Source organism: Ranitomeya imitator, chromosome 4 (assembly GCF_032444005.1).
Source record: "Ranitomeya imitator isolate aRanImi1 chromosome 4, aRanImi1.pri, whole genome shotgun sequence".
Lineage (NCBI taxonomy): Eukaryota > Metazoa > Chordata > Amphibia > Anura > Dendrobatidae > Ranitomeya > Ranitomeya imitator.
In genome coordinates, this window is record NC_091285.1 from 454,554,356 (window position 1) to 454,698,534 (window position 144,179).

Genomic DNA, 144,179 nt, shown 5'->3' on the forward strand with positions numbered 1-144,179 from the left:
GGTATGGGGTGGAGAGAGATGGTGTGTTACACTCCAAGGTGTTCCCCAGGTTGCCTTTCCTGAGCTTCTATCTTCAGGCTCTCATTAAATTGTGGTTAAATGGAACAACTGCATTTGGCGTACTAGTTGGTTTGGGGCCTACTATCGGTGTCTGCCACTCCTTGCTGTTCTCCTGGTTTCCTGTCCTGAAATACCATTTTCAGCCTCTCGTTAAGTAGTTGTTAATGTTAGACTGCATTTGGCCTACTAGTTGGGTTGGGGCCTACTATCGGTGTCTGCCACTCCTTGCTGTTCTCCTCCACTGAACAAAGCTGTGCCGCCTGTTTACTACGGTTGCCAATTTTGAACTGCATTTCGACTACTTACTGATTTGGCCCTACTCTCTGTGTCAGCCTCTCATTCCAGTTGTCCTCCACTGCAATGCCCCCTGGTTATTCCTGTGTTACCAATTTTGAACTGCATTTAGCCCACTTTCTTCTTTGGGCCTATATCTGTGTTTCCACTTCATCGTGCCCATTGCCCAGCCAGTGATAGATGAGTCTGCTGGTACATTGACCCATAACGCAACATTCCCCGTGCACGCTACACAACAACATTGTGACCCTGCTGAAAGTCAGGTTGCTCTTCCCACATACCATACCACCTTACACGGGGACAAAGAGGAAGGTGCAGATGAAAGTGCAGGTTCCTTCATCAGGTGGGGGGAGGAATACTAGTTGGCGACGTCACTGGCACAGGGCCTCTCATAGTACGCAAAAGTGTTGCTGCCGGTGGGAGGCGCCCCCGCCGTGCAAACACACCGCTGTACTTTGAGGGGCCCTGTGCCAGTGCCAATGCCAACGAGTGGGCCCCCCCTGCTTGCTCAGGTTCACAGCACTTGCAAAGTTGAAATACTTACCTCTCCCTGCTCCACTGCCGTGACGTGGTCCAGATTTCCTGGGCCCACTAATTACTTGAACCAGCCCTACCCCCCACAACTTTAGCCAAATGACCCCCAATTTCAAATGCCTTCCAATTATTATAAGGTAAATTACGCTTGACAAGCTTCATTAAGAAGAATGGATGGTTTTGACATTAAAATGGCCACTCTAGGTGTTTTCCTGGCCCCCACTCACTGCCGACTATGCTGCCCCATTGACTTGCATTGGGTTTCGTGTTTCGGTCGATCCCGACTTTACGTCATAATCGGCCGATTTCACTCGACCCGACTTTGGACATAGTCGGGTTTCGCAAAACCCGGCTCGACTCTAAAAAGGTCAAGGTCGCTCAACTCTAGTTGTGAGGACTATTCCGAATGCTCAGCAGGATAGGACTACAACACACAGGTGCTATTGGTAGGCAACGATTTCCATCTGCGAGGAAAACTCTGGATGTGCCCATCGGACCGGTCTCTGAGTGCCCTGTTAAACGTACTCTGGATTGAGGATCCTGAAGCCTTCAGTAAAGAGGTAAAGAGACTGCAACCTTGTGTCTTAATTATTGACCGTACCTCACACCATCACCATCCACCTTACTGGGAAGCCCTGGGGACATACTTCACCTCTGGGAAGGTATACCATCCAGCTGCCATTCCATCACCCCAGTGGACCCCATAGCAGCGTCGGTCACCCTGACCGAACACCACAGGTGGCGTCACGAACCCCTGACAGACTGCTTCACTACTTTCATTGGACGCCCCTTAGCAGGGTCGCGGACTGGGTCTAGCCACCGTGACAGCCTCAGAACTGAACCAGAGAGGCCCGGTACCGAAACGCGTGGCCCTGTGTCTGGGAGCGCTCCAGGTCTATGCTTTCCCCAACCTGGTATATGCTCCTCCCAACCTGGTATATGCTCCTCCTAACCTGGTATATGCCCCTCCCATCCTGATATATGCTCTCCCCATCCTGATATATGCTCTCCCCAACCTGGTATATGCTTTCCCCAACCTGGTATATGCTCATCCCAACCTGGTATATGCTCCTCCCATCCTAGTATATGCTCCTCCCATCCTGGTATATGCTCCCCCCATCCTGTAATATGCTCTCCCCAACCTGGTATATGCTTTCCCCAACCTGGTATATGCTTATCCCAACCTGGTATATGCTCCTCCCATCCTAGTATATGCTCATCCCATCCTGGTATATGCTCTCCCCATCCTGTAATATGCTCTCCCCAACCTGGTATATGCTTTCCCCAACCTGGTATATGCTCCTCCCAACTTGGTATATGCTCCTCCCAACCTGGTATATGCTCCTCCCATCCTGGTATATGCTCCCCCCATCCTGGTATATGCTCTACCCCAACCTGGTATATGCTTTCCCCAACCTGGTATAGGCTCCTCCCAACCTGGTATATGCTCCTCCCATCCTGGTATATGCTTTCCCCAACTTTGTACATGCTCCCCCCATCCTGGTATATGCTCTCCCCATCCTGGTATATGCTCTCCCCAACCTGGTATATGCTTTCCCCAACCTGCTATATGCTCCTCCCAACCTGGTATATGCTCCTTCCAACCGGGTATATTCTCCTCCCGTCCTGGTATATGCTCCCTCCATCCTAGTATATGCTCTCCTCATCCTGGTATATACTCTCCCCATCTTGGTATATGCTCTCCCCAACCTGGTATATGCTTTCCCCGACCTGGTATCTGCTCCTCCCAACCTGGTATAGGCTCCTCCCAACCTGGTATATGCTCCCCCATCCTGAAATATGCTCTCCCCATCCTGGTATGTACTCTCCCCAACCTGGTATATGCTTTCCGCAACCTGGTATCTGCTCCTCCCAACCTGGTATATGCTCTTCCCATCCTGGTATATGCTCCCCCCCATCCTGGTACAGTGGGGCAAAAAAGTATTTAGTCAGTCAGCAATAGTGCAAGTTCCACCACTTAAAAAGATGAGAGGCGTCTGTAATTTACATCATAGGTAGACCTCAACTATGGGAGACAAACTGAGAAAAAAAAATCCAGAACATCACATTGTCTGTTTTTCTAACATTTTATTTGCATATTATGGTGGAAAATAAGTATTTGGTCAGAAACAAAATTTCATCTCAATACTTTGTAATATATCCTTTGTTGGCAATGACAGAGGTCAAACGTTTTCTGTAAGTCTTCACAAGGTTGCCACACACTGTTGTTGGTATGTTGGCCCATTCCTCCATGCAGATCTCCTCTAGAGCAGTGATGTTTTTGGCTTTTCGCTTGGCAACACGGACTTTCAACTCCCTCCAAAGGTTTTCTATAGGGTTGAGATCTGGAGACTGGCTAGGCCACTCTAGGACCTTGAAATGCTTCTTACGAAGCCACTCCTTCGTTGCCCTGGCGGTGTGCTTTGGATCATTGTCATGTTGAAAGACCCAGCCACGTTTCATCTTCAATGTCCTTGCTGATGGAAGGAGGTTTGCACTCAAAATCTCACGATACATGGCCCCATTCATTCTTTCATGTACCCGGATCAGTTGTCCTGGCCCCTTTGCAGAGAAACAGCCCCAAAGCATGATGTTTCCACCACCATGCTTTTCAGTAGGTATGGTGTTTGATGGATGCAACTCAGTATTCTTTCCTCCAAACACGACAAGTTGTGTTTCTACCAAACAGTTCCAGTTTGGTTTCATCAGACCATAGGACATTCTCCCAAAACTCCTCTGGATCATCCAAATGCTCTCTAGCAAACTTCAGATGGGCCCGGACATGTACTGGCTTAAGCAGTGGGACACGTCTGGCACTGCAGGATCTGAGTCCATGGTGGCGTAGTGTGTTACTTATGGTAGGCCTTGTTACATTGGTCCCAGCTCTCTGCAGTTCATTCACTAGGTCCCCCCGCGTGGTTCTGGGATTTTTGCTCACCGTTCTTGTGATCATTCTGACCCCACGGGGTGGGATTTTGCGTGGAGCCCCAGATCGAGGGAGATTATCAGTGGTCTTGTATGTCTTCCATTTTCTAATTATTGCTCCCACTGTTGATTTCTTCACTCCAAGCTGGTTGGCTATTGCAGATTCAGTCTTCCCAGCCTGGTGCAGGGCTACAATTTTGTTTCTGGTGTCCTTTGACAGCTCTTTGGTCTTCACCATAGTGGAGTTTGGAGTCAGACTGTTTGAGGGTGTGCACAGGTGTCTTTTTATACTGATAACAAGTTTAAACAGGTGCCATTACTACAGGTAATGAGTGGAGGAAAGAGGAGACTCTTAAAGAAGAAGTTACAGGTCTGTGAGAGCCAGAAATCTTGATTGTTTGTTTCTGACCAAATACTTATTTTCCACCATAATATGCAAATAAAATGTTAAAAAAACAGACAATGTGATTTTCTGGATTTTTTTTTCTCAGTTTGTCTCCCATAGTTGAGGTCTACCTATGATGTAAATTACAGACGCCTCTCATCTTTTTAAGTGGTGGAACTTGCACTATTGCTGACTGACTAAATACTTTTTTGCCCCACTGTATATGCTCCTCCAATCCATGTATATGTCTCACATCTATGTATTTGACTGGTAAATATGCCCCCTTCCTGGTATATGCCCTTCATCCTGGTATATGCTCTCACCATCCTGGTATATGCCCCCCATCCTTGTATATAGTCCCCCAATTCACATATATGACTCCATCCTGGGATATGCCCTTCATCCTGACGCTCCTCCCATCCTTGTATATTCTCCCCCATCCTTGCATATGCCCCCATCCTGGTATGTGTCTCAAATCCTGAAATATACTCCCTCAACCTTGTAAATGTCACATCATCGATACCAGATTTATATAGTTCTTTTTATGTTTTGCTGCTATCACACAATAAAATTGTTTTTTTCTAAAAAGTGAGGGTTTTTATCACCATATTCTGAGAGCTAAAACTTATTTATTTTTTGGTGATCAGAGCTGTACTAGGGCTTATTTTTTAAAGGACGAGTTGCAGATTTTTTTGGTACCAGTTTGGGGCACATAATATTTTTTTATCACATTTTATTCAAAAGTTTAAAGACACAGAATGCACAAAAAACAGCAATTCAGTTATTGTTTTTATTTTATTTATTTTTGCGCCGTTCACTGTGCAGTAAAATTAATAAGACTGATTTGTTCATGGGTCGGTAAGATTACAGCAATAGCAGATTTACATTGTTTTTTCAGTTTTGTTCTTTTTACAGACTAAAAACAATATTTTTCCAAATTAATTTGTTTTTGCATTGTCCTATTCTGAGAGCTGTAACTTTTTTATTTTTTTTGCCAAATGGGCCATATTAGCGCTTATTTTTGCAGAACAGTTTGATGTTTTCCTTTGTATAATTTTTTTATATATGGCTTTTTGATCAGTTTTTATTCACTTTATTGTGAGTGGCTATGATGAAAAAGCGACATTTTTGGCGTGTTTTTTATTATTTTTTATGGATTTCGGTATATGGAATAAATAACGTGTCAGTTTTATAGAGTGGGTCGTTACGAATGCAGCAATACCAATTATGTATATTTTTTGTTTATTATTGTTTTATCATAAACGTTGCGTTTTGAATGGCGAAACAGATTTTAGTGATTTATGTGCACATTTTTGTGTTTTTTTAACATATTTTATTTTACTTTTTTCACTTTTTTACACTTTTTCACTGTGGGACATGTATAATCTTTACTTTGATCACTGTTCTCATACAGCAGTGCATGAGAGCAGTCAGTGTCTCACTGACACTCAGTGTCACAGGCTACCATACCCTGGGGGTCATCACATGACCTCAGGGTACCATAGTAACCATCGGGACCAACGATTCTCTTCACGGGGGTCCGATGGTTACTAAGGGGGTCTTGTGACCCCCTTGTAACAACTTAAATACCGCTGTTGCGATTTACAGTGGAATTTAAGTGGTTAATTGGCCCCAATCGGTCGGAAAATCGGCTAAGGCCAATACTGCAGGGTGTCAGCTGTCATGTACAGCTGACACTGGTGGGAATCGCCAGTACTTGGCGGCACAATTCTCTTATTCCTCAGCGTCTTTAAAAAGCAGCTCTGAGGAATAAGTACCCTTAATGACCACCATTAAAAGGCGTATCGGCGGTCATCAAGGGGTTAAAGTGGTCATCCAAGTTTGAAATGAAAGACTTGTGAATCCTTACAGTGCACTTGTCAGGATTCTCCCTGCCAGCACAGACAGCAGGGGGTCTTGTGATGCCAAGTATGTGCTATGCATACTCCTAGCCACATTCTGACTACGTGTGCATTACACCCACAAAATACAAGTGAGTTGAGCGAGGCCGTGCACTTTTAATCTTGATGGTAGTATTCCTGTTGCATACTTGGGGCAACATGACCGCCTGGTGTCACTGCCAGCAGTGGAGAATCCTGACAGTGAGTGCTGCATGCACTGTGAGGATTCACAAGTCTGTAGTCACAAAGAGAAGCTGCAGACTTTCATGCCGAACTTGGACAACTTCTTTTAGTGCTCTTCAGTGTTGATGCACTTTTCCAGTCTTTGCCTCCCTGGCTTTGTTTCCCACCCAGCCCCTGTTTTATCCATTTGACTGACAGATTACTGACTGTGCAGTTAAGACAGTGAGCTGTCAGACAAGCAGAGGAAGGTGGAGCTGAGTGAGTAATAGACAGAAGGAGGCAGAGGTTTGGAAAGTGTTTTGACATTCCCAGAGCATTTAATACTGTTAGATGGACGCCAGACAGATCCTTGAGGGGAGATATGCATCATCGAGGTTGGTAGCTTCGGTGATGTGAGCTTGGAAAGCATGTTCCAGCATATATAGTGCTGAGAGAGTTATTATTGCATTCCAGGGCTGAGTTTTATGAACAGTCAAAAGAGATGGGTGGGAATGACTGCTCAGATATCCCAACCCCAGAGGAGTGATTTGGCAAATAAATTGGAGACCAAGTGTCTCATTCAGTGTGGGACTGAAGATGTGGAGGCCTCCAGTGTAGTTTCTGAAAGACACTGATCTGAGCAGGGGACCCACAGTGCTACTGTAAGGAGGTTGTGGGGACCCTCACATGCCTGCTCTCCCCTGGATGCTGTTCACATGATCATGTGCAGCACCTCACTTCAGCTGTCTGTCCTCCGGCGCTGTGCTTTCCTCTGCACTGTCAGCGCCGGTCAGCCGGAAAGCAGAGCGGTGACGTCACCACTGTGCTTTCCGGCTGGCTGGCGCTGACACAGGATGCAGGAGGAGTGCAGAGGAGCACAGCGCTGGGGACAGACAGCTGAAGGTAAGTATGTAATGTTTGTTTTTTTAACGTTTACGCTGGTAACCAGGGTAAACATCGGGTTACTAAGCGTGGCCCTGCGCTTAGTAACCCGATGTTTACCCTGGTTACCAGTGAAGACATCGCTCGATCGGTGTCACACACACCGATCCAGCGATGTCAGCGGGAAGTCCAGCGACGAAATAAAGTTCTGGACTTTCCTCAGCGACCAACGATCTCCCAGCAGGGGCCTGATCGTTGGTCGCTGTCACACATAACGATTTCCTTAACGATATCGTTGCTACGTCACAAAAAGCAACGATATCGTTAACGATATCGTTATGTGTGACGGTACCTTAAGGCTTAGGGATAGACTAGGAGATAGTATAGGACCGTAGGGGGATTGGATTAGAATTGTGGAGGCATCATAGAGATAGGGAATAGAATAGATTAGGAGTGTTAGTTAGGTACAGTTAGCATAGAGGTTTTTCAGTAGGGAGGAGTTAGAGCCGAGCAAGGCAGAGTTATAGGCTGATTAGGCATCAGAGCCAGGGCAGCCTTGCCCAGGGTAAGTTGCATGCAGCAGTGAGAGCTGACAGTCGGTCTGCCATGGGGATAGAGCTGCTGCGGCAGGAAGAATGCCCCAGGCTGAGGATTGTTCTGACATGCACCAGCTTAACAAGGACCATCTCAAGGATCTGGGTTCTATGACTGGGTGAGAGGATGGCAGACAGCTGGTGACACTGGAACTATGGATGAGACAGAGATTGTCTAGGAATAAGGCCGGGATTGCCGAAAGAATAGAGGCTGCCCGGAAGGCAGGGAGAGATCAGGAGATGTCTCTTTGAGAAGTTTGTGATGCAAATGTGATGGATCCCCTACTGAATAGTAAAGTACAACTGTTGGAAAAGAATTGTGTCTCTGGGGTGTTTTTTGGAGCTGAGGAAAGCGGAGCCAGGATTACAGAACTTAAAAGGACTCTGACAGTGAATGTAAGTGTGCTGCTGCACACGCTGCACATGCAGCCGAAGGGACACTGTATTTGATCTGTGGGCCACCAGGGTGTGGGAACAGAACAGCCAGTTGCCACTACTACCACCCTGGCTGCCTTACACTACTGTATATGAAATGTTTATTTTCTGTTTGTTTTCACTTTGTGCCGGAGAAGGCCATCTTTTATTTTGCTTATGCTTAAGCAGGTTTATGAAGATTTAATGAACCTTACTGGACATTTTTATGAAACCACTTCCTGTGCCTACCTCAATTGCAGCTGAGTGAGTACAAAACCCTACAATACTCAATTGCATATGAACGAAGACTGCAGTTTGCATTCAGGAAACAACAGATGCATCAGTAAATGTGAATGACGTTATCTTTCAGAGAACAAGATGATATCCACAGGTTGGTTGGGGTTAGTGGGGCTGCATGGTTTGGACAAATTCCCTTGAAACATTATTTTACTAATTCAAACTAGATACAAAAATCGTTTTTTATCATATTCTTGTTTTTATTTTCTGATAGTTTTTTTTTTTCATTTTTATTTCTCATATAGTTATGGGGGCAGACATCTGTTTTCATCAGTCAGAAATGCATTATACAGCATCCACAGAAACAATAGCAACCTGTAGATTAAATACTTATTTGGGGAGGTTTATCAACACTACAGTAAAAAAAAAACCTGTAGTGTTTTTCTATAATAACATGTGTCTGTAACTCTGATGGGTGTGAATGCACTGCACCAAGGGCCGGCTTACCCTGGAGGGGTGTAACTAATTGTCTGCCTGGTATTGACTAAAGCCTCTTATGGTGAGGATAAGCTTGGCCACAGATAGTCAGGTACCACTCTGGGGCAGTCAATTGGCCTGCAGCAGCTGATATGAGGGTTACAGACATGGATATGAAGTAAAGGTGGACCTAGGCAAAGATGTGGTCAGGCAATGCGGGGTCAGAGCAGGCAGCACAGGTTCCATATACAGGTCCTTCTCAAAAAATTAGCATATAGTGTTAAATTTCATTATTTACCATAATGTAATGATTACAATTAAACTTTCATATATTATAGATTCATTATCCACCAACTGAAATTTGTCAGGTCTTTTATTGTTTTAATACTGATGATTTTGGCATACAACTCCTGATAACCCAAAAAACCTGTCTCAATAAATTAGCATATCAAGAAAAGGTTCTCTAAACGACCTATTACCCTAATCTTCTGAATCAACTAATTAACTCTAAACACATGCAAAAGATACCTGAGGCTTTTATAAACTCCCTGCCTGGTTCATTACTCAAAACCCCCATCATGGGTAAGACTAGCGACCTGACAGATGTCAAGAAGGCCATCATTGACACCCTCAAGCAAGAGGGTAAGACCCAGAAAGAAATTTCTCAACAAATAGGCTGTTCCCAGAGTGCTGTATCAAGGCACCTCAATGGTAAGTCTGTTGGAAGGAAACAATGTGGCAGAAAACGCTGTACAACGAGAAGAGGAGACCGGACCCTGAGGAAGATTGTGGAGAAGGACCGATTCCAGACCTTGGGGAACCTGAGGAAGCAGTGGACTGAGTCTGGTGTGAAAACATCCAGAGCCACCGTGCACAGGCGTGTGCAGGAAATGGGCTATAGGTGCCGCATTCCCCAGGTAAAGCCACTTTTGAGCTACAGAGAAGCAGCACTGGACTGTTGCTAAGTGGTCCCAAGAACTTTTTTCTGATGAAAGCAAATTTTGCATGTCATTCGGAAATCAAGGTGCCAGAGTCTGGAGGAAGACTGGGGAGAAGGAAATGCCAAAATGCCTGAAGTCCAGTGTCAAGTACCCACAGTCAGTGATGGTGTGGGGTGCCATGTCAGCTGCTGGTGTTGGTCCACTGTGTTTCATCAAGGGCAGGGTCAATGCAGCTAGCTATCAGGAGATTTTGGAGCACTTCATGCTTCCATCGGCTGAAATGCTTTATGGAGATGAAGATTTCATTTTTCAGCACGACCTGGCACCTGCTCACAGTGCCAAAACCACTGGTAAATGGTTTACTGACCATGGTATTACTGTGCTCAATTGGCCTGCCAACTCTCCTGACCTGAACCCCATAGAGAATCTGTGGGATATTGTGAAGAGAAAGTTGAGAGACGCAAGACCCAACACTCTGGATGAGCTTAAGGCCGCTATTGAAGCATCCTGGGCCTCCATAACATCTCAGCAGTGTCACAGGCTGATTGCCTCCATGCCACGCCGCATTGAAGCAGTCATTTCTGCCAAAGGATTCCCGACCAAGTATTGAGTGCATAACTGAACATTATTATTTGTTGGTTTTTTTGTTTGTTATTAAAAAACACTTTTATTTGATTGGATGGGTGAAATATGCTAATTTATTGAGACAGGTTTTTTGGGTTATCAGGAGTTGTATGCCAAAATCATCAGTATTAAAACAATAAAAGACCTGACAAATTTCAGTTGGTGGATAATGAATCTATAATATATGAAAGTTTAATTGTAATCATTACATTATGGTAAATAATGAAATTTAACACTATATGCTAATTTTTTGAGAAGGACCTGTATGTAATCCAGGGCAGGAGCAAGGAAATCTGAATAAACAAATAGGCAAGATGGGTCAGAAAATAGGAATTACAATACAAGAGAGCACCTTAAAGGAAACTATAGAGGAATTGAACTAGAACCTTTAAAAAGGCAAGGAATGGTGTGAAGAGCCACCTAAAAAACCCTACTCTTTGGGGATAGGCCAGGGAAGCTAATCTCTGAAGGACATGGTGGGGTTAAGGTCCTACTGAATCTGGCCGCACCTCCCTATAGCCAGGTCAAGATTCACCAGCAGCAGGATGATGCAGCAGTTTTGGAAATGCTGCAAGAGGTAACTCAGCTAGACAGTATTTGACTGGGGAGAGCAGTGTGGTGACCGCAGTGAGTAGAGTGGTGCTTACTACCAGTGCAAGTCACCAGCATAACAAATGTCTTCTCTTTTTTTCCAAGAATCACACTTGAAATATCAAAGCTCAAATCTACACTTCTATGAGAGTGTGTTCTGAGCATGCAAAATGACTGGTGCAGGGGTGACAAAGTGAATGGAACTGAGCATAAATTCCACATACCATTTGTGGATAAGTGCAATTCTGTTTCTAGAAGGCAGCAGACTTATCTAATTATATACTTCCTGTTCAGTAGATTATTATTCCTGGTGGCAATGGGATTAATAGTAATATTTTTTGTGGTTTAGGGTAGTGAGGGGAGTTCTTTATATCTGTGGACAGTGAATAACTCCCCAGACTGTAGCTTTGCTCCTGGTGTTTTAAGAGAAGGTGCTGTTTTTTAATTTTGTATTAATAATTATTAAATATAATATGTTATTTTTAATGCAAAAAATGTACAATTTTTATAGTTTTTTTAATTTCTTACTTTAACCATTGAGGGTTGCAATTGTCATTTGAGGGGTTGTAACATCTGAGTAGGACAGTTACATACCTAACTTATGGCAGCCCCTGAGCATACGGCAGCCCCTGAGCATATAAGAGCTTGTGGTCATATAGCTGTGGGAGGAGATTGTGCCCATTTTGATGTAGCCCACAGCATTTGCTATGGGCATGATTTCCCCCTGTGATTGCACACACTGCTCAGGGTGACAGGAGCTGTCAGGGAGACGAAGTGATGGGGAGCTGAGTTCCCAGGTGTGGTGTCTTCAGCGGCAGTGGGGAGAGATGATCTCAGCCTGTCAGTATTACAGTACTGGCTCTGACTACCGCTCACCACCAACCTGTTCAGGACACATCATGGAGATCATCACACTGATGTGCTCTCAACACACTGAACAGGATGCAGCGCTGAATGGGAGCGCAGGGGAGGTAAGTGTTTTTTTCTATGTATTGAATATATGGTGCCAGGATGATGGGGTCATATATCAGGATGGGGGGGACATATACCAGGATCTAATCCCCATCCTGCGTGACACGCCCCAGAACCATGTATTTTATCCCCATCATGTGTAATATGCCACAGACCAGTGTATCTAATCCCCAACCTGTGTGATATGCCCCAGACACATGTATCTAATCCCAATCCTGCATGATATGCCTCTGTTGTGAATTCTGCTTTTGGGTTCCCTCCAGTGGTTGTAGGTGGGAATGCAGTTGTCTCTGAGTCGCAGTCCTGGCCAGGTGTATCTGCTGATTGCAGTTCTGACTGGGATATTTAGGTGTGCAGGATTCATTTGTCCTTTCCAGTTGTCAATGTTTCTTTGGAAGTGTTGGATCTTTGTCTGGCTTCTCCTGCTTAGCTGCCAATTCAGCAAAGATAAGTGTCTGTTTCTTTTTCTGTGGCACACATGCAGTGTGCTTATATTCTGTGCTATTCATTTGTTTTCTCTTGTCCAGCTTAGACTGTGTCAGTGTTTTTTTCAGTCTTGTTGGATTATCTGGAGTTGCAGATATACGCTCCACATCTTTAGTTAGATGGTGGAGTTTTTTTTTGTATTTTCTGCTGTGGATATTTTTGGAAGGATTTTAATGCTGACCGCTTAGTATCCTGTCCTATCCTTTCCTATTTTAGCTAGTGTGGCCTCTTTTGCTAAATCCTGTTTCCTGCCTGCGTGTGTCTTTTCCCCTACTACTCACAGTCATTATTTGTAGGGGGCTGCCTATTCTTTGGGGTTCTGCTCTGAGGCAAGGTAGAATTCCTATTTCCATCTATAGGGGTATTTAGTCCTCCAGCTGTGTCGAGGTGACTAGGTTTTGTTAGGCACACCCCACGGCTACTTCTAGTTGCGGTGTTAAGATCAGGGTTTGCGGTCAGTATAGTTACCACCTACTCCAGTGAAAGTTTTCATGCTGCTCCAAGGTCACCTGATCATAACATGCCTCAGACCCATGTATCTAATTCCATCATGGGCATGGGTGATACGCCCCAGACCTGTGTATCTAATACCATCATGGACATCCATGATACGCCTCAGATCAGTTTATCTAATTCCATTATTGACATGGGTGATACACTGGGCTGGGGTGTAGCTAATCCCATAATTCGAGATATGTCACAGACCAGGGTATGTAATCTCATCATGGGCATGGGGAATACGCCCAGACGCGTGTAGCTAATCCCATCCTGGGCATGGTTTATATGCCCCAAACCCGTGTATCTTATCCTACCATTGGCATGGGTGATATGCCCCAGACCCATGTAACTAATCCAATCATAGGCATGGGTGATATGCCCCAGACCTGTGTATCTATTCCCACCATTGGTATGGTTGATACGACCCAGACCTGTGTAAATAATCCCATCCTGGGCATGGGTGATACGTCCCAAACCCGTGTATCTTATCCCATCATTGGCATGGGTGATATGCCCCTGACCCATGTAACTAATCCCATCATAGGCATGGGTGATATGCCCTAGACCAGTGTATCTAATCCCACCATTGGCATGGGTGATACTCCCCCGACCCGTGTAAATAATCCCATCATGGGCATGGGTGATATGCCCCAAACCCGTGTATCTAATCCCACCATTGGTATGGATAATACACCCCAAACTGGTGTAACTAATCCCATCATGAGTAAGGGTGATGCGCCCCAGACCTTTGTATCTAATCCTATCATTGGCATGGGTGATATGCTCCAGACCCTTATATCTAATCTTATCATGCAAGACACGCTCCACACCAGTGTATATAATCCCAACATGAACATATGTGATACATTCCCAGCCAGTCACTCTAATCCCATCATGGGCATTGGTGATGTGCCCCAGACCCTTGTATCTAATCCCATCATTCGCATGAGTTATATGCCCCAGACCTGTGTACCTAATCCCATCATGCGAGATACATCCTGGACCAATGTATCTAATCCCGTCATGTACATTGGTGATACATCCCAGATCAGTGTATCTAATCCCATTATGGGCATCAATGATGCGCCCCAGACCCATGTATCTAATCCCATCATTGGCATGGGTGATACGCCCCAGACCAGTGTGTCTAATCCCATCATGGGCATCGATGATGCGCCCAGACCCGTGTATCTAATCTCATTATGTACATTAGTGATACATCCCAGATCAGTGTATCTAATCCCATCATTGACATGGATGATACGACCCAGACCGGTATATCTTATCCCATCATGTGAGATACACCCCAGACCAGTGTATCATTTTTACATTATTTTTCAAATTTTACTCTATTAAAAACCAGTGATACTATTTTTTCAGAAAAAAATTAAAACATTAATACTTTACATTTTTTTAGGTGTTAATTTTTTTTTTATGGCACCTTCCCTTTAACAGCAAAGTAAATCCGGTAGGATCATCATATTCAACATTCTTGTTAACTGCCCCATAAGTAGTGTCAGGCAATTACTAATAAATAAAATAATACAAAATTAAACCATCATCTCCTGGATATTATATTTAATCACTCTGCCATAAAAATCACATCCAGAAAAATAAACACGTAGGAGACAGTTTTACTACAATAATGTTGGCAAAGCGCTGTGGAATTAATGGTGCTATAAAAGTGAGCAAAATAAATAAATAAACTAAATAAATACTACACGTCAAAGATCACACCTTCATTATCCAACATGATCCCTTGTGCTGTTATGATTATGCTAGGTCCGGGTATTCCGTCTTTTGAGGTGAATCTCAAACATCGTTCATACATTATAATTCCCGTCAATATATGACTCATTAGTTACCTGAGCGACCTGATCCATGTGAAACAATACGTTGACATTCATATGACTAAGAACACATTCGTGCTCCGTCAGTTTGCCAAGTAATCATGAAACACCTTTGTCCATTTATGTATAAAGTTTATTAAAGTACAAAAAGTACAGAACAAACGATCTTACACAAGTGCTAATTCAACAATTACTGAAAACAAAGTATAAGAAATAAGACTAAACAGTCTTGTGAACATTTCTTAGGTGCAAATTTGGAGACTGAATCCATGTAGTGTGTCTTTGGTGTATAGGAAATTAAAAGCATAGTAAATAACATTATTAAAAGCAAAAAGAAGCAACTAAACTTACACAATACACAGGATCATGTTTTCAGTGGCTCATAAATATAAAAAAAATGTATGCTTTGAAGCATCATTGTCAAGAGCTCCCTGTACTCTCCAACAGCTGCAGGTACCTTTCCTTGCAACCAGAAAAAATGTAAAACCTGTCCATTTATAATGACCACGGACAAGATAAAGATCCCCAATTCACATCAGGACTACAAGATACCAGGTACTTTCAGCTGCGACACTTCTAATGTGGTGTACCTAATTATTTGTACTAAATGTCCAACTGGGGGTCTGTATGTGGGGGAGACAGAGCAAAAGCTTAGAAGAAGAATGAATTCTCACCGCCACACAATAAGAAAAAAAAAGAATGGATCTACCTGTGGCAATACATTTCTGTCTCCCAAATCATAACATTATGGACATGAAATTACTTGTGTTAAAAGGTAGCTTCAAATCTCAGAGAGACAGAAGAGTCTGGGAATATAAACTGATGATGACCTCTGACACTCTCACTGCAGGAATGAATGTGTCACATGGATTTATGTCTTTCTACATCAACTAAGAAACTTGCCCCTCAGACTATGAGGGGTCATCACAACAGAACCAAACCCCAATAAAACAATCCTTATCTAAGAACTGGCCCAATATTTATGGACATAACTGTTTATCACTCATGGTAATTCTGCTTCATGTCACCTGTCTTATCCATGGTCTGTCTTATCCACGGGTTTTCCCCTTTTTTTTCTGTGCTGTGTTGTGCATAAATATGTGATTCTTCAGAATTTGTTTTAGCCTTTGCCTGATGAAGAGACCTGTGTAGTCTCTAAAGCTTGCAATTTGTTACCATCTTTTCAGTTATCCATTAAAAGGTATCAACCACTGAGGACTCTCAATTCTAAATATTTTGCTTGGAAACAGAGAACTGTTGAAGACAGCTGGCCCATGTTCTGTACTTTTATCATTAGTTAACAGTTTCGGCTCAATTCATCCAAGCTTTTACAAAAAAACTTTGAAAATTTACAGAATTTTGGTGTAACTGCAGTCTGCGCTAAAATTATGTGGCTCCTGGCGTTCTCACACCAATTTCACCCAGCTCTGACAAAGTGGGAGTGCTTTGCTACTAATATACATCTTTAATGAATAAATTAGTGTTGCCCCTTTAATGTTAAGATTTTTGTTATAGGAGTATGTCCTCATAGATGAACTTAAGGTTGTAATTAAATAATTACACATTAAATGGAGTTTAATTGGGGAAAAACATTACTGCCTCTATTAAGACTTTGAAAACTGTTGCACTTACTTGTTTAGTAATATGAGGGTATCTTTAAAAGGATCTAATGTAAGTAATAATGACGCATATGGTACCCTCAGCATTAGTCTTCCATATTATTTAAGTCAGACAAGTAAATACTTAAAGGTTATAGTCACCTTTGACTTGGAAGAAATATTTTTTACAAATCAGTGGTTACCATCAGTTAATAAAATTACATCAAGATTCCGTCTACAATCTAAATTATTTCATTCATTTTCATATCTTTTAGATGCAATCTGCAGCCAGATCCGAGTTTAATTTTTTTCTTGTGGTAGTGTCTCTCCCAGTAATACATGTTTGACTTGAGCTCTGTATGTGTTCTGCTCTCTTCATTGGTTCATAAATCAGGACAGCTTCAATCCTGCACTTACTTCCTCTTCATGTGCTTTTCTTCATTTAGGAAGCAAATGAACAATAAAAGAAATATATATGAAGGTGTACATTCCCTTGAAATAAATATTATATTTCCAAAATATATATTATGTTAGTTTGGTGTTGTTTTGCTTAATTTATAAACTATCGCATCTATGTTTATTTGTGCTGTGCATGAAAACAATAGAATATTGAAGATAAAACCACAGTAAAAATAGTGCAACATATCATATTTATCAACGGTTTCAATTATTTGGACAGTGTAAACTTTTTTCATTTTTTTTTATTTAATTGATCTTATTGATTTTACATATAGAAAGAAGTACAATATTTTTTAAAAAATGAATCTTAACCCCTTAAGCCCCGAGGGTGGTTTGCACGTTAATGACCGGGCCAATTTTTACAATTCTGACCACTGTCCCTTTATGAGGTTATAACTCTGGAACGCTTCAACGGATCTTGGCGATTCTGACATTGTTTTCTCGTGACATATTGTACTTCATTTTAGTAGTAACATTTATTCGATATAACTTGCGTTTATTTGTGAAAAAAACGGAAATTTGGCGAAAATTTAGAAAGTTTTGCAATTTTCCAACTTTAAATTTTTATGCCCTTAAATCACAGAGATATCTCACGCAAAATACTTAATAAGTAACATTTCCCACATGTCTACTTTACATCAGCACAATTTTGGAACCAAAATTTTTTTTTGTTAGGGAGTTATAAGGGTTAAAAGTTGACCAGCAATTTCTCATTTTTACAACACCATTTTTTTTTAGGGACCACATCTCATTTGATGTCATTTTGAGGGGTCTATATGATAGAAAATACCCAAGTGTGAGACCATTCTAAAAACTGCACCCCTCAAGGTGCTCAAAACCACATTCAAGAAGTTTATTAACCCTTCAGGGGTTTCACAGGAATTTTTGGAATGTTTAAATAAGAATGAATATTTAACTTTTTTTCACACAAAATTTATTTCAGCTCCAATTTGTTTTATTTTACCAAGGGTAACAGGATAAAATGGACCCCAAAAGTTGTTGTCCAATTTGTCCTGAGTACGCTGATAGCCCATATGTGGGAGTAAACCACTGTTTGGGCGCATGGCAGAGCTCGGAAGGGAAGGAGCGCCATTTGACTTTTAAATGCAAAATTGACAGGAATTGAGATGGGACACCATGTTGCGTTTGGAGAGCCACTGATGTGCCTAAACATTGAAACCCCCCCACAAGTGACACCATTTTGGAAAGTAGACACCCTAAGGAACTTATCTAGATGTGTGGTGACCACTTTGACCCACCAATTGCTTCACAGAAGTTTATAATGCAGAGCCGTAAAAATAAAAAATCATATTTTTTCACAAAAATGATCTTTTCGCCCCCAATTTTTTATTTTCCCAAGAGTAAGAGAAGAAATTGGACCTCAAAAATTGTTGGCCAATTTGTCCTGAGTACGCTGATACCCCATATATGGGTGTAAACCATTGTTTGGGCGTATGGCAGAGCTCGGAAGGGAAGGAGCGCCATTTGACTTTTCAATGCAAAATTGACTGGAATTGAGATGGGACGCCATGTTGCGTTTGGAGAGCCCCTGATGTGCCTAAACATTGGAACCCCTCACAAGTGACACCATTTTGAAAAGTAGACCCCTTAAGGAACTTATCTAGATGTGTGGTGAGCACTTTGACCCAACAAGTGCTTCACAGAAGTTTATAATGCAGAGCCGTAAAAATAAAAAATCTTATTTTTTCACAAAAATGATCTTTTCGCCCCCAATTTTTTATTTTCCCAAGGGTAAGAGAAGAAATTAGACCACAAAAGTTGTTGTGCAATTTGTCCTGAGTGCGACGATACCCCATATGTGGGGGTAAACCACTTTTTGGGTGCATAGCAGAGCTCGGAAGGGAAGGAGCGCCATTTGACTTTTCAATGCAAAATTGACTGGAATTAAGTTGGGACGCCATGTTGGTTTGGAGAGCCCCTGATGTGCCTAAACATTAAAACCCCCCACAAGTGACACCATTTTGGAAACTAGACCCCATAAGGAACTTATCTAGATGTGTTTTGAGAGCTTTGAACCCCCAAATGTTTCACTACAGTTTATAACGCAGAGCCGTTAAAATAATTTATTTTTTTTTTTCGCAAAAATTATTTTTTAGCCCCCAGTTTTGTATTTTCACAAGGGTAACATAATAAATTGGACCCCAAAAGTTGTTGTCCAATTTGTCCTGAGTACGCTGATACCCCATATGTGGGGGGGAACCACTGTTTGGGCGCATGGCAGAGCTCGGAAGGGAAGGAGCGCCATTTGGAATGCAGACTTAGATGGATTGGTCTGCAGGAGTCACGTTGCATTTGCAGAGCCCCTGATGTACCCAAACAGTACAAACCCCCCACAAGTGACCCCATATTAGAAACTAGACCTCCCAAGGAACTTATCTAGATGTGTTGTGAGAACTTTGAACCCCTAAGTGTTTCACTACAGTTTATAACGCAGAGCCGTGAAAATAAAAATTCTTTTTTTTTTTCACAAAAATGATTTTTTAGTCCCAGCTTTGTATTTTTACAAGGGTAACAGAATAAATTGGACCCCAAAAGTTGTTGTTCAATTTGTCCTGAGTACGCTGATACCCCGTATGTGGGGGGGAACCACTGTTTGGGCGCATGGCAGAGCTCGGAAGGGAAGGAGCGCCATTTGGAATGCAGACTTAGATGGATTGGTCTGCAGGCGTCACGTTGCATTTGCAGAGCCCCTGATGTACCCAAACAGTAGAAACCACCCACAAGTGACCCCATATTGAAACTAGACCTCCCATGGAACTTATCTAGATGTGTTGTGAAAACTTTGAACCCCCAAGTGTTTCACTACAGTTTACAACGCAGAGCCGTGAAAATAAAAAATCCTTTTTTTTCCCACAAAAATGATTTTTAGCCCCCCAAATTTTTATTTTCCCAAGGATAACAAGAGAACTTGGACCCATAAAGTTGTTGTCCAATTTGTCTCGAGTACGATGATACCCCATATGTTGGGGTAAACCCCTGTTTGGGCGCACGGGAGAGCTCGGAAGTGAAGGAGCACTGTTTTACTTTTTCAATGCAGAATTGGCTGGAATTGAGATCGGACGCCATGTCGCGTTTGGAGAGCCCCTGATGTGTCTAAACAGTGGAAACCCCCAATTATAACTGAAACCCTAATCCAAACGCACCCCTAACCCTAATCCCAACTGTAACCCTAACCACACACCTAACCCTGACACACCCCTAATTCTAATCCCAACCCTAATCCCAACCGTAAATGTAATACAAACCCTAACCCTAACCCTAGCCCCAACCCTAGCCCTAACCCTAACCCTAATGGGAAAATGGAAATAAATACATTTTTTTTAATTTTATTATTTTTCCCTAAGGCTAGGTTCACATTGCATTAGGGAAATCCGTTTAGCACTAGCGGATTGCGCTAACACAATGTCTTTTTAGGTGTCGTGTTTAGTGGTCGCGTTAACGTCCCCGCTCTGGAAGATCGGGGATCGGACCTCGGGCGCGCCGCGGACGCTGCAAGCAGCGTCTGAGGCGCGCCACAAAAGAACGGCACCTTGCTAGCGCGAGCCGAAAATGGCACGCTCTAGCGATGCGCTACACCCGAAAATCACATTGCTGTCAATGGTTGTGCTAACGGACCCGTTGCACGGCGTTAATTGTGACATTTTCGCCGTGCAACGCTGTCCGTTAGCGTTAACCCATTAACGCAATGTGAACCTAGCCTAACTAAGGGGGTGATGAAGGGGGGTTTGATTTACTTTTATAGCGAGTTTTTTATATCGGATTTTTATGATTGGCAGCCGTCACACACTAAAAGACGCTTTTTATAGCAAAAAAGTTTTTGCGTCTCCACATTTTGAGACCTATAATTTTTCCATATTTTGGTCCACAGAGTCATGTGAGGTCTTGTTTTTTGCGGGACGAGTTGACGTTTTTATCGGTTACATTTTCGGACATGTGACAGTTTTTGATCGCTTTTTATTCCGATTTTTTGTGAGGCAGAATGACCAAAAACCAGCTATTCATGAATTTCTTTTGGGGGATGCGTTTATACCGTTCTACGTTTGGTAAAATTGATAAAGCAGTTTTATTCTTCGGGTCAGTACGATTACAGCGATACCTCATTTATATCATTTTTTTTATGTTTTGGCGCTTTTATACGATAAAAGCTATTTTATAGAAAAAATAATTATTTTGGCATCGCTTTATTCTCAGGACTATAACTTTTTTATTTTTTTGGTTATGATGCTATATGGCGGCTCGTTTTTTGCGGGACAAGATGACGTTTTCAGAGGTACCATGGTTATTTATATCCGTCTTTTTGATCGCGTGTTATTCCACTTTTTGTTCAGCGTTATGATAATAAAGCGTTGTTTTTTGGCTCGTTTTTTTTTTTTTTTTCTTACGGTGTTCACTGAAGGGGTTAACTAGTGGGCCAGTTTTATAGGTCGGGTCGTTACGGACGCGGCGATACTAAATATGTGTACTTTTATTGTTTTTTTTGTTTTTTTTTTATGTAAAGAAATGTATTTATGGGAATAATATTTTTTTTTTTCTGCTTTATTTAGTAATTTTTTTTTTATTTTTTTTTACAAGTGTGGAAATTTTTTTTTTAACTTTTTCACTTTGTCCCAGGGGGGGACATCACAGATCACCGATCTGACAGTGTGCACAGCACTCTATCAGATCGGTGATCTGACATACAGCCGGGCAGGATTAGAGCTGCAGCTGCAGCCTGATCCTGACCCGGAAGTGCTCCCTGCAGGACCCGGATGCAGCCCGGCGGCCATTTTGGATCCGGGGACTGCAGGGAGAAGACGCTCGGTACACGGTGAGCACATCACCGTGTACCGATCGTCTCAGGGAAGCCCGCAGGGAGCCCCCTCCCTGCGCGATGCTTCCCTGCACCGCCGGCACACCGCGATCATCTTTGATCGCGGTGTGCCGGGGGTTAATGTGCCGGGAGCGGTCCGTGACCGCTCCTGGCACATAGTGCCGGATGTCAGCTGCGATAGGCAGCTGACACCCGGCCGCGATCGGCCGCGCTCCCCCCGTGAGCGCGGCCGATCGCATATGACGTACTATCCCGTCCATGGGAATTAAGTCCCAGGTCACCTGGACGGGATAGTACGTCATATGGGATTAAGGGGTTAACTCTTTGACTACCTGGTGATGATTTTCCAATTTTTTTTTTTTTTAGTTTTTCTCCTTTCCCCCTTTCTACAAAGACCCATAACTTTTTTTTTTCTGGCCATATAAGGGCTTTTTTTTTTGCTGAACGAGTTGTACTTTTGAACACCATCATTCATTTTACCTTTTTAGTGTACTGGAAAACAGGGAAAAAATTCAAAGTGTATTTTTTAAATTGCAAAAAAAGTTACATTCCACAATTGTTTTTTTTTTTTTTTATTTACCATGTTCACTATACTGTAAAATTGACCTGGCGGTATGTTTCCCCAGGTGAGTACGAGTATGCAGTTCCCAAACATGTGCAGGGTTTTTTTTTATTTAGGTAATGGAAACAAATTCAGAAATTTGTAAAATTTTGTCTCCATTTTCCGAGACCCATAACATTTTCTTTTTTCGGGATCAGGGGCTGTGTGAGGGCTCATTGTTTGTGCCCTGAGCTGACGCTTTTATTGATAACATTTTGGGGAAGCAAATTTTGCATAGGCCAAATAACCCCGCAATTTTGGCGTTTTGATTTCTTTTCTCGTTACACCATTTACCGATCAGATTAATATATATTTTGATAGATCATACATTTCTGAATGCAGCGATACCAGATATGTGTAAATGTGTAAAATTGTTTTATATTTAATGGGGCAAAAGGGGAGTGATTTGAAGTTTTGTGTGTTTTTTGTTTTGTCCATATTTTAAACATTTTTTTTTATTTCTTCAATAGTGCGCTTAGGAGACTTAAAGCTGTGATCGTCTGATCACCTGTGCTATACATTGCAGGGCTTCAGTCCTGCTATGTATAGCAGAAATCACTATCTCCTATGAACGCCGGACACATCAGCAGACCCCTATCTGTGATGACAATCCATCGGCGCTCAGCGATCATGAGACAGGAGCACTGATGGGAGGGATGAATGATGCACTTCTGGCAGATGAGGGTTAAATCCTGCAGCCCATGATTGACATGATTTAATTGGTTAATAGCTGCAAGTGGAGCACTGCTCCACCCGCGGCTGTTAGAGGCACATGATGGTTGATTAAATCAGCCATCAAGTGCGGGGAAAGATGTGGGCTCGGCATGCAAGCCCACATCAAAGGCAGGGACACTACCTTTGATGTTCATGTAGGGGTTAATGAAAGATATAAAAATGACTGGTAGCTGTTTCTGTACCTTTGCTAATAAGTGAGCAATAGCATGGATAAAACTGGTAGTACTCCACAAAGTTATGAAATTAATTAGTTGCATAGCAGTAATTTAAATTAACATTAATCTCACACAAGACAAAAAAAAAACATTTTAATCTATTTTTATGAACAAATGCACAAGTAATATATTAAATTATGTATTTAGCTCTTTTCCCACTTATATAGTTATTTCGATTTGTTGGAAAGCCAAGTCTATTTTTAAACAGATACAAATAAATCATCACAGATCCCACATTAACTTTAATAGGATCCATCAAGTTTTCTTAGGGGAAGTTGTATTTGTAATGGCTAGACTAGTGCCATAAACTACTTAACTAGAAATGATAGCGTGAAAAAAGACAAAGATGAATCAATCATTTTCTCTATAATATATACCATACATATAAACGATTTGTGATAAATAAAGTCATGTGATAAAGTGTAAGCTACCGTATAAATCTGCTACAGTCTTAGACAAAATACATATGACTTGCAAGGCATTAAGATAATAATTGGCTTACGCAGCAATGAAAGCCGTCAGCACATTAATGTTTGTAAAAGCGGAAGTGTAGTTTCAGCAAAATGCCCTTTAGAAACATTAGAACAATGACATTAAAAGTAATGGACTCTACATATTTAGCCATAAACCTCAAAATTTACTGCATGCTCTTTGTATTGATTAGGGACAGCATTTTTCAGCTGATTAAAAGTAAATTCCGTTCAAAAGATGTCATGCGTTATAAGTTGTCAATGTAATGCTACATTTTACATGTCTAATATGCTGTGCAGTAGGCTCAGTGTGAGAGAATAGACTCCATATTATCTGTGTGTATCCCTCTAGTCTCAGAACACCTATGTCATGGTAATAAAATAGTTATCGCTGCTGGGCAGAGACATTTCACATTTCTCTTCATGCCTCTAAATTCTTATTGGCTATATCTTTTGTCGAGAAGTTTGCTTTGTCAATGACACTACCTAAACTTGAGCTGTGCATTACTAAACCAGAAATCCTGAGTACACCATGCAAAGCTGTGCTGTATTGATTTCCTGAGCTCTCGTAAAACAAATCTTATTATTTGGAGTTCAAAAGGCATAGAAGAGAGTGAATTTCACTCACATCTGTGTTCTATGACATTGATTACTAGGCTAATAATAATAAACATAAATGAGATATTATCAAAGCCAATTTTATGCTACTGACTGTATTTATAGGACGTAACTCACAGGTTTTCTCTCTTAAAACTTTCATCAAGAAAGACCTAATGTTTGAATAAGGTTTTTGTGTTGACTTTATGGCAATCCTTTTTTTTTCTGCATCACAGTTTTTATTTTTTTTTAAATGTAATCTTGCAATTTTTACGCTGGCCAGATATGCTTTTTTGATTCATACTTCATGGTTTTTTCAGACAGAGTTTTCAGCTGAGTTTTTATCATCAGAGGGAGGATTACCATGACAGATAACATCTCTTTACACAGCCGATAACAGAATCAACCATTCATCATAGGCCTTGTCACAGTCGACCCTGCTCCTTTCCTTTTGACTTTTGTGCAGGTTGTTTAGACACTTCAATACAAAAGATATAGGGTTGGAGCCTGTTCATTGTAGCTATGTACATGTGTTGCTTCCTGAAACAACCAAAAGTTAGAGTCTAAAAAAGCTCTAGTGACCGATGTGAAAAATTGACGATTTCATTTTTTTATTTTTAATACACATTGTGATATGTAAAAAAAAATTAAGTATTTTAAAAATACGTTTAATACAAAAAAATGGTTTAAACAATAAGTCATTTTCTGATGATAGCATTTAGCTTTCCTTTTCAAACACTTGGTATGCGTAATTGAGGAAAAAACTGATCCTACCTTATATCTATTACAGGGCTTTAGGGGTGTGTGGTGGCTGACAATGAAATCCACAAAATGCCAGAGTCTCTGCACGATCCCTTGGACACTGCACTAGGCATAAGGCTGGGGTTACACAAGCGTATATTTGATCATGGGAGAGAATCAGATCAATTATGTAAAGGACACATGGATAAAACTCTAATCAGACTTTAAGACGAGTGTTACCTTAGTGTAATCCAATTCTCTCAGATGAGAGAATCATAGCAAAGGTGAAAAAAGGTGTAAAACAAAATTTCATCCAACTTCTCAATTTTGTGAGTCTGTGGAAGTTCGACTGCACTCGGATGACATACAGCCGATGTTTTTCATGCACCCATAGATTTGAATGGGTGAGTGTGATCCGATTTGTGCAGCAACTCACAGCATGCTGTGACTTTTTTTTTCTCATGCTGATTTGGCACGTGAAAAAAAAATCTGATCAGCACTGCCCCAAAGAACAATATTGGTCTGAGTGCTCTCCGATAAAACATTGGATTCTATTAATAGGAAAACTAACTGTGAACAAGCTCACATTAATTCAGTTAAGTAGTCACATATGTAGGGTTATGGTAACAATTTAGTTACTTAGTTTTCCTTTATATAGTGTTCAAACCAAAAGTTGAGCAAACAGATTCGCAGTACCCTGGTTCAGTAACCATGTTGGCTGTCCGTGGCTGCTGAAACAGAGCACTGCAAACCTTCTGATGCTTGCGACAATCATGGCGCCACTTCTGATACTAGGCTGCCATGGCAACATGCATGTGTCGCTCCAAAATGTAATGACATCACAGCAGCCAAGCAGTCATAAGAGGTGGTGGAGATGTCACAGCATGTAGTAAGGTCACAGGGCTTTGGTTTGGTGGCCATGAACTTCTAGTAAGGTTACTTTCACACTAGTGTCGTACGACGCACGTCGCAATGCGTCGTTTTGGTGAAAAAATGCATCCTGCAAAGTTGGCTGCAGGATGCGTTTTTTCCCCATAGATTAACATTAGCAACGCATTGCGCGGTTGCGTCATGTTGTGGCGCACCATCGGAACAAAAAAAGTTACATGTAACTTTTTTTGTGCGTCGTGTCCGCCATTTCCTACCGCACATGCGCGGCCAAAACTCCGCCCCCTCCTCCCCGCAACTCACAATTTGGCAGAGGATGCGTTGTAATAATGCATCCGCTGCCCCCATTGTGCTGCGTTGTCACAGGATGCTTCGGTACGTCGGCCCGACGCACTGCGACGGGCCGACGCCGACACTAGTGTAAAAGGAGCCTTAGACTGCAGGGTCCTGCTAAAATCCCATACTCTTCTTTTTTTTTAAATAAACATTTTTCATTCTACATCTGTGTCCTTATGCCTCCATTCCATCCATTTCCCAGAAGTATTTTACCTCTTCTAGTCAGATGACCGTATGCTACAAACAATGATCACATCACAGTGCACGGACTGGCCAGCGGCTGCATAGACCGCTGCATAGAAATACATGAAGCAGTAACGCTTAGGTCAGGAGAGCCGCCAGCCAGTCCATGCACTGTGATGTGATCGCCATTGTTATTCGGCCGTCTGACTGCGCCCTTAGTAGCATTTTCAGAATATGTTGGTACATGCAGATAAATGACAACATAAATAAACGACAATGAATACAATTCAATAGTAGCTCACCCAAAGCAAGGGGAGTCCATATTCACAAAGTGCAACAGTACTTGTAATAAATACTGTAGCTCCACTGAAATGGTCTCTCTTTGAGCTTACGGCTTTATGAAACAGTAACGTGAGCACTATTTGGACACATATATTCTAGGATGTTTTACTTCTATGCTGCCACGTCGTCAGAGTATTTAGTTAGTGAATGTAATAGAATATTTCATGATGTACAGATTCAAAAGCATTTCACAAAATCTTATGCCCATGTAATATCGGATTAATTTATGATATGATCAAATGTTTTCTTGAAATGTGATATAAAACCCTTTCTGTCTTGTTCATTCCATTCATTATCCAGGTTTTAGTTGCAGGCATTATCAGTCTCCATGCTGTGCTCTTACACAATTAGATCTGTAAAATTCCAACATTCATAAATCAAAGCTGCCATCATAAAATCAAAGCAAAGCCAATAAAGTGCAGTAATTTTCTGGTGCTTGTGTACCGTTCTAAATCTAAAATTCACTAGAATTCACAAGTACAGTATCAGCAGCTCAACCCATATGACAAGTAACCAGTTTACAGTATGCAAGATAAAATAACCATTTTTACAGGTATCTGTTTTTTTTCTTAGGGTGTTGCAGAAAACCTCAGATTCAGGTAACATGAATAGTCAGAACCTTTATTTCATGCTAATGCTGGTCGTGTTTCCGTCAGATGTCTGCTCAGTTTCATCATCCTTAAACACCCGACTAAGCGCTCCACTGATGGAACCTCCAAATCTCTTCTTCCTCTGTCTGCCAACAAAGAAGTATATGAAAGGGTTGGCACTACTGTTGAAAGCGGTACAATAGGTGGTGGCAAAAAAGAATGCCACAGCAGACATTTTGTTGGTGAATGCCTTGAAAAAGAGCAACGACCATAATAATCTGATAGGCGCCACCGAAATGAGGAAAACCAGGACTGTGATTATTATGGCAATATAGATCTTGGGTGGTCTGGATTTACTGGATGATGTTTTAATGATATAGATTAAAATAAAACTGGACAAAAGCATCAAAGGTATGATAATGACGAAAGTCAGGACTGTTGAGAATATTTGGATTCCGCTGCACTCCTTAGTCGAGGTCATGAAGGACTGTGGAGGGCAGACAAAGTTATCCAGAAGTGACAGGAGCGCACCCAGCAGCCAGATGAACCCACAAGTTATGGATGATAAGTGTTTTGGCCGGTAACATTTATACCATATTGGGAAGAGAACAGAAATGCATCTTTCTATACTTATTGATGTAAGGAAGAGCATACCGGCATTGTATCCAAAGTCATACATTATTTCTAACGCAAGCAATGCTGTATTCGATTGACTTTTACCATTTAACATGGTATCAACCAACAACAGCAAGACGACGGTGACAAAGAGCAGGTAGGTAAAGTCAGCCACCGCAAGGTTAAGGATATACACTGTATATTTGGTCCTCTTTATGTTAAATGCAAGAATCCAGGCCACTATAGCGTTTCCGATCATTCCCAGCAGGCAGAGTATGATGGCAAAACAAGCCACAACAGTGTAAGTGACCGTATTGGGTGTGTAGGAAAGATGAGTACCGTTGGTTGAAAGGTTTCCTGATTCAGCCATGATGAGTTTGTAAGAGAGAAAAGTAGACTTTCCAAAGATGTGACAAGTTTTGTGGGGAATATCAATGTTCTTATTCCTATAAAAAAATGAGAAGCAGAACCTTAATATGACATTGGCACAAGTTCGCATTTATTGTTAGGGAATAGCTCTCTAGTTTTGCCTTGCTGTCTATCTGTTTATTGTAACGGATGCTTCTTCTGTCTCAATCATCATCACTTTGAAAGACAGTCCCGGATTCATCATTTGCATTTGTGTTTGTCACTTTTCTTTTTTTGTCTTATATTTATGTCCGTATTTTGCTACAAATTCTTCGATATGGTGCATGCTGTTCATGAAATATGTACAAAGTAAATAAGGGTCCATCACTGATTGTGGAAACTTCACACTAGACGTCAAGTAGCTTGGATTATGTGCCTCTCCACTCTTCCTCCAGACTCTGTGACCTTGATTTCCAAGGTCTAGTGTGAAGTTTCCACAATCAGTGATGATTTGTGGAGCCATGTCATCTGCTGGAGTAGGTCCACTGTGTTTTATCAAGACCAAAGTCACTTCATGCTTCCCTCTGCCGACAAGCTTTTTTGGAGTTGGAAATTTCATTCTCCAGCAGGACTTGTCATCTGTCCACACTGCCAAAAGTACCAATACCTGCTTTAAAAACAATAGCATCACTGTGCTTGATTGGCCAGCAAACTCGCCTGACCTGATCGTATTCTAATTTACTGAGGTAATGACTTTTGGGTCTTTATTGGCAGTAAACCATAATCATCAACATTAACAGAAATAAACACTTGAAATAGATCACTCTGTTTGTAATGACTCTATATAATATATGTTTCACTTTTAGTATTGAAGAAATAAAGTAACTTTTTTATGATATTCTAATTTTGTGAGACGCAACGGTATTATTTATTAATAGAAGAATTAGGAGTAAATGAAACACAAGCCCAAACTACCTAAAAAAATACAAATGCAATTATGAATCAGACCCATAGATCCAGATGTGGTTTACTTACTCAATAAATGTCTTTCAGAGTGGACTCATAAGATTTGTATGGAAACATACCCTCCTGCTTTTGATTCACATACAATAGCTTTGGCCGCTATCATTGGTAATTACACCCTTGAGTACATTATTACCTTTAGTAATGCAGGTCATTATAATTTTACCAAAAATTTTATGACACAAAAATACTTTATTTTTCTTCTCTTTATGTCTTAAAATACGGGGTGGGCCATGTATGTGGATACACCTAAATATAATGGGAATAGTTGGTGATATCAACTTCCTGTTTGTGGCACATTAGTAGATGGGAGGGGGAAAAAGTTTCAAGATGGGTGATGACCATGGCAGCCATTTTGAAGTTGGCCATTTTGGATCCAACTTTGTTTTTTCCAATGGGAAGAGGGTCATGTGACACATCAAACTTATTGAGAATTGCACAAGAAAAACAATGGTGTGCTTGGTTTTAATGTAACTTTATTCTTTCATGAGTTATTTACAAAATTCTCACCTATTTTGTGGGGACTGGGGATGTCCCGATGCGCTCCAGGATACTAAGACTTTAGAAAGACTCATAACAGACTGAAGTTAAAAATCAAACAAATCCATAAATTAAATAATGCTAGATATTGTATATTTTATTATAATACATTATATATGTTTGTTAGCAGTAGAAACCATGTACCATGTTCCACGATTCTCTTCTGACTTGTCAATAAAACATGACTGCACAAAAAGTGCAGATTGTCCTTGTTTGGCAGGCATTATAACAGCATCTGTTTTACAGTAACGAATATTCTGATTTTTGCACTGAAGTATGTTCTGATGTAGCTTGAAATGAAAATCTCATTTATATTTGTGGATTCAAACCAATGTCTGAATTAATGTTGACAGTTTAATGTGTATGGGTGCCGCAGCCAGCTGATGGGTGAAAATGGCGATCGCACATGTCCAATGTCAATCACATTGTTCTCCTGGAAAGGATCCGCTGGCCAACGTGTCAGCAGGCGTCTTTCTCATAGAGAACACAGGGGGAGTCGGCTGAAATGGCTGTAGACCAAATGATCGACCACAGCATTGATTGACCGATGGCCATCTAATGTGTATGGCCGGTTTCAATATTACTAGGTGAGATAAAAGCTGAGAGTTGAAAAACCCTTTAACGCCTTAGTGAAAGAGCCAACTTGAAGCTTAATGACCAGGCCAATTTTTACAATTCTGACCACTGTCACTTTATGAGGTTATAACTCTGGAACGTTTTAACAGATCCCGATGATTCTGAGATTTATTTTGTGACATATTGTACTTCTTGTTCGTGATAACATTTATTCAATATTACTTGCGTTTATTTATGAAAAACACGGAAATAGGGCGAAAATATTTAAAATTTTGCAATTTTCAAAGCTTGAATTTTTATGCTCTTAAATCAGAGAGATATGTCACACAAAATACTTAATAAATAACATTTCCCACATGTCTACTTTATATAAGCACAGTTTTGGAAAGAAAACTATTTTTTGTTACAAAATTATAAGGGTTAAAATTTGACCAGCAATTTCTCATTTTTACGACAAAATTTACACCACCATTTCTTTTTAGGAACCACCTCACATTTGAAGTCATTTTGAGGGGTCTATATGACAGGAAAAAACCCAAAAGTGACACCCTTTTAAAAACTGCACCTTTCAAGGTGCTCAAAATCACATTCAAGAAGTTTATTAACGCTCCAGGTGCTTCACAGGAACTGAAGCAATATGGAAGGAAGAAAATTTACATTTAACTTTGTTTTACAAACATTTTATTTCAGAACTAATTTTTTTAATTTTCACAAGTGTAAAAAGAGAAAATAAACCACAAAATGTGTTGTGCAATTTCTCCTGAATACGCCGATACCCAATATGTGGGGGTAAACCACTGTTTGGATGGACGGCATGTGCCACCAGGTGCTTCACAGAAGTTTATAACGTAGAGCCGTGAAAATAAAAAATCATATTTTTTCCACAAAAATGATCTATTTGCTCAGAAATTTTTATTTTCACAAGGGTAACAGAAGAAATTAGACCCCAAAGTTGTTTTCCAATTTGTCCTGAGTACGCCGATACCCCACATGTGGCAGTAAACCACTGTTTGGGTGCACGGCAGAGCTCGGAAGGGAAAGAGCGCCGTGACTTTTTCAATGCAGAATTGGCTGGAATTGAGATCGGACGCCATGTCGCATTTGGAAAGCCCCTGATGTGCCTAAACAGTGGAAACCCCCCACAAGTGACACCATTTTGGAAACTAAACCCCTTAAGGAACTTATCTAGATGTGTGGTGAGCACTTTGAACCCCCACGTACTTCACAGAAGCCGTGAAAATAAATATTTTTTTTTTTTACTCAAAAATGATTTTTTAGCAAACAATTTTTTATTTTCATAAGGGTAACAGGAGAAATTGGACCTCAAAAGTTGTTGTCCAGTTAGTCCTGAGTATGCTGGTACCCCATATTTGGGTGGAACTACTGTTTGGGCACACGTCAGGGCTCGGAAGAGAAGTAGTGATGTTTTGGAATGCAAACTTTAATGGAATGGTCTGTGAGCGTCATTTTGCATTTGAAGTACCTGATGTACCTAAGCAGTAGAAATCTCCCACAAATGACCCCATTTTGGAAACTATATAATGCAGAGTCGTGAAAATAAAAAATATTTTTTTTTCCACAAAAATGATTTTTTAGCCCCGATTTTTTATTTTTCCAAGGATAACAAGAGAAATTGGACCAAAAAAGTTGTTGTCCAATTTTCCTGAGTACGCTGATGCCCCATATGTACGGGTAAACCACTGTGTGCATGGCAGAGCTCAGAAGGGAGGGCACCATTTGAGTTTTTGAACGCAAAATTGGCTGGAATCAATGGTGGCGCCATGTCATGTTTGGAGACCCCCTGATGTACCTAAACAATGGAAACCCCCCAATTCTAACTCCAACCCTAAACCCAACACACCCCTAACCCTAATCCCAACCCTAACCCTAATTACTACCCTGACCTCAACACACCCCTAGCCCTAATCCCAACCCTAACCATAACCCTAATCAAAACCCTAACCCCAACACACTCCTAACCCTAATCCCAACCCTAACCATAACCCTAACCACAACCCTAGCCCCAACACACCCCTAACCATAATCCCAACCCTAACCCTACTCCCAACTCTAACCATAACCCTAACCACAAACCTAACCCCAACACACCCCTAACTCTAATCACAACCCTAACCATAATCCCAAACCTAACCACAACCCTTAACCCAACACACCCCTAATCCCAACCTTAACCATAACCCAAACCACAAACCTAACCCTAATCCCAACCCTAACCCTAATCTCAACCCTAACACTTATCCAAACCCTAATCCCAACCCTAATCCCAACTGTAATCCCAACCCTAACACTACTCCCAACCCTAACCCTAACCTTAATCCCAACGCTAATCCCAACTCTAACCCTAACTTTAGCCCCAACCCTTACCCTAACTTTAGCCCAACTCTATCCCTAATGGAAACAAATCTTTTTTCTTTATTTTATTATTTTCCCTAACTATATAAAGGGGGAATAAAGGGTGATAAAGGGTGATAAAGGGTGATAAAGGGGAAGTTATTTACTTTTTTTAAATTTTGATCACTGTGATAAGGTCTATCACAGTGACCAAAATGAACCAATATGAAAAATTTTCCTATTGTTGCCAGGTGCCAGCCAGCAGATCTCAGCGGGCGCACTGCGCATTCGCCCTCCATTTTCTTACTACAAGAAGACGCCAGTGGCCATGGGGAAAGCAGGAGGACCCAGGGACACAGGAAGACACTGGTAAGTATCAGGGGGATCAGGACCCTATTTCTCTGTCCTGTGATGCGCAATCACATCAGAGGAATCACATCACTTTTTTCTTTTTTTTTGCGGTCACCGTTAAATGGCTTATAACGGTGATGGCAACCTCGGGGTCAGTAAAATCCAACCTGAATCATGTTATCTGGGGTCTCAACTAACCCCGGCAACTGAGACCCTGGAGAACTTCCGACTCTAGGGGGTGCTATACACTTTTTAAGTATCCTTAACTACCGCCGTTAAAAGGCAAATCGGAGGTCGTTAAGGGGTTAAACCTGGAAGTAAGGCTAATAAGGCTGCATTGGTCAATAAAACAAGTTTAAAACAATAAAATCTTTGAATATACATAATTTTTTGTGTCCATACCTGCTGTACTAATTTGTGATTTCATTATTAGGAGGTTTATGTGATAACGAATCTGGTCTGTTCCCCTTGTGACTGACAGCGATGAAATCAGCTTTTATCTTAACAAATCTCCTGCTGACAGAAAACTGACAAACGTTTTGGAAATTTTTGTGAGCGAGTTATAAAATTTCATCATGTAAATGCCAAGTATCCTGCACGGTGTTGGGCTGTGAGCACAACTCCCATCTGTGGACGTCGGGCACTCAGACCAACCTCATGGAGACGGTTTCTAACCATTTGTGCAGACAGATGCACATTTGTGGCCTGCTGGAGGTCATTTTGCAGGGCTCTGGCAGTGCTCCTCCTGTTCCTCCTTGCACAAAGGTTGAGGTAGCGGTCCTGCTGCAGGGTTGTTGCCTTCCTGCGGCCCCCTCCACATCTCCTGGTGTACTGGTCTGTCTCCTGATAGCGCCTTCAGCCTCTGGACATTACACTGACAGACACCGCAATCCTTCTTGCCACAGATTGCATTAATGTGCCATCCTGGGTAAGCTGCACTACCTGAGCAACTTGTGTGTAGAGTCGGACTCATGCCACCATGAGTGTGAAAGCACAGCCAACATTCAAAAGTGACCAAAATATCAGCCAGAAAGCATTGGTACTGATATGTGGTCTGTGGTCCCCACCTGCACAACCACTACGTTGAGTGTGTCTTGATAATTGCCAATAATTTCCATCTGTTGTCACATGCTGTTGTGCAAATGGAATAGACATCGATTGTCAAACAGTGTTGCTTCCTAAGTGGAGAGTTTGATTTCACAGAAGTTTGATTTTTTTGGAGTTATATTTAGTTGTTTAAGTGTTCCCTTTATTTTTTTTAAGCAGTGTACATGTACATGTATCAAAAAGCAGTCCAATGCAATATGTTCAATATGAGCTCAGCAAAGAAAAATAAATGCAATTCAAGTAGTACAGCCACTTGCTAGGGTAATGAGCTTTCCTTGTGAAAGGGCACATAGAAAAAACTATCACAGATTATATATAAGCTCAATGTATCAGTTAGAAAAGCAATTCCATGCAATATGTTCAAATGAGCTAAACAAATATCAATATGCAATAGCACAGCCACCTGCAAGGATAAAGTGCTGAAAGTGCAAATAAGGTGCCAAAAACATAGTTCATATACATAAATGAGTCAACTTAGCTGTATACTAAAGACCTAGGGATTGAAGGGATAGCCGTCATGGAGCGTGGCACCACATTGCAAATTTAGGGTGCCAACCTCCACTGTCAGGTAGGCCATCAGATTCTAGGACCTACTAGAGACAGCGTCAGGCATATTGCTATTTTTCTACATTTTTCCAAGGGCTGCTACCCTGATTCCCTGGCTGTGACCCCTCCTTTTAGGGTGTTTTTTATATATATTTTTGATAACATATTTTGTTCTTGACATTGTTGTTGTTGAAAATTAGTAAAGAGTATCTATATAGGGGTAGATTTTCTACTTTTTGTTGTCTTATATCTTGTGGATATGTCATTAATGTGCAAGTTTGGAAACCATTTTTAATCAGGCCCCTTTTTCAGCTTTGTTGCCTTTTGATGCATGAAACTTCATTGTATAGCCAGGCTTGGACAGCTCCAATTAAATTATTTGCAGATATTGAAAAATTCTTAAATCACCAGATCCTGGCTGTTGTTGTGTTCAGACTACTCTGAGAATAGTCATTAGGGTGTGTGTCCTGTGGCTGAATCTGGCACATGACAAAGATATTAGCAAATTGCCTATACTACACACCAGTATTAGTGTGTATAATTCCATACATACAATGTTTGATTGTTGTGATCCTACATTGAAATCCTTCATAACAAATGCTGTGTCCTATGAGTTGGCTGTGTTTCAGGAATGTTTTCTATAAACTGTCACCACTTCCGTCATGTATGTACATCCCGTCATCTCAGCACAATGAGCCCATAAGCCACAATTCTCTTGTATTTACTTTTAATCAAGTAAGAACTTGTCCTTGTAGCTAGATTTGTGTGCAGGGATCAGCCAAGGTCTTTGATTATTTACAATGATCTGACTTTACCTTGCTCTGAAAAGTTTATTGATCACTGAGAACTGCCCATGAATGCTGTCTATTCACTGTTCACATGATATATAGCAAAGGGCATTCTGGTGTTATAGAGAAAAGAGAGATGAAGCTGCAGGTTTAACCGTGACTTTCCCAATATCTTGTGTGTCTGTGGGTTTCCAAATACTCCAACAGATGATGTCAGGAAAGAGACGCATCAGGCTTTTTACATTTTTTTTTTGTTATTCTTGGAGATAAACCACCATTTGAAGTGCCTAACAACAGCTTTCTACCCTCTCCCAATGCTAACGAATAGAATAGAGTTGAGCGAATTTTGCAAAATTGGGTTCGGACTATGATCGCCGGTCAATATTGTAGTATTTGCCGAATGTCACTGGAGTCAATAGGACTAGAGATGAGCAAATATGTTCGGAACTGATCGTCAAACATAAATTTGGCATGAATAGGGTACAAAAATGGCGCGCATATGGCAAATTCGGATTTGGCTAGTGTTTCCAAGCATATTTGCTCAACTCTACTAAAAAACACATCGGTGCTTGGTAAAACGGAGCATAAATGTGCATGGGAAGCTGGTGGGTGGGGGCACTGAACTTATTGAAGGTACATGGCCATTCTAATTCATAGTTAAACAAATATAGGTGCATAAAAGGATTCCGTCAGCAGGCTTTTGCTATTTAATATGAGTGCATCATAATATAGGGCAGAATGCCTGATTCTAGGGATATACAGGTGCATCTCACAAAATTAGAATATCATCAAAAAGTTAATTTATTTCAGTTCTTCAATACAAAAAGGGAAACTCATATTTTATAGAGTCATTACAGAGTGATGTATTTCAAGTGTTTATTTCTGTTAATGTTGATGATTATGGATTACAGCCAATGAAAACCCAGAAGTCATTATCTCAGTAAATTAGAATACTTTATAACACCAGCTTGAAAAAATTATTTTAAAATCCGAAATGTTGGCCTACTGAAATGTATGTTCAGTAAATGCACTCAATAATTGGTGGGGGCAATTACTGCATCAATGCGGCATGGCATGGAGGCGATCAGCCTGTGTCACTGCTGAGGTGTTATGGAAGCCCAGGTTGCTTTGATAGCAGCCTTCAGCTCATCTGCATTGTTGGGTCTGGTGTCCCATCTTCCTCTTGAAAATACCACATAGATTCTCTATGTGGTTCAGGTCAGGTGAGTTTGCTGGCCAATCAAGCACAGTGATACTGTTGTTTTTTTTTAAAAAAAGATTTGGTGCTTTTGGCAGTGTGGACAGGTGACAAATCCTGCTGGAGAATGATATTTCCATCTCCAAAAAGCTTGTTTGCAGAGGGAAGCATGAAGTGCTCTAAAATTTCCTGGTAGATGGCTGCGCTGACTTTGGTCTTGATAAAACACAGTGGACCTACACCAGCAGATGACATGGCTCCCCAAACCATCACTGATTGTGGAAGCTTCATGCTAGACCTTAAAATTCAAGGTCCCAGAGTTTGGAGGAAGAGTGGAGAGACAGACAATCCAAGCTGCTTGAGGTCTAGTATTTTTTTCTTGGTGTTTTTTATAATTATACTTCTAGACCTTAAATTGTAGGACTTTTCTTTAGGTGTATCTATCAGAGAAGGAGGCAGAGTTGGATGAGTGCTCCTGTGCCATTTTTTCACAGCAATGATAACCACAAGTTGATTAAAGCTTCAGTCTAAGTAAACAGCAGCACACAGCCAGACATGTGACACATCGTTGAATTCAGTGTTTTAACCCCTACCTCATGCTGTCATCGAATTACATAGCAAAACTTGCTGACAGATTCCCTTTAAACTGTTCCTTACTAACACACTATAGTCTTTATTACAGTTTTGTTCCAATTTTTGCTGGACCACCTTCACTTGACAATGCTAAAAAATAGTGACATTATTTTGAGGACTAACCATCCATTAATATGTAGTGGAGTATGTGGCGATAGCTGTGGGTGAGGCACTCATCTTCCCCTGCCACACCGCAGCCCGCTACATGAAAGAGTGGGTCCTGGCTGGGTGTTGGTGTTCATATAGTGAGGACTTTGTGCCCATGCAGGCCACCTGCAACCAGCAATCATGGCTGGCCAGGACCATAGGTTTCAGAGTTCAATAAAGGAGACTCCAATTCTAAAACACAGTCTTTACTGAAAGATAATTTGGTAAAAATTATGTAGAAAGGGGTAGTGGGTATAAAGTCTTATGGACATTTCCTTCACAATATAAAGCTTTTTCATACACATCATTTCCTTCCACTGTAGCCTATCAAGAGCAGGTGAAAGACACTATTTTGCCCAGCTTAGTCACAGCCTATATTGTCACCACAGTTCTGATCAGCAAGTCTTTCTACCTGCTCAGTGGTTCATCGTCTTATTTTTTCCACTATTGGCATCTTGGATCTACTGCTCAGGACCACCCACTGGTCCTACAAAGTCAGCCCTGTTTATGTCCGTTACCTTCACCATTTAGCAATCTCAGGGATTCTTGTGACACTTTGTCCTATCTAAGGATCCTTTTGGGTGGAAGGCCACTCTGCATCTTTCATCAGTTCCAGGTCACACTTCTCCTTTGTCTCCTTCTTAGTAGTTCTCCCAACAGCAGTACTGCTCACAAACACTTCTTACTTCTACTTGAACTTATCTCTAACAATCTATAGGAAGCAGGCACTTACAATAACACTAAGCACCTCCCATTGTGGGCTGGTCCCAAATATTAATACTTACCTTACCCAACATCTTGATCTAAGTACAGTGAACTACCTTATCCTACTTATTTATGTCCTAAGCACTAAACTATGAACACTCCCTGACAGAAGTTATGTCGCTTTTCCATGTTATGTAAATAAAAGCTTATAACCTGATGTTAAATTCATCCATTGGTTCTATAAATTATTCTTTTGAAAGCTGAAACCCTCCAAAATGTGGTTTAGGTTAAGAAAATAAATTGGCATCAATGCAGAAGTATTGATCAGTTAATTGGCACAGAATGGTCAGATTTTGGCAAGACAAAAGTTTTGTCGCCTGGTCATATAATGCACCCAATCCTAGTTTACATCCTCACCTGTGCTCAGTAAATGATCGGTTAATTAGTGTGTGTGTGTATAAGGCCGGTTTCACACGTCAGTGGTTCCGGTACGTGAGGTGACAGTTTCCTCACGTACTGGAGCCACTGACACACGTAGACACATTCAAATCAATGCATCTGTGCAGATGTCATTGATTTTTTGCGGACCGTGTCTCTGTATGCCAAACACTGAGACATGTCAGTGTTCGTGGGAGCGCACGGATTACACAGACCCATTAAAGTTAATGGGTCTGTGTAAAACACTTACCGCACACGGACGTTGTCCGTGTGCAGTCCGTGTGCCGTGCAGGAAACAGCGCTACAGTAAGCGCTGTCCCCCCCACTGGTGCTGAAACCGCGATTCATATCTTCTCTGCAGCAGCATTTGCTGTAAAGAAGATATGAATAATCCTTTTTTTTTGTTTCTCGTGTTTAAAATAAAGGTCCATGTCCCCACCCCCCTCCCACCCTCTGTGCGCCCGCCCGCTGTTAATAAAATACTCACCCGGCTCCCTCGCTGGCTGGCGCTGCTTCCTGTCCTGGCCGCACCTTCTACTGTATGAGCGTTCACGTGGGGCCGCTCATTTACAGTGATGAATATGCGGCTCCACCCCTATGGGAGGTGGAGCCGCATATTCATGACTGTAATCGGCGGCCCCACGTGACCACTCATACAGTAGAAGGTGCGGCCAGGACAGGAAGCAGCACCAGCCAGTGAGGGAGCCGGGTGAGTATTTTAATAACAGCGGGCGGGCGCACAGGGGGTGGGAGGGGGTTGGGGACATGGACCTTTATTTTAAACACGAGAAACAAAAAAAGAAAAGGATTATTCATATCTTCTTTACAGCAAACGCTGCTGCAGAGAAGATATGAATCGCGGCTTCAGCACCAGATGCAGGGGACAGCGCTAAACTTTAGCGCTGTCTCCTGCACGGTGCGTGTGGTACCCAGTGGGCACACGGGCGGCACATGTGTGCCGCCCATGTGCCACACTGATGTGCCACAGAAACGCACGGGCACACGGACACGGATAATTCCGGTATCGATTTTTACAGTACCGGAATTATCTGGACTTGTGGAACTGCCCTCAAAAGAAACCCAGCACCCCAGACCTTCACTTGAACTGCAACTTGAGCTCTGACAACATGCCAAAAATCCACCCTGTGACCAAATCCTGGATTATCAAGAGGCAGAAGACCAGATCCACTGCAGAGGTGGTGGACACCTTTAATGTGACTCAGCATCAAGTACAAAGATTTAAAAAAATTTGAAGAGACTGGAGATGTGCTTGACAAGCCCAGGTCCGACAGACCTCACAAGACAACTGCTCAGGAGGAATGTTTGTTGGTTAGAAAATCCAAAGCAAACCCCTCTTCCACTGCAGCAGAGCTCCAACAGGCCTGGTCACCTCAATCCCTGTGTCAACTAGAACAGCTTGTAGGATTCTGTCTCGAAATTGCCTCCATGGTCGAATCAGTGCCCAGAAGCCAGCACTAAACAAAAGGCAAATAAAAAACCTTGTGGCATTTGCAAAGTCCCACATCCTGCTTAACAGATGGACACTGGAAAAGTGGCAGAAGGTGGATTTCTCTGATGAATCTTCAGTAGAATTACACCACAGCTGCCGCAAATACTGCAGCAGACCTACTGGAGCCAATATGGATCCAAAATACACCCAGAAAACAGTTAAATTTGGCGGTGGAAAGATCATGGTCTGGGGTTACATTCAGTATGAGGGTATGTGAAACATTTGCAAGCTAGAAGGCAATATCAATAGCCTAAAATATCAAGAAGTATTAGCTACCTCTTCTATTCTGCTGACATTCCCACCTTCATCATGGGTGACTTCAACATCCCCATTGACACCCACCAGTCAGCAACCTCCAAACTCCTGTCCCTTACTTCATCCTTTGGACTTACTCAGTGGTCCTCCTCAGCCACCCACTCAGACGGACCTGATCTTCACCCGTTTATGCTCCCTATCTAACTTCACAACCTCCCCTCTCCCTCTATCTGACCACCATCTACTCACTTTCTCATCCCTGTCCTCCTCACCTGTCACCCATGTCTAGCAACATGCGCACCCACGCAGGAACCTTGCACACCTAGACACCCACACACTCTCTGACTCTATCCTACCACTAGCATTCATATCCTCACTCCACGACACAGACACTGCCACTGCTTTCTACAATGCCACCCTTGCATCAGCTATTGACGCAGTCGCCCCTGTCATGCATAGCAGAGTGCAACAAACCAATAGACAACCCTGGCACAATAACATCACTGAAAGCTTCGGCAAGTATCCAGAATTGCAGAACGGCTTTGGAAGAAAACGCATTCGCAAGATGATTTCACTGCACTCAAACAAGCAACATTCGCATTCAAATCAGCTCTCACCTCTGCTAAACAGGCTTACTTCACAACCCGTGTATCTTCCTTATCCCACAACCCCAAACAATTGTTCAACACTTTTAATTCCCTCCTCCGCCCACCACTGCCCCCTCTGAGTTCCCTAATCGTTGCCGAGGACTTTCCACGCACTTCAAAAATAAGATAGACCAAACAAGGCCAGTCTTTGTTGCCAAACCACCACAACCCCTTTGTATACCAGACCAATGCCCAAACCCCATAACTTCACTCTCCAAAATCACTGGAGGGGAGCTTGCTCATCTTCTCTCCAAATCACACCTCACTACTTGTGCACTTGACCCCATCCCACCTCCTCCCCAACCTCACCACCACACTATTCCCATCCCTAACCCATCTCTTCAACCTATCCCTAACTTCTGGTACCTTCCCCTCTGCCTTCACACATGCCACAATCACACCTATCCTCAAAAAGCCATCCCTTGACCCAAGCGCTATATCCAGCTATCGCCCCATATCTTTGCTCCCATTTGCTTTCAAACTCCTTGAGCAGCATGTCCATGCTGAACTTTCCTCTCACTTTGCATCTACCTCTCTCTTCGACAACCTACAATCTGGCTTCCGTCCCCACCATTCCACTGAGATTTCCCCGACCAAAATTACTAATGACTTACTTACAGCCAAAGCTAACAGACCATTCTCTATACCCCTCCTCCTAGACCTGTCCTCTGCCTTCGGCACAGTTGACCACTGCCTCCTACTACAGATCCTCACTTCCTTTGGGGTCAAAGACCTTGCCCTATCTTGGATCTCCTTATACCTTACCAACCGAACATTTAGCGTTTCCTACTCCCATACTACCTCTTCATCTCGCCCCCTCTCTGTTGGTGTCCACCAAGGCTCTGTCCTAGGACCCTTACTCTTCTCAATCTATATACTCGGCCTGGGACAACTCATAAGATCCTATGGCTTCTAGTGCCATCTATATGCTGACGACACTCAGATCTACCTCTCTGGCCTAGATGTCACCTCTCTGCTCTCCAGAATCCCAGAGTGTCTATCAGCCATATCCTCCTTCTTTTCTTTTTGCTTCCTCAAGCAAAGACAAATCTGAACTCATTATCTTTCCTCCATCACGCATATCTTCCCTTCCTTTCCCCTGTCCCCAAAATCCGCTGCCTCGGAGTAACCCTTGACTTTGCCCTGTCCTTCAAACCGCACATCCAAGCTCTCACCACCTCCTGTCGCCTCCAGCTCAAAAATATTTCCAGAATCCGTCCTTTCCTCAACCCACACTCTACCAAAATGCTCGTGCATGCCCTAATCATCTCCCGCCTCGACTACTGCAACATCCTCCTCTGTGGCCTACCTTCTAACACTCTCGCACCGCTCCAGTCCATCCTTAACTCTGCTGCCTGAATAATTAATCTCTCTCCTCGCTACTCTCCTGCTTCCCCTCTTTGCAAATCCCTTCACTGGCTCCCAATTTCCCAGCGTATCCAGTTTAAATTACTAACACTGACCTACAAAGCCATCCATAACCTTTCTCCTCCGTATACTTCCATACTAATCTCTAAATATCTTCCCTTACGTAATCTCTGTCCTCCCAAGACCTCCTCCTCTCCTCCACGCTTATTCGCTCCTCACCCAATCGCCTCCAAGACATCTCCCGAATATCACCCATCCTCTGGAATTCTGTGCCCCAACACGTCCAGTTATCCACTACCTTTGTATCTTTCAAAAGAAACCTGAAAACCCACCTCTTCAAAGAAGCTTACAGCCTGTAAAGACCACATGGCCACCTCAACACCATTGGAGCTACTGCAACCCTCGACCTACTGTCTCCTTCCCAATAATCCTGTAGAATGTAAGCCCGCAAGGGCAGGGTCCTCTTCCCTCTGTACCAGTCTGTCATTGTTAGTTTTGTTTACTGTAAGTGATATTTGTATTTTGATGTAACCCCTTCTCATGTACAGCACCATGGAATTAATGGTGCTATATAAATAAATAATATTCCAAATCATAAAGGGGTCAAATTCTGCAGCAGGATGGTGCTCCATCTCATACAACCATCTCTACAACAAAGTTCCTACAGGCAAAAAAGATCAAGGTGCTCAAGGACTGGCCATCCCTGTCACCAGACATGAACATCAATGAGCATGTTTGGGGTTGGATGAAAGAGGAAGCTTGGAAGACAAAACCAAAGAATCTAGATGAACTCTGGGAGGCATGTAAGACTGCATTCTTTGCTATTCCTCATGACTTCATTAATAAATTGTATGAATCATTGTTGAACCTCATCAGGGGTGAACCTAGCCTCTCTGCTGCCTGAGGCGAATGGAAAAATTGTGCCCCCCCACACAGTCCCTGCTGGAGGGGGGGTGGGAAGGAGGGAGGGAGGAGGGGGGGCGGTCACTTGACCCCGGAGTTTTATAAAAAAAAAACAAAAAAAAACAAAAAACCTAGCAGCGCAAATCCAGTTACCGTATATACTCGAGTATAAGCCGACCTGAGTAGTATAAGCTGACCCTCCTATTTTTGCCACAAAAAACTGGGAAAATTTAATGACTCAAGTATAAGCCTAGGGTGGAAAATGCAGCAGCTACTGGTAAAATTCAAAAGTAAAAATAGATACCAATAAAAGTGAAATTAATTGAGACATCAGTAGGTTAAGTGTTTTTGAATATCTATATTGAATCAGGAGCCTCATATAATGCTCCATAAAGTTTGATGGGCCCCATTAGATGCTCCATATTAAAATATGCCCCATATAATCCTGCATAAATGGTAATAAGGGCCTCATAAGATGCTCCATAGAGATATTTGCCCTATATAATGCTGCACAAGCGTTATGGCCCCATTAGATGCTCCGTACAGCCACTTGCCCCATATAGTGCTGCACAAGTGTTATGGCCCCATACAGATGCTCCGCACAGCCACTTTCCCCATATAGTGCTGCACAAGTGTTATGGCCCCATAAGATGCTCCGCACAGCCACTTACCCCATATAGAGCTGCACAAACGTTATGGTCCCATAAAATGCTCCGTACAGTCACTTGCCCCATATAGTGCTGCACAAACGTTATGGCTCCATAAGATGCTCCGTATAGTCACTTGCCCCTTATAGTGCTGCACAAGTGTTATGGCCCCATAAGATGCTCCGTACAGCCACTTGCCCCATATAGTGCTGCATAAGTGTTATGGCCCCATAAGATGCTCCGCACAGCCACTTGCCCCTTATAATGCTGCACAAGTGTTATGGCCCCATAAGATGCTCCGCACAGCTACGTGCCCCTTATAGTGCTGCACAAGTGTTATGGCCCCATAAGATGCTCCGTACAGCCACTTGCCCCTTATAGTGCTGCACAAGTGTTATGGCCCCATAAGATGCTCCGCACAGCCACTTGCCCCTTATAATGCTGCACAAGAGTTATGACCCCATAAGATGCTCTGCACAGCCACTTGCCCCTTATATAGCTGCACAAGTGTTATGGCCCCATAAGATGCTCCGTACAGCCACTTGCCCCTTATAGTGCAGCACAAACGTTATGGCACCATAACGTGCTCCGTATAGTCAATTGCCCCATATAGTGCTGCACAAGAGTTACAGTTAGGTCCATATATATTTGGACAGAGACAACATTTTTCTAATTTTGGTTATAGACATTACCACAATGAATTTTAAACAAAACAATTCAGATGCAGTTGAAGTTCAGACTTTCAGCTTTCATTTTAGGGTATCCACATTCAAATTGGATAAAGGGTTAAGGAGTTTCAGCTCCCTAACTTGTGCCACCCTGTTTTTAAAGGGACCAAAAGTAATTGGACAGATTCAATAATTTTAAATAAAATGTTCATTTTTAGTACTTGGTTGAAAACCCTTTGTTGGCAATGACTGCCTGAAGTCTTGAACTCATGGACATCACTAGACGCTGTGTTTCCTCCTTTTTGATGCTCTGCCAGGCCTTCATTGCGGTGGTTTTCAGTTGGTTTGTTTGAGGGCCTTTCGGTCTGAAGTTTAGTCTTTAACAAGTGAAATGCATGCTCAATTGGGTTGAGATCAGATGACTGACTTGGCCATTCAAGAATATTCCACTTCTTTGCTTTAATAAACTCCTGGGTTGCTTTGGCTTTATGTTTTGGGTCATTGTCCATCTGTAGTATGAAACGACGACCAATCAGTTTGGCTGCATTTGGCTGGATCTGAGCACACAGTATGGCTCTGAATACCTCAGAATTCATTCAGCTACTTCTGTCCTGTGTCACATCATCAATAAACACTAGTGACCCAGTGCCACTGGCAGCCATGCATGCACAAGCCATCACACTGCCTCCGCCATGTTTTACAGATGAAATGGTATGCTTTGGATCATGAGCTGTACCACGCCTTCACCATACTTTTCTCTTTCCATCATTCTGATAGAGGTTGATCTTGGTTTCATCTGTCCAAAGAATGTTCTTCCAGAACTGTGCTGGCTTTTTTAGATGCTTTTTAGCAAAGTCCAGTCTAGCCTTTTTATTCTTGATGCTTATGAGTGGCTTGCACCGTGCAGTGAACCCTCTCCATTTACTTTTATGCAGTCTTCTCTCTATGGTAGATTTGGATATTGATACGCCTACCTCCTGGAGAGTGTTGTTCACTTGGTTGGCTGTTGTGAAGGGGTTTCTCTTCACCATGGAGATTATTCTGCGATCATCCACCACTGTTGTCTTCCGTGGGCGCCCAGGTATTTTTGCATTGATGAGTTCACCAGTGCTTTTTTTTCTTTCTCAGGATGTACCAAACTGTAGATTTTGCCACTCCTAATATTGTAGCAATTTCTCGGATGGGTTTTTTCTGTTTTCGCAGCTTAAGGATGGCTTGTTTCACCTGCATGGAGAGCTCTTTTGACCAGATGTTTACTTCACAGCAAAACCTTCCAAATGCAAGCACCACACCTCAAATCAACTCCAGGCCTTTCATATGCTTAATTGAGAATGACATAACGAAGGGATTGCCCACACCTGTCCATGAAATAGCCTTGGAGTCAATTGTCCAATTACTTTTAGTCCCTTTAAAAACAGGGTGGAACATGTTAAGGAGCTGAAACTCATAAACCCTTCATCCAATTTAAATGTGGATACCCTCAAATGAAAGCTAAAAGTCTGATCTTCAACTGCATCTGAATTGTTTTGTTTAAAATTCATTATGGTAATGTCTATAGCCAAAATTAGAAAAATGTTGTCTCTGTCCAAATATATATGGACCTAACTGTATGGCCCCATAAGATGCTCCGTATAGTCACTTGCCCCATATAATGCTGCACAAACGTTATGGCCCCATAAGATGCTCCGTACAGTCACTTGCCCCTGATAGTGCTGCACAAGTGTTATGGCTCCATAAGATGCTCCGCACAGCCACTTGCCCCTTATAATGCTGCACAAGAGTTATGGCCCCATAAGATGCTCCGCACAGCCACTTGCCCCTTATAGTGCTGCACAAGTGTTATGGCCCCATAAGATGTTCCGTACAGCCACTTGCCCCTTATAGTACTGCACAAGAGTTATGGCCCCATAAGATGCTCCGTACAGCCACTTGCTCCTTATAGTGCTGCACAAGTGTTATGGCCCCATAAGATGCTCCGTACAGCCACTTGCCCCATATGCTTTTGCTGCGATAAAAAAAAATAAATCACATACTCACCTCTCTTAGCTCAAGACCCTGGCACTGGCAATATTTACCTGCTCCTCGTGCGGCTCCATCTTCGGCACTGACGATCAGCAGAGGGCGCGCACTGACTACGTCACCGCGCCCTCTGACCTGAGCGTCACTGCCAGAGGACGCTGAAGACGGAGCCGTACTGGAACGAAGAGAGGTAAATATCGCGCAGCCCTGCGCTCCCCCTCCCCGTTTACTTACCTACTGCTGGCGCTGCGTCCCTGCTTCTTCCACTGCTGCAGCTTCTTCCTGTATTGAGCACTCACAGTTACCGCTCATTACAGAAATGAATATGCGGCTCCACCTCTATGGGTGGTGGAGCCGCATATTCATTTGTGTAATGAGCGGTACCATGTGACCGCTCAGTGCAGGAAGAATCTGCAGCGCTGGAAGAAGCAGGGACGTCCAGGAACCGCGCTGGGAGTAGGTAAGTATAATACTACAGAATCTTTTGCCTCCTCTCTTCTGCCGCCTGAGCCAAAGAGCTCAAATCGCCTCATGGTAGCAGTGCCACTGAACCTCATGGATGCAGTCCTTCAAGCTCATGGAAGTTACACAAAATATTAAATATGACTCTAATAGCACCACAACTTCATTCACCAATGTTATGCAACATATAATTGTATTTTAAGTTAATTATTTGTTTGAATATCACATTACTTTCAGTGGACGACAAAACTTTTGTCTTGCCAAATTCTGACCATTCTGTACCAATTAACTGATCAATATTTCTGCATTGATGCCAATTTATTTACTTAACCTAAACCACATTTTGGAGGGTTTCAGCTTTCAAAAGAATAATTTATACAACCAATGGATGAATTTAACGTCACGTTATAAGCTTTAATTTACATAACATGGATAAGCGACATAACTTCTGTCAGGGAGTGTATTATCCTATACTGTACACTACCCACATTATACACCTTACACTTATGCATTGCCTCTACATTATATATTGTACGCAATATATACAAAAGACGCATAACACTATTCACATGATAATACTCATCACAACGCGATTGGTGTCTCCAGCAGTAGGAATGTGGCAGTCCAGCCCACAGCCCGTACAAATGTTCCTATAAAAAAAGTTTTTTAACTCTGTCTCTTTACATATTCTGAGATAACTGGCTGTTTTGTGCACATTTCAGGTCTTATAGTATTTTTGTAGCCAAGGACCTGTTTGGATTAGTGGCATATACTGTATGTCCTTTATGAAGTTACGAGAGTAACGGCTGGTAGCCCTAGGCATGAACATGGACTGGCTCACAGACATAGCAGGGATCTTGACCAATGATTTTGAGGACCTCTAGGTTCTTTAAAAAATGGAAAAACAAACTTGATCCTGATCATTTTATCCATATAAATATCATTTAAAGAGAAACTTTCAATGGATTTTTTAACATTTAAATGGCGTACCTCCCGCAACTGTCAATGTTCCACTGATTCTGGAAATGTTTTTTCTCCTGTGCCCCTCCGTTCTAAAATTACGCCCACTGGGTATGATATGTACAAATTTTCCATTCAACCAAATGGGCAGTATACAAAAAAAAACTCCTCCTGGGTGTGGCCGTGTTTTAATTGGCCAGTTTTAGAAGAGGAAAAGCAAACGATCACAGATGAGTTCAGTGGTACACGCCCAGTTGGGTGACCTTAAAATTTGCACCATTATTACTGGGGGCATAACTTTGGAACGGAGGGGTGCGGAAGAAAAAGAAAAACTGTTCTAGAATCAGTGGGGCTGCGACATTTGGATGAATTATTTTATTTTTTTTAAATCCGGTTTACTTTAAGTCTGGCCTGATGTTTAATAATGTACAACTATATGGTAGTTTAGTAATCAATACAATTCAGAAAAATGGCATAATCCTACAAATAGACGTCGCACACCGCAGGAGGCCGCGTCACTGCACAAATCAATACGAGTAACATGAGGCTACTCTGCTGCAATCGTCCTATTTATACATCTTATTTTGTAGTCTTAGGGTATGTGTCCACTTTCAGGATGGCCGGCGGTATCGCCGGAGCGGCTTAGCCGCTCTGCGGTAAGCCCCGCCCCCTTTCTGGGACGCGATGATGCCGGATGTGTTCACAGCACACATCCGGCATCATTGCTCCCCACCATAGCGCCCTGTGCTATATCTTGCGGCGACGCAGCGTCGCCGCAAGATATACGGACATGCTGCGATCTGAAAAGACGCGCAGCATGTCCGGAGTCGCAGGGCCGCCGCGTGCGTGTTACCACGCATAGTGGAGACGGGATTTCATTCAATCCCCTCCACTATGCTGTAACATCTGGACGCTGCGTGTCTGATGCTGCGGCTCTATGCAGCGTCAAACACGCAGCGTTTACTGCACGTGGACACATACCCCAAGGCTTCTTCATCCAGTTATCCTTCCCAAACCCCAGATCTGTTTCCTTTATATTGACACATGTAGCTGCACTTCTGATGGATTTTAATTGTGCCGAGAGGATGATTTCCATATTAAGACTTGTCCTGGGGGAAGCTTCTGTAGTTAAGTTAATATTATCCTTCCCTGCTGGGACACTAAATCTGCAACCTGATTCTAAATTATTAGAAGCCTTTCTCTAAACCGTCCCACACCCCTCGCCTGCTGATCCATATCGATGCCTACGGTCTGACTTGGCTTATTGATATCCAGCAACTGCTTCTCAGAATCCCAAAACAGGGCAGGCATCAAAATTGTTTCCTACATAATTCATTTGCCCTGTTCACACAGATTTGGAGCAGATTAAACTCTAACATTCCCATGGATGTGAGTAGGGTTTCGACACCATTCACTTCCCAAAGCAAATTTTATTTTGGCTGCACCGTGAGAAAAAAATCCATCACAGATTCCGCTAAACAATGCTTCACGTGTTTCACTAATATATTCTAACCAGGCTTGGACTGGCTCATGGGACAACAGGAGAATCCTCCGGTGGGCCGCTGTGCAAGAGGGTGGTGGCTCACTCCTGCACAGCGGCCCACCGGAGGATTCCCCTGTTCTCCTGTGGGCCAGTGCAAGCCTGACTAGAAAATGTGTAGTACTTGGCTCTACATACTTGAATCACTCTGTACAGACAGAGGCAGCATCATATTCATTTATCAATCTACCTATTTCATTGTTATATCAATTTGTGATTGAGGATATGTTACATTTACATGTGCGGGACAGTTACTGGTGGGCCCTTGGCTCCCCGGTCAGACACTGACCTAGCCATATTTTTCACAGATAGAACATATACCTTTTGTATTCTATAGAACGCTCACATGTCCATGTTTTATTGGCTTACGCCCGTGTAAGAAAGAATGGTAATAATGTAGATCTTTTTTTTTTGTACCTCGAGAAAGACGTTGACCAAGAGCCGAAATGCGTTGGAACAATATAGAACCATTTTGAAACACAAAAACGTTCTCATTTACAGCAGCGCGGCCCATACAACGTGATATAGTCCTCCTTCACCATAAATCAGATCAGCCATAACCATCACGAACAATCAAAAGTGAACAAAGCCTAAATTTTAGGTTTCTATTTTATAGTAGGGCGAAAAGTCATATTTCATGATGACCGCCATTGGCACCATTTACAATATTTTGAATCCAACAAGACAGCCAGTTACTTCTATAAATATGCCCTCGTTAAGCGGCCATCTCCTTTAATTTTATGGCTTCCAATATTATAGCGGTAAAACAGTTGTGTCGCCTCTCCTTTTTCTCATTAGATCCACATGGCTGGCAGAAAAAAAGCTTAATTAGTGTTGTATATATATTACTAGCTGAAGAGCCCGGCGTTGCCTGGGCATAGTAAATATCTGTGGTTAGTTATAGCACCTCACTTCTCTTATTTTCCCATCACGCCTCTCATTTTCCCAATCACATCTTTCATTTTCTCCCTCACTCCTCTCATTCCCCCCTAACACTTGCCATTTCAACCTCACATCTGTCATTTTCTGATCACTCCACTATTTTTCCTCACTCCTCTCATTTTGCACTCACACCTTTCATTTTCACCTCACACCTCTCAATTTCACCTCATCACTTCAATATATACAGTGGGGCAAAAAAGTATTTAGTCAGTCAGCAATAGTGCAAGTTCCACCACTTAAAAAGATGAGAGGCGTCTGTAATTTACATCATAGGTAGACCTCAACTATGGGAGACAAACTGAGAACAAAAAAATCCAGAAAATCATTGTCTGTTTTTTTAACATTTTATTTGCATATTATGGTGGAAAATAAGTATTTGGTCAGAAACAAAATTTCATCTCAATACTTTGTAATATATCCTTTGTTGGCAATGACAGAGGTCAAACGTTTTCTGTAAGTCTTCACAAGGTTGCCACACACTGTTGTTGGTATGTTGGCCCATTCCTCCATGCAGATCTCCTCTAGAGCAGTGATGTTTTTGGCTTTTCGCTTGGCAACACGGACTTTCAACTCCCTCCAAAGGTTTTCTATAGGGTTGAGATCTGTAGACTGGCTAGGCCTTGAAATGCTTCTTACGAAGCCACTCCTTCGTTGCCCTGGCGGTGTGCTTTGGATTATTGTCATGTTGAAAGACCCAGCCACATTTCATCTTCAATGCCCTTGCTGATGGAAGGAGGTTTGCACTCAAAATCTCACGATACATGGCCCCATTCATTCTTTCATGTACCCGGATCAGTCGTCCTGGCCCCTTTGCAGAGAAACAGCCCCAAAGCATGATGTTTCCACCACCATGCTTTACAGTAGGTATGGTGTTTGATGGATGCAACTCAGTATTCTTTTTCCTCCAAACACGACAAGTTGTGTTTCTACCAAACAGTTCCAGTTTGGTTTCATCAGACCATAGGACATTCTCCCAAAACTCCTCTGGATCATCCAAATGCTCTCTAGCAAGCTTCAGACGGGCCCGGACATGTACTGGCTTAAGCAGTGGGACACGTCTGGCACTGCAGGATCTGAGTCCATGGTGGCATAGTGTGTTACTTATGGTAGGCCTTGTTACATTGGTCCCAGCTCTCTGCAGTTCATTCACTAGGTCCCCCCGCGTGGTTCTGGGATTTTTGCTCACCATTCTTGTGATCATTCTGACCCCACGGGGTGGGATATTGCGTGGAGCCCCAGATCGAGGGAGATTATCAGTGGCCTTGTATGTCTTCTATTTTCTAATTATTGCTCCCACTGTTGATTTCTTCACTCCAAGCTGGTTGGCTATTGCAGATTCAGTCTTCCCAGCCTGGTGCAGGGCTACAATTTTGTTTCTGGTGTCCTTTGACAGCTCTTTGGTCTTCACCATAGTGGAGTTTGGAGTCAGACTGTTTGAGGGTGTGCACAGGTGTCTTTTTATACTGATAACAAGTTTAAACAGGTGCCATTACTACAGGTAATGAGTGGAGGAAAGAGGAGACTCTTAAAGAAGAAGTTACAGGTCTGTGAGAGCCAGAAATCTTGATTGTTTGTTTCTGACCAAATACTTATTTTCCACCATAATATGCAAATAAAATGTTAAAAAAAACAGACAATGTGATTTTCTGGATTTTTTTTTTCTCAGTTTGTCTCCCATAGTTGAGGTCTACCTATGATGTAAATTACAGACGCCTCTCATCTTTTTAAGTGGTGGAACTTGCACTATTGCTGACTGACTAAATACTTTTTTGCCCCACTGTACATGTTTGTCATCTCCCTTATATATAGTATACATCTGTATGTCATCTCCTGTATATAGTATATACCTGCTGTGTGTCATCTCCCCTATATATACTATATACCTGAATGTCATCTCCCCTATATATAGTATATACCTGAATGTCATCTCCTTCTATATATAGTATATACCTGTATGTCATCTCCTCCTGTATATAGTATATACCTGTGTGTCATCTCCCCTGTATATAGCATATATCTGTGTGTCATCTCCTCCTGTATATAGTATATACCTGCATGTCATCTTCTATATATAGCATATACCTGTATGTCATCTCCTCCTGGATATAGTATATACCTGTAGGTCATCTGCTCCTGTATATAGTATATACCTGTGTGTCATCGCCTCCTGTATATAGTATATACCTGTATGTCATCTCCTCCTGTATATAGTATGTACCTGTATGTCATCTCCTCCTCTATATAGTATATACCTGTGTGTCATCTCTCCTGTATATAGTATATATCTGTGTGTCATCTCCCCTGTATATAGTATATACCTGTGTGATCTCCTGTATTAGACCTCGTTAACACGTTATTTGCTCAGTATTTTTACCTCAGTATTTGTAAGATAAATTGGCAGCCTGATAAATCCCCAGCCAACAGGAAGCCCTCCCCCTGGCAGTATATATTAGCTCACACATACACATAATAGACATGTCATGTGACTGACAGCTGCTGTATTTCCTATATGATACATTTGTTGCTCTTGTAGTTTGTCTGCTTATTAATCAGATTTTTATTTTTGAAGGCTAATACCAGACTTGTGTGTGTTTTAGGGCGAGTTTTGTTTGTCAAGTTGTGTGTGTTGAGTTTTGTGTGGCAACATGCGTGTAGCAACTTTTTGTGTGTTGAGTTGCATGTGACAGGTTAGTGTAGCAAGTTGTGTGCAGCAAGTTTTGCGCATGGCGAGTTTTGCGCGTGGTGAGTTTTATGTCTGGTGCCTTTTGAGTATGTGTAAGTTTTGTGTGAGGCAACTTTTGCAAGTGTTGCAAATTTTGTGCATGTGGCAATTTTTCCGCGTGTGCAAGTTTTGCGTGTGGCGAGTTTTCCATGAGGTGAGTTTTGCAATTGTGGCGAGTTTTGCGTGAGCCTAGTTTTTGCATGTGGCGAGTTTTGCGCGTGGTGAGTTTTGAGCGGCGACTTTTGTGTTTTGAATTTTATGTGGCGAGGTTGGTGTATGTGTGGTGAAATGTGTGCTGAGGGTAATATGTGTTCAAGCACCTGGTAGTGTCTGGCGCATTTTGTGTGTGTGTTCATATCCCCATGTGTGGTGAGTATCTCATGTCGGGGCCCCACCTTAGCAACTGATCGGTATATACTCTTTGGCGCCATCGCTCTCATTCTTTAAGTCCCCCTTGTTCACATCTGGCAGCTGTCAATTTGCCTCCAACACTTTTCCTTTCACTTTTCCCCATTATGTAGATAGGGGAAAAATAGTTTGGTGAATTGGAAAGCGCGGAGTTAAAATTTCACCTCACAACATAGCCTATGACGCTCTCAGGGTCCAGACGTGTGACTGTGCAAAATTTTGTTTCTGTAACTGCGACGCCTCCAACACTTTTCCTTTCACTTTTTTCCCCATTATGTAGATAGGGGCAAAATTGTTTGGTGAATTGGACAGCGCGGGGTTAAAATTTTACCTCACAACGTAGCCTATGACGCTCTCAGGGTCCAGACGTGTGACTGTGCAAAATTTTGTTGCTGTAGCTGCGACGCTTCCAACACTTTTCCTTTCACTTTTTTCCCCATTATGTAGATAGGGGCAAAATTGTTTGGTGAATTGGAATGGGCGGGGTTAAAATTTCACCTCACAACGTAGCCTATGACGCTCTCAGGGTCCAGACGTGTGACTGTGCAAAATTTTGTGGCTGTAGCTGCGACGCCTCCAACACTTTTCCTTTCACTTTTTTCCCCATTATGTAGATAGGGGCAAAATTGTTTGGTGAATTGGAACGCGCGGGGTTAAAATTTCACCTCACAACGTAGCCTATGACGCTCTCAGGGTCCAGACGTGTGACTGTGCAAAATTTTGTGGCTGTAGCTGCGACGGTGCAGATGCCAATCCCGGACATACACACACACACACATATACACACACACACACACATACACACATTCAGCATTATATAGTAGATTGATGGGGCTAAAGAGGTATTGTAGCAACAGTTATATTCATCAATTAACTTACCATAATAATGCTGCAAGTGTTGTTTCATCTTTTTAATAGTGTTGGGCATTCCAATACTGCAAATATCGGGTATTGGCCAATATTCGCGGTATCGGAATTCTGATACTGAGTTCCGATACTTTCTCAATATCGGATACCGGAATCGGAAGTTCCCATAATTCAATGAGCCAGTTTGATTTAATTCAGCCAATGAGGAATCCTAAGGGTATGTGTCCACGTTCAGTATTGCATCAGGATTTGGTCAGGATTTTATGCAGGTAAAATCCTGACCAAATCTGCACCTGAGGTCACTGGCAGGTCACCTGCGCTGTCCTTGCGTTGTTTCTGCAATGTAAGGACATGCTGTGTTCTTAAAAGACGCGCCGCATGTGCGTTTTCGCAGGTATGCCGTATGCATCTTTTCCTGCATAGTCGAGATGGGATTTCATTAAATTCCCCTCCACTATGCTGTAATATCTGGACACTGCGTTTTTGACGCTGCGGCTCAACGCTGCGTCAAAAACGCAGCGTTTCCTGAACGTGGAAACATACCCTAAGAAGTGTAGGCACATCCTGTTATGCATGTTAGTCATGTAACTGTTGTGAATTCTGCTTTTGGGCTCCCTCCGTTGGTTGTAGGTGGTAATGCAGTGGTCTCTGGGCTGCAGTCCTGGACAGGTGTATCTGCTGATTGCAGTTCTGACTGGGGTATTTAGGTTTGCAGGACTCATTAGTCCTTGCCAGTTGTCAATGTTTCTTGGGAAGTGTTGGATCCCTGTCTGGCTTCTCCTGCTTAGCTGCCAATTCAGCAAAGATAAGTGTCTGTTTCTTTTTCTATGGCACACAAGCTGTGTGCTTGTTTTTTGATTGTATTCCTGCTCTGAGTTTAGTAGTCTCTGGAGTTGCAGATATACATTCCACGTCTTTAGTTAGATGGAGGAATTTTTGTATAATCTGCTGTGGATATTTTTGGAAGGGTATTAATATTGACCGCACAGAACTCTGTCCTATCCTTTCCTATTTTAGCTAGATTGGCCTCTTGTGCTAAATCCTGTTTTCTGACTGTGTGTGTCTTTCCTCTCCTACTCACAGCCAATATTTGTGGGGGGCTGCCTATCCTTTGGGGTTCTGCTCTGAGGCAAGGTAGTATTCCTATTTCCATCTTTAGGGGTATTTAGTCCTCCGGCTGTGACGAGGTGTCTAGGGCGTGTTAGGTACACCCCACGGCTACTTCTAGTTGCGGTGTTAAGATCAGGATTTGCGGTCAGTATAGTTACCACCTACTCCAGTGAAAGTTTTCATGCTGCTCCAAGGTCACCGGATCATAACAGTACAACTGGCCAATAATGAGTTAAATGCATCTCAGAAGAAGGGAAGAAAGGTGTTGAGCCATTTTTTTTTCTTCAGTCTGCTTTATCTTCTCTTCCCTCTTTATCTCTGGGTGGCTGAGGAGCCTTGTGCTAGCATGGATGTTCAGGAATTAGCTTCTCGTGTAGACCAGCTTGCTGCTAGGGTACAGGGTATTTCTGATTATATTGTTCAAACTCCTGTTTTAGAGCCGAAGATTCCTACTCCTGATTTGTTTTTTGGAGACAGGTCCAAATTTTTGAGTTTTAAAAACAACTGTAAACTATTTTTTGCTCTGAGACCTCGTTCCTCTGGTGATTCCATTCAGCAGGTTAAAATCGTCATCTCCCTGCTGCGTGGCGACCCGGAGGATTGGGCGTTTTCCCTGGAATCTGGGAATCCGGCTTTACTTAATGTAGACTCCTTTTTTCAGGCTTTAGGATTATTATATGATGAACCTAATTCTGTGGATCAAGCTGAGAAGACCTTGTTGGCCCTGTCTCAGAGTCAAGAGGCGGAAGAATTGTATTGTCAGAAATTCAGAAAATGGTCTTTGTTGACTAAATGGAATAATGATGCTTTGGCAGCAATTTTCAGAAAGGGTCTTTCTGAATCCGTTAAACATGTTATGGTGGGGTTTCCCACGCCTTCCGGTCTGAGTGATTCTATGTCTCTGGCCATTCAGATTGACCGGCGCTTACGGGAGCGCAGAACTGTGCGCGCTGTGGCGTGGTTCTCAGAGCAGACTCCTGAGCCAATGCAGTGTGATAGGATTCTGACTAAAACGGAACGACAAGGATTCAGACGTCAGAATAGGTTGTGTTATTATTGTGGCGACGCTTCTCATGTCTTTTCAGTCTGCCCTAAGCGGACAAAGAGGATCGCTAGTTCATTTACCATCAGTACTGTACAACCTAAATTTCTGTTATCTGTGTCCTTGGTCTGCTCATTGTCATCATTTTCTGTCATGGCGTTTGTGGATTCAGGTGCCGCATTGAACTTAATGGACTTTGAGTTTTCCAGGTGTTGTGGTTTTCCCTTGCAGCCTTTGCAGAACCTTATTCCTTTCAGGAGCATTGATGCTACACCCTTGGCTAAAAACAAGCCCCAGTTTTGGACACAGGTGACCATGCGCATGGCGCCAGCCCATCAGGAAGATTGTCGATTTCTGGTGTTGCATAATTTGCATGATGCTATCGTGCTGGGTTTTCCGTGGTTGCAGGTACATAATCCTGTGTTGGATTGGAAGTCCATGTCTGTGACTAGTTGGGGTTGTCAGGGGGTTCATAATGATGTTCCTTTGATGTCAATCTCCTCTTCTTCCTCTTCTGAAATTCCAGAGTTCTTGTCTGATTTTCAGGATGTATTCGATGAGCCCAAGTCCAGTTTCCTTCCACCGCACAGGGACTGCGATTGTGCTATTGACTTGATTCCAGGCTGTAAGTTTCCTAAGGGTCGACTTTTCAACCTGTCTGTGCCTGAACATACCGCCATGCGGAGCTATATTAAGGAGTCTTTGGAGAAAGGGCATATTCGGCCATCTTCTTCACCGTTGGGAGCGGGGTTCTTTTTTTGTTCCTAAAAAAGATGGTTCCTTGAGACCCTGTATTGATTATCACCTCTTGAATAAAATCACGGTCAAGTTTCAATACCCTTTACCTTTGCTTACCGATTTGTTTGCTAGGATTAAGGGAGCTAGTTGGTTTACGAAGATTGACCTTCGGGGGGCATATAATTTTGTTCGTATTAAGCAGGGTGATGAATGGAAAACTGCGTTTAACACACCCGAAGGCCATTTTGAATACCTTGTGATGCCATTCGGGCTCACTAATGCTCCATCTGTTTTTCAGTCCTTCATGCATGATATTTTCCGGACTTATATTGATAAGTTCTTGATTGTATATTTGGACGATATTTTGACTTTTTCCGATGATTGGGAGTCTCATGTGGAACAGGTCTGGATGGTATTTCAGATCCTTTGTGACAATGCCCTGTTTGTAAAAGGGTCTAAGTGCCTCTTTGGGGTGCAGAAGGTTTCTTTTTTGGGCTTTATTTTTTCTCCCTCGTCTATAGAGTTGGATCCGGTTAAGGTTCAGGCCATTCATGATTGGATTCAGCCCACATCCGTGAAGAGCCTTCAGAAATTTTTGGGTTTTGCTAATTTTTATCGCCGTTTCATTGCTAATTTTTCCAACGTGGTTAAACCCTTGACCGATTTGACAAAGAAAGGCGCTGATGTGGCGAATTGGTCCTCTGCGACTGTCTCTGCCTTTCAGGAGCTTAAACATCGATTTACTTCTGCTCCGGTGTTGTGTCAACCGGATGTTTCTCTTCTGTTTCAGGTTGAGGTTGACGCTTCTGAGATTGGGGCAGGGGCCGTTTTGTCTCAGAGGGATCCTGTTGGTTCTTTCATGAAACCGTGTGCCTTCTTTTCCCATAAGTTTTCGCCTGCTGAACGCAATTATGATGTCGGCAATCGGGAGTTGTTGGCTTTGAAGTGGGCGTTTGAGGAGTGGCGACATTGGCTTGAGGGAGCTAAGCACCATATTGTGGTCTTGACCGATCATAAGAATTTGATTTACCTCGAGTCTGCCAAATGGCTGAATCCTAGACAGGCTCGATGGTCCTTGTTTTTTCCTGTTTTGATTTCGTGGTCTCGTACCTTCCGGGTTGTAAGAACATTAAGGCTGATGCCCTCTCTAGGAGTTTTTCACCTGATTCTCCTGAGGTCTTAGAACCGGTCGGTATTCTGAAAGAAGGGGTGGTCCTTTCTGCCATTTCCCCTGATTTACGACGGGTTCTTCAGGAATTTCAGGCTGACAAACCTGACCGCAGTCCTGTGGGGAAATTGTTTGTTCCTGACAGATGGACTAGTAGAGTGATTTCTGAGGTTCACTGTTCCGTGTTGGCTGGTCATCCTGGCATTTTTGGTACCAGAGACTTGGTTGGTAGGTCCTTTTGGTGGCCTTCTTTGTCGCGTGATGTGCGTTCTTTTGTGCAGTCCTGTGGGACTTGTGCGCGGGCCAAGCCTTGTTGTTCCCGTGCTAGTGGGTTGCTTTTGCCATAGCCGGTCCCTGAGAGGCCCTGGTCGCATATTTCTATGGATTTTATTTCCGATCTTCCGGATTCCCAGAGGATGTCGGTTATCTGGGTTGTTTGTGCCCGGTTCTCTAAGATGGTTCATTTGTTGCCTTTGCCTAAATTGCCTTCCTCTTCGGATTTGGTTCCATTGTTTTTTCAGCATGTGGTCCGTTTGCATGGTATTCCGGAGAATATTGTGTCCGACAGAGGTTCCCAGTTTGTTTCTAGATTTTGGCGGGCCTTTTGTGCTAGGCTGGGCATTGATTTGTCTTTTTCTTCTGCTTTTCATCCTCAGACAAATGGTCAGACCGAGCAAACTAATCAGACTTTGGAGACTTATTTGAGATGCTTTGTTTCTGCTGATCAGGATGATTGGGTGGCTTTCTTGCCATTGGCCGAGTTTGCCCTTAATAATCGGGCTAGTTCGGCTACTTTGGTTTCGCCTTTCTTTTGTAATTTTGGTTTTCATCCTCGTTTTTCTTCTGGGCAGGTTGAGCCTTCTGACTGTCCTGGTGTGGATTCTGTGGTTGACAGGTTTCAGCAGATTTGGGCTCATGTGGTGGACAACTTGGTGTTGTCTCAGGAGGAGCCTCAACGTTTGCTAACCATCGTCGGTGTGTTGGTTCCCGGCTTCGGGTTGGGGATCTGGTCTGGTTGTCTTCCCGTCATGTTCCTATGAAGGTTTCTTCTCCTAAGTTTAAGCCTCGGTTTATTGGTTCTTCTAGGATTTCTGAGATTATTAATCCGGTGTCTTTTCGACTGGCGCTTCCTGCCTCTTTTGCTATCCATAATGTCTTCCATAGATCTTTATTGCGGAAATATATGGAGCCCGTTGTTCCCTCTGTTGATCCTCCGGCCCCTGTGTTGGTTGATGGGGAGTTGGAATATGTTGTTGAGAAGATTTTGGATTCCCGTTTTTCGAGGCGAAAGCTTCAGTACCTTGTCAAATGGAAGGGTTATGGCCAGGAGGATAATTCTTGGGTTTTTGCCTCTGATGTCCATGCCGCTGATTTGGTTCGTGCCTTTCATCTGGCTCATCCTGATCGGCCTGGGGGCTCTGGTGAGGGTTCGGTGACTCCTCCTCAAGGGGGGAATACTGTTGTGAATTCTGCTTTTGGGCTCCCTCCGGTGGTTGTAGGTGGTAATGCAGTGGTCTCTGGGCTGCAGTCCTGGACAGGTGAATCTGCTGATTGCAGTTCTGACTGGGGTATTTAGGTTTGCAGGACTCATTAGTCCTTGCCAGTTGTCAATGTTTCTTGGGAAGTGTTGGATCCCTGTGTGGCTTCTTCTGCTTAGCTGCCAATTCAGCAAAGATAAGTGTCTGTTTCTTTTTCTATGGCACACAAGCTGTGTGCTTGTTTTTTGATTGTATTCCTGCTCTGAGTTTAGTAGTCTCTGGAGTTGCAGTATACGTTCCACGTCTTTAGTTATATAGAGGAATTTTTGTATAATCTGCTGTGGATATTTTTGGAAGGGTTTTAATACTGACCACACAGAACTCTGTCCTATCCTTTCCTATTTTAGCTAGATTGGCCTCTTGTGCTAAATCCTGTTTTCTGACTGTGTGTGTCTTTCCTCTCCTACTCACAGCCAATATTTGTGGGGGGCTGCCTATCCTTTGGGGTTCTGCTCTGAGGCAAGGTAGTATTCCTATTTCCATCTTTAAGGGTATTTAGTCCTCCGGCTGTGACGAGGTGTCTAGGGCGTGTTAGGTACACCCCTCGGCTACTTCTAGTTGCGGTGTTAAGATCAGGATTTGCGGTCAGTATAGTTACCACCTACTCCAGTGAAAGTTTTCATGCTGCTCCAAGGTCACCGGATCATAACATGTAACTACTGGCATGGCTGTGATTGGCTGCTGAAATTATGTCATGAATGCACTATAAAAGTCGCCGCCGCCATTTTGGGTTCACTCTGCTTTGAATTCAGTTAGGGACAGCACGCTGTGTTCTGACTGAGGGATAGTTTGAGATAGCGATTTGCTTCATTGTGCTTTACCCAGGCTAATTTAGCAACCGCTGTGTGAGAACCTTGTTTTTGCCTTGCAGCACTGTTCACGGCTGTCTGCAAGGTCTCTGTGTGAGTGCAGCTCACTCTGTAGTCTGTTCTGCAGCCACAGCTTGTTGTAGTCAGCTCAGCATGCATCACTGCCTCATACTGTTCCATTATCCTTTTTTCAATTAGTGCCGCCTGCTGCACATTTTTCCAGATTTATCCTATTAGTGGGTTTCCATCCGTATCCTGCTAGACTCTGGAAAAACACTATATAGGAGTGCATAGAGGAGATTTTTTTGGCCTTGCAGCACCGTTCACGGGTGTCTGCAAGGTCTGTGTGAGTGCAGCTCACTCTGTAGTCTGTTCTGCAGCCACAGCTGGTTGTAGTCAGCTCAGCGTGCGTCACTGCCTTATACTGTTCCATTGTCCTTTTTTCAATTAGTGCTGCCTGCTGCACATTTTTCCAGATTTATCCTATTAGTGGGTTTCCATCTGTATCCTGCTAGATTGTAGAAAAACACTATATAGGAGTACGAAGAGGAGCTTTTTTTGGCCTTGCAGCACTGTCTGCAAGGTCTCTGTGTTAGTGCAGCTCACGCTGTAGTCTGTTCTGCGAAAAAAACAAAAAGTTAATAAAGTTCACAAAACACTCTACTTTACAGTTGTGTAGGCCATATTAGCTCATATTAAATCTAGTCCACACTTTATAAACTTAGTGTTTCTTATACCTGTTAGCAGCTGTTCAGGAATAAGCACACTAAGCCCTTACTACTTTTCTACCTATCTTTTTCAGTCTACCAAGATGAAGAAGGCAGGGAGTAAGGCACGTGGTCGTGGAGTTTCTGCATTTCTGCAGGGAGGGGACGTGGGGATTCTGTGCTTGCTATGGGCACCGGTGACTCATTATCCCCCAGTTTTAGCAGGGAACAGTCCTTCATGCGCAGCTTTGTAGGAGCTTGCCATACCCCACTGCTGCTGGACAAACAAATTGAAGCCGTTGTCGGATGGATGGCAGCTAACGCATCGACTTCAAGTAGTGCCACATCCTCTCAGGCACAGAGCACTGAAGAGCACCCATCTGTCTCTTCATCACTTGCCAAATTGCCCAGGCAGTCAGAGAGCCCAGGACAGGAGCCATCTCTTCTTTTGTTCTCTGAATCTCTTGGCATGGAAAGAGGGGGCCAGCTAAGCAGCATTCGAGAGACTGAAGAAGAGGCAATATGCAGTGATGCTCAACAGCTTTGTCTCTCTGAATCAGAAGAGGCGGGTGGGCCAGTGCCTACGGTCAGCACACCTCAGTTCGCATCTGATGATGAGACTCAGGTGCCGCTTTCTGGTGCGTACTGTGCTGCCGAGACTACCCAGGAGAAGCAGTTGTTGGAAGAGGGTACTGTAGATGATGAGGTCCTTGACCCATCATGGGGTGAGGTACAGGAAGGTGGTGGGAGCAGCTCTAAGGAAAAGATTCCCCGAACAGCCCCAAAAGGAGGGAGAGGGAGGGGGAAGACTGCGTTGCCTGTAGCCTCCACTTCGGCACCCATTAGGAGCATGCCTCTTCCAAAACCCAACAAGGGCACTCCCAAGACTTGCAGTGCCTGGTCCTTTTTTGACACAGTTGCAGATGACATTTGCTTTGTCAAATGCAAGCTGTGTAATCAGAAAGTCAAAAGAGGAAAAAGTGTCAGCAACCTCAATACCACAAATATGCGGAAACATGTGCGGACCAAGCATGTGGTGGAGTTACAGAAACACACTGAAGATCTAGGCCAACCTACAGCAGCACCTACCTCCTCTTCAGCTCATGTTGTAGCCTCTTCCTCCATCTCACACACAGCTGGTTCAGCTTCCTCACAGGATCGCCATGGAAGTACCTCTGGCACTGTTGTACAGAGACCCACTGTAATTCCACCCACAGCACCACGTTCCCTGTCATCCTCACACTCCCAGCCCAGTCTACAGCCATCGGTAGCACAGGCATGGGAGAAAAGGCGGCCATTCTCGGCAAACTACCCCCGAGCACAGGCTCTGAATGCTGGTATTGCAAAATTACTGTCCCTTGAAATGCTGTCATTCAGGCTGGTGGAGACTGACACCTTCCGTAACTTGATGGCATTGGCAGTCCCACAATACAACGTGCCCAGCCGCTTTTATTTCAGCAGGCAATCCGTCCCTGCCCTGCAAAAGCATGTGGAGGGAAGCATTAAACATGCGCTACTAAATTCCGTCAGTAGCAAGGTCCACCTCACCACCAATGCGTGGACCAGTCACCATGGACAGGGACGATACCTTTCCCTCACAGCCCATTGGGTAAATATTGTGGAGCCGGGTACAGATCTTGAGAGTGGCGCTGTACATGTTCTGCCAACTCCAAGGATTGCAGGAATCCAGTCTGTACACATTGACTCCTCCTCATACTCCAGTTCCTCTGAATCAGCGCTGCAGGAGCCGTCACAGTCCACCTCCACATGGACCCATGAACGCTTACCTGTTCCCACCGATATGAGCACAGCCGTGGCCAAATGTCAACAGGCCATATTGAAATTAATTTCTTTGGGGAATCGAAGCCACATAGCGCAGGAGCTCGGGAATGCCATCAAGCAGGAGAGCGACGTGTGGTTTGTGCCAATGAATCTCCAGCCAGGCATGGTAGTGTGTGACAATGGCCGAAATCTGGTGGCAGCTCTGGGCCTAGGTAACCTCGCTCATATCCCATATCTGGCACATGTGCTCAACTTGGTCATGCAGAGTTTTTTAAAGGACAATCCGGATCTTGATGCACTGCTGCACAAGGTCCGCCTAGAGTGTGCTCACTTGCTGAGTTCAAGCATGGCAAGTTCGCGCATTGCACCTCTGCAGCGCCGATTATGCCTTCCGGAACATCGCATCATATGTGACCTGCCCACCAGGTGGAATTCAATGTTACATACTGTATGTTGTCGCGGTTGTGTGAGCAGCAGGCAGCAGTAATGGAGTACCAGCTGCATCAGGCGCAAAGAAGTCGCACTGCGCACCGTTCACATTTCACCACCACTGAGTGGGCCTCTATGAAGGACATCTGCCACGTTTTGCGTGCCTTCGATGATTCCACGCGGATGGCGAGTGCAGATGATGCACTAGTCAGCATGACTATCCCCCTTTTCTGCCTGCTTGAAAAAACACTGCAAGCACTAAGGTAGGAGGTTGTAGAAGAGATGGAGGATGAGGAGTCACAAATGCCATCTGCTTCTGGACAGTCTGCGCAACGTGGCTCCTCACAAAGGCCTAGGCAGGGGACACTTTAAGGAGGATGAGGAGGAGTCAATGGTGGAGGAAGACATCTGTCCAGAGGAGGGAGTTACACAATGCTCTAGTAGTCAGTATGCAGAGCCAGGGTGGGGTGATGCAGAGCAGGCAGAGATGACGCCTCAAGCAGGGGACAGCATTTCTTGGCCAGTTGGCAGTCTGCAGCACATGGTTGATTTCATGCTGCAGTGCCTGAGAAACGACCGCTGCATCGCCCACATTCTCAACACGGCTGATTATTGGGTGTACACCCTCCTAGATCCTCGCTACCGGGACAACTTACAAAGCCTCATAATACCGTTGAACCAGGAGCGTAAAATGTGGGAGTACCAAGACACACTGGTGCATTCCATCATGTTCTCCATTCCAACCGCTGCTAGTGCTTTACAGAGCAGCTCAGTGCCTCGAGACAGTGGAGGAAGCTCTGCACAAAGAGGGAGCAGAAGCAGCGCTTCAGTACAAGGCAAGACCAGTATGGCCCAAATGTGGCAAAGTTTTGTGTCCCCGCCACAAATGTCTACACCATCACAGATGGTTCCAGTCAGCAGGAGGCAACGGTTCCGTCACATGGTGACAGACTACATGTCTTGCCCTCTCAGTTTTCTCCCACACGGCTCTTCCCCCTTCAAGTTTTGGGCCTCTAAGCTGGATACATGGACATGCTGCTCAGAAGTGCCGTCTGCACAGTCAACACTTGCTGCCATGTTATTGGGGTTCAGTAACGTCAGCTGATCCCCTGCTGTGTATATGGCAATTTTTCCTGCTCCATCCACACTCACACTACTACAGATATTAAAGGGAACCTATCACCCCCCCAGGCGTTTGTAACTAAAAGAGCCACCTTGTGCAGCACTAATGCTGCATTTGAACAAGGTGGCTCTTTTAGTTATGCTCCTTGCACAGGCTGATCTAAACACTTATAAAATGTGCCCCCTCATACCGTGAAACCGTCCCGGAGGTGGGACTTTCCTACTTAATCAGACGCGGCACAGCCGTCATTCATACACCCTTGGCACCGGGCACCGCCTCCTGAGCTTTGTTTGAATCTGTACCGGAGCCTGCACCTTTATGTTATCCCTTGGCCATGCGCAGTTAGCGCTGCCCATCTTCTGACATCATTTGATATCAGGCTGTCTGCGCCTGTGCGGCCGCGCTGCCCGAGATCCCGCCCCGCAGTGTCTTCTGATTTATTCACACTGCTAGGATTCATGGGCATGTGCAGTGCATATCTTCGCCTCTCACTCATCTCCCTCCACCGTCTTCAGACTGTGTGGCGTCAGCTGATCCCTAATCGCCGTTGCATGCGCTTAGGGATCAGCTTACGCCACACAGTCTGAAGAAGGTGGAAGGAGATGAGTGAGAGGCGAAGATATGCACAGCACTAGCCCATGAATCCCAGCCCCACAGTGTGAATAAATCAGAAGACACTGCGAGGCGGGATCTCGGGCAGCGCGGCCGCACAGGCGCAGTCAGCCTGACATCAAATGATGTCAGAAGATGGGCAGCACTAACTGCGCATGCCCAAAGGATAACATAATGGCGCAGGCTCCGGGACAGATTCAAGCAATTCTGAGAAGGCGGCGCCTAGCGCCAAGGGGGTATGAATGACGGCTGTGCTGCGTCTGATTAAGAAGGAAAGTCCCGCCTCCGGACGGTTTCACGGTATAAGGGGGCACATGTTAAGTGTTTAGTTCAACGTGTGCAAGGAGCATAACTAAAAGAGCCACCTTGTACAAATGCAGCATTAGTGCACAAGGTGGCTCTTTTAGTTACAAATGCCAGGGGGGTGACAGGTTCCTTTTCAACTTGCTCCAATTAGGCCTCTGCCTACACTCTGTTTCTCCTGTAATCCCTGGGCTCCAACACTGCCAGTGACTGCTCGGAAGTGCCGTCTGCACAGTCAACACATGCTCCAGTGTTTTGGGGTTCAGTAACGTCAGGTGATCCCCATGTGTGTGCGGCAATTTCTCCTGCTCCCTCCACATTCACACTACTACAGATTTTCAACTTGCTCCAATTAGGCCTCTGCCTACACCATGTTTCTCCTGTAATCCCTGGGCTACAACACCACCAGTTGCTGCTTGGAAGTGCCGTCTGCACAGTCAACACATGCTCCAGTGTTTTGGCATTCAGTAACATCAGCTGATCCCCAGCTGTGTGTGCAGCAATTTCTCCTGCTCCCTCCGCATTCACACTACTACAGATTTTCAACTTGCTCCAATTAGGCCTCTGCCTACACCCTGTTTCTCCTGTAATCCCTGAGCTCCAACACCGCCAGTTGCTGCTCGGAAGTGCTGTCGGCACAGTCAACACATGCTCCAGTGTTTTGGGGTTCAGTAAAGTCAGCTGATCCCCTGCTGTGTGTGGCAATTTCTCCTGCTCCCTCCACATTCACAGTACTACAGATATTAAACTTTCTCCAATTACGCCTCTGCCTCCACTCTGTTTCTAGCATTGACCCTGGGCTCCAACACCGCCAGTTGCTGCTCAAAAGTGTCTTTGGCACGCCAGCTGTTTCTGGGTAGTGTCAAGGTCACTTTGCCTCCAATACATTGTCCTGTCGAGTTGCGGTCGAGTTAGCCTTACTCTATAATGCCTGCAGTTTAGGTGCTTCCTATGTGGGCTGCGGGATCTGGCAATCAAGGCTGGTTCCGTAGTGCCAATAGGACAAGCTCCCCCTGTAGGGCTGTGGGTTTTCGGTAACGCGGCCAGCTCGCGGCCTTGCAATTTTTTTTCATGTGGACCTTCTGCTGACTATCTGAGTTCCAGCACCATTAGCTGGTTCTTTAGAAGTCAATCTTGAATAGGTCCCCCTAGGATTCAGTACCGTCAGCTGGTTCCAGACAGAGCCTTTGGCTTAGGTATCTCCTTCTCGGTATCCGAGTTCCACCAACGTCTGGTGGTCCTTGGTAGTGGTTTCTGGCACGGGTACCTCCTGCTTAGTAACCGGGTTCCAGTACCGTCAGCTGATCCTCGGTAGTTCCATTGGCTTTTGTACCTTCTGTGTTGTGAATTCTGTTATCGAACTCCCTCCTGTGGTCATGAATGGTACTTCAAAGAGTTCTGTCCATGGACTCCCTCTGGTGGCTGTGAGTGGAGCTGCTGCTTCTGAGGTTCCTTCCACAGGTGACGTAGTTTATTCTTTGGCTGGCTGCTCTATTTAACTCCACTCAGATCTTTACTTCATGCCAGCTGTCAATGTTTTTGTACTGGTTCAGTTCGCTCTTGGATCTTTCTGGTGACCTGTCTACTCCAGCAGAAGCTAAGTCCCTGCTAGTTAATTATTTGTTCATTGTTTCCTTGTCCAGCTTGCTATCATGATTTTGCCTTGCTAGCTGGAAGCTCTGGGATGCAGAGTGGCACCTCCGCACCGTGAGTCGGTGCGGAGGTCTTTTTGCACACTCTGCGTGGTCTTTTTGTAGTTTTTTGTGCTGACCGCAAAGATACCTTTCCTATCCTCAGTCTGTTTAGTAAGTCTGGCCTCCCTTTGCTGAAACCTGTTTCATTTCTGTGTTTGTGACTTTCATCTTAACTCACAGTCAATATATGTGGGGGGCTGCCTTTTCCTTTGGGGAATTTCTCTGAGGCAAGGTAGGCTTTATTTTCTTTCTCAAGGGCTAGTTAGCTCTTAGGCTGTGAAGAGGCGTCTAGGTAGAGTTAGGTACGCTCCACGGCTATTTCTAGTTGTGTGATAGGATTAGGGGTTGCGGTCAGCAGAGTTCCCACTTCCCAGAGCTTGTCCTGTGTGAGTTTAACCATCAGGTCGTTCCGGGTGCTCCTAACCACCAGGTCCATAACACTTCTGCTATGCATCCAGGTTCCAGCACCACCAGCTGGTTCTCGGCAGTGTCTTTGGCTCTTGTACCTTCTGCTACCCATCCTGTTTCCAGTACCGTCAGCTGGTTCCAGGCAGAGCCTTTGGCTTAGGTGCCTCCTTCTCAGTATTGGAGTTCCACCAATGTCTGATGGTCCTTGGTAGTGCTTTCTGGCACGGGTACCTCCTGCTTAGTAACCGGGTTCCAGTACCGTCAGCTGGTCCTCGGTAGTTTCATTGGCTGTTGTACCTTCTGCTACCCATCCGGGTTCCAGCACCGCGAGCTGGTTCTCGGCAGTGTCTTTGGTACGGGTACTCTCTCCTGCCCAGCCTGGTTTCAGCACGCCAGCTGTTTCCGGGTAGTGTCAAGGTCACTTTGCCTCCAATACGTTGTCCTGTCGGGTTGTGGTCGGGTTAGCCGACTCTATAGTGCCTGCAGTTTAGGTGCTTCCTATGTGGGCTGCGGGATCTGGCAATCAAGGCTGGTTCCATACTGCCAATAGGACAAGCTCCCCCTGTACAACACTCGGTTTTCGGGAACTCCTGCCGGCTCTCGGCCTTGCAATTTTTTTTTCATGTGGACCTTCTGCTGACTATCTAAGTTCCAGCACCATTAGCTGTTTCTTTAGAAGTCAATCTTGAATAGGTCCCCGTGGGTTCCAGCACCGTCAGCTGGTTCCAGGCAGAGCCTTTGGCTTAGGTGCCTCCTTCTCGGTATCCGAGTTCCACCAATGTCTGGTGGTCCTTGGTATTGGTTTCTGGCACGGGTACCTCTTGCTTAGTAACCGGGTTCCAGTACCATCAGCTGCTCCTCGGTAGTACCATTGGCTCTTGTACCTTTGGCTACCAATCTAGGTTCCATTACTGTCAGCTGGTTCTCGGCAGTTCCTCAGCCTTCTTGTACCTTCTGCTACATTTCCAAGTTCAAGCTTGTTGAAATGGTTTTTGGTAATCACTCTGGATCTCCCTGACAATGACCCTAAAGATGACGACCCTGAAGACCACCCCAAAGAAGACGACGACCCCGGAGACGACGACCCCGGAGGCGATGACCCTGTAGACCACCCCGAAGAAGATGACGACCCTGGAGACAATGACCCTGAAGACCACCACGAAGAAGACCAAGAAGATTATCCTGAAGAACATGACCAAAACGACAAAGAGCAAGAAGACAACCACCAAGATACCGAAGAACAAGAGACAGAAGACCAAGAAGCAGAAGAACAAGATCTGCAGAACAAAAATCAGAGTACATTAAGCATTAATTAAAGTACATTAAGCATAAGACTAAAATTCAGAGCTAAAGACATTATCTAAATTATAAGCAGAAGAAGACTAAGCAGTGTATGGGGGTGAGTCCGTTCCTCCTCGTAGTGCCCCTGGAAAAAACCTGCTGCTGCAGGCCAAACTGAACGCGGACAAATCCTGTTGTAAATCTTTTGTGACAGGCAGAACAGAAGGTGTAATCTTCAAACTTTTATAGATAACAACTACAGGAATGCCTGTCACAAATAAGAATATGAAGAAGAAGAAGAATATGAAGATGAAGAAGTAGAATATGAAAAAAATAATAGTTGAATAAGAAGAATATGAAGAATGTAAAAAAAAGAATAATAGGAAGAGGGTGAAGAAGAAGAAGATGAAGAAGTTGATGAAAAAGATGCTGCTGCTGAGGATGATGAAGGAGAAAGTGTGTGAGAAGTAAAAAAAGAAGGTGAAGAGCATGGAAGTAGTGAAACATAAATATCTGACAAAATATAAAAAAGCTTAACAGTCAATATCTTTGTAACTCCGAACGTCTTAAAAAAAATAAATAATTCCTGCTATTCCATATGATTGGGCTGAACCTCTATGCCTTTAATGTCTCCTCCACCTCCCCCAATACATTCTACATTATTCTTAGTTCTTTTCCTTCATGTAGAATTAACCTACAAGGAAAGAAAGGGTTTATTTTAATTTCGATATTTGTGTCAAATTGACTTGCATTGGTTTCCGGTATCGGTATCGGCGATATCCGATATTTTTTGGATATCGGCCGATCCAATCCGATCCCGATATTTCCCAATATCGGAAAGTATCGCTCAACACTAGTCTTTGGCCTAAAAATGTCAAGTAGACGGCTGATATCAATTATTTGTTTTCCAGACTCACACAAACCACATATCAGCTCTGAAAATGTACTTTTGGGTCCTAGAAATGTCTATGAGAGGTCTGATGCTATATTTTGATTTGCAAAACTACTAGCAAACAGACACCAGGCCTTAAAAATTATTTTTGGGGCCTACAAATGGCAACGACGTGGCTGATGCAATGCATTGATTTGCAAAAGTACTAGAAAACACACACGAAGGGTTAAAAAATATTTTTGTGGGCTAGAAATAGCAACGAGAAGGCTGAAACAATATATTAATTAGCAAAAGTACTATAAAGCACACACCAGGCCTTTAAAATTACAGGCCTTAAAAATTACACCGAACATACAGTAAAATGTTTGTGTTCGGTACTGGACGCTAGGTGTACGAACCCCAAACTTTCTGGTTTAGGTTCGCTTATCCATAATTTGGACTTTCAGTTTGTAGGACCTTACACAAATAGGTTCCTTGTAATACCACACTTTTGTAACAGTAGAAATGTGTTTCTACTTGCAGATTACCCTACGATAAGAACTGTCGGATCTATAGTTCTCAATTTATTCTCTCTGGGAAGGTTTTGTCTATTTTATCTCAGGCAATAAATAGGTCCCTCCTAGCTACCGCACAGACAACCATATAAACAGTTGCTTCCCCAGCAATAATTTTGTAGCATTACAAAAGAGGCTTTGTGGTATATGTCTGACAAAGAAGTCTTTATATTTTTCACATTAAATATTTATTTTTATGAATTTCTCCAAACAGGTTTGTATTATCTCATACTCTGTACTGCACGTATCACTGATAGTGAAATAAAAGTACTGCTCGGAATCTTTATATATTTGTATAGTTAGAAATTAAACTGGTATACAGTGATTTCTGTGCCAACAATGTCTGAAAGGTTTTATATTAAGTTTATGGTGGTGATTAAAAATATGACTTCGGTTGTGACTTCTAATTTCTGGGATATTTAAACGTTAAATAATATATTACAGTAGAATTCTGGCTGGTGTTCTCAGAATAAAAAGGGGCCATGGATATTTGCCCCACCCAGCCTAAAAATAGCAGCCATCAGTCACCCCAGAAAAGGAGCATTTAATTACATGCGCCAATTTTTGTACTTTGCCGGGCTCTTCCCACTTGCCCTGGTGCGGTGTCAAGTGGGGTAATATGTGGGTGGCTAATGTCAGCTGTTTTATGGCCACTGACATCAAGCCCACCAGTTAGTAATGTAGAGGCTTCTATAAGATGCTCCTATTACTAACCCCATAGAACAGGAGTGGGTAATTAATTTTCCCCAAGGGGCCACATGAGAGACCATTACCGTTGTGGAAGGCCGAACTGGGGGGTATTATGGTATATAGGGGCTGTGTAGGGGTTGTTATGGTATATAGGGGGCTATGTGGGCGCTCTTATTGTATATAGGAGTATGTCAGGATACCTATTTCTACTCAGTATTATCTGATATAATTAATATTAATATACAATAATTAATAATTAATATGTTAATATTAATATTGAGCAGAATTAATTTCAGCCTTTTGGTTCGGCCCTCCACAACAGTCATGGTCAGAATTGGTGCACCTAAGAGATCTGCCTTTTCTGGGGTGGCTGAGGGCTGCTATTTTTATAGATGGGCCTTTTGGGGGGTGGCTGAGGGCTGCTATTTTAAGGCTGAGTGGTCCAATAGCCATGACCCCTTCCTAGACTAAGCATATCAGCCCTCAGCTGACTGCTTTAGCTTGGCTGGTTGTCAAAAATGGGGGGACCCCATGTGGTTTATTTAAATTATTTATTTAAATAATTAAAACAACGGAATGGAACCTCTCTATTTTTTAATAATCAACCATGATAAAGCTAACTGCTGAGGGTGGCACCCCGCAGCTTTCAGTTTTGCCTGTGCCGGGTTATCAAAAGTAGAAGAGGCCCCACATTTTTTATATGAATACTCCCATCAGCAGCTCCTGCTCTCACTATTATCAGCATGAGAGCCCCATAGCCTCCCCATGTCCAGCATGAGAGCCCCATAGTCTCCCCATGTTCAACATGAGCCCCATAACCTCTCCATGTCCAGCATGAAACCTCCATGGCCTATTCTTGTCCAGCATGAGACCCACATTGCCTCCCTATGTCCACCAAGAAACCTACACAGCCTTCCCATGTCCAGCATGAGACCCTATCTGCATCCCAAGAACACAGACAGCGTTGACAGTGGGCGGTGGCAGATAGGTTGGGGACGGCATGGTGCAGCATGTGGGCCACTGTTTTCAGACCCTCAGCTGGAGCTAGAGGGACTGATGTGGCCTGCGGGCCGCACTTTGCTCAGGTCTGCCATAGTAACATTGTAAGAAAAAAGCACAACCAGAATAAAGTTGTTTAAGTTAAATAATGACACAGACACCTTTATTTGAAATAAAAAGGAAAAGGAAAAGTTACAGTGCCTTGCGAAAATATTCGGTCCCCTGGAACTTTTCAACCTTTTCCCACATATCATGCTTCAAACATAAAGATACCAAAAGTAAATTTTTGGTGAAGAATCAACAACAAGTGGAACACAATTGTGAAGTTGAATGAAATTTATTGTTATTTTAAATTTTTGTGGAAATTCAAAAACTGAAAAGTGGGGCGTGCAATATTGTTCGGCCCCTTTACTTTCAGTGCAGCAAAACCACTCCAGAAGTTCAATGTGAATCTCTTAATTATCCAATGTTGTCCTAAATGCCTAATGATGATAAATTTAATCCACCTGTGTGTAATCAAGTCTCCGTGTAAATGCACTTGCTCTGTGATAGTCTCAGGGTTCTGCTTGAAGCTCAGAGAGCATCATGAAGACCAAGGAACACAACAGGCAGGTTCATGATACTGTTGTGGAAAAGTTTAAAGCTGGATTTGGATACAAAATGCTGTCCAAAACTTTAAAAAACCCAAGAAGCACTGTGCAAGCGATTACATTGAAATGGAAGGAGTATCATACCACTGCAAATCTACCAAGTCCCGGCCGTCCCACTAAACTTTCATCTCAAACATGAGAAGACTGATCAGAGATGCAGCCAAGTGGCCCATGATCACTCTGGATGAACTGCAGAGATCTACAGCTGAGGTGGGACAGTCTGTCCATAGGAAAAAAATAAGTCACACACTGCAGAAATCGGGCCGTTATGGAAGAGTGGCAAGAAGAAAGCCATTTCTCAAAGATATCCATAAAAAGTGTCGTTTAAAGTTTGCAACAAGCCACCTGGGAGACACACCAAACATGTGGAAGAAGGTGCTCTGGTCAGATGAAACCAAAATTGAACTTTTTGGCAACAATGCCAAACAATATGTTTGGTGTAAAGGCAGCACAGCTCATCACCCTGAACACACCATCCCCACTGTCAAACATGGTGGTGGTAGCATCATGGTTTGGGCCTGCTTTTCTTAAGCAGGGACAGGGAAGATGGTTAAAATTGATTGGAAGATGGATGGAGCCAAAAACAGGACCATTCTTGAAGAAAACCTGTTGGAATCTGCAAAAGACCTGAGACTGGGACCGAGATTTGTCTTCCAACAAGACAATGATCCCAAACATAAATCAAAATCTATGATGGAAAGGTTCTCAAATAAATGTATCTAGGTGTTAGAATGGCAAAGTCAAAGTCCAGACCTCAATCCAATCGAGAATCTGTGGAAAGAGCTGTTCACAAATGATCTGCATTAAACCTCACTGAGCTCGGCTGTTTGCCAAGGAAAAATGGGCAAGAATTTCAGTCTCTTAATGTACAAAACTGATAGAGACATACCCCAAGCGACTTGCAGCTGTAATGGCAGCAAAAGGTGGCGCAACAAAGTATTAAGTTAAAGGGGCCGAATAATATTGCACGCCCCACTTTTCAGTTTTTGAATTTCCACACAAATTTAAAATAACCAATAAATTTGTTGATTCTTCACCAAAAATTTACATTTGGTATCTCTATGTTTGAAGCATGATATATGCGAAAAGGTTGAAAAGTTCAAGGGGGTCGAATACTTTTGCAAGGCACTATATACTCACCTTTGCACCTAATCTATTGAAGCCCATGTTCCCTGGTAAAACAGAAAATAAGAAACAACCATAATGCTTCCCTTTTCACCTAATCCACCAATTCACATGTCCACTGGAGAAAAATAAAAAAAATAAACAACCACACCCTTCACCTGTCCAACGTGAAGATAATCCATGCTGAGAGCTCAACACGATACTATGTGTCACGGGACAGTGCGATTATGGTGACACCAAATATATATAGTTTTATTTATTGTTTACTACTTTTATACAATATGATGAAAAATAATCATTTGGTTTTGTGCATGGATAAGGAAATTCTCGTTGAGCATACCTCCCAACCAGACTTAATGGGACCATTGTAGCCCTGGAATCCTGAATTTAAATCCCCCCAAGGACAACATCTTCAAGGAGATTATAGGTTTGTCAGTTTGTATTGTAGTGCAGCGGTGTTCACGCTGTGCAGTGATGAGGCATTGACCCAAGCAAGTTCAAAACAAAACGTGTTTAATGTCCAAAAACTCACAGTGCACAGCATGCTGTATCCTCCGGATCGTAGATGGGAAAACAAAAGGCAGTCTGGGTCCGGTTGCCGTGAGCATCCACAACGTCGTGTACGCAGGGGTGCCAGATCCTTTGGCTCCTCTTAACCCTGTATTGCATCACACAGGGAGTGCTCTGCAGATCAACTACTCTATCTGCTTGCAAGAAAAAAACTGACGCACCCAAACTTATAAGATCTGGGCTGGAGGAAATGGACCGGACCCCACTACCTTCCTGCTGTCCATTTAAAAAATAAAAGCCCATACCGAGTTTTCCTAAACAAGCTCCGTGGTCAAATTAACTTGACCAGGTTCATGCTTACTTTTATTCTGCCTTGTGACTCACAGGCACCCTGCTGTGAACACAAGGCACTCTAGAGGATCTAATATGCTTCTGAGCGCATCCTGGGGGACACATAGCAACCCTCACATATGACACAGGTCACTGCCTCACATACCCCCCTTTGTTCAAACTTGTGGGGTTGAACATTTGTCACCATACAGGGAGCCCGTGACAGGGCATCCGCATTTCCCTGTGACTTCCCCGCCTGATGTTCCACTGAAAAACTAAAGTTTTTTAGGGACAGGAACCATCTGGTGACTCGGGCATTCCTCTCTTTTGCATTTCTCATCCAGATGAGACGTGAATATTCTGTTACCCAATGAAACTGATGCCCGAGGAAATAGTAGCGTAGGGACTCCAAGGCCTATTTAAACGCCAAGCACTCCTTCTCCACTACGCTATAATTTTTCTCTGCTGGGGTCAGTTTCCTGCTCAAGTTGGTGACTGATGCTCATCCCCGTTTACCTCTTGCGACAGCACTGCTCCTAGGCCTACCTCCAAGGCATCGGTTTGTACAATAAAGGTCTTCTTGAAGTTGGGGCTGATGAGGACCAGCTGTCCACACAACGCCGACTTCAAGGACTGGAATACTTCCTCTGCTTGAGGATTCCATCAGACCACCACCATCTTCTTACCTTTTAACAGGTCCGTTAAGGGTGCTGATTTCCCCGCAAAATTGGGTATAAACCAACGGTAGTACCCATTGAAGCCAAGGAATGCCCTCCCCTGTTTGGTACTTGAGGGCTTGGGCAAGTTTTGGATGTCTTCGATCTTTTTTACTTGGGGTTTGATCACCCCGCAGCCAATCACGTAACCTAAGTACCGAGCTTCTGCGAGCCCTATCGCGCATTTCTTTGGGTTTGCCGTTAACCCCATGATTCTGAGCGACTATAGCACGGATTATACCTGTGACAGGTGGGTCTCCCAGTTGGTACTAAAGATGACTGTGTCATCCAAATTGGCCAATGCGTATTTCCGATGTGGTTCTAACACTATGTCCATCAGCTTCTGGAACGTGGCTGGAGCCCTATGTAACCTAAAGGGCAAGACGACATAGTGAAATAGACACTCTGGCATTATAAATGTGGTCTTCTCTTTAGCCGATTCTGTCAGGGGGACATGCCAGTATCCTTTGGTGAGATTGAGCGTGGTGAAGTACTGGGCCTTCCCCAGTCTTTCAATTAGCTCGTCCACCCGAGGCATTGGATAGAGGTCAAATCTTGACACCTCAATTAACTTCATGAAGTCAATACAGATGTGTAACGACCCATCTGGTTTAGGTATTAATGCAATGGGGCTAGCCCACTCACTCTGGGACTCTTCAATGACTCCCAATTGAAGCATTTGCTTCACTTTAACCGCTATTGCTTGCCTCCGGGCTTCTGGCACTCGGTATGGTTTCATCCATGCCCTTACCTGGGGCTCGGTGACAATGCCTTGCTGAATCACAGAGGTTTGCTCTGGCAGCTCTGAGAATCCATCCGTATTTTGCTGCACCAAAACTCGAGCCTCCCATTGCTGCTGTTTTGTGAGGGCATCATTTACTTTTACCACACACCCGGCTGTGTCCTTGGCCAGGGCCAGAGGGACCCCTGTTTGTAAGACCGGAGTCGCCTCTGTGACCAAATATTCTCTGTCCTTCCAGGCCTTTAGCAGGTTTACATGGTACAGTTGCTCAGGTTTCCTTTTCCCGGGTTGGTACACTTTATAGTTCATGTTCGCCCATATCTCATAAGGCCCTTGCCACTTGGCCAAGAGTTTAGTCTATGGGGTGGGTACTAGTACCAGCACCCGGTCTCCTTCTTTAAAGGTCCTGACCGTGACCCTTTTATTGTACGTGCAGCTCTGAGCTGTCTGGGCATCCAACAGATTCTCCTTTACTATGGGCAGCATGACAGAAATCCGATCCTTCACACTTGCCACATACTCGATGACACTCTTATGTGGAGTGGGCTCATGTTCCCACATTTCTTTGGCTACGTCCAGCAGTCCCCTCGGGTGCCTGCCAAACAATAACTCAAATGGGCAGAACCCTGGTGGACGCCTGCGGTACCTCGCAGGTGGAGAACATTAGATAGGGCAGTAATATATCCTAATCCCTCCCATCCTAGACAACCACCTTTCTTAGCATGGCTTTGAGGGTCTTATTAAACCTCTCCAAACCTCTCTGTGGATGGTACACCAATGTACATAGCTGTTTAATCCGGAGCATCTTACATAGCTCCCTGTTCACCTTAGACATAAAAGGAGTTCCCTGATCCGTGAGGATCTCCTTGGGTAGCCCAAGGCGACAGAACACGGTGAACAGTACACGGGCTATTAGTTTAGCCAAAGTGTGGCGGAGTGGTATCACCTCTGGGTACTGGGAGCAGGAGCAGTGCCTCCTGCTGTTGTGTTTGAGACACTGCCAACTGTTTTAGTATTTCCTCCATCTTGTCCACAGGCTTAAGGTGCAGTGTTGCAGGCTGGACCACTATCATGTAGCACACTTTGTGGTATTCCTAAGTTCACACTGATCTGCATTCTCCAACCATATGTAGTGCAGTGGTGTCCACGCTGTGCAGTGATTAAGCAGTGACCCAAGCAAGTTCAAAACAAAATGTGCTTAATGTACATAAACTCACACAGTGCACAGCATGCTGTATCCTCCAGATCGCAGCCGGGTTCGGTTGCCATGAGCATCCACACTGCCATGTACGCAGGGGTGCCAGGCTCCTCTTAAGGCCGGGATCACACATGCGAGAAACACGTCCGTGTAACGCATGTGAAATCCAAGCTGTGGCGCCGGCACTTCGGAGTGGAGCGTGCGGCTGCATAGCAACACATGGAGCCGCACGCTCTGCTCTGGAGTGCCGGCGCCAGAGCTTGGCTTTCACATGTGAGACACGGAGGTGTTTCTCACATTTGTGATCCCGGCCTAACCCTGTGTTGCATCACACAGGGAATGCTCTGCAGACCAACTACTCTGTCTGCTTGCAAGATCAAAACTGACACACCCAAACCCTTCCTGCAGGGTCTTTTTCCTTTCTTCCACACTGTGGCCATGGGCCACTTATAAGAGTTGGGCTGGAGGAAACGGACCTGACCCCACTACTTTCTTGCAGTCCATTTAAAAAATAAAAGCCCATATCAGGCTTTCCTGAACAAGCTCCTTGGTCAAAATAACTTGACCAGGTTCAAACTTTCTTTTATTCTGCCTTGTGACTCACAGCCACCCTGCTGTAAACACAAGGCACTCCAGCAGAGCTAATACGTTTCTGAGCGCATCCTGGGGAACACATAGCAACCCTCACATATGACACAGTCATTGTCTCACTGTTCGTTCTCCATTTGTTTGTGTGGGTTTCCTCCCACACTCCAAAGATATACTGATAGGGAATTTAGATTGTGAGCACCATTGGTGATGATAATGTGTGTAAAGTGCTGCGGAATATGATAGTGCTATATAAGTAATGTATAATAATAAAGAACTATAGCTATGATCCAGAGGATCAATTGAGATCACCGGGAGAATTTAGTATAGTTTAAGGCTACTTTCACACTAGCGTGGTACGACGCACATCTCAATGCATCGTTTTGGTGAAAAAAGGCATCCTGCAAAGTTGTCTGCAGGATGCGTTTTTTCCCTAAAGACTAACATTAGCGACGCATTGCGACGCATTGCCACACATCGCAACCGTCGTGCGATGGTTGCGTTGTGTTGTGGCGGACCATCGGAACAAAAAAGTTACATGCAACGTTTTTTTGTGCGTCGTGTCCGCCATTATCGACCGCGCATGCGCGGCCGGAACTCCGCCCCCTCCTCCCCGCAACTCACAATGGGGCAGCGGATGCGTTGTAATAATGCATCCGCTGCCCCGGTTGTGCTGCGTTGTCACAGGATGCGTCGGTACGTCGGCCCGACGCACTACGAAGGGCCAACGCTAGTGTGAAAGTACCCTAAGCTAATTACATATTTGGTGTCCCTATAATCGTAATGATTCGCACAACACAGTGACCAGATTATTTATGGTGATTGGTAAATGGAATAAAACATTGACTTGATTGATTTTTTTTTTTAAATATTAAAAATGTAACTCTGAGGTCATGTTCATATGTAGTGTTAAAGCTGCATTTTTTTTCTACTGCTTTTTTCTGCACATTTTATGATCTTCTCTGATTATTACTGCATTTCTATGCATTTTCCCTCAAATTTGATGCATTTTGAGTACATCAAATCCCTTTGCCCCATTATTTCCAGCATTGAATCTTTAACCCCTTAATCCCATATGACGTACTATCCCGTCAAGGTGACCTGGGACTTAATTCCCAGTGATGGGATAGTATGTCATATGCGATCAGCCGCGCTCACGGGGGGAGCACGGCCGATCGCGGCCGGGTGTCAGCTGACTATCGCAGCTGACTTCCGGCACTATGTGCCAGGAGTGGTCATGGACCGTTCCTGGCACATTAACCCCCGGCACACCGTGATCAAACATGATTGCAGTGTTCCAGGGGCATAGGGAAGCATCGCGCAGGGAGGGGGCTTCCTGCGGGCTTCCCTGAGACGATCGGTACAAGGCGATGTGCTCACCTTGTACTAAGCGTCTCCTCCCTGCAGGCCCCGGATCCAAAATGGCTGCGGGGCTACTTCCGGGTCCTGCAGGGAGTACTTCCGGGTCCAGAGCAGGCTCTAGAAACCAAGCAGCAGGGCACGGCAGATCGCTGATCTGACACAGTGCTCTGCAAAGTGTCAGATCAGCAATCTGTCACTATAACAGTGATGTCCCCCCTGGGACAAAGTAAACGAGTTAAAAAAAAATGTTTTAGATGTGTAAAAAAAAAAAAAAATTCCTAAATAAAGAAAAAAATATATATATATTGTTCCCATAAATACATTTCTTTATCTAAAAAAAATAAAAATAAATAAAAGTACACATATTTAGTATCGCCGAACAAAAAGTGGAATAACACGTGATCAAAAAGATGGATATAAATAACCATGGTACCGCTGAAAACGTCATCTTGTCCCGCAAAAAACGAGCCATACAGCATAATTAGCAAAAAAGTAAAAAAGTTATAGTCCTCAGAATAAAGCGATGCAAAAATAATTATTTTTTCTATAAAATAGTTTTTATCGTATAAAAAGCGCCAGAACATAAAAAATGATATAAATGAGGTATTGCTGTAAATGTACTGACCCCAAGAATAAAACTGCTTTATCCATTTTACCAAACGCGGAACGGTATAAACGCCTCCCCAAAAAAAATTTCATGAATAGCTGGTTTTTGGTCATTCTGCCTCACAAAAATCGGAATAAAAAGCAATCAAAAAATGTCACGTGCCCGAAAATGTCACCAATAAAAACATCAACTCGTCCAACAAAAAACAAGACCTCACATGACTCTGTGGACCAAAATATGGAAAAATTATAGCTCTCAAAATGTGGTAACGCAAAAAATATTTTTTGCAATAAAAAGCATCTTTTAGTGTGTGACAGCTGCCAATCATAAAAATCCACTAGAAAACCCGCTAGAAAAGTAAATCAAACCCCCCTTCATCACCCCCTTAGTTAGGGAAACATAAAAAAATAAAAAAAAAATATTTATTTCCATTTTCCCATTAGGGTTAGGGCTAGGGTTAGGGTTAGGGCTAGGGCTAGGGTTAGGGCTAAGATTAGGGCTAGGGTTAGGGTTAGGGTTGGGGTTAGGGTTAGGGTTGGGGCTAGGGTTGGGGCTAGGGTTGGGGTTAGGGTTGGGGCTAGGGTTAGGGTTGGGGCTAAAGTTAGGGTTTGGGCTAAAGTTAGGGTTGGGGCTAAAGTTAGGGTTGAGGCTAAAGTTAGGGTTGGGGCTAAAGTTAGGGTTGGGGCTAAAGTTAGGGTTAGGGTTACATTTACGGTTGGATTTAGGGTTAGGGGTGTGTCAGGGTTAGGGGTGTGGTTAGGGTTAGGGTTGGGATTAGGGTTAGGGGTGTGTTGGGGTTAGGATTTCAGTTAGAATTGGGGGTTTCCACTGTTTAGGCACATCAGGGCTCTCCGAATGCGACATGGCTTCCGATCTCAATTCCAGCCAAGTCTGCATTCCAAATGGCGCTCCTTCCATTCCGAGCTCAGCCATGCACCCAAACGGTGGTTCTTCCCCACATATGGGGTATCAGCATACTCAGGACAAATTGGACAACAATTTTTGGGGTCCAATTTCTCTTGTTACCCTTGGGAAAATAAAAATTTGGGGGGCTAAAAAAACATTTTTGTGGGAAAAAAATTTATTTTTATTTTCACAACTCTGCATTATAAACTGTAGTGAAACTGTAGTGAAACACTTGGAGCTTCAAAGCTGTCAAAACACATCTAGGTAAGTTCCTTAGAGGGTCTAGTTTCCAAAATGGTGTCACTTGTGGGGGGGTTTCTACTGTTTAGGTGCATCAGGGGCTCTGCAAATGCAACGTGACGCCTGCAGACCAATCCATCTAAGTCTGCATTCCAAATGGCGCTCCTTCCCTTCCGAGCTCTGCCATGCACCCAAACGGTGGTTTCCCCCCACATATGGGGTATCAGCATACTCAGGACAAATGGGTCAACAAATTTTGGGGTCCAATGTCTCCTGTTACCCTTGGAAAAATAAAAAACTGGAGGCTAATAAATAATTCTTGTGGAAAAAAAGGATTTTTTATTTTCACGGCTCTGCGTTAAAAACTGTAGTGAAACACTTGATTGTTCAAAGTTCTCACAACACATCTAGATAAGTTCCTTGGGGGTCTAGTTTCCAAAATGGTGTCAGTTCTGGGGGTATCTACTGTTTAGGTGCATCAGGGGCTTTGCAAATGCAAGGTGATGTCTGCAGACCAATCCATCTAAGTCTGCCTTCAAAATGGCGCTCCTTCCCTTCTGAGCTCTGCCATGCACACAAACGGTGGTCCCTCCCCCACATATGGGGTATCAGCGTACTCAGGATAAATTGGATAACAACTTTTGGGGTCCAATTTCTCCTGTTACCATTGGGAAAATACAAAACTGGGGGCTAAAAAATAATTTTATGAAAAAAAAAAATATTTATTTTCACGGCTCTGCATTATAAACTGTAGTGAAACACTTGGTTGTTCAAAGCTGACAAAACACAGCTAGATAAATTCCTTAGGGGGTCTACTTTCCAAAATGGTATTACTTGTGGGGGGTTTCAATGTTTAGGCACATCAGGGGCAACATGGCATCCCATCTCAATTCCAGTCAATTTTTCATTGAAAAGTCAAACGGCGCTCCTTCCCTTCCGAGCTCTGCCATGCGCCCAAACAGTGGTTTACCCCCACATGTGGGGTATCATCGTACTCAGAACAAATGGCAAAACAACTTTTGGGGTCCAATTTCTTCTCTTACCCTTGGGAAAATAAAAAATTGGGGGCAAAAATATAATATTTGTGAAAAAATATGATTTTTTATTTTTCTGGCTCTGCATTATAAACTTCTGTGAAGCACTTGGTGGGTTAAAGTGCTCACCAGACATCTAGATAAGTTCCTTAGGGGGTCTACTTTCCAAAATGGTGTTACTTGTGGGGGGTTTCAATGTTTAGGCACATCAGGGGCTCTCCAAACGCAACATGACGTCCCATCTCAATTCCAGTCAATTTTGCATTGAAAAGTCAAACGGCGCTCCTTCCCTTCCGAGCTCTGCCATGCGCCCAAACAGTGGTTTACCCCCACATGTGGGGTATCAGCGTACTCAGAACAAATGGCACAACAACTTTTGTGGTCCAATTTCTTCTCTTACCCTTGGGAAAATAAAACAAATTGGAGCTGAATAAATTTTTTGTGAAAAAAAGTTAAATGTTCATTTTTTAAAAAACATTCCAAAAATTCCTGGAAAACACCTGAAGGGTTAATAAACTTCTTGAATGTGGTTTTGAGTACCTTGAGGGGTGCAGTTTTTAGAATGGTGTCACACTTGGTTATTTTCTATCATATAGACCCCTCAAAGTGACTTCAAATGTGATGTGGTCCCTAAAAAAAATGGTGTTGTAAAAATGAGAAATTGCTGGTCAGCTTTTAACCCTTATAACTCCCTAACAAAAAAAAGTTTGGTTCCAAAATTGTGCTGATGTAAAGTAGACATGTGGGAAGTGATTACTTATTAATTATTTTACATGACATATCTCTGTGATTTAAGGGAATAAAAATTAAAATTTGGAAAATTGCAACATTTTCAAAATTTTCGTCAAATTTCCATTTTTTTCACTAATAAACGCAAGTTATATCAAAGATATTTTTGTCCAAATGATTTTTATTAATGTTAAATGAAACAAATAACAAATGCAAGAAACATTTTTTAAATTTTGTGGGGAAGGGAGGGAAGATGATGGGGAAATGCGGGGGTACAGGGTGGGATATAAGAGAGCACGGAAAGGGTGAAGGAAAGGGGAAGGGGATATCGAAGATATTTTACCACTATCATGAAGTACAATATGTCTCGAGAAAATAGTGTCAGAATCGCCAAGATACGTTGAAGTGTTCCAGAGTTATAACCTCATAAAAGGACAGTGGTCAGAATTGTAAAAATTGGCCCGGTAATTAACGTGCAAACCACCCTTGGGGCTTAAGGGGTTAAATGAGAATGAAAGCCAGTGAATAGACATACATCTTCAATTTTTGGTGGCCAGAATTTCATGGTTCCCTGACAGACACTTCTACACTATTACAAGTTTTTGATCAATTCAAATGGATTGAGCAATTTAAATTCAGAACATGTGATGTTATGAAATTATATTCCTCTATTCCTCATCATTTAGCAATTAAGCCACCCAGTACCATTTAGCTAATACCGTGACTATTCCATTAATTTAAAATAATTACTCATCAAGTCCTTTTCGTATTTGTTATATAATAATTTCTTTATTTTCGATTCTCGTTTTTTTTTCAAATATTCGGTGCCCTGATTGGTTTGATATTTTCCCCGTCCCTTGCTATTCTCTTTATGTCGTGGTGGGAGGAAACATATATTTTTACTGAGAATAACCCTTTTTTCGATTATATAAATTGGTTTGGAAGATATGTGGCGATCTGCTATATGGATGACAGGGTAATCGTGTTGACAACACTAAATTCATGATATATTTAAATGTAAATAATGTAAACCTCAGATTCACAGTAACCAGCCCTACTACAGAAACTCCATTATTGGATGTATATTTAACTGGCAACTCTGTCGCAAAAAAGGTAGAGACATCCGTTAACAGAACAGACAGTCTTACTTTCTTCTTCCTGACATCCCCATGACACCATACGTGCCAAACCACATGGGGAATTCAATCTAGTAAAGCGGATTTATTCTGCTAACAATTCATTCATTTTTTTCAAGAAAGCCATATTATTAGTCAACATTTCATTGACAGGGGATACAAATATCTCAACATCAAATGCACCTTTGAGAAAGTGATAAATAAACCAAGGTCTTTTGTACCCCACGATAAACTTTTCCCTAATCCAAGTAATACACGTCACGTTTACAACACCCTTTAGTCCACAATTCAATGAAATAAAATCTATTGTCAAAAAATGTTTACCAGTTATTAATCAGGATGACATTTTACATGATATCATAAGCAATGGTTGTATGTGTGTGGCCCAAAGGGGTCTTACTCTGGGGAATTCTTTATCTCCTAGTCTTCTCAGATGACCAATCAAATTGGTTAGCTGTAAAGTAGTTCTACAAGTGCGCTAACAGAAGGTGTAATGTTTGCATATATGCACTGGACAAAACCAAATCTTTCAAATTGTCCCCTAACATAGATCACAGTGTTACATCATTCATGAACTTTGACACCAGATATGTTGTTTACTGTATACAGTGGGGGAAATAAGTATTTGATCCCTTTCCGATTTTGTAAGTTTGCCCACTGACAAAGACATGAACAGTCTATAATTTTAAGGGTAGGCTAATTTTAAATAATTTTTAAAAGATAGAATATCAAAAATAGAAATCAGAAAATCATATTGTATAAATTATATAAATGTATTTGCATTTTGCAGTGAGAAATAAGTATATGATCCCCTACCAACCATTAAGAGTTCTGGCTCCTACAGACCAGTTATACGTTCCTAATCAACTCTTTACCTGCATTAAAGACAGCTGTCTTACGTACATAGTCACCTTTATAAAAGACTCCTGTCCACAGACTCAATTAATCAGTCAGACTCTAACCTCTACAACATGGGCAAGACCAAAGAGCTTTCTAAGAATGTCAGGGACAAGATCATAGACCTGCACAAAGCTGGAATGGGCTACAAATCCATAAGTAAGACGCTGGGTGAGAAGGAGACAACTGTTGGTGCAATAGTATGAGGGTTTGTTTTTTTGCGTGACGAGTTGTACTTTTGAATGACACCACTGATTTAACCATATAGGGTACTGGAAAACAGGAAAAAAATCCAAGTGGGATGAAAGTGCAAAAAAAGTGCAATTCCATAATTGTTTTTTGTGTTTTATACTTACCATGCTCATTATATGGTAAATCTGACTTGTCGATATGATTCCCCAGGTCTGTACAAGTACATAGATACCAAACATGTATAGTTTATTTTTTATTTAAGTGGTGGAAATAAATTCCGGAATTTATATGAAAAAAAGTTTATGCGTTTATTGCCATTTTCCGAGACTCATAGCATTTTCATTTTTCAAGATCTGGGGCTGTGTGATGGCTTATTTTTTACACCCCGAGTAAATGTTTTTAATGATACCATTTTGGGGTAGGTACGATGTTTTGATTGCCTGTTATTACATTTTATTGCACTGTAATTATGGTTTCTCAATTATTTTTCTCGTTACGCCTTTTACTTTACATTTTGATGGATCGGACATTTTTGAACACAGTAATACCAAATATGTGTATATTTAATTGTTTTATTTTCAATGGAACATAAGGGAGGTGATTTGAACTTTTGTGATTTTTTATTTATTTTCTCAGTTTTAAAAACTTTTTTTAACTGTTTATTTTATTTAAAAGTTCCCTCAGGAGACTTGAAGCTGTGAAAATCCGATCGCCTATGCTATACATAGCAGGTCTTCAGTTCTGCTGTGTACAGCAGAAATGACAATCTCCTATGAATGGCGTCCACGAGCTCGCGTTCACAGGAGAATTATAATGACAGGCATAGGGGTCTTGTCTTCTGCAGACTCCCAGCTGTCATGACAACCTCTGTCACATGACCGGGGGTGCAGATTGACAGCGGGATTTAACTGGTTAACAGCCGTGGGTGGATCACCAATCCACCCGCGGCTGTTAAAGGCACATGACAGCTGATTAAATCAGATGCCATTTGCAGGAAAAGATGTGAGTTCAGCTTTGGAATCCGCATCAAAGTCGGGGACACGACATACGATGTGAGTTTACGTCATATGCCGCTGAGGGGTTAAACAGCAATTGAAAAACTGATTTCAATTTGTGCCTCACGAGTGCATGAAAAAGATGATAATGACAAAAATTTTTACTGTACCTGTCCAGTTCCTCTCTGAAGAGGCTATTTTCATATATAGATTCCTAAACAAGCATTGCATGGTCTATAAGTTTTCTTACGCCAGGTTGGCACTTTCCAAAAATGAGAAACATTCCCTCCTAGACCCTGTTGACAGGACCCAAAGCCACAGGATGGACTCTGTCCACAATATCATCTTATTTCCTACCTATTGAGTGATGCATTCATGTAAGTCCCATAAAAATGAATGGAATCTGTTGACTCATCCATTTTTCTCTAAACACATGATTATCAAAAGCTATACATGATACAATAACATCAGTACGGACAGAGCAAATCTGTTAAATCAACTACAAGTGACTGCAATTCGAAAAATAAACTCAAGAAAAACTGAGAATATATTTCCGAACCATAAAAATCAGCTATAAAGCAAAAAATGTGTTAAGAAAAACTTGTGAATGCCAATGAGATACACATGTATTCTCTTTGACATCCGTTCAGAGAGCAGAAAAAAAATCGTAAACTTTGTTACATACAAATAATAGAAAAAAGTAATACAGACTCACAACATATTAATATTTATAATTTCCTCTTCTTTCTACATATGCTATCTACATTATCTTACATGTCTTTGTAAGATCTAATAACTTACAGATGTTGGAAAAATGTAGGAAATATAAATAGGCAGGAATAATGTAACGCGTTGTGCAAAAGCTGGTGAATATATTCACGCCATTATGGGATTTCTTATATTAAAGACCTGTACACTTGTACTTACAATGTCAGCTATTTTTTATATAGAAAATATAAGTCCTCACTATAATTTTGAATATATAGGGAATTTTGCTATGTGAAATACTTACCGTATTGATCTTAATCCAGTTGTAGACGTCTTATGGTTTATACAGTAAATCTGGAATTTACTGCTTACGTCTCCAGGTGAAGGAGCCTCAGTCAAGCCATCAATATTCTCTCCTTACTGCTACCTGCTGTCTAAATCAGGGCTTTTAGTTTACTAGTGTGTACACAGCAGCCGTCCGGGAAGGTTATCTCACACCCACTCTTACAAAAACTAAATTAATACCATTAATACAATTCAGGTATTGCACAACCCCCAACTCTAATGACATCACACATATGAAAGGCTCGTTCCTGTGTATACGGAGGAGGACTAGAGCTTCATGTTTCAACTTGATTTCATGTCAGTCTAATTCTGGAATATTAAGTTAAAGGAAACCTGTCATGTTGAAAATAATAGCTGACCTTCAGGTAGGATGTTATCGGGCAGGAGAAGCTGATCAGATTGATACATTTTTGTGAGAAAAGTTTTAGTAAAACTTGCACTTTATTCATTTAAATCCCTGGTGTTTGCATGCATAGGAGTCCAGTGGGTGGTCCCTGTATGACTGTGCATGCAGATATAACTGTCAAACATTAATTAAGAAGGACCGCCCACTGGACTTGTATGCAAACATCAGGGATGAATATATTACAAGTTATTCTGAATCTTCCCCCACAATTCTATATATAACTTAACTCAGCTTCTCTTTCTGTGTACTGTACTGTCCACAGATTGGACTACTGATATTTGTATACATTGGCTCTGTGATTGAGCACTCCACCCTTCAGTCTTTAATTCACATTAGATAGGTTCCCAGCAACAAGAATCGCCTTATCGTGGCTGCCGGGTAGACAGGAGTTGGCCAATATATGGGCTAAGTATTCTCAATTTTTGATATTATCTAGTGCTGTAATGCAATTAAAATTTCATATTTCATAATTGCATGCTCTAGCGCTACAAAGTGCAACTTTATTTGTTGGTACATGTCTAACATGCCAGGTTTCCTTTAATTGTGTGTTCAGGGATTTGGATGTTTCACCCCCAGCAGTTAGCCCCCAGTAGTTCGCCCCCTGCAGTTCACCTCCGGGTACATTTACTTCATCTGTGGAAAGTTATACCATCCAGCTGCCATACCATCACCCCACAGGACCCCTTTAAGCAGCGTCGGTCCCTACTGACCGAATACCACAGGTGGCATCACGAACACAAACTTTATTCACTAAACCTTTAAAAGACTTTTCTCTTTTATTTGAGTGCCCAGGCCACAGACCGGGTTGCAGCCACCGTGACGTCCCCTTCAAGTATCGGACCTGGTACCGAGTACCCCACTGCCCTGGCAGGCGACTCAACTTGGCGTCACGAACAGGATGTACCCGGGGCAAATTGCTGGGGGAGAACTGCTGGGGGCAAAATATCCTATAACCGTGTGTTCATATCCTTTGTATATTGCAACAAAAATGTACATATTAATGCTTTCAAACTGGAAAAGCACAATGCAAAATACTAACCATGATGAAACATCCGTTAAAGAGTTTTCTTCACACAATGTATTGGATGTGTGCTATATGGAGATTATGAAGCTTTAGGTAGCGCTAATGTGGTCCTTTAATGTGCAGTTCTACACGTGGTAGTAAGGCAGTAATGCGCAACACCTAACATATCCGAGGTCTAATTCATTTAACCATGAAGAGACATCAAGTGAACAGTAATGTAGGTGCTCTGCCGCTAGGAATGGTGATGGTACGGAATAAATAAGTACTTTTATTGAGGACTTTTCAAATAATTCGATTTTTGGCTCCGGACTGGATCTTTCAGCAGGTTTTACCTGATGAAGGTTCAGGTCCGAAGCTGAAAACCGGTTTGCGATTAGAAAACTTCTAAATAAAACGTATTTATTTTATCATCACTATACTGAGATTTTGACATATGTGAAGAGGTGACACGACTAGGTAAAGTTCGGAGACCTCTGTTTTTGTCTCCAACATACCAATTTTATTCATGTCACATTATGGATTTTATAGATACCAGACACATTTTATAATAACAGAAACATATAAAGAACTGAAGAAAATAGGGGAAAGGTGACAGATTGATAGTCAGACATCAATGAAATATACTAGCCTGTGTGTCATGCTTTTAGTATATCCTATGCTATAAAGCACCTTTCAATAGCAGATGTTACTCTATGAAAGGCTTTCCATTCCTTTTATAATTTCTGAAAAAGTTTGTATTGTCACGTCTTTGTTTGTGTTTTTCTCTTGTACTTTACCTCTCCTATTAGGGCTTTTATGATTATGTTTATAGTGAAGGTTCTAAATTCCTCGGGTTAGAAGTGGAAGTGATTTGGTCAATTTAAAAACCAGAGAAATGCTAAAGAATGTTTATTACAACCGTATCATGCCATTAGCAAAACAGAGAGGCTGCTGTAATGCGCTGGCCGCCAGGATGACACTCCCTCTCCCTGTTGACAGAACACAGGTACTGCAAAGAGCTAGAATATTCTAGTGATGAGTGCCAGGAGAACAAGCCTAGGGAACATGATGTCAATGTGATGGCTCTCCGTCAGTAGCAGACTCCTATAGACTATTAGGGCTCATTCTGACAGCAGTGATTTTCTCGTATCAATTTCATCAGTAATATTTTGATCAGTGTCATCAGTTTGGTCCTTATGTCAGTTTCTACCATCCGATTTTGATCAGAGTTTAATAAGTTTTTCTTGTATCACTAACAAATAAAGTTTATCTTTTCCTATCTAGCATGCATCTTTCTGATTTTTTTTTATGAAGCCATAGACTTGCATTGCCGATTTTGCTCTGACACTCATATTAATATTGGACATTTCTCCGCAATTTTGTGTGGACCGTACGGTTTCTGAAAAACCACAGACATGTAAACAGCAATCCCATTAACTACAATAGGCATAAGTATTATTTGTGAAAAACACATACCTCTTGGATGTAAAAAAATCACCTTGGAATGAGTCCTTGGGCTCTTTCAGACCTCAGGGTGTCTGGTACGTGTGGTGATCACTTTCTCACGTACTGGAGATACTTACACACGTAGACCATCTGTACACAAGTCAGTGATTCCAGTGTCCATGGGATAAATACACTGACATGTCCTTTTTTTTTTAACAGCAGCACGGGTTGCAAAACATCCCACACATGTGCACACAGATGACACCCGTATCCCTCACCTCTCTGACGTTCTGTCCCATGCCGTAATCCATGTCTGGGGGATAAATAGTTTTCAACCTGGACGGTGCCAAGATGTGACCGTCCAGAGTGAGAGCCACTGATCAATGAGCTGCTTCAGATCTTTGATCTGTGGGGAACTCTCTGAGCTGAGCGGCGGTGAAATCAGTGATTTTTCTCACTGTGCTGAAATCACCACAGTTCAGCACAGCTGGGAATGCAGACTCAATGACCCGCGGTAGCCTCAATGATGTCACTGCTTGTCACTGAAGCTGCGCTCACAGCAGCTTATTCACCAGTGGTTTTCAGACTGGACGGTTGCATAATGGCACCGTCCAGTTGAAATCTGTTTATCTCCAGAAATAGGCGAGGGAAATAGTTGTTTTTTATTTTTGTTTTATAACAGGAGACGAAGGCCTCAATTGAATGGGCTTTAGTTGATTATAACTGTGTTTATTATTTTTAAATAAACATGGAAAAGTGTGTTTTAAATAAAAAACTTTTATTCTGGCTGTCTTTATTTACCATACAACTACAGGATTAGTAATGGACACGTTTATTATAGATGCCTCTCCATTACTAACCCGTGGGCTTGATGTCACCGGACAATAGAAAGGTGACATCAACCCCACAAATATGAACCCCACTTGCCACCGCTACAGGGCAAGTGGGAAGAGCCAGGCAAAGTGTCAGAATTGGCACACCCTAACCCAAATAGATGTGCTTTTTCTGGCCAGTTGTTGGCTGCTATTTTTAGGCTGGGGGGTCCAATGCCAGCACCCAGCTGTCAGATTTAGCTTGGCTGGTTGTAAAATATGGAGGGGACCCAACGTCATTTTTTTAAATTATTTATTTAAATAATTTAAAAAATTATGTGGGGACTCCTCTGTTTTTTGATAACCAGCCTTGCTAATGCTGACAGCTGAGGGTTGGAGCACCCAGCTGTCAGTTTTGTCTGGCTGGTTATCAAAAATACAGGGGAACATATGGTTTTTATTTATTTATTTATTAGTAGCGCAGGCAGTGGCTGCTCTTGCTGTTATCAGTTAAATATAACTCTCAACATTCTCTCCTGCTCGTGCTGATCGCCAGCAGAGCAGGGGAGAATGATGAGAGCAGAACTTCAGAACCTAGTGCCAGGGAACAGTGCTAACTGTACCACTGCTTCCCAGGTACCAGTACATATGGTACTGATGTGGCACATGGGCGGCACACGGTTGCCACACATATGCCACAAGTATGACACACATGTGACACACCCATCAGGGCCATTGGGTACTCGGAACCAGGTCAGACAGTTCTTTGGGGAAGTCACAGGGCCGTGACCCATCTCCGTGGCCCTGGCTGTGCCGTAAAATGAGGAATATGTATATGGGATTTATCGTGATGCCACCTGTGGTGTTCAGCAACGGATGGCCAACACTGCTAAAGGAGACCGCTGGGGATGATGGTGACACAGCTGGGATGGTTCTGCTCCCCACAGGTGAAGCGGGGCCAAAGGGCTATCGATTCCATTTATGTCAGGCTTCATGCAAGAGATCACTGAATGACATAAGGGCTGTAGTTTTTTATTTTCTTTTACTTGATGGTTGATAGTACAGACTGGGGTACTGGTAACAGATCGTAATGGAGGACCTCATACACCTGGCCGGGTAGGGACGGAGGACTTCAATCTGCACTGTCCTCCCTTTTTCCTTGCTGCCTAACAGCTCACCCTCCTGCTGCTAACTGCTTTCTCTGGTTTTAAAAACTAACCGTTGCCTGCAGGGCAAGTAGCTCAATCCTATCAAAGGTGCCGCTCCAGGTATTAGATCAGGCCAGGAGACCTGCTGGATTTAGCTGCCAGGACTTCAGCAACCATGCAACCACGGACTTCGTTATCCGGTTCCTAGCGCTCAGCTCTGGGGCGAGTTTAATCACATTTCCACTCCCCAGGTTCTGCTCTACTTCTTTCCTACTGACACCTGGTAAGGGGACCCCTCCTTGCTTCCAGGCATGACAGTACTCCCTGTGAGGGAGGCAATGCCACTGTGGCAACCGGACCCCTGGGGTGCCACACATGTACACAAGGATACATGGATATCTCCGGTACTGTTTTTTTTCAGGACCAGAAATATCAGGATGTGCGAAACAGGCCTTAAACAAGGTTTTTAACAATAATCTGACAGTTGACACATGCTGCAGCATGTATCAAACACAGACTGTTTGAACTCAGAGGTATGTTTGACTCTGTGTTGTTTCAGAGAAAAACATGCCTTAAACCACATTCACACGTTGAGTATTTTGTCAGTATTTTACATCAATATTTCTAAGCCAAAACCAGGAGTGGGACAATCAGAGGAAAAGTATAATAGAAACATGTCACCACTTCGGTATTTATCACCCACTCCTGGTTTGGCTTACAAATACTGACCAAAAACTGAATGCGTGAATGAGGCCTAAAAGCCACTAAGGACTGAGCCTTGCCGCACTGGATTGACAAGTCTCTGCCTATAAGCACATGTGGTGACAGACCAGTTAATCCAGGGCAGCAGGCGGGGAGAAGATTCCAGGGACTCGCCTGACCGACTAGTCTCTCATGCGATTCTGTCCCTTGTGGCTATGTGCCCAAGTTGCTTTTTAAGCATTTTTGCTGCAATTTTCTGTGGCGGAAACGCTTAAAAAAACGCTTACAAACAGCATCCAATTAATTTCTAATGCATTTCGCAATTGATGTGCCCATGCTGCATTTTTTTCCCCGGCGGAAAAGCATCACGGAAAAAAATGCAGCATGTTCATTATTTTTGCGGAATCGTGACAATTCTGCACACATAGACATGCATTAGAAATCCGCTTGTAATTCGCTTGAAAAATGGCGTAAATACGGGGTAAAAATGCGTATAAACCGTGTCTATATCCGCATGCATTTTTCCTGCCAAGGGTATTCTGCAACGTGGGCACATAGCCTTAAAGTATGTTTTTCTCTGAAATGATGCCGTGTTTCAGAGTCAAACGTATCTACCTGAGATCGTACTGCCGGTGCTTGATACATTTTGCTGGATCTGTAGGCAGCATGTATTAGCTGTCAGTTTCACTGTAAGGGCTCATACTTACCTGCGAGAAACTTGGATGAGTCCCGCACATTGAGGTATGTGCACACGTCAGGATTTTCTTGCAGAAATTTCCTGACAAAATCAGGACATTTCTGCCAGAAATCCGCATGCGTTTTTTGCGTGGATTTTACGCATTTTTTGTGCGGATTTTTAGCGGATTTTTGCGTTTTTTCCGGACACTCCAATTTAATGGGAAATCCGCAAAAAATCCGCAAAAATAATGAACATGCTACTTTTTTTTTATGGAATGCGTTTTTTTTGCAGAAAAAAATGCAAACATGTGCACAAAACATGCAGAATGCATTCTAAGTGATAAGATGCATATTGTTTGCGTTTTTTTAGCGATTTTATAGCGTTTTTATCGGGAAAATCCGCAAAAAAACCGCAAAAAATCCTGACGTGTGCACATAGCCTAATACTGCACCCAGCACTCAGGAGTGGAGCAAGCGGACGCATAGCAATACATGCAGCCTCACTCTCCGCTCCTGAATGCCGGGTGCAGTGCCGGGTATTGACGTGCGAGACTCATCCGAGTTTCTTGCAGGTAAGTATGAGCCCTAAGAGGCTGGAGCCACATGACTTCAAATCTATGCTGTGGTATAAATTTTCAAATAAAGTATTAAATGATTGCACAATTATTTGGCAATAATACCATAAAATTGTACAGCCATATGATGCCTCAATAAGGCAATCAATGTGTCGTCACCTAGGTACACTGCTTCTAAAGAAGAATGCCTCTATAATATTTAATAGAGCATGCCTTAATTTTATTCGTGCAGATTCTCAAAGGTCCAGTAAAAAAAAATGATCCTTTGATATCTTGCAAAAGCATATTTTCTGAAAATTCTCCTGTCTTGCCAGGTTCGACGATTTACTGCTGATTCATCCTAAAGAACATGATCAACAGCTCATGTTTCTCTGACTCAAAATTCCCCCATCGCTCAACGAGTACAGGAAAACATTCTGAAATTTCCAGCACGCCTGCAATAAACTTCATGAGGGGTCAGATTCTCCTGATGTCTATGTTGTCGTGATTAATATTCAATCAAAATAAAATATGTACACTACCTTTACATACATTTGTTTATTTCTAAAAATTTTTTACACATTTTTAGCGGTGATTTTTTTTGTGCAATTAATTTGGTGTTTTTTTTCTACATATTTTACATGTCCATTGTTCTCAAAATTGTCATGTCTTATAGAAAAGCCTTTGTGAAAAAAAGTGAGACACAAATTCAACACTATGTTTGGGCAGGCTGCTCTTAGGCCGGTCTCACACGTCCAGATAATTCCGGTACCGGAGAAATCGGTACCGGAGTTATCCGTGTCCATGTGCTCACGTGGCACATCAGTCTGGCACACGTGCGGCAGCCGTGTGCCGCCCGAGTGCCGCCTGAGGACCACAGGGACCGTGCAGGAGAGACAGCGCTGTCCCCTGCATGTGGTGCTGAAGCCGGCATTCATCCCTTCTGTCCTTCTCGTCTGAAAGCAGCGCTTGCAGGAGAGAACGGATGAAAAATCAAGTTTTTTTGTTAAAAATAAAGTTTTGGGGTCATCTAATGCCTCCCACCCCACCCTACCCCCCACGTGCACGCCCCCTAGCAGAGAAATACTCACCCAGCTCCTGCGATGCCTCCTCTCAGCACCGGCAGCTTGTCCTGTGTGAGCGGTCACGTGGTACCGCTCATTACAGTGATGAATATGCGGCTCCACCTCCTATAGGGGTGGAGCCACATATTCATCACTGTAATGAGCGGTACCACATGACGCTCACACAGGACAAGCTGCGGCGCTGAGAGGAGGCATCAAAGGAGCTGGGTGAGTATTTCTCTGCAAGTGGGCAGGCGCACGGGGGGTGAGAGGCGGGAGGTGACCCCCAAACTTTATTTTTAACAAAAAAAACTTTATTTTTCATCCCTTCTCTCCAGCATGCAGCCCTGCAGGGAGAAGAGATGAATGCCGCCTTCAGCACCACATGCAGGGGGGACAGCGCTCCGTGAAAACACGGAGACATGTGCATAGACCCATTCATTTGAATGGGTCTACGTGTGTCAGTGTCTCCGGTACGGGAGAAAACTGTCACTACATGTACCGGAGCCACTGACGTGTGAAACCGGCCTTAGATAGATAGCATCAGACATAGGCCGGCGTCACACACAGCGTAAAACAATACGGTCCGTATATTACGGCCGTAATACGCTGAAAAGTCCCGAAAAAAGTGGTCCGTAGCTCCTCCGTAGGCAGGGTGTGTCAGCGTTTTTTGCGCATGGCATCCTCCGTATGTAATCCGTATGGCATCCGTACTGCGTGGTTTTCTCGCAGGCTAGCAAAACCAACATACCGCTATAGAAGTGATCCATGTGTCCCAAAAAGAAAAGAAAATATATATATATACTGTCTATATATATATATATATATATATATATATATATATATATATATATATGTCAGTAGACACATATATTAGAGAGAAAAGCCGGTAATTCAGTGCGGTGTACAGTAAAATCACACTGACAGCTTACAGTAGAATAGGTAGAATAAATGTGTACACATAGAATAGGTATATATATATATATATATGTCAGTGAGACACATATATGTATATATATTAATATTTATTCCAGCGCTAGACAGCTTGAAAGCCGGTAATTCAATTACCGGCTTTTTCCTTCTCCTTCCTAAAACCCGACATGATTTGAGACATGGTTTACATACAGTAAACCATGTCTTCTCTCCATTTTTTTTGCAGATTCCACACTACTAATGTCAGTAGTGTGTATCTGCAAAATTTGGCCGTTCTAGCTCTTAAAATAAAGGGTTAAATGGCGGAAAAAATTGGCGTGGGCTCCCGCGCAATTTTCTCCGCCAGAGTAGTAAAGCCAGTGACTGAGGGCAGATATTAATAGCCTGGAGAGGGTCCACGGTTATTGGCCCCCCCCGGCTAAAAATATCTGCCCCCAGCCACCCCAGAAAAGGCACATCTGGAAGATGCGCCTATTCTGGCACTTGGCCACTCTCTTCCCATTCCCGTGTAGCGGTGGGATATGGGGTAATGAAGGGTTAATGCCACCTTGCTATTGTAAGGTGACATTAAGCCTAATTAATAATGGAGAGGCGTCAATTATGACACCTATCCATTATTAATCCAATACTAGTAAAGGGTTAAATAAAACACAAACACATTTTTTAAAATTATTTTAATGAAATAAAAACAATGGTGGTTGCAGTATTTTATTCAACGCCCAATCCAGTCACTGAAGACCCTCGTTCTGTGAGTAAAAAAACATAATAAACCAACAATATACTTACCCTCCGCAGATCTGTAACGTCCAACGATGTAAATCCTTCTGAAGGGGTTAAAACATTTTGCAGCAAGGAGCTGTGCTAATGCAGGCTGCTCCTCGCTGCAAAACCCCAGGGAATGAGGCTAAAAATAGATCAATGATCTATATTTAGCTTCATTTGCGGTGAGGCGCCCTCTGCTGGCTGTTCATAGATCGTGGGAAATTACCTAGAAAGCCAGGGGTTAATGTGCCGGGAGCGGTCCGTGACCGCTCCTGGCACATAGTGCCGGATGTCAGCTGCGATAGGCAGCTGACACCCGGCCGCGATCGGCCGCGCTCCCCCCGTGAGCGCGGCCGATCGCATATGACGTACTGGGAATTAAGTCCCAGGTCACCTGGACGGGATAGTACGTCATATGGGATTAAGGGGTTAAAACATTCCACAAGACAGAAAGGACATCACAAAAGCAGAGTGTTACTGAAGGACACCATAAATCGCACTCCAAAATACAGATATATTGATACGGTAAGTTTGAGGCATCAATACAACCTCACACTTGAATGTTGTAATATCTCATATAATTTCAGTACTAGTGAGGGTTATATGGCCACAAAAACTTAGCCACCCAGGGTGATATGGTATGTTGTATTATAGAGTTACAGCACCATTAGGGATCATATTATGTAAAATGTAAACACCATTATGGGTTACATGGGTCTTAAATATACCCCAGCATATTGTATTCAATATCTCATGTCCCCAAGTAAAAAGGGTGCCAACCTTAATTAAGGTACAATATACATATACGCATCATCAAATACCTTAGGCCAGCTGTTTCCAAATAGACCAAAAAAGGGGTGCAGGGTGCGAGATATCCGTGCCTTCCTCATGCGCCCCGACGCGCATTTCGCCCTAAGCTGTCATGCCCAATTCAGTGGGGTCTTTTTAAAAAAATAAGAGTGCCATCACAGCCCCCTTACCCAAAATTCACCGTACAGAGCACGTTCACCCTGGTGATCTAGTGGCAGTTAAAGGACATATTGCAGGAGACAGAGTTAAGAAGTCGGCCCAATGGAATGTCATGCCCAATTCCCCAATGTGGGGTCTTTTTAAAAAAAATAAAAGAGTGACATCACAGCCCCCTTGCCCAAAATGCACTGTACAGAGCACGTTAACCCTTGTCATCCAATGGCAGGTAAAGGACACATTGCAGGAGACAGAGTTAAGAAGTAGGCCCAATGTAGGGGTGTGGTCTCTAAGAATTGTAATAGAGTGCATGGCCTGACAAGCATTTGCTCATAGGTGGCTAATTTGTAGAAAATTGTTCATGTGGATCCTAGACACCCCAAAATTGACTTTCTGTAGCAGCAGGGAACACGTGAACCCTGGTGTTCTAGTGGTGGAATATGAGGAGACATTGCTGAAGGCCTCATTAAAATCTCAGCCCAATGTAAAGGATTGTGTCTCCTACAATTGTAATGCCCATACACTAAGTGCATGGGCTGACAAACATTTCCTCTTGGGGTGGCAATTTTAAAAAAAAAAAAACTGTTTATGGGCATCATGAACACCTTCCAAAATTGTAAAGTGGTTTCCTACACAGTTGCTGCTGGGAAGGTGCAGGTTTGTAGTAAAAATATGGTGGATGAATCGTTGGGTGAAGTGGTCAGGAAAAGGGGCATGGTGATGACAGGAATGGGAACGTACATGATAAATAACAGCGGTGGCTATGGGAGGTACGAGATTCAGGATACAGCCTACAATGATTAGTCGTTTAACCACCACCAATTACCAGAATGTGTTTCATGCTCATCAGAAGATCGGTGTAACAGATGCACGTGTTTGACTCGGCCTAAAAAATGCCGGTCAAAAATATGTTGGCAAACCAAAGACGCACGTGTGTGTCTAAAGGGCAAAGTGCAACATGTTCGTGAGATGCTGAATTATAGAAAGCAGATCAGTGTTGGAGGAAAACCAAACAAACTGATGGATGCTTGTGAACAACTAAGTTTAAAGAGGAGTGCACGAGGAGGGGAACAAGGCGGGTCATCTCCTTTCTAGAATACTGGCGGCACAGAGAGACTCCACACATATAGTTGCTTTGAAGGGAAAGGATGGGTCGGAGCATACTGGTTGCGGGGCAATTTTGGAGGTGATGACGGAGTATTATTCGGATCTTTCTAAATCTTGGGTACAACCAATGTTGGAGGAGGTGAATGGTTTTCTGGCAGAGGTTCAGCTTCCTATACTTTGTACGGTTGATCAGGGACTTCTTGAAGTGCCATTTAATTTGGAGGAGCTTGACGCCGCACTAGCCTCTATGCCTAATGATAAAGGCCCAGGGGTGGATAGTATCCCAGGGGAGGTGTAAATAAAATGTAAGACTAGGTATTGCTTCCCGCTTTGTTGGAGGTGTATGCTGCTGGTCTGGTGGAGGGTGAGTTGTCGCGGTCCATGCCTGAGGCAATAATGTAAGGGTTGCCAAAACAGGGTAAGGATCCGACGGATCCGGCTTCTTATCGCCCAATCTCATTATTAACCATAGAGATCAAAATCTTGGCAAAAATGTTGGCTAATCATCTTAACAAGGTGATAACGACACTAATAAACCGGGAGCAGTCCGGTTTTCTGCCCAATATTTCTACAGCATGTAATCTTAGACTATTGTTTCTCAATATGCAGGTAAAGTCAGACAATATGGGTCAGAGGGTTGTTGTGTCTTTAGACACCGCTAAGGCTTTTGATAGTCTGGGATGGCATTATTTGTGGTCGGTTATGAAGGCTATGGGTTTTGGTGAGAGATTTATAATTTGGGTGCAATTGTTATATGCCTCCCCAAGAGCCAGGATATGGGTAAATCGGCTCTTGTCGTGGGATTTCTCTGTGTATAGGGGAAAGAGGCAGGGGTGCCCCTTGTCTCCTCTCTTGCTTGTAATTGCTGTTGAGCCCTTGGCGGCGGCGATATGGAGGTATAGGGACATAAAGGGATTTAGATATGGAAACTGAGAATGAGTGAGAATCTGGAATTGCTTGCCTGAGGAGGTGGTGATGGCGAACTCAGTCGAGGGGTTCAAGAGAGGCCTGGATGTCTTCCTGGAGCAGAACAATATTGTATCATACAATTATTAGGTTCTGTAGAAGGACGTAGATCTGGGTATTTATTATGATGGAATATAGGCTGAACTGGATGGACAAATGTCTTTTTTCGGCCTTACTAACTATGTTACTATGTTACTATGTTACTATGAAACTATGAAGAAAAGATTGCCCTGTATGCGGAAGACGTGTTACTGTTCTTGGAAGATGTGCAGTAGTCTTTGGGGGCTGTTATGAACAGCATAAAAAGTTTGGGGCTCTTTCCGATTATCAATTGGGATAAGACTGTGTTGTTGCCCATGGACGCGGTGGCTCCTCTGACACCAGACCCTGGGGTTCCCTTAAGGGTGGTACATGAGTTTAAATATCTGGTTTTGGGCAAAATAGAGGACTATGTGCGGCTCCACCTGACTCCTATTCGCGGCTTAACCTGACTCCTATGCTTGGGAAGTTCAAGCAGAGGATTGGGGCCTAGAAGAAGCTATTTCTGTTGGTTGCAGGAAGAGTAAATTTGATCAAAATGATACGTATGCCTCAGCTCCTATACATATTGCATAATGCTCCAGTGTGGCTGCCTCAGACTAAATTTAATAATTTTGAAGGATGGCCTGGCGCACATCAAATTGGAACATCTGCTAAGGGCAAAGGATGAGGGTGGTCTGGCGGTCCATGGATTTACTATATAGCATCTCAATGCCAGCATATGGTAGGATTGGGAGAACCGGAACAGAGCGCTTAAACGGGGATAATCATTGAACACGCGGTAAGGAAAGGCCCATTGTTAGCCAGTCTGGAAGCAGGCAGATTCATAATTAACCCCAAACAATTCCCAACAATAGCTTTGATGGAGAAAGTCTGGCAGAAAATTAAGTATTGGAGGGGAGTAACGGAATTTATGAGATATAAGCCGATTTGGTTTGATTCTAGGTTGGCAGAGCTCATGAGATTGCAGGGTTGGGTCAGTGGAGGCGCATTGGCGTTTGGTTCGTGTCTCAGTTGCTTGATGGGGATGTTATTAAAACATTCGAGACACTTAGGACTGAGTTTCCTTTGTCCCAGAAGATGTTCTTTCAATATTTGCAGTTGAGACATGCCCTAAATTGTCAAAAGGAGGGGTCGCGCGTGATTCTGCAGTCCGATAGCTTGATGAATCTTATCGGGCCTCTGGAGTACGACGGGGTTCAGTACCATGATGTACAGGGGTCTGATGGATACCTTTTTATTGGAATGTCCCTTAAGGTTAAATGAATAAGGGGTGGCAGACGTGGGTCCTTTGTCGGAGTCCCAGAGGGAGTCTATGCTTCAATACATCCCCAGGGCATCCTTGAGTGTGGCTAAGAGGGTGTCGGAGTTATACCTGGTGTATAGGGTGTGTAGGACCACGGCATGGATGAGAAAGGCAGGACTGAGAGGTGACTCAAAATGCCCAAGGTGCGTTGATGATGATGCAGATTTGATACATATGATTTGGTCCTGCGCTCGCATCCAACCCTTTTGGGTGAAGGTGCTTAACTTGATTCAAGAGCTGACAGGGGTAAATGTGGTGCGTAACCCGCTGACTTGCCTTCTGGGTTGTCTGGATGATATTGCAATGGACGAATGTGTAAGGTTGATAATTGCAAGATTGTTGTATGCTGCGAGAAAGCTTATTGCGATTTACTGGATGGATGAAAATCCGCCAGGGAAAAAGGAATTTATTATAACATTAATTTTATTTTCTTTATGGAAAGGAATATCTACATCAAGAGAGGCCAGAATACAAAATTTGAAAATGTGTGGGGCGGATGGATGGATTACCCAGGCGTGGCATCTGCTGAGTTATTGCAGAGTAGAATGGGGGTAAGTGAAGCAGAAGTCCAGTGTGGGTGATATCCATAAAAAAAAATACCTTTTATTCCATTGTGACTCACATCACAATGACTAAGGCGGCACGACCGTTGAAACGCGTATGATTTTAAATGCACTTTAAGCCTGTGACTGTCACTGATAGGAATCACCCGTTTTTGTGTCTCTGGATTTAAAGATGGATTTTGGACTAATGTGCTTTTAATGAAAATGGAATAAAAGGTATTTTTTATGGATATCACCCACACTGGACTTCTGCTTCACCTTCATACTACTTGCAACACTGCATGATCCGCGCGGTTGGACTGAGAGGAGGTGAGCTGATCTTTGTCGCTTTTTCTTTTTAGAATGGGGTTGTTTAGTTGCTTCTGGAGGGACTTTAACATGTGCTGTTGTACAATTTTCAAGAGGTGATGTTGTCAGTTGGTTGTATTGGATAATGGTAAGGGACTGGGGTGAGGGTCCTGTTTTCGTAAAATGAAAATGTATTAATTGGTTTTGTATTAGTGGTACCTGTCTGGAAAATGTGTCAGACTGTGTTACTGCATGTCATATGCTTTAATACAAATTTATTTGATTGAAAAAAAGAGGAGTTCACCGTCCGTAAATATAAACACACACGTGGCACAAGCTTCTTCATCTTCACCCACACATATTACCAATAATATCCAAATGTCACAGTCGAAAATTATTTGTTCTAGTGTAACAAACACTATTAAAGGAATGACACTAAGCGTAGATAACCACAACCCTGGGAAACACCAGATTTCCTCTTTACAAGATATGGATGATGATGGTATTGATGACGACTTTGAAATTAATTTACCACATACATACCAAGATTATGAAGATTACAGCTGCAAAAAATGTGCAAAAAAGGCCGTGAATGTCTGGAAAATCATTTTCTCTTGGGCAAACTTTCCCTCTTACTAAAGTGGTACCGAATGATGCATACACAGCTCGTATGCCTATTTAGCCTGATATGGTTGAAAGATGATGTATTCTGTTTTGTCCATGTCCACATTTTGAAAGCAAGCATAAAAGAAGGATAAAATAGCGGCAAGACATGTGATTTGGGTCAGTAAGGAGGTAATGTCAGGTACAGATAGGTAGATCTGCATGTCATCGGCGTACTGATAATATTGCAAACCGTGCCATTACATCAGCTGTCCCAGGCCGAAGGTGTATATGGAGAATAGTAGGGGTCCTAGAACTGAGCCTTGGGAACACCGAAAGACCGTGGTCGAAGTCAGGAGGTGGTGTGGGAGAGGGAGACACTGAATGTCGCCGTAAGACCCAGGTTGTTTTTTAAAGACTCTGCCGATAACCCCCAGAAGGCCATTTGCACCAACAGCCAGGCCCGCATCAGCAGGGGTAGCAAAACTCCCATCCTAACAACCACAAGCATGATCAGGCACATGGCAGCAAAGCACCTGACTTTGTTGGTTGAACACAAGGCTCCATGAACAGTGTCTGCTGGTGATACCACTGCTTCTTCCAATGTTGTGCGTGCAAGCAAATCCCCCTGTCCATGGTGCATGCAAAGATGCCTCCTGCCCTGCAATGACAAACTTGAAGCACGCAGATTTATGATGGCTGTCACGGAAATACCATACTGACAAATATGTGGCCTGTTTTTTTTTTAAAGATGCAAAATACTGCTGCATAGAATTAGATTATCGGACAGCAAAAAAAAGAGATACACCGGCCTACAATGCAAAAACTTGGAGCACGCAGATATATGACAGCTGTCACGGAAATACCACACTGCCAAATATGTGGCCTTTATTATGGTTTGATCTGCAAAATAGTGCTGTATAGAATTTGCGTATCAGACAGACAAAAAATAAGTACACCGGCCTACAATGACCAAACTCGGAGCGATATATGAGGCCTTTTTCGGTGAATTGAAAAAACGCACAAAAAGAAATATGGCTCAAGGCTAGCACACACAACTATGCTACGTATGCCTGACAAACTATGATTTTTCAACAGGCCTCAGTCTGACAGAACAGACTGTATATTTTTATTGGGGGGGGGTGAATTTTTGGAAAAAAAAATCCAACTATATATATAGTAAAGAAGCTGCAGCGGCAGCAGACAGTTATGGAGCTTTGGGAGAGATGCAGGGGAAGCTATGATCGCACATACAGTGCCTGCAGGCCTTGCACTGATGTGGATATGCCGTGCCCTGCCTACCTAGCGCTGCAATATCAAGACCCACAAATTAGCCCTAAAAAGGACTGTTGTTTCTCAGGAGTTGTGGATGTAAGAGTTGCAGGCCTACACTACCTCTAAAACCCACGATTCTGACCCTATTTCGGCACCAGCTCTCCCTACTCTCGCTGAAACAGGAACAGAATGCAGCGAGCAGGGCGGCGCCAGGTCTCTTATACTCGGGATGATGCTGTACAGCCAAGCGAATCACTGCACGACCACAACAAAGAGGGCTGCGGCATTTCATGGCCTGGCAGAGAATCCCTGCACCGTGATGGGGTCTCTAAAGTCCGCCAAAAATGCTAGGTGGAGACACCAGCGAGACCGCTACATGATTATGGGTTATTGCCGCAAGGCATTACTGGGAACTGAGATTCGCGAGGAGCTATAGGCCTGGGCTGGATCCGGGGGCCGCCAGAAGGTGAGTATATAACTATTTTTTATTTTAATCGTTTTTTTAACAGGGATATGATGCCCACACTGCTATATACTACAAGGGCTGTGTTATATACTACGTGGGCTGTGTTATATACTGCATGACTGTGCAATATACTGCGTGGGCTGTGTTATATACTGCGTGGGCTGTGTTATATACTACGTCGCTGTGCTATATACTACGTAGACTGTGCTATATACTACGTCCAACATCATACAGTGAGCAGGGAAAAGGATTAGTGGTGCCTTACCGGAATACAATTGAACACAGGTGCCAGGAACAAGTGGCTGGATACCACTCAACAGCAACAGCAAAAGGGAAAGGAAAAAGTTCCAGCACCAGGTGTCTCTTCATAAAATCTTCAGTACTTTATTTTCTTGTCAAGAAAAAAACATCATGTGGGGACGTAACCCTTAAACGCCTGACACGATTCAAACAAAGTTCTTAGTCATAGGCATATGAAAAATGCATAAAAACATCCTTATATACCCATTCCATTAAGTAAAACCATGTACACCTGTTGCTTGACAAAATAAGTTTGTGAGAGATATCCCTACTGACTCAATATAACAACTCTGTGGATTAGCCTGTGTGTTGTGGATAACAGCTAAGCATCTGCTACAATAATATCCAATGCAACCTAAATATTATATATGTCACGGCTGAGCATCTAGTACAATGACATCCACTGCGGTCTATTTGTGCTGTGTATCACAGCTGAGCATATACTACAATAACATCTAGTACAATCTGTGTATGTTATATTTCACAGCTGAGCATCCGTTACAATATCATCTATTGCAGCCACTGCACACTGTGTATCACAGCCGAGCATCCGCTACAATATCACCCAATGCAGCCCATGTATGCTGTGTATCATAGCTGAGCCTCCGCCTCAATAACATCCAATGTAGCCTATGTATGCTGTGTATCACAGCTATAGATCTGCTACAGTAATGACCAGCACAATCTGTATGCGATATATGTTTGTATGTGCTATATGTCAAAGCTGAGCATCTGCTGCAATAGCATAAAGAGAAAAAGAAATAAATAATAGCCTGTATGTTGCACATCACAGCTGAGAATCTGCTACCATATCACCCAATGCAGCCCATGTATGCGGTGTATCATAGCTGAGCCTCTGCCCCAATAACATCCAATGTAGCCTATGTATGCTGTGTATCACAGCTATACATCTGCTACAATAATATCCAGTACAATTTGTATATGATGTGCTTGTGTGTGCTATATGTCATAGCTGAGTATCCGCTGCAATGTGTCTGCTGCTAATCACAAAAAAAATGTACAATAATATATACACTCGAACTGCCAGCCGCTATTAATAAAAATAGCTAATGTCACTGCGATAATTTAGCCCTGCACGGAATCTCGCTTCCAACTTTATTATCCAATAGGCTTCCCTACACCTCAAAGTACGCTCCCAGTCCCCACCACTGGCTGGCTTCCTGACCCTCTCTATGTCTTTAACCCCCAGGGAACTTACATCTCCATTATGATTCTCCCGAAAATGTTTGGAAAGTCCCGACAATCCCCGACGATTGACAGTGCCATCAGGCTTTGCAGCCATAATACCGGTATGTTCTCCAATTCTTTTCTTAAGGGGTCTCACTGTGCACCCTATGTAGTACTTATTGTACACCATGCACATCGTCATGTAAACAACGTGTGTGGTGTTACAATTAATAAATGCCTTAAACAAATATTTCTTGTTGGTCATACCATTACAAAATTCATTTGTTCTCTCCATATGTCTACACAGGGTGCACTTTTCCCCCCACATTTATAACACCCTTTTTGTGTCAACCATACAGATCTCTTTTCTGCACTGAAAAACTACGTAGCTGTGCAATATACTACGTGGCTGTGCTATATACTATGTGGCTGTATTATATACTATGTGGACTGCGTTATATACTGCGTGGGCTGTGTTTTATACTGCGTGGGCTGTGTTTTATACTGCGTGGGCTGTGTTATATACTATGTAGACTGTGCTATATACTACGTCGCTGTGCTATATGCTACGTGGCTTTGCTATATACTATGTAGCTGTGTTATATACTACGTGGCTGTGCTATATACTACGTGGCTGTGCTATATACTACATGGGCTGTGTTATATACTGCGTGGGCAGTGTTATATACTGCGTTGGCTGTGCTATATACTATGTGGCTGTGCTACATACTACGTGGCTGTGTTATATACTATGTAGCTGTGCTATATACTATGTGGCTGTGCTATATACTACGTGGCTGTGCTATGTACTGCATGGGCTGTGTTATATGTTACGTGGGCTGTGAGACTCTTTCACCCAGGGCCCTCAAAAACCTGGAGCTGGCCCTGGCTTCACTGATTAGTCGCGCCCGCCATGAACAATCAGCGACACACACAGTCCGGCCGCGAATTGGCGCAGGATTTAAACCACTCTTCGCTGATTGGTCGCGCCTGGCCGGCCAAATCCTGTGTATTCATTGCATTATTCTGAAATCTTCATAAATAAACTGCATACATATTCTAGAATACCTGATGCGTTAGAATCAGGCCACCATCTAATATATTGATATATATATATATATATATATATATATATATATATACACAGTGCCTTGCGAAAATATTCGGCTCCATGGAACTTTTCAAACTTTTCCCACATATCATGCTTCAAACATAACATTTTTGGTGAAGAGTCTACAAGTGGAACACAATTGTGAAGTTGAACAAAATTTATTGGTTATTTTTTAATTTTTGTGGAAATTCAAAAACTGAAACTTTTGCAAGACACTGTAAGTGCTACAGGCCACAAAATAGGAAAACCACATATCAAACATGGCAATGCATTATATTACTTTAAGATGTTTAAGAGCATAGTAACATAGTAACATAGTTAGTAAGGCCGAAAAAGGACATTTGTCCATCCAGTTCAGCCTATATTCCATCATAATAAATCCCCAGATCTACGTCCTTCTACAGAACCTAATAATTGTATGATACAATATTGTTCTGCTCCAGGAAGACATCCAGGCCTTTCTTGAACCCCTCGACTGAGTTCGCCATCACCACCTCCTCAGGCAAGCAATTCCAGATTCTCACCGCCCTAACAGTAAAGGATATATATATGTTGGCGGAAAAACCTTCTATCCTCCAGACGCAAAGAATGCCCCCTTGTGCCCGTCACCTTCCTTGGTATAAACAGATCCTCAGCGAGATATTTGTATTGTCCCCTTATATACTTATACATGGTTGTTAGATCGCCCCTCAGTCGTCTTTTTTCTAGACTAAATAATCCTAATTTCGCTAATCTATCTGGGTATTGTAGTTCTCCCATCTACTTTATTAATTTTGTTGCCCTCCTTTGTACTCTCTCTAGTTCCATTATATCCTTCCTGAGCACCGGTGCCCAAAACTGGACACAGTACTCCATGTGCGGTCTAACTAGGGATTTGTACAGAGGCAGTATAATGCTCTCATCATGTGTATCCAGACCTCTCTTAATGCACCCCATGATCCTGTTTGCCTTGGCAGCTGCTGCCTGGCACTGGCTGCTCCAGGTAAGTTTATCATTAACTAGGATCCCCAAGTCCTTCTCCCTGTCAGATTTACCCAGTAGTTTCCCGTTCAGTGTGTAATGGTGATATTGATTCCTTCTTCCCATGTGTATAACCTTACATTTATCATTGTTAAACCTCATCTGCCACCTTTCAGCCCAAGTTTCCAACTTATCCAGATCCATCTGTAGCAGAATACTACCTTCTCTTGTATTAACTGCTTTACATAGTTTTGTATCATCTGCAAATATCGATATTTTACTGTGTAAACCTTCTACCAGATCATTAATGAATATGTTGAAGAGAACAGGTCCCAATACCGACCCCTGCGGTACCCCACTGGTCACAGCGACCCAGTTAGACACTATACCATTTATAACCACCCTCTGCTTTCTATCACTAAGCCAGTTACTAACCCATTTACACACATTTTCCCCCAGACCAAGCATTCTCATTTTGTGTACCAACCTCTTGTGCGGCACGGTATCAAACGCTTTGGAAAAATCGAGATATACCACGTCCAATGACTCACCGTGGTCCAGCCTATAGCTTACCTCTTCATAAAAACTGATTAGATTGGTTTGACAGGAGCGATTTCTCATAAACCCATGCTCATATGGAGTTAAACAGTTAAACAGCGATGTATTTGGCTTCTCAAATTCCTTACAATAGGGAGACACTATTAGTTAGAGGGGTGCTGAAGTGGAATGTAATAGTGTGGTGGCAGTGAATCAGAAGACAATTCAGAATGGAGGTAAAGTGGGAAACTCTAGTTGTAAATATACTGCCTACAATGCAGGTGGTTTCTGAGGTGAAGCTTTGACTGTCATTTTAACAGTAATTGGATCTCTCAGAACCGAAAGTGTTTCTCATGGTAAGAAAGGTTGGGGACCATTACTGTATGTAATATACTATTTGCACAGACATCTGATGATTTATACAGGATAATATGTGGCGGGTATACTATCTGATGTCTGAAGACATAGCATGATTTATACAAACACTTACTATTCCGTATATAACATGTACAGTATATGATCTATTGTTTGTAGTCACACTACATCATATAATGGCAACATATGTGCACACATATCAGATGTTATACACAGGATAGTATGTGACTGGTATAATATTCAATATGCATATATATATATATATATATATATATATGTATACATATTTATATGTATGTTTACCTATATATTTATTTACCATTTATACGTTCGCAGAGCAGATGACTGCAAGTCATTGAAATTCACACTGGAAGTGCTAGATAAATCAGCCAAAAGTAACGTTATTTTTCTGATTTACAGGATGGGCCATTCATATGGATACACCTGGGTGGGCCATTTATAAAGTTGGATCCAAAATGTCCGACTTCAAAATGGCCGCCATGGTCACCACCCATCTTGAAAAGTTTTCCCCCTCCCATATACTAATGTGCCAAAACAGGAAGTTGATATCACCAACCATTCCCATTTTATTTAGGTGTGTCCATATACATGGCCCACCCAGGTCTATACATATAAATGGCCCACCCTGTATATGAATGCATACATACATACTTCTTACAGGTTATCAAAAGATTTGCAAAACTCAGGTCAAGTCGCCACATCAGTAGTCGGAATCGCTGGATCAAAGCCCTGTCAAACTCCTTCCACCTGCTAACATGTTTTTAATTGGTCATCTTCATTGCAACATGATTCGTGTATGACGCTACACCAGGCTTACTAATTAAAAAAGGCATCGGGTATGTGAATAGGTAGGCAGAGGTTTGGGAGACCTAAAACAAATAGTCATACTGCACAAAATAATTAAGAAATAACATTTTCCATGTCTCCTTTATGTTGGCATCATTCTTGATTTTTTTTTTTCGTTAGGTAGTTAGAAGAGTTAAAAAATTTGCCATAATTTTTCATAATTCCAACAAAAGTTACAATTTCTATTTTTTTAAGACCAATTCACTTCTGAAGTGACTTTGAGGGTCCTGCATGTCAGAAAACTCCCCAACAAGGCTCTATTGTAAAAAACGCACACCTCTCAGTACTCAAAACTGCGTTCAGGAAGGTTGGTAACCATTTAGGTGGTTCACAGGAATAATTGCAGAGTGGAAGAAAATAATGAAAAATTATGTGTTTTTTTTCCCTAAAATGTTGCTTTGGCTCCAAATTTGTCATTTTCACAATGGTAACAGGAGAAAATGGACCACCCAATTCGTTGTGCAATTTCTCCTGAGTATACCAATGCCCCATATTCGGAGAAAAACAACTGTTTGGGCACATGCCAAGTTCAGAACCGAAGGATTTGACTTTTCGAGCTCAGATTTAGCAAGAATAGATTGCGGACACAATATTGTATTTAGAGAGCCGCTATGGTGCCAAAACAGCAGAAAAACCCAAAAAGTTATCACATTTTCGAAACTACACTCCTGATGAAATTTAAACCTATTTGGTATAGTCACATCGGTAAAAGCCCGATCTATCAAAATATACAATTAATTAACCTGATCAGTAAATGCCATAATGAAAAAAGAAAACAATTTTGAATTTTTCAGTCTCCACTCCTCCCTAAAAAATATACAATAACAAGCAACCAAAATATTATATGTGCCCCAAAATTATATTAATGAATACATTAGCATGCCACTCAAAAATAAGCCCTCACACAGCTCCATTGATGGAAAAGTAGAAATGTTACAAGTGTCAGAACATTAAAATGCGACAGAAACCCATTTTTTTTACAAAAATCTGACTTTTTTCCAGTAACTAAATAAAAAATATGTAAATTTGCAATCATTATGACCGTATGCTATCAAATAGTCCTCGAAAAATCTCCAATTATGGCACTTCCAATTAATATCCTAACAATTGCGGACTTACATTATCTTGGCCGCATGAAGAGACCCATATAAATATGTTTAAAAATTAATTCTTTATTTAACATCAAAATTAAAAAAATTTTAAACAAGACCAAACATAACTAAACAAAGTGTCCAATGAAATGGATCGGATAGGCACAAACCTATATATAATATTGATATTTATATATCCTATACGCCCCCGGAAGAAGCTTACGGGTGAAACGCGCGTCGGGGCGCACATGGAAGGATTGGTGGGCTCTCACCTCATACCACTGCCTCTTTTGGGTGCTTTTATTGTGTAAGTAATCTATGGATTTTGCACTGTTATAGCCGCATATTACCTTGCTGAGCCTGACATCCTAGTTACATGTTTTTGACAGTATCTAATTAGTATAGGATCATGGATATCCAGCGGTTGTATGTGCGGCATTGCTATATGTTTTATTATATATATTGCCCTCTAATATATGTGTAATTCATCACAACTAGAGATTCTTAAAGGACATTATTAACTACACCTCATTGGGCAGTGATATTTGTATGGATCCAATTTGGACTAAATATCAATATTATATATAGGTGTGTGCCTATCCTATCCATTTCATTGGACACTTTGTTTAGTTATGTTTGGTCTTGTTTATAAAAATTTTAATTTTGATGTTAAATAAAGAATGAATTTTTAAACATATTTATATGGGTCTCTTAATGCGGCCAAGATAATGTAAGTCCGCAATTGGTAGGAAATCATTATGACCGGTAGAATCAGGTTTCCATGTCATGTTTTACCACTCAAAGAATCACCTAAAAATAAAAAAATTGTAAATTGAGATTTTTATATTTTTTTAGCATTTCTGTGCTCTTGTAATTGTTTTCCCATTTTTCAGTATATTGTGTAGTAAAATGAATTATGTCAATGAAAACTATAGCTTGTTCTGCAAAATTTAGCCACCACACAGCTATGTGAATAGAAAAATAAAAAAGTTATGGCTTTTGAAAGAAGAGGAGAAAAAAAAGGAAAGCATGAAAACCAAAAATTTGACTAGTGCTATAAGGGTTCATGCTGTTGGATTTCGAATGGGATGTCATAAATGCTTCTGTAGGTATAATGCGTAAATGTCCCAATATTTTTGTCCAAATGATATACTTGAGCTATATGTTTGTTTTAAAGATTATCAGTAGTAATAATGTGCTATTACATGAACAATACAATTGTCTGGAGAAAAAGATTACTTTGTTCTGAATCTTACAGCCTAGAAATGTATTGGGAGCATAAATGGCTGATTAAAGAACGCATTGTGCAAATAAGGTGAATGTCTTGGAATATTTATTGAATAGTAATCATGAGAAACCGTGAATTGCACAAGGCTTAGAAAATGAGGATATTGTTGTGTTTTGGCAGAGTGTCAATCATTTCTGTGAAGTATTTAAGCTGTTGGGTTAGGTGTTCAAAATAAACATAACATAAAATCTAAAGAAGAAAACTAAACATAGTCTGCTACGTAAGGGGATTTTGAAATATCAGTTTATGTCACCACTGTTTTTTCTATTAAGACTTCTCTCTTAGCACATCTCTCTGTGAAATTAAACAAAATAACATTTCCATCCTGTATTTATAAGTGTATGTTCATGGGCTTTAGGTTGTGTGGTTTGGCATGCAGAGTTAAAGAAAGAAAACTGTAACTGTAGCTAATTACCTTTACTGCTACCAGCGCAGCTAGTCTAAGACATGGCTAAGTGAGAACATCTGACCTTCTATATACTTAGGCAACAGATCATAGTAACAATCACAAATTAATAGGGATGAGTGAACGTCCTCGGTGATACTCAGATATTGCTCTAGCATCTGAGTGCTCGAATGTGCTCGGCACTCAACGAGCTTGGATGGTGCTCGTATTTGAACCATGTTTGGTACCTGTTACACAGCTAATGAGCATGAAAGATTGCCTGCCAGTCAATGTAATGCTGTAGCCATCTTAGTAGTGACATTACTGTGCTTGGCTGGCCACATTACCTCATCACAGGTTATAAAAGGACAAGCACCGCCATGCTTGGCTCACTGACGCCATTGCACGCCTCAGGGACATTTCTTATTGGAGGGAGAGTCCTGTAGAGTCGCCACTAGTGCTGATGCTGAACAGTTACTAACAGTCCTTCTAAGGCTAGTTTCACACTAGCGTTTTGAGGAGCTGCGGAGGGCTGTGGACTTCCTCCGTGAAGCCCCGACCTCGGCCGCTAGCTCCACCTACTTCTGCATGCGGCCTGCGTACCTATCTTTAACATTAGATACGCAGGTCGTGCGGCTGAATGCGGATGCTTTGGCTATACCAGAAGGCCAATGTGGAAAATATGTTGAAAAAGTTCCAATCAGACAGCGATAGAGGCAAGGGGCAAGCTTCCTTACCCAACCAAGGTGGAGAGGTGGGGGAGACACAAGCCAGGTACAGCAGAGGAAGGGGTACATTGTCAAAGGCCTGGGCCAATTTTATGACACCCCCCATCATTTATGTCCTGATGACTGGGTATTTTTGACAAGGAGTGAAAAGTTTTGAAACATGGTCAAGCAATACATGGCCGACAAAACCAGTGTACTTCCTAATTCCTCTGTGACTCTTCAGCTATTAGGTCTCAAAGCTGGACACCTGGCATGAGCTGTCCATTCATGCCTTGGAAGTATTGTGCTGCCCTGCCACTAGTGTCTTGTCTGAGCAGGCTTTTAGTCCCGTTGGGGGGGTCACAACAGACAGACGCTTTCACCTGTCAGTAGAAAGTGCTGATAGGCTCATTCTGATAAAAATGAACAAAGCCTGGATTAGGTCCAACTTTTCCACACCACCAGATGACAGCAGCACATAAAGTGTTTTTAATCTTCAATATTTGAATGAGGCCTGCCAGTTGTTGTTTTCAAGGCTCTATGGATGACTCTATGACCTGTTATGATCTGGTGGTTAGAACAAATAGTGGACCTGGTAGTTAGAGCACCAGAAAAGACCTGATAGCACATTAATACAGGACAAGCTCTGGGAAGTGGAACCTCTGCTGACCGCAATCCCTAATCCTATCACGTACACTAGAAATAGCCGTGGAGCGCTCCTATCATGACCTAGGTGCCTCGTCACAGCCTCAGAACTAGCTAGCCCTAGAGATAGGAAAAATAAGCCTATCTTGCCTCAGAGAAAATTCCCCAAAGGAAAAGGCAGCCCCCCACATATATTGACTGTGAGTAAGATGAAATCACAAACACAGAGATGAAATAGATTTAGCAAAGAGAGGCCCGACTTACTAAACAGACAGAAGATAGGAAAGGTCACTTTGCAGTCAGCACAAAACCCTACAAAAGCCACACAGAGAGTGCAGGGAAAAATACCTTCCGCACCGACTAACGGAGCGGAGGCGCCCCTCTGCGTCCCAGAGCTTCCAGCAAGCAAGGCAAAATTCACAAAAGCATGCTGGACAGAAAAAATAGCAAACAAGAAAAAAGCAAAGCAAAACTTAGCTTCTGCTGGAGAAAACAGGTAACCAGGAAGATCCAGGAGCGAACTAGACCAATGCTACAACATTGACAGCTGGCATCGGACAAGGATCCAAGTGGAGTTAAATAGAGCAGTCCACCAACGAATTATCCTTGTCACCTGTGGAAGGAAACTCAGAAACACCCACAGGCATCAGAGAAAGTCCATGCACAGAACCAGCCGAAGTACCATTCATGACCACAGGAGGGAGCCCGAAAACAGAATTCACAACAATGACCCTACTATATTTTTCCTGGCTTTGCACTTTGTGCAAAGCCTTTAAGAGTGTATAAATACCACTACATGACAATTTAAACATAATGTGTAAGCGGCACTCCTTTATGTCTAATACGAGGCGTACCAGTTGCTAAACCATAAATCCAGATTAGGAGATGGGACAACCTCTTTTGCATCATTGTCCATCCAAAGAATGTTGCAGTATTACCATAATGGGAGATTATAATATTTCACTTCTACCTTTAGAAATAAGTACCTAAAAATGGTGTCTGAATATAAGAAAATCCTAGTTTTAAGTTTATTTAATTTGTAGACTGAGTACGCTGACTGGGAAGGTAGAAGCGGGTCAGTTACCAAATGTTTTTCCTTCTCCACATGACAATATGACATGGATTTTGCCTTCTTACAGTTGGCAGAATGTCAGGGATTCAATCATTCTATACCTAAGACAAAAATCAATATTTTATTCTGATCTATAAAGATCAAAACTGCTCATCGCTAGTGGAGAGACCCTTTCGTTTTCAGCATTTGCACATTTTCATTCATTCATTTATTTGCCTGCTTATTGATTGTGAAGAACAAGCAACCAAAATATTAAAAGAAATAATGAATTAATCAGACACCTTTGGGATCCTTTTGTTTCTATTTTAAGGTTCCTTTACAATATACTGTAGGTTCAGGATTTTTCATTCATTTTTTAAATTAAAATCAGAAGTTGATTGATAAAAGAGAAGCGTGCATATGTATATGTCTAATACTGAAGTGTAAGTAAGAAGGTTTTTTGCAGATGACATGTGCGGTTAATGTGTATGTGAGATGCAAACTTATTTTTGACAGCATTTTAGATGATTTTGCTTCATTATATGAAATATTGCATTCCAACATTCAACAGTAATTCCAGGAATACCAATCCTTTAGTATTTCATGATTAAAAATTTGGTCATGAGCATTTAAACTATTTTTCTGTGGTTTGTGAAAATCTACTATATAATTGTCTAAGGGTCACTTCTGTTTTTCTGTTTGTCTGTCAGTCTTTCTGTATGTCTGTAACGGAAATCCCAAGTCGCTGATTGGTCGCGGCAAAACAGCCACGACCAATCAGCGACGGGCACAGTCCAGCGGCAAAATGGCCGCTCCTTCCTCCCCGCAGTCAGTGCCCGCGCCATACTCCCCTCCAGTCAGCGCTCACACAGGGTTAATGACATCGTTAATGGACCGCATTATGCCGCGGTGTAACGCACTCCATTAACGCTGCTATTAACCCTGTGTGACCAACTTTTTATTATTGATCCTGCCTATGCAGCATCAATAGTAAAAAGATCTAATATTAAAAAAAAATAAAAAAAATAAAAAATCATTATATACTCACCTTCTGGATACAGCCCAGGCCTTTTCAGCTCCTTGTGATGTTCCGGTGACCGGTCAATGCATTGTGGTCTCGCGAGATGAAGACATAGCGGTCTCGCGAGACCACAATGCACTCTTGGGAGCGACGGGCACAGTTCGACCGCTCCCTACTCCCCTGCAGTCAGTGCCCCCTCTATAATACCCCCCCAGTCAGCGCCCACCGCCCACATAGCGTTGTAGCAGTCCGTTAAACCGACTGCTTTACACCGCGGCATAATGCAGTGTAACGCAGTCTGTTAACGCTGCTATTAACCCTATGTGATTAATTTTTTACTATTGATGCTGCCTATGCAGCATGAATAGTAAAAAGATATAATGTTAAAAATAATTAAAAAAATAAAAAATCGTGATATTCTCACCTTCTGTCGCCTCCGCAGCAGCTTTTCCTGCAGCTTGCGATGCTCCGGTCCCACCGCTTCGCTGATTGGTTTCGACCAGCCGACGTGACCAATCAGCGACATTGCCGCAGGATGCCGGCGCGACAAATCAGCGACATTGGCGCGGGATTTAAATCCCACTTCGCTGATTGCTCGCGCCCAGCTGGCGCGACCAATCAGTGACATTGCCGCGGGATTTAAATCCCGCTTCGCTGATTGCTCGCGCCTAGCCGGTGCAACCAATCAGCGTCATTGTCGCGGGATTTAAATCCCACTTTGCTGATTGGTCGTGCTCAGCCAGCGCGACCAATCAGCGACATTGGCGCGGGATTTAAATCCCGCTTCGCTGATTTGTCGTGCCCAGCCAGCGAGACCAATCAGCCACATTGGCGTGGGATCTAATGTTAAAAATAATAAAAAAAATAAAAAAGCATTATTTACTCACCTTCTGGATCCAGCCCAGGTGTTTCCCGCTCCTCGCGACACTCTGGTGACCAGTCCATGCATTGCGGTCTCGTGAGATGATGATGTAGCGGTCTCGCGAGACCGCTACATCATCATCTCGTGAGACCGCAATGCACTCTTGGGACCAGAGTGTCGCAAGGAGCATCAGTAAATGCCTCACCTGGATTTATAACTATTTTTTATTTTAATTCTTTTTTTAACAGAGATATGGTGCCTACATTGCTATAGACTACATGGGCTGTGTTATATACTACATATCTGTGCTATATACTACATGGCTGGGCAATATACTACGTGGCTGAGCAATATACTATGTGGCTGGGCAATATACTACGTGGCTGGGCAATATACTACATCGCTGGGCAATATACTACGTCGCTGGGCAATATGCTACGTGGCTGGGCAATATACTACATATCTGTGCTATATACTACGTGGCTGAGCAATATACTACGTGGCTGTGTTATATACTATGTGGCTCTACTATATATTACGTGGCTGTGTTATATACTATGTGGGCTGTGCTATATAATACGTGGGCTGTTATATACTATGTGGGCTGTGTTATACGCTACTTGGCTGTGCTATATTTCTCTGCTGTATCTGTGCATCATGAATCGTGGTATGTGTTAAAGAGGGGGGCCCAATGAGACTCTTTCGCCCGGGGCCCTCAAAAACCTCGGGCCGGCCCTGGCTTCACTGATTGGTCACGCCCGGCCGTGAACAATCAGCGACAGTCGCAGTCCCGCCACGAACTGGCACAGGATTTGAACCATGCTTCGCTGATTGGTCGCTCCCGGACGGCCGAATCCTGTGTATTCATTGCATTTTTCTGAAATCGTCATGAATAAACTACATACATATTCTAGAATACCCAATGCGTTAGAATCGGGCCACCATCTAGTACATTATAATGACCAACGTCTTGTAATTAGAACATTAGGAAATCAAAGGAAAAACTTTAAAATTGGTCTGTACAAGTGAGAAAGCTTCTTAACGCCGTTCTAAAGTTTTATTCTGAAATTTGTTTCCGACCTCAGAAAACCTAATCTGAAGAAATCAGACAAACAGAATATTGTTAGATTTGTGCATCTATAAAACTCTCCTTTACACATTTTACATGCAGTCATATCAAGTTAGCTCTGAATATTACCATAATGGTTATTATGTTGTCTGGTCTCTGGATTAGACTAATAATAAATGCTGAGGTAACGTCTATTCTCTCATACAGACTTTAGCTAATTTTAATTGTCATGCCTGGCAAAAATAAAATTAAAGGGATGGAAAGTTCAGCACAAATTAACCTGTCACTTGAACAAACCTTTTCAACATGTTCAAAATACCCTAGTTATAAACTGATTGCATTTGCAGCCAGGAAATGGCTCCACCAAGTTGACAGCCAGTAGACCAAAATGTACTGTGTGCAATCTGTATTTCCCCTCTTATACCTAGCTGATGTGGGCATATTTTCAATCGTTAAGTCCTGACTCCTGAGTGAATTTTTACATTTAAAGTATAATCATTAGTAATGAGCAAATTAAAGAAATGCGAATTAAAATTTTCTTGAATTTTAGGAAATTTGTTGGACCTGGTAGATTTTGAATAATTTCTGTGTGTGATTGGATTTGTGCAAATTTTTCCCAAAAATTTCCACTGCTATTTTACACAAAACAGAAGATTGCAGAAGCAAGATATGCTCATATAATCTCTGGTGCGGTCACTCGAGATTCACTATAATGTTTTGAAGCTATTACATCACATGATAGAGAACAGCCAATCAGTGTTGACTATCACATAGTCTGTATAAAAGCAGAGGCAAGAAATGCAGCAACTATTTTGGAGTGAATTTGGATAGTGAGAGGATGTCACAGCTCACAGATTAATAATACAGATAAGAAGAGAAATCTTTAAAACATTGGATAAACATTATAGTGTGTGTTACAGATAAGCAGTGAAAAACAGCTATCAATTGTTAATAATAATAATCTATCAATTGTTAACCCATAGCCATGAATGTAGAAGATAGATAAAAATTACTAAGACTGTATTTGTGTTAAAAAGCTTGAAAAGTGTTCGACCTCAGAATTTTTAGGTGTATTTTACATTGCACGATGCCAAATGTAAAACAACCAATGATTGGCAACATGTTTGCCTGTCGGTGGTCATTTAATAGCCTGCTTGCACAGTTCAGTGTACATAGGCTGCCATTTTTCTTAGCAACATACTATGTGCTTCCAAGAATGATGACCTTTGTACCGACATTAAGATCATTTCACCCAACAAAGAAGCATTTCGTTCATCACGGAGTCAACAGAATGTTTGCCATACAATTTTCCACCCCTCAACATAATCCCAGGAGTAGAATGAATGTGATATTCCCTCGAGAAGGCATTTTCATGGTGTTGCCCATGTGGTCCTGTCAGATTCAAACAATGGTATTCAACTATAGAAAAGATCGTGTGCTGACTTCATGAATATAGTAAAGTAAACATCATTTATTTGTCACAAAAATAGGTTACCAACAATAATATAAACATAATAAAAAGAGGTGAACATAAAGGAGGAAAAGTGTCACCTTGGGAGTCATTAATTGGGCCAAAAAAATCACAGATGGACAATATAAATCAAAATTACATCACATAGTATGAAAATTCAAAGAGTATTTAGGTAAACCTGGCAATTAGAATCAATAATCCTGCACGAAATGTGAAACCATCACTTATGGCGAAAAAAAATAGTGTGCAAGTCCATCTAAGGCCGGTCTCACACGTCCAGATAATTCCGGTACCGGAAAAATCGGTACCGGAGTTATCTGTGTCTGTGTGCTCACGTGGCACATCAGTTTGGCACACGTGCGGCAGCCGTGTGCTGTCCGTGTGCCCACTGAGTACCACACGGACCATGTAGGAGACAGCGCTACAGTAAGCGCTGTCCCCTGCTTTGGGTACTGAATCCGGAATTCTTTCCTTCTACCCAGCAGCGCTCGCTGGAGAGAAGGAATGAAAAATCATTGTTTTTTTATTTTTTTTGTTGTTAAAATAAAGTTCCCGGTAATCTTTCCCCTCCCACCTCCTGTGCACCCACCCGCTGGAAATAAAATACTCACCCAGCTCCCTCGATGCTTCCTCTCAGCGTCGTAGCTTGTCCTGTATGAGCGGTCACATGGTGCCACTCATTACAGTGATGAATATGCGGCTCCACCCCTATGGGTGTTGAAGAATTGGATCTCTCCAGTGTTTTATCCAATATTTCCTGCAGGATCTTTCCACCATCTATGCTGTGCCTGCTACAACTCGACCAGGTGAGCCAAGCACTTACCCACTCTCTCTCCATAGAGTGTCTGTTGTGAATTCTGCTCTTGGGCTCCCTCCGGTGGTTATGAGTGGTAGTGCTGCGGTAGTTGGATCGCAGCATTTATCAGGTGTATCCATTTTTTGCAATTTGGGCTGGGCTATTTAAGTCCTGCTTTATCCTTTAGTCAGTGCCAGTTGTCCATTGTTTTTGGAGGATTCACATCCTAACCTGGTCTCTCCTGTTCTGCTGTTCATTTCATCAAAGATAAGATCTGGCTTTGTTTTTGCTGTCCACCTGCTGTGGACCTTATAGTTCTGTGCATTTTCATGTTTTGTCTTGTCCAGCTTTGTCTGTGAAGGGTTTTTTGCAGCCAAGCTGTGTCTCTGGAGATGCAGATATACCCTCCATGTCTTTAGTCAGATGTGGTGATTTGTATTTTCTGTGGTGGATATTTTCTAGTGTTTTAATACTGACCACATAGTACTCTGTCCTATTCTTCCTTTTTAGCTAGTATGGCCTCCTATGCTAAATCCTGATTTCATGTCTGTGTATGTTATTTCCCTCTCCGCTCACAGTCAATATTTGTGGGGGGCTGTCTATCCTTTGGGGATTTTCTCTGAGGAAAGATAGTTTTCCATTTCTGTCTTTAGAAGTAGTTAGTTCTTAGGCTGTGTCGAGGGGTCTAGGGAGTGTTAGGTACCCCCCACGGCTACTTCTAGTTGCGCTGCTAAGTTCAGGGTTTGCGGTCAGTACAGGTACCACCTTCTCCAGAGTACGTCTCATGCTGCTCCTAGGCCACCAGATCATAACAGGTGTCATTGTGATCTCTCTTCCCCATATTTAGATTTCTGCCACACTGAATAACATAGGTCTGAATGTTGTCCTTTTTTCTGTGGACAGCACTGTGGCTGAAAATAAGGTCGTTTGAACAGGTCCTGAGGCTATGTGCACACGTATTTTTGAGGTCTGCCGATTTTCCCGCAGCGGATTTGCGAAATCTGCAAGTAAAAGGCACTGCTTTTACCTGCGGATTTACCTCGGATTTTATGCGGATTTTGAGCGGATTCCATCTGCGGTTTTACACCTGTAGTTTTCTATTATGGAGCAGGTGTAAACCGCAGCGGAATCCACACAAAGAATTGAAATGCTGCGGAATGTAACCCGCTGCGCTTCCGCGTGGTTTTTTCCGCAGCATGGGCACAGCGGTTTCTGTTTTCTATAGGTTTACATGGTACTGTAAACTCATGGAAAACTGCTGCAGACCTGCAACGTGTGCACATAGCCTTACTATGGATGGCTACTCCAGAGGTGGTCTTTTGTTTAAATACTTCATAGGAATATTCCACCCTCTTTTTCTATTTCTCTTCATGTATAGGGGGAAACTTTTTACTCTTGTTACATTCCTGACCTGGTTACATGCTATCTTCTACATGAATACTTGGGTGCTAGCACTTATTCTTCTAGGTATAATTTTTTTTTTACATGACAAAATCTGCCATTTTTATCAGGAGTGATAAACATACTGCCCAAGCCCATTTTCTGGCATAGTGGCGGTAACTGCCGCAAGTGTAACTACATTTACAATGTTCACAGTAAAGTTGTGGTAAATGCACGTTTCACTCTTGCTTCTTCTTGGGGACGCCCCCAGGAAGAAGCACGAGCGAAACGCGATTCTGGGTTAGGCCGGTTTCACACGTCAGTGGCTCTGGTACGTGAGGTGACAGTTTCCTCACGTACCGGAGCCACTGACACACGTACACACATTAATATCAATGTATCTGTGCAGATGTCATTGATTTTTTGTGGACCGTGTCTCCGTGTGCCAAACACGGAGACATGTCAGTGTTCGTGGGAGCGCACGGATTACACGGACCCATTAAAGTCAATGGGTCCATGTAAAACACGTACCGTGTGCCGTGCAGGAGACAGCGCTACATTAAGCGCTGTCCCCCCCATTGGTGCTGAATCCTCCATTCATATCTTCCCTGCAGCAGCGTTTGCTGTAGAGAAGATATGAATAATAGTGTGTAAAATCCAGATCCAGGACCCCAACCCCCTTCCACCCCCTGTGCGCCCCCCCTTACCCCCGCTGTGATTAAAATACTCACCCAGCTCCCGGCTCCCTCGCTGCTTCCTGTCCTGGCCGCACCTTGTACTGTATGAGCGGTCACGTGGGGCCGCCGATTACAGTCATGAATATGCGGCTCCACCTCCCATAGGGGTGGAGCCGCATATTCATTACAGTAAATGAGCGGCCCCACGTGACCGGTCACAGAGTACAAGGTGCGGCCAGGACAGGAAGCAGCGAGGGAGCCGGGAGCTGGGTGAGTATTTTAATCACAGCGGGGGGGGGGAGGGTGCACAGGGGGTGGGAGGGGGCTGCGGACCTGGATCTGGATTTTACACACTATTATTCATATCTTATCTACAGCAAACGCTGCTGCAGGGAAGATATGAATGGGGCTTCAGCACGATGCAGGGGACAGCGCTAAACTTTAGCGCTGTCTCCGGCACGGTGCGTGTGGTACCCAGTGGGCACACGGGCGGCACACGTGTGCCGCACTGATGTGCCACAGAAACGCACCGGCACACGGACACAGATAATTCCGATACTGATTTTTCCGGTACCGGAATTATCTGGACGTGTGAGACTGCCCTTAGGAGGGACAGCGTGCCACTCGGCATCTCACTATCAGAGCAGCACAGACCCAGGTAATATGTGCATAGCTCGGCTTACCGCAACTTTACTGTGGACATTGTAAATGTAATTACACTTACGCCAGTTGCTGCCACTGTGCTCCATTCTGAGGCACCGCTCTACCAAGTGGAACTCATTCATCTCTGCACCTGCACTTTAACTATTTATGTCATTACTAGGATTGAGCGACCTTTACTTTTATAGGATCGGGTTTCACGAAACCCGACTTTTGAAAAAGTCGGGTCGAGTGAAATCGGCCGATCCTATAAAAAAGTCGGGGTCGGACGAAACCCGAAACCCAATGCAGTGCATTGGGTTTCCATGGTTCCCAGGGTCTGAAGGAGCGGAAACTCTCCTTCAGGCCCTGCGATCCATATTTTAGTGTAAAATAAAGAATTAAAATAAAAAATATCGCAATACTTACCCTCTCACGCGCCCTGGTACTAACCGGGAACCTTCCTTCCTTAGAATCAGCCTTCCAGGACCCTGCGGCGACGTCGCGGTGACGTCGCGGCTTGTGATTGGCCGCGCGGAATAGGAATATACTCACCCTCGGACGCGCCCTGCTTCTTTCCGGCAGCCTTCCTTCCTAAGAATCAGCCCTTCCAGGACCTTCGGTGATGTCGCGGGTGACGTCGAGGCTTGTGATTGGCCGCGCGAGCGGTCACACGGGCGGCCGCGCGGCCAATCACAAGCCGCGACGTCACTGCGACGTCACCGCAGGGTCCTGGAAGGCTGATTCTAAGGAAGGAAGGTTCCCGGTTAGTACCAGGGCGCGTCAGAGGGTAAGTATTGCGATATTTTTTATTTTAATTCTTTATTTTACACTTAAATCTGAATTCCGATACCAATTCCCGATATCTTAAACATATCGGGAATCGGTATCGGAATTCCGATTCTAGATTCAAAAGATCGCCGACTTCATGGCCGACCCCACACTGGGGTCGGGTCGGGTTTCATGAAACCCGACCTTGCCAAAAGTCGGCGACTTTTGAAAAATTTCGACCCGTTTCGCTCAACCCTAGTCATTACACCATCTATCTGGCTGTAGAGATATTTTTGTTCATTTGTGAGAACCCCTGTCTATTCATATTGCAGTGTGGGATTTGCTAAGCAAATAAGAAGATACGAGGGAATTGTCTCTGCATAATATACCTTTCTGAATATGCTCCTGGTGTTCCAATTTCTCCAAATGTCTTTACTGCGCACTACCCTTATTAGGAAACCTGTCTAATATGTGCACAGGATAGATGTAGCCCTACATGTATAGTGGCCTGCGTATTGATGTATACGGCTTCAGCTGTCCTCCTTTTTGTGTTTTTGTGGTTTGGGGCACCTTTATATCTCCTTGTCTATATTAATGTGTATTTTAAGCATTTGGCGAAAATAAAGCATTTTTTTTATTTCATTTTCTTGCAATGGTAAACACACTTCTTTGATCTTTATCTACCTCAGGATCAGTATGCTTATCTATTTTAACATGGGAGTGTACACTTTTAGATCCACTGTATAGATAAAAAGTCTACACGCCCCTATTAAAATGCCAGGTTTTTGTCTTATTAAAAAAAAAACCATACATAGAAGAATCATTTCAGAACTTTTTCATCTTTTACATATTCAAGAATTTTTGATTGCTTTTCACATGTTTTATTAGTCCATATGGGAATTTGAACCTGTGATTTCTTGTACAAAACACTTCAAAGCTGTAGTATTGCAGTGTATTGTATAATTACAACTCTACTATATAATAATAATAATCTTTATTTTTATATAGCGCTAACATATTCCGCAGCGCTTTACAGTTTTGCACACATTATCATCACTGTCCCCGATGGGGCTCACAATCTAGAATCCCTATCAGTATGTCTTTGGACATACTATATAGACACAGGCTGTGTTTTATCGGTGAACAAATATGGCAGGCACGGCAGCCTTTAATAAGCCCTGTCTGCCACAATGATGCCAAACAGCGTGGTTTTAAGGGGGGGTCATAAGGACCTGAAAAGAGACATTTACTTGTAATGCAAAATGTGGGTGGTTTTATGTAATATGTATTATGGCCCAAAAATGTAATCAAATGTCATTCTGGAGCTGGAAAAGATTCCCAGACCTCACCCCCTTAGGGCAGCTGCAGAAGACTGTATTTTTGGTCCAAGACAAAACATCGGACCTCACTTAGACCAATGTTATATTGGGCAGTGTACATGTCCGATTTTTTTCCTTTGACAGAGCCTGTCCAAGGAAGACAATTGCAGCACATCCAAATTTGATCCAATATTCAGATCACACTCGGCGATGAATGTCAATGAGACCATGGAAACCATCAGACTGCACTTGGATGTCATCTAAGTGCAGTCCGATTTCCACAGACAGAATGGAGAAGTTGGATAATTTCTTTTCTCCATTTTCTCCTTATCCGAGAGAATCGGAGCACTCTATGCTCACACTGGCCAATCTGTGATCAGATGTGATTTGCAAAATCGACCCTATTCTCTCAGAGGAGAAAATCCACGGTCGTCTGCACTTTCCCTTAAATTAAGAAATTGTCTGTCAGCCTTTGGAGTTTGTTTTGCCTGTCTCTAGATCTAGACTTTAGTTTATTAGGTTAAAGAAAATGGATTAGTCATGCATTAAGCTGGTATGCAACTGAGCTAATAAAGGTGGCAAAATTATATAACGCACCAATAAATAATGTCCTTGTCCCATGGAGTGTGAGTTACCAGCAAATCTGTTGTGCGTAGGAAAAATGTTGATTATAATCTGATCTGTCAAATTATATAAAAAAAAATAATAATTTCCAGCCTCTTGACTTTATGGGCGAAACTGAACTTACCAAAAACCCACCTGTGTTTACTGCATCATGATCTATAGGGTAGGTGGCAGGGAGACTGGCTGCAGCATGCTCTACTTTTGAGAAATGGGGGAAGTTTATGTATTACTAAACAGTAAAGCGTCTAGACAACATCGCTTTCAGCAAAATCAGTTTGTAAGGGGAAATTACGAGACATGATGAAAGATAAGACGAAACGTGTCTTGTTATATCTCGTTGTATCACATCATTCATCACGTCTTTTCCTTTATTTACAATAGAAACGTTAACGAGTCATTCAGTCTGGGAAGGCCCTCTATCTTTGTGACTATAGGCGAATATCATTTTATAATATTTAATTCTTATTGTTTATCAAAGAGTTACAGTTCATATGTTCAACATAAAAGAAAATTAGACAGTCGACATATTTTCAAAGATTTTTTAGATTTTAAATGGACACTGTCACCTGAATTTGGAGGGAGCAATCTTCAGCCATGGAGGCGGGGTTTTTGTGTGTTTGATTCACCCTTTCCTTACCCGCTGGCTGCAATATTGGATTGAGGTTCATTCTCTGTCCTTCATAGTACACGCCTGCGCAAGGCAAGATTGCCTTGCGCAGGCATGTGCTACGGAGGACAGAGAATGAACTTCAATCCAATATTGCAGCCAGCGGGTAAGGAAAGGGTGAATCAAAAACCCCAAAACCCCGCCTCCATGGCTGAAGATTGCTCCCTCCAAATTCAGGTGACAGTGTCCCTTTAAATCTTTCTCCTATGCCCCAAAATACATGTTTCCCATGAGACAACAGGAGAAAGAAGTGGAAAAAAGAGAAAAAAAAAGTCAGATTTAATTGTGAGGCCGTTCAATTTTTCTAGTTGGAGGAAACATGTTACACTCAGGCCTTATGTTATTGACAGTCAGTTTTGCAATGGAAATCATGTTGCTTGGATGGATAGATGAATTAGTCATGTAGGCTCAGGTGCTCTCCATGGTATAACGATATAACAATGCGCACACTGAAGAGATGAGAGGGATAAGAATATGTAAAAATAAAACCTCAACTTGGAAAGATGCCAAAAATAAAATAAACAACGATTTACGAAGAATAACATAGTATCAAGTAGCTGTAAAAAAAAAGTATAGGTCTATTAGTCTATTGCTAAAAGTATCAAATGCAATCAATATTCAGCTTTCTTTATGAAAACTGCTCGAATAAAGTGAATTCTAAAACTAATTATTAGGAAACAAAGCGCCAGGAGAAACCATGCGCCCGGCTGTTGGTATCACAGCCGACAGAATATCTTTGTATGAGATCAGAGATTGTTTAAAGTGAGGAAATAAAATGGAGAGTGCCAAAAAGTGGCTGAGAGAGAAGAGACTGTTAGATTTGGTGTAAATGAACGATTACAACCGTTACAGAGGGAGACGGCTTCCGCAAGTCTGATAAGAGCAGACGAGTGATTGTTAGTGAAGTGCAAGAAAAGTGGTGAAACTGTTTTTCAAGGAGTTTCGAGAGTTATAAAAAATAATTAAAACGGAAGGGTTCTGGAGTGAAGAGGGCTTAACATCAAAAAAGTAGATAAGGTTTGTTTACTATTAGCAAATACTGGATATTTATCTCCTAGCGACCAAGAAAAAACATTGCTGTCGCTCGAGACTACACTAAGGGTATGTGTCCATGTGCAGGAAACGCTGCGTGTCTGACGCTGCATAGAGCCGCAGCGTCAGACACGCAGCGTCCAGATGTTACAGCATAGTGGAGGGGATTTAATGAAATCCCGTCTCCACTATGCGTGGTAACACGCACGCGGCGGCCCTGCGACTCCGGACATGCTGCGCGTCTTTTCAGATCGCAGCATGTCCATATATCTTGCGGCAACACTGAGTCGCCGCAAGATATAGCACAGGGCCCTATGGTGGGGAGCGATGATTCCGGATGTGTGCTATGAACACATCCGGCATCATCGCGTCCCAGAAAGGGGGCGGGGCTTACCGCAGAGCGGCTAAGCCGCTCCGACGATGCCGCCGGCCATCCTGAACGTGGACACGCAGCCTAAGGGACCGATTCATCAAATCCTATTTGTCAGAATTCTGGGGTGAAAATCCTTCAAAAGTCATATGATTTTAGCACAACACAAGGCTACCCTAAAAATGTGTGACTTTTGTCATTCTCATGCCATTTTTGCACAGCTTTGACAAAGTGGACAAAGTTGAGGAGGAACTGTGGTGGGGAGTCCGCCACTCATCAAATCTACTATATAAAGCTGAATGTGTGTATGTATGTGTGTATATGTGTGTGTATGTGTGTGTGTGTGTGTGTGTGTATGTCGGGATTGGCATCTGCACCGTCGCAGCTACAGCCACAAAATTTTGCACAGTCACACGTCTGGACCCTGAGAGCGTCATAGGCTATATTGTGAGGTGAAATTTTAACCCCGCGCGTTCCAATTCACCAAACAATTTTGCCCCTATCTACATAATGGGGAAAAAAGTGAAAGGAAAAGTGTTGGAGGCGTCGCAGCTACAGAAACAAAATTTTGCACAGTCACACGTCGGGACCCTGAGAGCGCCATAGGCTTCGTTGTGAGGTGAAATTTTAACCCCGCGCGTTCCAATTCACCAAACAATTTTGCCCCTATCTACATAATGGGGAAAAAGTGAAAGGAAAAGTGTTGGAAGCGTCGCAGCTACAGCAACAAAATTTTGCACAGTCACATGTCTGGACCCCGAGAGTGTCATAGGCTATGTTGTGAGGTGAAATTTTAACCCCGCGCTTTCCAATTCACCAAACAATTTTGCCCCTATCTACATAATGGGAAAAAATGAAAGGAAAAGTGTAGGAGGCAAATTGACAGCTGCCAGATGTGAACAAGGGGGACTTAAAGAATGAGAGCGATGGCGCCAAAGAGTATATACCGTACAGTTGCTAAGGTGGGGCCTCGACATGGGATACTCACCACACACGGGGATATGAACACACACAAAATGCGCCACACACTACCACGTGCTTGAACACATATTACCCTCAGCACACATTTCACCACAAATACACCAACCTCGCCACATAAAAGTCAAAACACAAAAGTCGCCACTCAAAACTCGCCACGCGCAGAACTCGCCACATGCAAAAACTAGGCTCTTGCAAAACTCGCCACAAGTGCAAAATTCTCCTCATGAAAAACTCGCCACACGCAAAACTTGCACACACGGAAAAATTGCCACATGCACAAAAGTTGCAACACATGCAAAAGTTGCCTCACACAAAACTTGCACATACTCAAAAAGCACCACACATAATACTCGCAACGCGCAAAACTCGCCATGCGCAAAACTTGCTGCACACAACTTGCTACACTAACCTGTCACATGTAACTCGACACACAAAAAGTTGCTACACGCATGTTGCTACACAAAACTCATCTCACAAAAGTCGCTACATGCATGTCGCCACACGCAACTCAACACACACAACTTGACAAACGAAACTCGCCCTAAAACACACACAAGTCTGGTATTATCCTTCAAAAATAAAAATCTGATTAATAAGCAGACAAACTACAACAATTGCACCATATAGGAAATACGGCAGCTGTCAGTCACATGACCTGTCTATTATGTGTATGTGTGAGCTAATATATACTGCCAGGAGGAGGGCTTCCTGTTGGCTGGGGATTTATCAGGCTGCCAATTTAGCTTACAAATACTGAGGTAAAAATACTGAGCAAATAATGTGGGAACGAGGTCTAATACAGGAGGAGATGACACACAGGTATATACTATATACAGGGGAGATGACACACAGATATATACTATATACAGGAGAGATGACACACAGGTATATACTATATAGAGGAGGAGATGACATATAGGTACATATATATACAGGAGGAGATGACATACAGGTATATACTATATACAGGAGGAGATGACATACAGGTATATGCTATATATAGAAGATGACATGCAGGTATATACTATATGCTGGAGGAGATGACACTCAGATATATACTGTATACAGGGGAGATGACACACAGGTATATACTATATACAGGAGGAGATGACATACAGGTATATGCTATATATAGAAGATGACATGCAGGTATATACTATATGCAGGAGGAGATGACACTCAGATATATACTATATACAGGGGGGATGACACACAGGTATATACTATACACAGGAGGAGATGACATACAGGTATATACTATATATAGGGGAGATGACACACAGCAGGTATATACTATATACAGGGGAGATGACATACAGGTATATACTATATACAGGAGATGACATACAGATGTATACTATATATAAGGGAGATGACAAACATGTATATACTGAGGTGATGAGGTGAAAATGAGAGGTGTGAGGTGAAAATGAAAAGGTGTGAGTGCAAAATGAGAGAAGTGAGGAAAAATAGTGGAGTGATCAGAAAATGACAGATGTGAGGTTGAAATGACAAGTGTTAGGGGGGAATGAGAGGAGTGAGGGAGAAAATGAGAGGTGTGAGGGAAAAAATGAGAGATGTGAGGGGGAAAATGAAAGATGTGATTGGGAAAATGAGAGGCGTGATGGGAAAATAAGAGAAGTGACGTGCTATAACTAACCACAGATATTTACTATGCACAGGCAACACCGGGCTCTTCAGCTAGTTCATAATAAATGCAGAAGTGGTGCATATGTTTCTATTATACTTTTCCTCTAATTGTTCCACTCCTGGTTTTGGCTTACAAATGCTGATGTAAAATACTGACCAAATACTGCTAGTGTGACGGCAGCCTTACTCCTACAGGGACTGGAGTAGGATTTGTGATGAGGTGCAGGCCACTTATCAGACTTTCCTGATTCATAAAGAAGTCTATGCCTCTTCATCAATCAGGAGTGTATGACTCCAGCTCGTCTCCTCGTAAACAATGCTGGTCTTGCTGAATTGGGCTGTTTATGTTTACAATCTTAGTCTTAGTTTTTTGGAATAATACATTTTTTTATTTTTGCATTAGCAAAACAATACAAGGTCTTTTTGCAGGACAGATTTTTTGCATGACAAACAGTAGTTCCTACAAGAACCATGTTGGGGTATATACAATTGTACAAGTACATGCAGAGTTTCAACCGTTTTGAGAATTTAACATGGCTTGCAAAAGTATTTACCCCCTCACTTGGCTTTTTACCTATTTTGTTATATTGCAACCTGTGTTTAGAATAAATAGTCTAAGGTGGTAAAGTGAGAACAATATAATATAATTACATTTATAGGATCAAATATCAAAAAATTGGCATGTGCATATGTATTCACCCCTTTTGCTATGGATCTCCTAAATTTTTCTAGTGTAGGCAATCTCTGTAATGCCAGTGTCTTTGCATGCCTCCTTCTGGCAGGGATACCGCATACTCACAACTCCTGGTCATGCTGTATGCTCCGTGTCCTCTACTTGCTGTGCATGTGTCCTAGCAGCATGCTTAGGGCGCACATGCAGGAACTTCCTGGGCCTTAAGGCCTGTCCCACACGTCCAGATAATTCCGGTAACGGAAAAATCGGTACCGGAGTTATCCGTGTCCGTGTGTCCATGTGCTTACGTGGCACATCAGTGTGGCACATGTGCGGCAGCCGTGTGCCGTCCGTGTGCCGACTGGGTACCACACGCACTGTACAGGAGACAGTGCTAGAGTTAAGTGCTGTCCCCTGCTTTGGGTGCTGAATCCAGAATTCATTCCTTCTTCCCAGCAGCGTTCGCTGGAGAGAAGGAATGAAAAATCTTTTTTTGTTGTTAAAATAAAGTTGATGGTTATTTCCCCCCTCCCTCCTCCTGTGCGCCCGCCCACTGGCATTAAAATTCTTACCCAGCTCCCCCGATGACTCCTCTCAGCGTCGCAGCTCTTCCTGTGTGAGCGGTCACGTGGTGCCGCTTATTACAGTGATGAATATGCGACTCCACCCCTGTGGGAGGTGGAGCCGCATATTCATCACTGCAATGTGCGGCACCACGTGACCGCTCATACAGGAAGAGCTGTGACACTGAGAGGAGTCATTGGGGGAGCTGGGCAAGTATTTTAATGCCAGCGGGCGGGCGCACAGGAGGAGGGAGGGGGGAAATAACCAGGAACTTTATTTTAACAACAACAACAACAAAAAAAAAAAAAAAAAAAAAAAATTTTTCATTCCTTCTCTCCAGCAAACGCTGCTGGAGAGAAGAAATGAAATGAATGGGGCTTCAGCACCTCAAGCTGGGGGGACAGCTCTTACTGTAGCGCTGTCTCCTGCACAGCACACGGACTGCACACGGACAGCATCCGAGTGCGGTACGTGTTTTACATGGACCCATTGACTTTAATGGGCCCGTGTGATCCGTGCACTCCCACGAACACTGACATGTCTCTGTGTTTTTCAAACGGACACACGGTCCGTGAAAACATGCTGACATGTGCAGAGACACATTGATTTTAATGTGTCTACGTGAGTCAGTGTCTCCGGTACGTGAGGAAACTGTCACCTCACGTACCGGAGCCACTGACATGTGAAACTGGCCTAAGAGATAGTGCATGTGCTCCTAAGATGTCCCCAGTCAATACCTGGGAGGCATCAGGTACTTTAGGCACCTTCTCCCGTTGAGAGGGGTCCGCTCAACCTCATTGACCTTAGTATCTAGCTTTGTAAGCTGCTAAGCCCATTGTCAGGTTCACTCCTTGCCAGAACCTGTTTCCCTGAGTCGTTACTCCAAGGCCTGCACCCTGAACTTGTTCCTGCATTTGTTCTTGTTTGAGCCTGTCACCCTAGGGGCTGAATACCCTGGCTTGAAGCTGTTCCTGTCCGTCCATTATGAACTTGGTCCTATTAGTACCTTCGTGCACAGTCTACTAGTGTGTGAGCAGTCCCCACCTGCCTGCCAGTATATAGACCAAGCCCACCTGCCTGCCAGCATATCTGTTGTGCCCACCTGCGCCGACCTGTATGCATACAAGCAGTGGCTGCCAGTATCTGCATTTGAATCAGCTGTGCCAGACAGTATAGCTACAGTACCTGCCTTCACAGAGTTCTGTCACTTTTGAGGTCTGCTGCTACTGCCGGACTCCACCCTGGCAGCTACCTGCCACACAAGCCTGACCTCACTACTTGATACTCCAGTGAAGACCAAGGTAGCTGCTTACTCATGCCCCTTCGGTGTAATTCTGGTCCATGGCACAGAGGGTCCACAATCCATGCTCGTGATAAAACGTCCAAGCACGAGCCTAACAATTACCTTCATAAGTCACATGTTTAGTGAAAGGAGGTCCACCTTGCTATCTAAGTGTCACATGGTCTGTCAGTATATACACAGATGGCCCATTAGGCATGAGACACTACTAACCACACCACCATGAAGACCTAGGAGATCCCCCAAAAAAATCAGGGACAAAGTTGTTGAGAAGTAAAGGTAAGAGGCAGGGCTGGGTTATAAAAAAAAATATCCCAATCTGTGATGATTCCCTGGAGCACCATGAAATACATTATTATCAAATGGAAAGAACATGGTACCACAACAAAGCTGCCAAGAGATGAATGCCCTCAAAAACTGTCAGCACGGGCAAAGAGGGCATAAATCAGAGAGGCTGCAGAGAGACCAAAGGTGACCTGAAGGAGTTGCAGAGTTCCCAAGCAGGGACTGAAGCATCTGTCCACATGACCACAATAAGCCGTACACTCCATAGAGGTGGCCTTTATTGGAACAGTGGGCAGAAAAGCCTATACTTACATACAAAAATTGCAAGGCTCTTTTCGAGTTTGCTAAAATACATGTGGGAGACTCCCCAAATGTATAGCGGAAGGTGCTGTGGCCAGATGAGACCAAAATGGAACTTTTTGACCCCCAAGGTATCAAAAACAAAGCAGCATTATTTAAAACATGTCAAGAAGCACAGCTTCAAAAGACTGATAAAAATGCATGTTAAAAAGGGAACTCAATATCACAATGAAAAAAAACGCAAGTAACCTAATTAACATTATAGGTGCAGAAACGGTGCTTAAAAGTCTTGCGCCATCAAAAACTCACGAAAAGCTCATCGTGGGAACGTAAACCTTAGCGTGACACTTACAATTGCATTGTAGGTTGCCAGTAAATATTAATACATTTGTAAAAAAAAAACACTTAATTGTAACAATATAGCAGGTGACCATGACCATGTTCCAGTAGGGTCTTGTCAACTCATTGCCAGAATACTATTATTAATTGATTTATTTATTTCTAAAAGAAGTCTAAAAAAAAGTAGTCAAAATAATACAAGGAAGCTGTAAATTACAGAATAATAGGATTGATTAGAAGGGCGGTTGGGCATCTAAATGTAGTCTGGAGTCTGAAGCCAAGAGTGTTGCACAATAGCTGCAATGTTACATGTAAGAGGCAGCACTTTCACAGAGCAAAGGAAACAAAGAAGTAAAAAACAAAGAAGTAAAGGTATATTAAAACACTAACACGCAGCACATTTATCGCAGACATTTCTGCGTCTATGTCAATTATCCGGATAGTGCTTGGATAAACCACTTTTACAATAGAAATAGATTTTGGATTTAGATGATGGCTATAAGCCAGTTGCATATTTTTACTTATAAAATGGGAATAATAAATTAAAAAAAATCACCTAATAGAAAAAAGTAAACGTTATTCTATACACAGTCTGCACTTTTTCCTATCTGTAGTGTTGACCGTACCTTGCTGGGCACAGTTTATATGAGGTTACTAGGAATCTGGCTGTGCCATTATCTCTATGTAAGGAAATGGTGGAAATGGCACCGCATTTTAAAGCACTTTATAGCCCCCCTGTGCTTTTCGGCTGCCATTTATTTGAGCATCATGGAGCCTATCAGCTAATAAGTTACATCCTGCAGATGGACTTGGAAGGCACAAAACACAAGGCAGCAGCATAAACATTTTTTTTTTTTTTTTGCCGGAGAAGCAGAACTTCTTTGTTCACTTTTTTGTTATAAATTCATCATTTTATTGCAAGTCCGGGATGAATAAATGAATTTAACGTTTATTATAAACTAATATAATTGTTATTACTTATTAATATTTGTGTTTTCTATGGAAATTATATGGTTTTCACACAATTTTTTTATTCACAAAATGTCTCTGTTAACACTAGTGTCACGGTTTCATTCATATTTCCGTTACGCCTGACAGACATAATATATAATAAGTTGTAATATATAAAAAGGGGCTGGAATTCCATTATAAGGCACTGAGGATTCTTTCATTTTGGATTCCATATACACAGAACCCATGTTACCGATCAGCGGGTTACATCCGATGAAGAATATAAATAATAGGAATATGTTGCAGTGATTCGCTTCAAATGGAATTTAATCAATTCTAGTGATATTATTTCATTGTGTTCTTGAAGAAAGAATACCCTAAGGCTATGTTCACACTGCTTCCTTTTCTGCTGCTTTTTTTAGTCAGTTTCAATGAAAAAAAAATCTTAAAAAAGATAACCAAACAATCTCATGTATGGTATTACATTTTATGGGAACACGTTTTGCTATATTCAGGCTTTTGAATGTAAAAACTCAGTACATTCTTCAAAATCCTCTGCAAAAACAGTACAAAAAAAGTGAAAAAAGAAACCAAAAAATGTTAAAAAAAAAGATGCCAGAAGCATCTTCTGTTTAAAAAACACATGTTTTTTGACCACCCCAGAAAAATTTACAGTGCGAAGGCACTCTAAGGCCTTCTTCACACGTCCATGCTTCCAGTACGTGTTGGATCCATTTTTTCAAAGATGGCACATGTACCCACTATAATCTATGCTGCTATGAACATGTCTGTGAATCCATGGATTTCGAGGTTGTTAGTCCAGGTCAGGAGACCTATAGTCAACTTAGCTTTGTGCTATGTAAACCATCTGAATTCAGACCAATGGTAGTTTCACATGACCAACTTTGCAGAGTGGTATCAGTGTTTCTCTTAGGCCCGTCTCACACGTCCAGATAATTCCGGTACCGGAGTTATCCATGTCCGTGTGTCCGTGTGCTCACGTGGCACATCAATGTGGCACACGTGCAGCAGCCGTGTGCCGTCCGTGTGCCGACTGGGTACCACACGCACCATGCAGGAGACAGCGCTAGAGTTAAGCGCTGTCCCCTGCTTTGGGTGCTGAATCCAGAATTCATTCCTTCTTCCCAGCAGCGTTCGCTGGAGAGAAGGAATGAAAAATCAGGGGGCTTTTTGTGTGTGTTGAAAATAAAGTTCCCGGTCAGCTCCCGCCTCCCTCCCCATGTGCGCCCGCCCGCTGGCATTAAAATACTTACCCAGCTCCCTCGATGCTTCCTCTCAGCGTCGCTGCTTGTCCTGTAGGAGCGGTCACGTGGTGCCGCACATTACAGTGATGAATATGCAGCTCCACCCCCAAAGCAGGGGACAGCGCTTAATTCTAGCGCTGTCTCCTGCACAGTGCGTGTGGTACCCAGTCGGCACACGGACGGCACACGGACAGCATCCGTGTGCGGTACGTTTTTACACGGACCCATTGACTTTAATGGGTCCGTGTGATACGTGCGCTCCCACAAACACTGACATGTCTCTGTGTTTTTCAAACGGACACACGGTCCGTGAAAACACGCTGACATGTGCAGAGACACATTGATTTTAATGCGTCTATGTGAGTCAGTGTCTCCGGTACGTGAGGAAACGGTCACCTCACGTACCGGAGCCACTGACGTGTGAAACCGGCCTTACATGAAGAGAAAAGAAAAGTTTCTTGACCTTGTCCTGTCAGTGTGTGACAATCGGACTGCACTCAGATGTCATCCAATGGTGGTCTGATTTTTTTCACAGGCACATAGACTTACATTGCGAATTATGATTCGACCCCTCGGATCAAAACCTGACATCTCTCCAATTTTTTTCAGTGAACCACCCGGTTTCAAGCCCCAAAGAATATCATAGCCATGAGCACTGTGCGTGAAAATGACAGTTGGCCCTAAAATAAAAAGTAGGCTCTACCTAAAAGGTAGTCATTTAGAATGCTGAGTACAGTTGTGCAGACTATTATTAACATGTATTTTGACATTCCCATTAAGTTAAATGTTAATTATTCTAATACACTTATATTTGAGTGCGATAACACTGGCCCACCAGGGCTTACCTAACATATAGTAATGCAGGCCATATAGCAGTATACTTTCTACTGATTACATTGAAAGCAGTAGGGCACCACTATGTGGTAGACAGGAATAAGGTCACTGTACTTAGAGGAGATTACAATAATAATACAATATCTGTAGTCTGGCTTGGACTGGCCCACAGGGGAAGAGGTGAATCCCTTGGTGGGCGCCGGAGTATGTGCAGGCCACCCAACCTCTATATGAGCAATGTCTGGCACAGTACCCTTCCTGGAACATGCGCACACAAAGGCAGAGTCTCCTCGCTCACTTAGCAAACTATCCAGTTTATTATTATATAGAGGTATAAGCAAATTTGTGAATAAAGTTTAGAAAATATTGCTGAACAACGCACTTCCAGAATCAATGTCTCTAATAAGCCCTTGGCATCCCAGTCCAACACTATCTGTATTAGTTTGTTATTAAAGGTAATCTGTCATCAGATTTTTGCCGCCTAATCTGAGAGCAGAATAATGTAGAGACAGTGACCCTGATTCCAGTGATGTGTCACTTACTGGGATGCTTACTGTAGTTTTGATATCACCGGATAACTAGTTAACCTGTTGCCATGTAGTCATCCATATTCATGGGCTTTGTATAACCCGCCCCTAACGCTGATTGGCAGCTTTCTGCCTATGCATAATGTTCACAGAAAGCAGCCAATCAGTGGTGTGGGCGGGGTTATACAGAGCTCAGCAGTCAGAACTGGTAGATCCACAGCAGAGGAAACAGAGATTTTTATCAAAACAACAAGCAGCCCAGTAAGTGACACATTGCTGGAATCAGGGTTTCTGTCTCTACATTATTCTGCTCTCAGATGAGGTAGCATAAACCCGGTGACAGATTCTCTTTAGCTGTCACCCTAATGCAATGTACAAAACACGATAATTGCAGCATGTCCGTTTTTGCCCTTGATTTGTTACCGTATAACCTTGATCGATGTCTCTTATGGCAATTTATCTGCCCACGTAAAAGTGGCAGCTTTACCGCTGCTGTGCTGAAACAGATTAGGAGCAATGACCAAATACAGGCATGTACTCATTAAGGACGGCGCTTGAATGCAGGTGGCATGCAGCGCCTAAGGACATCTGACACGGTGGCACCTTTCCAATAATTAAGACAGTTATTACCGTGATCATAATGGGTTGATTTATTGTACTCAGCTGTAGCCACTGTCTCTTATTAGAAGTGTCATTTTCTGGGTGAGTGTGATGAATTTGTATTGTAGGTGTGTATCTGTTTAACAACCATAACAAATGGACAGTCTGAAACACAAATAAAAAATAAAAGACTTAAGAAAACTTTATTCTTGGTTTAAAAGATGTAGTTTGTAGATCAGAGTGCAGCCGCATCCCATGATGGCATTACTGCAGCCTAGATCTTTGCAGAATTGACTGACCCTCCTTAGGTGACAGAGGCAGACAATATTTCTCTTGGGAAATTATGTTTCATTGTCTTTTAATGTTATTGATTTGCTAAGGAAGTGTTTAGTGACCCGTGCCATAGTCAACAGTCTTGTGTTTGTTGTTGGATTTGGCACGGCATCTTATCTGCGTATCCATCTGTCAATCAGAAAAATACTGCATAAAAACTGATCTAAGCCCCATTGTGTAGGGACAGTTTGTACCACAAGAGACTGCGAGCAATAATACATCAGAATGACTGTTCATATGGTAAAGTGGACTGGGTAAACACATTACTTAATGTATTTATATATATATATGACCTTATCTGGCCTTATGTTGCATCAAATCTAGTTTCTGAGACACGTTCTCCTGCTCTCCGGTCCAGAGGATGAAAAGCCGGGCATCCACTCCTGGGGTCTCCAAAGATCTGCATAACTTTCGGAGGGGCAATGGTTGGAGTTGGATTAGAGGCGAGGGGCAGTAAGCCTGTAGAGGACTGGTGGTCGGCTGGACACTGAGGTGCAATGCAAACCTGAAGAAGATGCTCTGCTAACTTCCCTGAGCCATGGAAAGGAATGCAGTTCACATGCTTCAATGAGCAGGGCCAGCATGTCACAGAACTGATGTCTAAAGGGTATCGTTTCTCTTTATGGAGAGTGACATACCATCTCTGGCTTGTCAAGGTAAGGAGGCTTATTCACCGTGCAATGCTCCTCTGGGAAATATAATATGCAAATTGCCTCTTCTGAGAAAAAGAGGACTTAAACTCTATAGCGCCACCTGTTGGAAGTAGCGATCCTACAAGTCACAATCAACTCTTTAACGAGTCTTGCAATATGACTTAGGATAAAAGCCAAATTAGTATCTCAATTCGCAGACACGGTGGTCCGGGCTGTTGGCCCTCGTCAGTGCGAAGTATGAGAACTGATTTGGCTAGGTGAGAGGCTCTGGACTGGGGTCTAAGAGGTATCATTTCTCCTTATGGAGAGTGACATACCATCTCTGGCTTGTCAAGGTAAGGAGGCTTATTCGCCGTGTAATGTAGGATCGCTACTTCCAACAGGTGGCGCTATAGAGTTTAAGTCCTCTTTTTCTTAGAAGAGGCAATTTGCATATTATATTTCCCAGAGGAGCATTGCATGACGAATAAGCCGCCTTACCTTGACAAGCCAGAGATGGTATGTCACTCTCCATAAGGAGAAATGATACCCCTTAGACCCCAGTCTAGAGCCTCTCACCTAGCCAAATTTAGTTCCCATGCTTCACACTGACGAGGGCCAACAGCCCGAAACACCATGTCTGCGAATTGAGATACTGATTTGGCTTTTATCCCAAGTCATATTGCACGACTTGATAAAGAGTTGATTGTGACTTGTAGGATCGCTACTTCCAACAGGTGGCGCTATAGAGTTTGAGTCCTCTTTTTCTCAGAAGAGGCAATTTGCATATTATATTTCCCAGAGGAGCATTGCACGACGAATTAGCCTCCTTACCTTGACAAGCCAGAGATGGTATGTCACTCTCCATAAGGAGAAACGATACCCCTTAGACCCCAGTCTAGAGCCTCTTATCTAGCCAAATTAGTTCTCATGCTTTGCACTGACGAGAGTCAACAGCCCGAAACACCGTGTCTGTGAATTGAGATACTGATTTGGCTTTTATCCTAAGTCATATTGCACGACTCGTTAAAGGGTTGATTGTGACTTGTAGGATCGCTACTTCCAACAGGTGGCGCTATAGAGTTTAAGTCCTCTTTTTCTCAGAAGAGGCAATTTACATAATACAGAACTGATGGTGAGATAAGTACTTGTGTAAACCATACATAATTTTTGCCTCTTAAAGTGACTGTTAGCAGAAAGCCTTTTGTGTCACTGTATTTGTAGTGTTGTTCAATTAAGTTGAACTACATAGATCTGTGACTGTTTTCTTTTAAAGTGGAACCACTTGAGAGGGATTCACTAATCGGGGTGCTGATGGGTTGCCATGAGAGTCGGGAGTCTACTGACGACTCCCAAGCAGGGTTGCCAGCTTTACTAGCTGTCCAGAAAAAATACAAACAGGCAATAATTTTTAAGAACACATTGGAAAACTATAATAAATCATTATGATTATAAGTGATTCATGTCTATAACCCATAATTATGATACGAAGACATCAGCTGCATTTATTGTACACTGTAAAATGCTGATAATTGCAATCATAATAATCTGTATAAGTTCCTTCAGCTTAAAAAAATCATGGATGCCTTCAAAATATTTATGGACTGGTCAAAAAAGTTCCATATTTTTACAGACTGTCCTGGAATTTTGGGACAGTAGACAACCCTGCTCCCATGCTTGTCATGATAGCACTACTGTGAAAGTCTGCCTGTGACTGGTGTTCATAGGAAACCATTATTGTTACTATATACAGCTATACTGTGGTATTGTCGTATATAGCAATCAGATTAAATGTGTTTATTTTTTAAATATGAAAAAAAAATATAAAAGATCATATCACCCCATCATTAAAAATTAAGAAATAATGTAACAACACAGCATTTAATCCTAAATATACCAGATGTAAATACAGTAGGCCCAGAGATATAGGCTATTGTCTGAATGTTGACTAGTGAATTGGTGATTCTTTCTTTGTTTGGTCAAGATGCACAGGCTATTGTTCATATGAGCCTTTAACATTGACTTTTGAGTTGATGTTTGTTGTAACTTATTGTCTGTTATTTCTGCAGGGTAATTAAACAATCAATGTTTGATAATATGGTGATTTGCCATTATATGGGACCCTGTGCTTGTTGACCTGCAAAACAGAAAAGGAGGAACTATGCAGATTGATTAAATACTCAAGCAATGAGAGTTAAACTCATCTTCCTTCCTTCCTCCTGCCCTGTAGATGACGATCTGATCCACAAAAGTGGGTATAAAGAAGTATTTTATTTAGAGAAACACTCTACAGAATAGCTGCAAGTACATCATGCCTCCATCACGAGGGACATATATTTGACATTTTACAGGATGCCAGCTTAGGGGACCATGGCCAGGATTGGTACCCACCGGTCACCTGGCTTCATGGAGATGTTCGGAGAAGCCAAGATGTGACCCTCTGGTCACCTGGCCATGTACTTCAATGGACTGTCAGCTTCTGGTGTGGGTAAATGGTCTTGGAAGCCCCAAAGTCGCAGCTGCTTTAAACCCAGCAAGTAATTTTGCACCATCTTGGGTATTTTGCTGGGAAGTGCTGTCGTCTGTTTTGTGATTCAATAAAGTATTGCGCCACTGTTTTACCCTCACCCTGTGTTTTCTGAGTAGTATTATGTCCACAGAAAAAGGAGAACGGGCATTTAGTGGGATGGCCTCTGGTCCATGCAGTCTTGGGGCCAGCAGACTAAAGCACCCACTGACCCCCGTGTCTCCAGAAAAAATAATTAAAAATACATATATGGGGTATCTTCATATTTATAAAAGTCAAATCCATCAAAATATAAAATTGATTAGCCCGACCAGTAAGCAGCACGACAAGAAGCAATAGCATAAAAATATGCAATAAGAGGCATACATAAAATCATATACGGTATGTGCCAAAATGTTAGCAATAAAAATTTAAGTTCAGAAAGTCGAAAAAAAAGACCTCACACAACTCACCTGAAAGCTGGAAACGTTACCGGTCTCAGAGAAAAAGGTGAAACAAGCAAAATAAAAACAGTCTGCAAAATAAAACAAAAAAACTATCCCTGCTTGGTATCTCCATAATATGGAGAATTATATTTCCTGGTCATTTTTACCATATAATGAAGTTATAAAAATTTTACAATTTAAAAAGGTTTTATGGCTCTTGTAAGGGGGAGGGAGGAAAAAACAATAAAATGGAAAATCGCATGGTCAGGAAGGGGTTAGAAAGGACCTCCTACTATTTCAAAATCTATTTTTTTTATATTTTGCATTTAATGACTAAAGTTATGATTTAGAAAGCAAATTTCTTACCTGATCAGTGTAAAACACGAGATGCCCAAGCGACGAGAAATTAATAAGAATAAGAAAAGTAGGGGATTGGATAAGTCAAAAAAACCTGGGAAATTCTTTGGCCAAATGATACCTCCATGTTTGCTGAAAAGGCTGCTGTAACACTGCTACCTTCTTAACCCAGCGATAATGGAAAGAATCGGTTAGCAGTGGGAATTGCAGCACATAGTGAGAGGCACAGTACCTGTCAGCTTGGTTATGCGGCCCTGTCTGGGGGCAGCAGAGAGTAGAGACAGACAGGCTGGTTTCAGTGGTTTGTTAGTTATGAGTGGAGATGAGCGAATTTGATTGGATCAGGGCTAATTCAGCAAGCACTGTCACAACACATGCATGGAGAGCCTATTTGTTGGGCTGTCCATGCATGTGTTGGGACTGTGACACCGCCCGCCACATGCAGCTGCGGAGCCAAACAGCTGATCAGGCGGCGTGCTCCATGTATCCTGGCTCCCTCTGCAGCTTATCCGGTAAGCGCTATAGCTAGCCGAATAAGCCCTGATCAGAGCAAATTTGCTCATCATTTCTTTAGAACTTACATCTCAATACAGGTGTAAAGTCTCCGCTGGTGCAGTGGATCCTCCAGTCAGAAGGCAGCACAATGGCTCATTGATTAGCACTCTTGCAATTTTGTCAGAGGTGCGCATCGTGTTACCATGAAAAATGAAGTAGTGGTCCAGTTCCTCAGGTAAGATCAAAAAATTCTTCATTTGTTCAGATTAAAGCATAATTGCTCTGGGACAGCACTCCAAGAGAAAGGGAAAAGCGACGTGCTTCGATCGTCACAGCGATCTTTGTCAAATCTAATCAGCTGCTTAAAGAGGTTTGGCACCTACAAGAGTGCTGCAACCTGTCTACGTTGTTCCACATAATCTATCATTGGCTCTGTCGTAACTTTAGCACATTGGGTTGCCATGGTAATGTAAGTACTCGGGCAGAAATCCGAGAGTGGACCCTCTGGGTCGTGACTCTAGAGCCCCCGGGGTCGAGCGGACCAGATGGAATCACCCCCTATACAGGGAGTGTTAGGAGCAGGACCTCGGGGGAATGGAGACACAACAGCTAGAGCCAAAGGGGCGACCCCAGATAAAGAAGTTAACCACAGGCTATAAGGATGGCAGGGAATAATAGGAAAAACAAGACTTAACTGAAAATGACTGGAACACGGAACGGCAGAACCCAGCAGGAACATGGACTGGCAGGACTCAGCAGGAACACGGACCGGAAGGACTCAGCAGGAACACGGACTGGCAGAACACAGCAGGAACACGGACTAGCAGGATACAGCAGGAACACGGACCGGCAGGATACAGTAGGAACACGGACTGGCAGGATACAGCAGGAACACGGACTGGCAGGATACAGCAGGAACACGGACTGGCAGGATACAGCAGGAACACGGACTGGCAGGATACAGCAGGAACCTGGACTGGCAGGATACAGCAGGAACACGGACAGGCAGGACACAGCAGGAACACGGACAGGCAAGACACAGCAGGAACACGGGCTGGCAGGACACTAAGACAAAGTAAAGACTGGGCTGAGAGAAGACACTGGTGCAGGGGAGCCTAGGGCATAGGGACACTGACGACAGGCAGTGCACCTACAAAGCAAAGGCGTCTTACCTAGGGAGACGCCGGGAAGAAATACCCGATGGGCGCCGCCATGTTGGGGCGGAGCCACCGGGTCGCAACCTCCCAGAAGGCTCTGCGATGGAG

The 144,179-nt window shown here is 42.9% G+C and overlaps 1 protein-coding gene across 1 annotated transcript; it reads right to left on the reverse strand.

The window, feature by feature from the left end:
• Positions 1–22,933: 22,933 nt before the first annotated feature.
• On the reverse strand, positions 22,934–87,730 carry LOC138676464 (proto-oncogene Mas-like). The gene is made up of 2 exons (XM_069765787.1): positions 87,546–87,730; positions 22,934–28,473 (listed from the first exon to the last, which is right to left on the reverse strand). The coding sequence occupies exon 2, from the start codon at positions 28,395–28,397 to the stop codon at positions 27,444–27,446; it is 954 nt and encodes a 317-aa protein (XP_069621888.1). The 5' UTR covers positions 28,398–28,473; positions 87,546–87,730; the 3' UTR covers positions 22,934–27,443.
• Between the last annotated feature and the right edge of the window lie 56,449 nt (positions 87,731–144,179).

Coding starts and splice junctions, on each gene's coding strand:
- LOC138676464 (XM_069765787.1), bottom strand. CDS start 28,397: ATGGCTGAATCAGGAAACCTTTCAACCAACGGTACTCATCTTTCCTAC.